Source organism: Rhinolophus ferrumequinum, chromosome 9, assembly GCF_004115265.2.
Source record: "Rhinolophus ferrumequinum isolate MPI-CBG mRhiFer1 chromosome 9, mRhiFer1_v1.p, whole genome shotgun sequence".
In the NCBI taxonomy this organism is placed as follows: domain Eukaryota; kingdom Metazoa; phylum Chordata; class Mammalia; order Chiroptera; family Rhinolophidae; genus Rhinolophus; species Rhinolophus ferrumequinum.
Genome location: NC_046292.1, coordinates 17910817 through 18023925, shown reverse-complemented (window position 1 = coordinate 18023925; position 113109 = coordinate 17910817). Strand labels below are relative to the sequence as shown.

Sequence of the window (113109 nt, the reverse complement as noted above, 5' to 3'; positions counted from 1 at the left end):
TAAAAAGAACTGAGAGTCCACTGGTGAGAGTAAAGTAGGAAGTGCAGAGAGAGGGGGCAGGAGTCTTGAGGTTCCTAAGCGTGGAGTGGGGAGGGAAACGGGAGGAGCTCTCAACTACCCACCACTGCCCACACCCATTAGCTCCTTCGCCAGACCTCTCTCCTCACCCTGACTCAAGTCTCACCTGCCTTTAGTGCACCCGTGGTGGTGGGTGATTCCGGGGGCTCATGAGAGCTGGGGAAATAGCAGATGCTTTAAAAGGGCACTGGCCCAGGAGACAGGAGGCCCACGTTGAGGTCCAAGATCGCTCTGCTGAAAATCGACTCTGTCGTACTGGGCACGCTTCTCCTCTCTTATGAAGAAGCAGCTGGACAGGCTAAGCCCTGGGGCCAACTGGGTTGTACTTTCTCCTGCTGGGGATGCCCGTGAGGATACGTACATGCCAGGCTCATATTTGTAAAACTTTTCTTACACATCCCAGACATTTCATTTCTACATCTGAGCCTCCGCCGTGGTGTGAGCCTGAGCTGCTAGTGGTGGTGGGGTCTTGTGGGTGCTGGAGGGGTTTTTAAGAGTCATCAGGACTTGGGGCACAGAGGGGCGTCTGGAGTCCGTCAGTACCTGAGAGAAGGTTTCACACCTTTTTCTCTCCTGCCCTCTGAGCAGTTTTATTCTGTCTGGACAACATCTGGATGAACAGAGCTCTGGTCACAAAGCTTCAAGAGCCCAGAGAACCTAGTCTGTCTCCTGACTTCAGTTTCTTACTGTACACCTTCTCCAAACCCGAATTCTGAGCCTGAACTAGCAAGACGGGAAATCTCAATCCACACCCCCTTTAACTCTCTCCAAGGATCAAGACCAACCTCTTTAGTGTGACATTCAAGGCCCCAACCTTCCTCCCCAGCTCATGTTTTGGGTTCTATAACATCCTGCCCCCACACCCTAGCCCTCACCCACACCCAACTTGCATCTCCCCAGCTGCTCCAGGTTCTTCTAAACACCCCCTGTGTTTTCTCTGTAAGGAAAGCCCTTTCCAGTTATTTTATCTGGCAAACTCTTATTTGTTCTTCAAGACTTAGCTCAGAAACCTCTTCCCCAGGTAAACTTTTCAGTTTCTCCAAGAAACGCCTTCAAAAAAAGAAAGTTCTTCAGTGTTCCAAGAGCCTCTTCCGTTGGCCTCTGCTATAAAGATTGTTTCTGCTGAGAATATGGTCTGGTCCCTTGAGGGAATACTAGGTCTCGTCATCCCTTCTATAACCCAGCATAGTACAGAACATGGCACAGAGTAGGAACAGCTGAATGAATGGGTGAATATAAGGCAACTCCTCCCACCTCCAAACCTTGCATGCCTGTGTTCATTCAGTTAGTAAATACTTATTATGGGGCAACTGCAGACTAAGTATTGGAGAGCTACTAATGCAGAATAGGGGAAGAGAGAGATGAGCCCTTCTTTTGGGGATGCTTTTCCCCTAAAAGTATTTGCTGCTTTCAGAAGAGACAGCTGAGAATTAGCAGAGCTTTCTACAAAGAAAAACCTATAGTTCAAGACTCGCGAAGAAAGAAGGGCCCTGGTAAACTGCCCCATCTCCACCCCTGCCTTCAGTTGGGACTTGAGGAGTAAGAGTAAACAGGAAACAACAGCCCAGCCCTTACAGAAATGAAAGACAACATGACAAACAAACAAGAGAAGCAACAAATAATAGAAAATTACACAGAAGATCTAGATGATCAAATTAACAACCAAACTTTCAAATAATAATTCTTAGTATATTTAAAGACATAAAAGATGGGGCTGGCCCAGTGGCTCAGGCGATTAGAGCTCCATGCTCCTAACTCTGAAGGCTGCCAGTTTGATTCCCACATGGGCCAGTGGGCTCTCAACCACAATGTTGCCAGTTCAATTCCTCGAATCCCTCAAGGGATGGTGGGCAGCGCCCCCTGCCACTAAGATTGAATACAGCACCTTGAGCTGAGCTGCCGCTGAGCTCCTGGATGGCTCATATGGTTGGAGCGTGTCCTCTCAAACACAAGGTTGCCGGTTCGACTCCTGCAAGGGATGGTGGGCTGCGCCCCCTACAACTAGCAACGGCAACTGGACCTGGAGCTGAGCTGTGCACTCCACAACTAAGATTGAAAGGACAACAACTTGACTTGGAAAAAAGTCCTGGAAGTAGACACTGTTCCTCAATAAAGTCCTGTTCCCCTTCCCCAATAATAATAAAAAAAAAGACATAAAAGACAAGACTAGGAACTGGAAATTATAGAGAAGATCCAAATGGAAATTTGTGAACTTAAAAATACAATAATAGAAATTAAGAATTCAGTGGATAGGTCTAATACCAGATTAGACACAAGTGAAGAGAGAATTAGTGACATGGAAAATAGCTCATAAGAAAATATTATCATAGCATAATACTGGTATATTTATTAAGTGCCAGGTGTGTGCCAGGTACTGTTCTAGACACTGGGATCACAGAAGTAAATCAAAAGGCAGAGTTCCTGCTCTTATGGAGCTAACATTTGAATGGGGGAAGACAGACCCAAAAAAATAATGGTATTTTCAGATTTCAATAAATGGTATGAAGAAGTCAGGAGGGCAATGTGAGAAAAGAGAAATGGAAGGAGAATATATTCTAGGTAAGTGTTTGGGGAAGACCAACAGAGGAAATGTTTGTGTTGAGATCTGCAGAACAAGATCTCAAGTTTAGTTATGCAAAACACTTCAGACCACTCCCTGTTTGTTTCAGTTTCAGTGTTCTTTGATGACCGTCCCCAGGGCCTATCAGTCCCACATAGAGCAGGTGCTCAATACCGTGTTTCCCCAAATTAAGACCTAGCCAGATATTAATTTTTGCTCCAAAAGACGCATTAGAGCTGATTGTCTGGCTATGTCTTATTTTCGGGAAAACATGGTATGTACTTGAGCTCAATGATGGAATGGAATACAGTACAGATGGAGGGAGGGGATGGTTGTTGCAGCGTATACTACAGCGTGATCTGCCCTACATCTTTCATCCCCACTGAGAGAGGGCTGTGATCTAATAGCACCATGGAGCTCTCCAAGGTAAATCTTCATCTATGCATTCATCTGTCCATCCATACATTTCAGGCAATTTCTCGATAACTACTATGTGTCTGGCAAGATGAATGAATGAGGGTCCCTTCCCTGAGGAGTTCATAATCCAAGAGAGAAGGGAGGTGCATACTGAAATAATCACAAAACTGAGTAAGAAATACTATAATGGCAGTATTAGAATGTAGAGTGTAAATCTATTAGAATGTAGAGTGTAATTCTGCTTGGGGGAATGGGGGTCTTCATGGAGGAGGGGACATTCGAGCTAGTTCTAAAGAATCAAGGGAGATTTCCCCAAGGGGAAAAGCCAAAGGAAGATGTTCCCATTGGAAGGAGAGGCCTGGACATAGGAAAGAGCAAGATAGTTTCTGGGACACTGAGAAGGGTAGAGGGAAAGACTCATAATAGGAAGGCCCTAAACGTCATGCTAAATGAGGGCTTGATCCAAGGTCATGGTGATGTGGGTGGAGAAGAGGAGGAAGGTGGGAGAGAGCTAGGTGTTTGTTCTGAGGGAACGCATGGGCTCAGAGAACCTCTCTCTCCTTTATTATTTACCTTTCCCCCCTGAGCTGCTAGGATCCAATAAACTCTTTAGTCCTAAAGCGGTCAGAATTGAAAAGTGTCTTTTAGGAAATGACCTAAAAGGAAAGTGGGCTATGTACATTCTCAAGACTAGAGACTTCCAGAGCCCTTTAATTCCAGGGCTGGGGTCTCTCTCCTTACACAGCCTACAGGTGGGAAAACAGGCCCAGGTCCTTGTTCAGGACTTTGCTCCTCCTAGTCCAGCACCTTTCCACCATTGTCAGGCAGTGGGATGGAATTCCCCATGGGATGGAATTAGGAAAAGGACTATGGCCCCATCCCACAGGTCTAGAGGGAATCCTGGGTGAGCTTGGAAGCTGGACAGATTAGCCTCCACTGTCCTCCCAACACTCAAATCTTACATGAGCCCAGAGACTTAGGAAAGATTTCCAGAACCCTCTAAAATGGAGGATGGAGAACTATAGGTCAGAAATACAAATATTAGATGAGCTTAGACTCTTGTTTTGTTTTCATAACTTTGTTTTTGGACACCTTTTAAAAAATAACGTGACAATGTTATGAGAACTTAATTTGCATAATAATCCTGTGAGGTAGGTTCTATTAGTATCTCTATTTTACAGATATGGAAACTGAAGTTAAGTGATGTAGCTTGAGCAGGAATAGCCAGCTAGTGAGTGACAGAGCCCAGCCTCACAGACTTGTTAAGTTATGCTGTCATGCAGGGTGTCATGCAGGCTCAGCTCCCGCTCCCCGCACAAGAATGCAGGACACCGTGAGGCCAAAAAGGAACACCCACGGAGCCATAGATAGGGGAGTCATCCACACGATCCACAACCTGCTGTCCGCTTCTCTGCCAACCCACCTCACTTGCTAACGGCAATCCGCTTGCCAGCCATCATTCGCTTGCTAGCCCCCATTTTTGCTGCTAGCGTAACCACGGCAGTTATATTAGTGGCCAATGGCTCACTCGTTACAGCTCATGGCCAACTAGCCACAGCTGATGGCCATTTACTACCCGAGTGAGCACCTTTCCATGTGAGGGTGAGAGCCTGGATACTGCACTCCTGGCTCTGTCCCCTACAGGGTCTCGCCTCACAATCTACACGACAAGCATCTTCCGCAAGGGGCCCTGTGCGAGGAGCCTGGAGGTGAATGCAGTATCCTGGACACAGCCAGGCACTCTGGGAACAGCCAGGGTTGCTCAGGGCACCACGTCCTTCTGGGCACAGCCAGACGTCCTGGGCTTCTTAGGGTACCACCAGTCTCCCCGAGCGCAGCCAGGGCCTCTCAGGGCACCACCAGTCTTTCTGGACACAGCCAGTCTTCCTTGGCACAGCCAGGGTTTCTCAGGGTACCACCAGTCTCTCTGGGCACAGCCAGTCTTTCTGGGCACAGCCAGTCTTTCTGGGCATAGTCTTCCTGGGCACAGCCAGGGTTTCTCAGTGTACCACCAGTCTTTCTGGGCACAGCCAGGGTTCTCACATACTCTTGACAGCGGCTGGTCAAGACACAAAAGCAAACATCTGCCAATTCCACTACATGATGGTACGTTCCCAAGCAAACAGTCAAGCGGTCCATTAAATTAAGGATGGAAGGCAATTCCCCATAGTCCATAGTCATTCGCCAGGGCTGCGCATTAGCCTCACAATGTGTGCCCTCTCTGCAGAGTGAGGGCTCCAAGTCCTCCCCAACCTGGGGTTGAGGGCCTCAGCAAGCACTTCCCAGCCCACAGGACCGCAATGACCTTCGCTTTCTCTGGCCTATGTTGGTTGGGGAACCGTCCAGCTCTCCGGCAGCTGCTCCTCCGGGTCTTCCTGAGACTGAGTGTTCATACGCACAAACTGCTCCACCGCCCTTTGGAGAGCTTTGGCTGGCACCGTACCCTGCTCGCTGCGCCATTTGTCATGCAGGGTGTCATGCGGGGTCTCTGGTCCTGCTCTCCACATAAGAACGCAGGATGTGGTGAGGCCAAAAAAGGAATACCCACATAGCCATAGAAAGGGGAGTCATACCATTATATTCTCGCTGGCGGCTGGGTTGGAGACACAAGAAGCAGGAGCCACTCGGTCCGCAACCTACTGTCTGCTTCTCTGCCAACCAATCTCACTTGCTAACTGCAATCTGCGCTTGCTAGCTTAGCCATGGCAGTTTATCAGTGGCTAATGGCTAACCAGTAACAGCTGATGGCCAACTAGTCACAGCTGACGGCCATCTACTACCCGAGCCAGCACCTTAACACGTGAGGCCGAGATCCTGGAAACTGCACTCCCGGCTCCATCTGCACAGCAAGTCACTTCACTTCTCTGAGCTTCAGTTTTCTCATCTGTAAACCTCATAAGGTGGGCATTTGGCAATTGGAAGGCATTCATTAATTGGTATGTCCCTTTGGCCTCCAATTGGTGTGTAAAGAATGCCTCAAAGAATCTGCCCTCCCATGAATGCAGTAGATTAGAAAGGCAAATGGAAAAGATTAAAAAGTGCAGTCTGAGACACTCAGATAAAGGGCTTTGAGAGCCCTTGGGCCATTCTCTACTGCTTGGGTCCGCTTCCATTTCTTTGACTATCTCTTCTAATAAACTACTCTTTCACCACTTAAAAAAAAAAAGAAAAAGAAAAAGGGCTTTGGTGTTTGAACCCAGGCATAAAGAAGGGGGTGCCTGAGATCAGAAATTAACAACTCCCAAACTATCACACCTGGAAGTTTGAGGAATGATGATGACAGTTGAAAGCAAAAAATGTTTCTGAAAACTTACTCCATATGGGTGTTGGGACAGGTACTTTGTATGCACTATCTCATTTAATCCTCACAGCAACCCTGTGGGGTGGGTATTATCCCTATTTTACAGATGAAGAAATGAAGGTGAATAACTTGCCCAAGGACACACAAGTCAGGAGCCAGGATTCCTGAAGCCAAAGTCCATGCTTTTAATTAAACTGCCTGTTTGCTCTCATATAATCTAACACCGTAATTTTACACATGAGGCTCAGGGAGGGTGTCTCACTGGAATGTTGTTTTTTCATTTTGGACTAATATCTATTTATTTTACAGGTAAAACAGGTATTTAGAAATATATAACATTAACATGTTCACATTTCTTCCAGATTCCTTGGTACAGTAGATATTTGCCCTTTCTTTTTTTAAAAAAAAAAAAAGTTTATTGGGGTGACAATTGTTAGTAAAGTTACATAGGTTTCAGGTGTACAATTCTGTATTACATCATCTATAAATCACATTGCCTGTTCACCATCCAGAGTCGGTTCTCCTTCCATCACCATATATTTGATCCCCTTTACCCTCATCTACCAGCCTCCCTTTACCCTCTGGTAACCACTATTGTCTGTGTCTATGAGTTTTTCTTTCTTATTTGTTTGTCTTGTTCCTTTGTTGTTTTTGATTTATATACCACATATCAGTGAAATCATATGGTTCTCTACTTTTTCTGACTTATTTCGCTTAGCATTATAATTTCAAGATCCATCCTTGTTGTCACAAATGGTCCTATTTCATCTTTTCTTACCACTGAATAGTATTCCATTGTGTATATATAGCACAATGTCTTTATCCATTCTTCTATCAGAGGACATTTTGCTTGTTTCCATGTCTTGGCCACCGTAAATAAAACTGCAATGAACCTCACTGGAATTTTTACACAAAGGAACTACAATTTGAGTGTCCCTTCAGGGCGCCATCTGGTCCAGAGGTTAGCAGAGAAATTCACATTTAAGAACCATTTATTAAGTACTTGCATCATTTCAACTCACGCTCCAAATAGGCCCCATGAATTATTGTACTGATCAGATGGGAAAACAGCTCAGAGAGATAAATAATTTCCCCCAAAAGCAAATTAGTAAAACAGCGGCATTATCGGGATTATACATTCAGGTCCAGAGGCTTCCAACAGCTTCAAAAATGTAATCCCAGGTCCTCCACTGTCTGCCCCACCGGGTGGTATCAACGAACCCTCCACCTCCCCAGACCCTGAGTCCGCTCAGAGCGGTGGATTCTGGGACTTAACAGTATCCCTCGAAGAGTTTAGACTCTGTAGGCCAATAGAATTCGAGCACAGACGGCTGTACCTGCTCCCGCAGCCCGCTGGTTGCTCAGGGAGCCAATGAGAAGCGCACGGGTCCTGGTCGCCTAGGAAACCGCGTGACAACAAGATGGCGGCTCCGCGGGACGGCTCCGTGGTCCTACGTGGTGAGTCCCGACCCAAGGCTTTTCTGCCCACGGAGTACTCCACGCAGGCTGGGGCCTCGCCCGGAGCCCCGAGGCCCCGCGGCCCTACTCCCTAACAGGCCCCCCGCGTCCTGGGAGCGGATTCCGTTTCTGCCTTCCATGGCTACGCCTGGGAGGAGGCGACACGGCTCCCAGGGCGGGCTTTGGTGGTGAAAGAAGTCGCGCGGTGAGCGCTTCCAGCTGGGGATCTAGGGAGTGAAGGCGTGCAGCCTGCTGGGCTCTGTAGGCATTGGAGAGCACCCGGGCCAAGGGGGAGCGAATAGACCGAGTAGGCGTGACGAAGGATGTTGTCTTCAGGCACAGTCCTGACTTGGGTCCCAAAGATGTAGAGGCACAGGACATAGCTTACCCCTCAAAGCCCGAATCTGAAGGGGGAGACAGTCCAACCTGTAGGTCCCTCTGGCCTGAAGGGGAAGACACAGTTTGCCCATAGAAGCCCCCAAAGTGAAGGGAATTGACATGGTTCTGTCCTAAGGAACCGGGATCTGAGGGAATACAAGACACAGCCCCGTGCTTAGGAGTCCCCAGACTGATGGGAAGATAAGAGTCGTCGCCCTCAGGGGTCTCCTATGATACATAGGGAAATTGACCTGGAGACAGTGTGTTGCACTAGCTGGGAGTGAGACTGAAAGAAGGGAAGTCAATTGTGGGACATTGTGACAGCCCCAAAGAAGGGCAGTGAGAGCCCCAGCAGGATAGCCAACAGTGGGCATAGAAAGGAGGAGCTATGTGTGAGAGATATTACAGAATTTAATCTGCAAGGTTTGGTAGCTGATGGGATTAAGAAGGAAGGAAGGAGAGAAAAATTTTGTGGTAGGATGTTGGGGTCCTATTAAGAAGGGAGAAGTAGGACGAGCTTATTTTGAGGGAAGATGTTGAGTTGGGTTTGGGGACCAGGTCCTTTTCCTTTTCTACAGTTTTATTGAAATATAATTCACATATACTATATACTTCACCCCTTTAAAATGTAAGTTTCAATAGTTTTTAGTATATTCACAGAGTTGTGCAACCATCACCACAATCAATTTTAGAACATTTTCATCAGCCTAAAAAGACACCTTAGCAAATACCCCCCCCATTTATGCCCCAGCTGCCCCCACCCTTAGCCAACTACTAAGCTTTTTTGTCTGTATAAATTTACCCATTCTGGACATTTCATATAAATGGAATCTTAACAATATATGGTCTTTTGTGACTTCTTTCCCTCAGCATGTTTTCAAGCTTCATTCTCATGGTAGCATATATTTCATTTATATTTTATTGCCAAATAATATTCCATTATAAGGATATACACATTTGTGTATCTACTCATTGGTTGATTGACATTTGTGTTGTTTCCACTTTTTGGGGGCTATGAATAATGTTGCTATGAATGTGTATACGAGTTTTTGTGTGGACATAAGATTTCATTTCTCTTGTATACACCTAGGAGTGGAATTGCTAGGCCATAAGGTAATGTGTTTAATCTTTTGTTGAACTGCCAGACCCTTTTCCACAGCACTATTTTACAGTCCGACAAAGGTTCCGATTTCCCCACATTCTCACCAACCCTTGTTAATTTCTATCTTTTTGACCAATTTCTTTTGAGGGGTCATTATGGGGATGAGAGTTTGGAGAAGGAAGGGATAACAGGTTTGGTGGGAGTTCATTCACGGCAGTTTTAGCCACTAAAGACGCAGTGCGTGGGGCTTTTTACCATGATGAAAATCTTCTAAAATTGATTGTGGTGATGCTTTCACAACTGTGAAATTCATTAAAAACCACTGAATAGTATGCTTTAAAAGTGTTAAGTATGTGAACTGTAGTATCTCAATAAAGCTTTTTTTTTTTAAGTTCACATACTGTATGATTCCATTTATATAACCTTAAATTAAGAAAATAGTAGAGATGGAAAATGGAGTCGTTGCCAGGGGTTAGAGATGGTGGAGAGGGGAGGATGGGTGTGACTATAAAGAAGTAGCATAAGGGAGATCTTTATGGTGACAGAACAGATCGGTATGGTGATTTCAATGGTGCCTACATGAATCTACACATGGGATTGCGTGGCATGGAACGATACAAACATACAGTTATGTCAAAACTATTGGGGGAAACTGGGTGAAGGATGTGCACGACCTCTCTGCTGTCCTGTGAATCTATTACAATTTTAAAGTTAAAAAATTAAAGTACAACTAAAGGGCAAACAAAAACAAACTGAAAAAAATGAAAAGTAATTAGCCCAACCAAGGGAAGGGTGCGGTTAGGAGTGGGGAGACCATACCAGGAGGGGGGTTTCAGGCCGGCAGCCATGTGCACAAAGGCATGGTGTTTTCGAGGCCAGGCAGGCAGCACAGAATGACTCACATGTAGGAGCGGGGGAGGGAAGGTATGGTCAGGAGACACAGGCAGGGACCAGGTCATCCATGTGAAGGAATTTTGATTTTTTTTCTGTGGGTGAGAAGGAGCCATTGGGAGCTTTTAGCAGGGAAATGACATGTCAACTTTGTGTTTAAGAAGATTCTTCTGGCAGCATGTGGAGGTTGGTGAAGGGAACCACGAGGGGCTCACTTGACCTCACAAACCATGAGAATGCCCGGACAAGACAGTCAGGGGCTGAGGCAGGATGGGGGCAGGTTTGGGAGTCCGGATGGTGGGGGTGAGGAAACTCTGGGTCTGGTCTTTGGAGAGGTCCTTTGAGGAAGGGGCGAGACATGAGTCCCAAACTCCAGAATGAAGACGGAGGAGGCTGCGTCCAGGCGGCACAGGTCATCTTGCTGGGCAGTTTCACGGGTAGGGTAGATGCCAGCGTTACACATTTCCAAAGTGGAACAAAAGACTCAATTCAGGCCCTGATGGAGGTCTGTTGGTTCTAGAATTTCTAGATATCAGCCACATAATATACTACTTAATTCACTGAATAGTGTAGTACCCTTTAATTATGTCCCTGATGTGCATTCATCTATCTGGAAGGAAGAGGGAAGGAAGGGAAACCAGCATTTTTCGATGCCCTCATGTGCCAATAACAACAAAACCCACAACAGCCATAATTCCTTTAGCATGGCACTGAGCTAGGTGCGTTATGTATGTTATCTCTGAATCCCCTGGGTAACCCTACCTACCTTGGTACTATTACCATCCCTACTGTACAACAGAGGAAACCGAGGCATGAGTTACAATGGTGGATGGCAGAACCTGTTCAGAGCCTGAACTCTTGACCTCCCTGCCATGCAGACTGTGTGTTGGTGAAATCCTGCCTTTGGGTTACCCGTCTCCAGCTCTGAGATATTGGGGTGGCACCTGGGTTCCGAGCAGAGGGGAGGGGACCCCTGGGCTTTGTGTTGACTCACTCCTTGATGTATGGACAAAAGCCCCAGGCCTCCTGGGTAGCCTCATGCCTGGGCTCTAAAGTTGGGGAAAGTCCCAGGCTTCTGGCCCATCTCCGCACCCCAGCCCACCCCCATTGCCGGTACCCAAGTACTGTGGACAGAAGGCTGCAGGGTCAGCAGAAAGCAGGATACCCAGAGGAGCAGGCGGATGTTAAGTACGGGAATCCTGAGGCCCAACTGCCTCCAGAAACCTCAGCAGAGGCAATGGGAAAAGTGAGGGTGCTGCTCCCTGGACAGTGCTCCCTCATGGGAAAGTAACCAGGGAAAAGAAAGTTTCAGGCCGTTTCCTAGTCCTGAGGGAGTCCAAGGACTGACTTTGTTCTTTCTACTCAGGGAGTTCCTGATAGCTAGAATCTCAAAGAAGAACTATGAGCTCACCTTTGGCTTCCCTTGGCAAGACCCGGAGAGTGCCTCTGCAGTCAGAGCCTGTGAATTCAGGGTAAGGGGCCGGCCTCCAGGGCCTTTGTGTCCGCTCTGGCCTCCTCCTTGCCACTCCCGTGGACTAGGAGAATGACTCCCAGTGTCTTGGGGAGAACAATAAGGAGTCACGGAGCTTTCCCTGACCACCTTGTCTTTCTCTCTGTACCTTCTGGGAGGCTCTATGTTGTGTCAGGCACACACTGGGTTGTGTCCTCTATAAGATGTGGGCCCCGTTCAGCACCCAGCTCCTTATTCATTTGCACTAATTCTGCAAACACTGGCGGTGTGCCAGTTCTGAGCCGGGCCACATGCTGGGCTCTCAGTAAAAGGAATCCTTTATATCTATCTGTCTAGCACTTTCATCTTTTCAAAGCATTAGGTTTTTACTTCTCTTCTTGCTCTTCTGAACACCACTTGAGTCATTTGAAGGACAAAGGGTTCCAAAGAGGCTGAGTGACAGGCCTGGGTTCCCACAGCCATTTCAAAGCAGAGCTGGGGTTAGGCTCCTGGACTTGGGGCTCTTGTCGTCTTCCACCCAGGATTCTGCCCTCCAGCTCTTCCCCACCCTTCTCTGTTGGGAGGAGTTGGACACCCTAAAGCCTGCCCCTTGGCTCATCCCAGTGCCAGGATGGGATTTGGGGGTGGATGTCCTCAGGAGGCAGAAGTTCAACCTCCATCTCCTTAAGGCTCAGCTGGGGGTTTGCTGCCCAGAGCCTCTCCCCTGGTAACATTCCAGGGGGTCCTAACTTGTCTGTCTTTCTTCTCCTTCCTGCCCGGGTTCCCAGGAGGCGAGGGGTAAAACTCTATGGAGACGGTAAGTATGGGCTCTGCCCTTGTGTCCTCCTCACTTGCCATCTGGTTGGGTAGATGGAGAGAAAGAGCACGACTAACAACTCTGTGAGCTAGAGCAGCTGGCCCAACCCAATGTTAGCAGCAGCTCTCTCACCCCTCCCGGAGGACAGGGCTTCCTCCTGGCAGCTCTCAGGAGTCCCCACACCCTTAGCAGATAAGCCATCTTTAAGAGTTGAACCCCTCCACCCACTGTGGGGTTGGCTGGTGAGTGCCAAGACTCCATGAGGGGGCCAAATCCCAGCCCTGCTTCCCTTGACAGCCTCCTCCAGCCCATTCTCCCTGCAGCCCTGTTCTCACATTGCTATGCTGACTCCTACAGGCTCAGATCTTTGCATCCTACCCCACTCTTGCCCCCACCATGGTGCTGGCATTGGTTACTCATGTTCCCCCCGGGAGCCAGCATGGGAAACTCTTAAGAAGCCCGTTCTGGTTGGATACGTGTTTGCTAACATCCCAAGTTTTCTATCCTCATGCTGTGGGCACAGAGTGCAGGCTGTTTCATCTCAGCCAGGACCCAGGGCCACAGTTTCCTCTGGGCCTTAGCCCCAGAGCAGTGACCTGATATCCCTGCCTGCAGAAGATGAAGTGGACATGCTGAATGACGGACATGGCTCAGAAGAAAGGATCTCTGTCCCTTCCTGCTATGGCGGCATAGGTGCCCCTGTGAGTAGGAAAGGTGAGAGCAGAGGCCTAAAGGGGTCTGGGCTCCCAGAGAAGCAGCGATGTCCAGGGAGGCATGGCACTTATTCCCATCTCCTGGGTCTGAGGCAGCTGCTCCCACTTCTGGCTGACTGGCCATGTGGCCCGTAGCCCCCAAACCTTTCCAGGGCCTGGTTTAGCATAAAACTACGTGGGCCCTGCCCTTAGCTCAGGTGGTCTGGCCAGGCTGTGGCTAGTGCCTCTGGAGTGGACCTGGCTGGAGTCACCATCAAGTGTGACGTCCAGTGGGTCCAGGATTCAGGGTCTGACAGGAATGAAAGGTGTCAGCCGTCAGCCATCTGCTTCCTGCTTTGCAGGGCTCTGGGCAAGACCCAAAGTGCCCTAGATGGCTCTCCTCGCCTGGCCCACACCATCCCCACTGCGATCATGGGGGTGCATGAAGTGGGATGGGGCTTAGCACGGTGAATTCCGGAGGAGGCAGGATTGAACGTGGCCTGGACAAGGGGAGATGTGGGCAGGCAGGATGAGCTGCGTGGAGACTGGGAAGGGTGTCTGAGCTGGGAGTCTGCGGAGCTAGAGATGAGGAGAGAATTCTCCACTAGCTGGGCTATCTTGGGCAAGCAACTTCCTGTCTCTCCGTCTCCATTTCCTCCTCTGTGAAGTGGGAGTGGGAACACCTAGGTCAGCAGGTTGAACTGACGGTTTGATGAGGCGATCCATCCTCCACCAAACACCCATCCGTGTACCGGGTAGGGAGGGAAATTGAAGTGGAAAAGGAGGCAGAAAGGGCCTGGCCCCACAGCCATTCAGTCACAAAGCCAGGGTCTCCGCCACCCCAGTTTGGGGACACTTTCAATAGTAACCACACCGAGCAGTTCCTGCCCTTAGCTGTGTGCACGCTCCCTGGACCTCACCCCTGCCATCCACTCCTCACCCCACTCTCAGACGGTGTCTGTCCCTCCCGCAAGGTGACACATAAGGACTTGCCTGTCCTATTTCTTCTCTGCACAGCAGCTTTCCACACGGTTCATGCTTCCCTCCTCAGAACACCCCAGGCTCTTGGTCACCATGACACCACTCTCCCCCGATATCTTCCTGTCTCCCAGGTTTTTCGTCTCCGCTCTCTTTGTTGGCTCCTTCTTATCCCTCCATCTTTTCAGTGTGATGTGCCTCCTGCCTGGTTCTCTCTCTCCACTCTGCCTGTGAGCTCATACACATGCTGACATCTATGTGCTGGCACTTCCCAAATGTCTACGTCAGTTAAGAAGCTTTTAACTCCAAGTCAAAGAGAACCCTTAACGCAACTAGCATGAACATTAAAGAGGACTTATTGTCCCATACACAGGAAGACCTAAGGAGGCAGCTCAAGGGTTGTTAATTCAACCACTCAAAGTCAGCATCAAAAGTTCAGGTTTCTCCGTCTTTCCACGGAGCCATCCTTGGCCTGTCGGCCCCAGGTAGTTGCACAACGGCGGCTGTGGTTCCTGCTTCACACACAGGAAGAATGCACGTTTCTTCCCATGTGTCTCTCTTGGTTTCTTTTCTCAGACTTTTTAGTTTGAAAAATTTCCAGCATACGGAAAAGTTGAACTAACAGTACAGCGAACACCTATACGCCCTCCATCTAGATTCAAGAAACTGGGGGTGAGGTTTAGAGGCTTGATTTGATTGAGGGTGAACTTTCTGACATGCTGCAAGGCGATGTGACCCGTATGTTACACCACTTGCTCATACGCGTTGGACAAATTACGGACTCAGTGGATCAGTTTGCTAAAGCGGTTCATTTCCTCAAAGGCGTGTCGTAAGGACTGCATGAATTGATATATGAAAAGTGTTTTGGTCCCTGTTATCTAGGTCGTAGCTGTTGTTATTACTTTATTTCCACTTCTGGGGATCCCTCTCTCCCCCGCCCCTGGACCCCCATACTTCAGCCTCTTCTCTAGGCCTGGGCTCTAGAACTTTGTCTGGTTGGCAGTCCCTGTATTCCAAGACTCGGAGCTGGTGGCCACCATGACAAAGAAGGTGCGGGATCTGGAGCAGCAGGTGAAAATCCAGACTGACGAGATGCTGTCCAAGGTGGGACCCCAGTGGGGAGAGGGCCAGGGTCCAGTCTGGGGGTGGGAGGGGCCCAAGCTGGGGTGGCCGGTGAGACTGCTGCATTAGACTAGGGTGGATGGGTTCTAGAACCATCTCCCACACTGAACTGCCCAGTTCGAGGGCCAGAGGTGGCCTGGGACTGCTCTGGGTCCTTGTGGCCTGAGTAGAGAAGCTAGAGGTCATCGTAGCTGAGCAAGGCTCATAGACCTCCAACTGGGCGGCGCCAGTGGCTGCTGAGTGCCTCAGCACTCAAGCTCCACACCTTTCCCTCCCCTCAGTGAAACCACAAAGGTCACCTGAGGTACCGGAGCAGTGGCTGTGCCAAAGGAGGGACAGGGGCAGGGGCTTTAAGCTCCCCAGTGCGCCCACAAAGGCAAAAATTTAGTATCTTTCCTTCTGGAAGAGGCTCCATTGGTCTCTGGGAACCACCAGGCCTGCCCCCCACTCCCTCCTCCCTCCCGTCTTGTTGCTGCAGGATCGGAAGATACAGGCCCTGGAGGAATTAGTGGAGACCCTCCAGCAACAAGAGGGTAAGAGGCTTTCTCGGTAGGCTGGTCGGCCCTTCTGCTGCACCTCCCCTGGGCCGGTGACCCCCGGGCATCAAGGCACACAAGAGCATCAGGCTGAGTCCTGGGGTGGGGTCTGGACAGCTGAGCCCAGAGAGAGGCAGTGACACTCCCTGGACAGTGCCTTCCTATGCGGGATTGAGTTCCCTGAGTGCAGATGTAGCCCAGCCCTAAGCACAGGGCACTCCACCGAAAGCATGGAGGAAACACAGCCCCCTTAGGAGCCTCCCTCAGAGTCAATCAGGGTGTTCCCGCTCAGGCAGGGGGAGAGGCCAAGAGGCAGTTCTTGGGGATCCCTCAAGTTCTCAAGGGGTAGCTTCTCCAGATGACCCTCAGGGCAGAACTCTGGTCAAGGCCAGAGGGGCCCTGGCAGCCCCTGTGCTGGGGCAGCAGAAGCCCTCCCCATCTCTCTGAAGGCCAGACGTCCCTGCAGCGGCAGGAGGAGCTGGAGATGATGTGCATGCAGCTGCAGCAGCAGGTCGAAGAGATGGAGGTGAGAGAGAGAGTGGCTAGGGCCGTCAGGAACGGGGTCAGAGCCCACCTCTCCGGGCCCCCCTCACCACATATCCCACACCGAGGCTCTGCTCTGTCTCCCTACCGGAGTTGAAAGAGCCAGAAAGGCTTCCGGGGCAGGGCACATCCTCCTTTCCGCCTGGGCTTCCTCTTCAGTCTCACCTTGAACCACTCTCCCCTCTAGCCATGGGCCCTGCCTCTGGTTCTTTGACCACATTGAGCTCTTTCTCACCTCAGGACCTTGGCTATGCTGATCCCTTTGCCTGAAATGTTTCCCCACGTCCCCTTGGCAAGGTTTTCACTCATTATCTCAAATCAAGGTGTGCGCCCCTCCCTGACTATAACCAGGGCAGGCTCTCCATCCTTAGTGCCTCATCTCTCTTCCCCTGGGGCACTGGGAACTCCACAAGGTGCTGGTGGCGGGGGAGGGGGAGGGACCACCTTCCTCCTGTTCGTTGCTGCATGACCGGGACCAAGCATGGTGCCTGGCCATATGTGCTTACTGAATTGGTCACAGCTATCCCCTGCCTCGGAACATGACATCTCAAACACCCAGTGTCACCTGCCTTGCCCCCATTCATACAGCAACTCTCAAACTAGAGGGACCCTACGTTTATGGGAGGGTCCTGGACACACATGCTTCCTTGCTGGCCCCACCAAAAGCTCTTCCTGGGGTTTTACCTCTCCCTCTCCACACACAACTGGTTTTCAAAGCCCCAACCTAACTTAAGACCACAGCAGCAAACCTCGGAGCCACAGCTGAGGATCCTCCCTCCACCCCCAGGCCTATTCATGGGGGGGCGGGGGTGCTATGGGGAAACAGCTGCTTCCTGTACAATCTACCAGGAATGCCCGCAGCCAGCCTGTGGGGTTTCTCTGAGCAGCTTCCACAGGGGGTGAGGGCTGCACCCCAGAGCCTCAGGCAGAGGGCATCGCGGCCCCCTCATTCACAGCACTCACACGTTTACTGCTTCGTTAATTTACCAAAGTCGTACAAAGTATCTCCTGTGTCCCAGGCACTGGGACGTACACATGGTCCTTGCCTTCATAAGGCTGACTGTCTGGAGGGGACAGAGACAGAGGTGTACAGGAAGACATACAAGTACAGAGAGTAGGGTGAAATATTTCAGTGGGTGACCCAATAGAAACCAGCTGGGGTGTGGGCCACTCTGCGGGGTGGCATTGAGCAAGAGATCTAAAGGATGTGAGGGGGCCAGGGAAGGGCTGAAGAGAAAAAGGACCTCCCCCCATGGGAACCTGGCTTGTGGGAGCAAGAGGGAGAACCAGATGAGGCCGGGGGGCTTACATCACGGGGGGCTCATCCACAGTATGTGGGCTTGGATTCCGCTCTGGGAGAAGGTTTTCAAAGGTTTTAGAGGGGTGGACGGGAAAGCTCAGTTTGAATTGTCCAGGAGGCAGATGACGGTGTCTTGAACAAGGGACAGCCGAGGAGACAGCATGTAGTGGGTGGATTTGAGCCTGCCTTGGAGGTGGTGCGCACAGGCCTTGAAGGGCGTAGGGAGGCAGAGGAATGGCGCATGGATGAGGCCTAGGTGGGACAGGTGCTGTTGACTGAAAACGGAAGACCTGGAGGGGAAGAGGTTGCGGGGGGCGGAGGGGGGGGGACAGGGAGTCATTACTATTTGGGTCGAGTTCATTTTGAGATACCTGTTAGTATCTTAAGTGTAGATGGTTGGAAATGTGAAACTGAAAAGGAACACGTGTTGCAAGAGATAAAGACAGATGTGTGCCCCCTGGGTTTGACACTGGGCACGTAGTTGGTGGTTGCACATAAGCAGTTTCAGTGAGTTGTAGAAATGGAGGCTGGTTGGAGTGGGTTGAGGAGGGAAAGGGAGACGAGGAACCAGCAACAGAAAGTGTAACCAGCTCAGAAATTTTCCTGGGGTAGAGATGTGAGACCTAGCCCTAGGAAGGTTGCGTGTGGGTGACCACACCCTCCCAGTCCTGCAGAGCGGGGTGCCCCTGCCCCTCCTCCCATTCAGCCAGACCCACACGGTTCCCCACCGTCGTGGCTGCCTTCAGTGAGCTTGTACTTGGGCCAGGCACTGTGCTAAGTCCTTGACACGATTTATCTTGCTGAGTGCTCCTCACGAGCTTATGGGCAGGGACTGTCATCTCCATTTTGTAAGGAGCCTGAGGCTCTAGGAGGTGAAGTGGTTCCCAAGTTCACAGCCAGGATATGGCCAAGACCCCCTGGCCCCTACCCTCTGCCCAGCCAGCTCTGGGAGCGGAGGCCTGAGGCTGGGGACTGGGCAGATGCCACCTCTTCCCTGGGAAAGGGCTGAGCTGACGGTGACCCCGCATCGCCCCCTTCTCTCCCTCCAGCGGTTCCTCAGTGACTACGGCCTGCAGTGGGTGGGCGATCCCGTGGACCAGGAAGACCCGGTGGACAGTACAGACTCCAAAGATGGCAGGAGGGACCGGATGACAGCCAAGAAGTTCTGGAAGCCAGGTAGGTTGGTCCCCGGCCCCTCCTACAAAGGGAATTCTCCAACAGCTTCCTTTTGACCAGCAGCTGTCTGTCCAGAAGCCATCTCATTCGTGCCCCTGCCGCCAAGCGCGAGGTGCCCTGAGACATCCTCCACCTTGCCACTGACAGGGCAGGAAGGAAAGGCCTCAGCCTCCATCACTGACCATCTAACCTGCAGCCACTGTCTTCTTCTGGTCTTGCCTTAGACTCTGCTTGCTCATCTTTCAAATACCCAGACACGACCTCATTTGTCTCAGACACCTTTACAAAATGTCATCCATCCCAAAGCCGTTGCCTTTAAAAGCAATCATTTTGCTTTGGAAGCTGACCCTCAATTCCAGGACTCAGTCCCCTCTTCGGGCTCCCGCCGTGGTGAGCTGGGCTCAGGCCTCACATGACCCTGCTGACTTGTTGGAGGGCAGCCTTCCTTCTGGCTGGTGGGGGCCTCCCTGCTCCTTTGGGGGTGTGGGTCAGACTCGAAAGCTGGTTTCCATACCTGGTTCTGTGGATTCCTACCCTCTGCCCCCCACCCAAAAGAGAGGAGCCCCCACTGTGCTCTGTGTTTGTTTATGCCCAGAGTAATTGGCTCTGAAGCTGACTGCTTTACAGCTAAAGCAATTTGTGAAAGCTGCTCAGCCACATCCTCCCTCCCTCTCTGCGTCCTCTTCCTTCTTTTGCTGTTTGATTCTTCAGCCTGGAGGAGCCTCCATTTAGCTCTTCTGTCAGATGAACAACATGTTTTTCATTCCTAGCAGCTGTTCTTCCTGGGACCCTCCCTCTCTCCTGGCTTCTCCCCTTCCTCTCCTCCACTGCCTTGTCCCCAGGTGCCGGCCTGCTCCCGCCCCACGTGCCCCTAGGATCCACAAAGCTGGCCTCTTGCCAGCCCTGAGGCTCTGGTTTTCCCTCTGTGGGATACCACACCCCAGGCTCTGGAGCAGCCTGCCAGTGGATGGTAAGAGCTGCAGCATCTGTATTGGGCTGGACTGGGGCTGATTCAAACGTTCTAGAGCCTGCGACTCATGCCTTAGGGAAGGGCGTCTGTTGGACCCATGAGGGCAGGGGAAGCCCTGCAAGGGCTTGGCCTGGGGCTGGCTCGTTCACCCCTTGCCACCCTTCCCCCCAGTATACTGAACATCACATGGGAAGAGTTAGGTGCCAGGTGCTTCAAGGTATGCGGAGACATGAAAGGGACATTCTTGCTCTGCTCATACCAGGTGTTGAGCCTCAGGGCTGAGAGCTCCAGGCAACTCTGAGGTCCTCCCCACCTCCTACCCCTATCTAAACTGAGCTCCTCACTTCCCCCGCCCCTCATCAAGGTCCTGCCCTTCTACATCTCCACCCCCCCCACCCCCCCGCCAGCCACCACCTGCCCCTACCACCCTTCCTCCAAGTGCCAGGCTCTTGCCTTCGGGCGGGAGCCTTTTCCCTGCCCTGCTCAGGAAGCCACACTGACTTCATGGGCTATAGCAGCTTCACTCGTCCTTGGGCCCCTGGAAATGGCCTGGACTAGACCCCAGGCAGACTAGGCTCCTCCCCACTCTCACTTCCCATTCAGGCCTGTGCTGTGTCCCTTGAAATACCTTGCCCCCTTTTCTCCCTTCCTTTCAAACTCTGCTCCAACCTGACCTGTTCCAGCAAATGCGCATGGTGTGCCTGCTCTGTGCCAGGTACTGTGCCACCTGCAGCTGCTCCTGAGTGCATGGGGAAGGGCTCTGCGTCATCTGTGGGGTGAGGAGGTGTATGACTGACCCCCAGGCCACTGAGAGCATCGTGGAGTGTTCTCGCAGGCTGATGTGCGCTGAGCCATTGTTGCTTAGCCCTATGATGCCCCAGGGTGCCCAGCATAATGCTGTGCCCACGTGCACGCGATTGGTGGGTGGTACCCAGGCCTGGACGATCAGAGCACATTGGGACGTGGGGACAGTCCTCTGCACAGGATGAGGTGGGAGCGGACGGGGATGCTCAGCAGCAGGGGCCAGCGTTGCCCGTGGCCCTGGCAGAGCAGAGCGAATGTAGGTAAAGTCCCCAGAGCAGGGCAGGACTCGCAGGTGTGTGGAAATCGTGGGTCCATTTCCTGTTCAGTAGCCTTTGCCAGAAGTGGTGGTGATGGGCCGGCCGGGGCACCTCGGGCTCTCCCTTGGTATTTCACAGCAGCAGATGGCCCAGCGAAGGTGTGGGGAGCCAGCCTTGTGCAGGCCCTCCACTCCCCTTCTCATCGTGACAGGGTCTGGCCATCTGGGCTCTGCAGTCCCCACAGTGGCAGTTACCACACAGCATTGTCATTTTTTGTCACTTTGTCTCCTTCACTCAGTTATGAGCCGACGAGGACAGGACTCTGGGCGTGAGCATGGCCATGGCTCTCTGGGCCTCGCGGAGCCTGGGCACTGCAGGCATGTTTGCTGGATGGCAGGGTGGGATGGATCCAGTACAGGCTTGAGCACCCACCTGCTCTGGTCCAGGCCTGGAGCTGTATGCTCTCGCCTGGGTTCAAGCAGTGCTTGGTGTGGTTGGAAAGTCAAACAAGTGAACAGAAAATGACAACAGCCTGTGACAAGGGCCAAGGGAATAGCTCAAGGGCTCCAGGAACTCAGGAGCAACAGGGGCCCCGCCTCGGGGAGGGGTTCCTGGCAAGGCCTCTCAGAAGAGGTGTTTAGAAAACATCCTGAGCCCAGCGGAACATGAGGATGGGGTTAGTGACAACAGCCACCACCTGCCAGGCATTTCCTCCACGCCTCACAGCAACCCTGTGAAGTGCGTTGTTCTTATTTTATAGAAGAGGCAGCTGAGGCCCAGAGACATGGGCCCACTTGCCTAGGGTCAACCGCTTGGAAGCAGTAGCCCTGGCAGTGTGGCTCCAGAGTGTGAAGGGAAATCATGTTGAGGGCAGCCCGGGGAGCCCAGGCTCTGAGCGTCTCGAGAGTCGGGCCAAGGAGCTTGACTTGAACTCCAAGCCTACCTACTCCCCTTTTAAATAAAATCATGGCCTCTCAAAGTTGACCGAGGCCTCAGAGATTACCTCGCTGCACTGCGCTCCTCCTTGGAAAGGGATCGCAGGGAGCAGCGAGAGGCAGCCTGTGTGGTCACTGAGAACAGAGGCATAGAGTCACGTGGACCCTGCAAGCAGCATGACCCAGGGCATGGTGCTTTACAAGGCCCAGTTTCCTCCTCTGTAAAATGGGAGTGACAATCCCTGCCTTTGGTGCTTGGCATGAGGTAAACACTCAGAGTCATTGTTACAGCCTGTTCACAGCTGGATCTTGTCGGCAGGATGAAGCTTTCTATTATTTACCTATTCTGTGGAAAAGAAAGCTGCCTCTCAGAGAGGAAATGCCTCACTTGACCTCTGACCTGCCTTAACCTGTGTGACCCAGCTGCCCTGGGCCAGGCTTCTGGGCCACACTCCCTGCTGTGTGGTGGCCATACTGGGCTCTTCCCACCTTATTCTCTCACCTCTGCTTTGCCCAGAGCGGTGGTTTCTTCTCCTGGGCCCCTTGTCTCACCTCCACTCTGCTGCATCCGGTACCTGCCCTGCCCACCTGCTTTCACTTCTCCATGCCGTAGTCCACCGGCTGAGAGCCTTCAGGCTGACTTCCTCAGCAAACATCTCTTTTCCCTTTCATTTCTTCTTGGCATCCTTGCCTGGGCTTCTGCCTGCCCCTTCCCTTGGCAACCACGCCGTACTCATCAGCTCCCTGAAAAAGCCCTGGCCCTAGGAGGCAGCTGGATTAGCAGTCAGGTATCTGATGGTCCTGGCTGTGCTCTGTGAGGTCTGCTTGGGCCAAGTCATCTGACCTTTCTAGACCTCACTTCCCCATGAGGGCCAGGGCAGGCATTAAAGAACATGAACTTTTCTGTTATTTTTAGGTTTACCATTTACCAATGTGTTCCGAAATAGTTAAAGTGTCTTGACATTGTTCCGACTCATACCAGGGATGCTGTATTGTTTTTCTTGGGAATCCCAGGGACTCCAGGGGACCCCAGGAGGAGGTGGAGGGCAAGTGTAGGCCCTAAAACAGTAGGAAATGTAGTGGGGTGAGGAAAGGCCAGCTGGGGCCTACCGTTTCAACAGTGCAAAGGCAACAGGAAACAGGGCCACCCACATCTGTACTTCCCCGGTACAGCCACTGTGTCACTGTGGGGAAAGGAATTGGGTCCCCAGAACCCTGACCCACATCCTGTGCAGCTTGGCTGTCCTGGTGAAAAACAGCTTCCAAGAAGCCCCAGAAAGTCATGTGTTTGGTGGGGTTACACCCTAGTAGATAACTTTTGAGCCAGGTCCCTTCAAGGACCAAGAACAGGCTCCTGGCCTATCCCCTGCCAACATCCCACCTGCCCTCTACCCTTCCTGCTCTGGCATCTGTCATGGCTGCCCCAGCACCCCGTCTGCACCCCTTGAAGCTTATGCACAGCTGTATATGCAACACATTTTTCTGAAGAGGAGGCCAGAGCTTCTGTCAGCTTCTCAAAGGGGCCTGTGACCCAGAAAAAGTTGCACAATCCAAGGTCTGCCCCACATCTGTTTTGTCGAGCAGCTGTCCCAACATCCTCAATAGCCTTCTGTCCTTACCCCGACCTCACTCCTCATGGTGCAGATGGGTGGGAAAAACACACTCAAAAGTCAGCCCCTCCTCTAACTTGCCAGGGGGCCTGGGATAAGTCATTTTTCATCTCCACGGGCCTGTTTCCTCATGTGTAAAATGGAGATAAATAACCCCTGCCTCGTAGCCTCTGGGTTGACCTGAGGTCCATTTGTATAAGGTAGAGCTGGTAACAATAACTAACATGGACAGAGTGCTCGTTCCTGGCTCACCCTACGTGGTCATCTTCTCGGACCCCAGCTGCTAACCCTGTGCTTGACACAGACCTGGGATCAGATCCTTTTCCTGCCACTTACTCTGTGCATCCGTAGGCAAGCCATTAGCCTTCTCTAACCCTCAGTTTCTTCATCTGAATAATGGGACTGATTATAGATAAGTCCCTAGCATGAAGTACTTGCTCAATAAAACAGCTATTAACTTGTTTCCCCAAAAATAAGACCTAGCCGGACCATCTACTGTAACGCATCTTTTGGAGCAAAAATGAATATAAGACCCGATATAATATAATATAATAAAATAAGACCGGATATAATATAATATAATATATAATATACTGGGTCTTATATTAATTTTCGCTCCAAAAGACGCATTACAGCTGATGGTCCGGCTAGGTCTTTATTTTCGGGGAAACATGGTATTGTTATTAAGTGTTAATTGTCCTTCCTCCTCTCTAGGTGGTCACTGAAGGCTGCTGCCCGTCATGGGAGGGGACATGGAAGCCAGGGCACACGGCAGCTATAAAGAGAGGCTCATGGGTGTCTATCCTCTTTGCCAGGGGATTCCTTGGTGCCCCCTGAGGTGGACTTTGACAGGCTGCTGGCCAGCCTGAAGGATCTCAGTGAGCTGGTGGTGGACAGTGATGCCCAGGTCATGCCAGAGCCCAGCGGAACGCGGTTCCATGTCAATGAGCCCATCCCACTGAAGCTCTACCGGAATGGCATCATGATGTTTGATGGGTTCTTCCGGCCCTTCCATGATCCCTCCACACAGGTAGGAGTAGGGGGCGGGCGGAGGGGAGACAGGTCTGTGCACACTCAGGCCCCTCTGCTTCTACCCATCTGCTCAACCAGTAGTTGGAGATGGTGGCATCCAATTCATCTCCTATCCAGCCTGCCCTCCACAGGCACCCAGACCCATGCAGAACTTGCAGAGCCCCCCACCCCACTCTTGCCAAGTCCTGGGCCAGAGTGATCCACTGGATAAGGAAGCCAGTAGTCCAGGGCCTGCCATCCAAACAGAAAGCAGGATGTGGACCACCACACAGGTCCAGCCACTTCTCACCCTTCCTCTCCCCCCTGCAGCGCTGCCTCCGAGACATACTGGATGGTTTTTTCCCATCGGAGCTCCAGTGCCTGTACCCTGATGGGGTCCCCTTTAAGGTGATGGGCTACTCCTCAAACCAGCCACTCCCTCTGTGGGGATTTTGGAGGGTTGAGGATAAACAGCTTCCTCAGGCATCACCCAGTCTGAGGCGCGAAGCCACCTCAGGGTACCCCAATCTGATGACTTTCAGGAGGAGGGTGAGCCTGAAGCAGGGCTAGGAAGGGTATAGGGAGGCAGCGATGGCCACAGTTGCCACCTCAGCAGCTGTAGTAGCAGCAGCAGCAGCAGCTGCAGCAGCAGCCGCCGCAGCCGCCTCCGCAGCCCCAGCAGCGACAGCCTGTGGCTGAGCGACGGGCAGCGCCCCCTGCTGGCACCATGAAATCATGGCCTTCAGCCCCTGCCCCTCCTCCAGCATCAGGACCCCCACAGCCTAGGGTCCCTGAGGAGTCTATGTAAAAGTGGCCCAGCTTCTCCCAGAGGCTCCGGCCAGCTGGTTGGGGTGGAAGGTAGTGCCATGGCGGCATGAGATGGAGCCGGTCCCCTGCTGAGGGTGTGTTTAAGATGATGGGTGCTGTGATGGGAGCCCATGAGGCAGTGTCCCAGACAGTGAGCACATGTGAGGAAGCGTGAGCCACCACGGCTTGGCAAACAATGTGAATCATATGTGCAGTGATGGGGTCTGCACTGCATCCTAGACTCGGGGGCTTTGCCCTCTGCTAACACCCTCATCCCTCTCCTCCCTGTGGGCTTTCTGAGGCGGATGTCAGTATAGTGGCTCCAGCTGGCATGATGAGGGGTGTTGGCAGAAAGAGCAGGGCCCAGGTGTGTCATAGCAACATGAACTGCAGCTCTCCTGCTCTGTCCAGGGCCTCAGTTTCCTCATCTGTAAAGTGGGGATTGTATCAGACCATCCCCTGGGCCTATTCCCGGGGCCTGGCTGGGCAAGCAGGGGTGGGGGTGGAGCCCAGGGCTGAAGAGCTGGGCCCCGCCGCTGTCTCCCTTCCTTCTTGCTAGGTGAGTGACCTGCGCAATCAGGTCTACCCAGAGAATGGGCTGAACCCATTCCCAGGCGAGGGCCGCTTGGTGGGACAGCAGAGGATTCACAAGCTGTCAGTCGGGATGGAGTACCCAGGTGAGCTCGGCCCTGAGGCTGAGCCAGGTGGCGGGGGCGCTGTCCAGGACAAGCTCCAGGTGGCCTCCTTCACCATCACTTATAGTCCCTCCCTGGGCCAAGGCTCCCAATGACTCCCCGCAGGCTCCAGGATAACCGCTGAGAAGTTTCTGAACAGGCTCCCCAAGTTTGTGATCCGTCAAGGCGAGGTGATTGACATCCGGGGCCCCATCCGGGACACCTTGCAGGTGAGGCCAGCCCTAGCTCCCCAGCCTTTGGGGAGGGGCGTGAGGGAGGGCTTTGCCATCAACCCTGGCACAGCCTACCAGAGCAGTGGCTTTGAGTAAAAGCTCAGGCTTGGGGTCCCGTGAGTAGGACTTTGATGAGAGATGGGTCACTCAGAGCGGTCCACTGTCTCCTAGAAACTGTGGAGCTGGAGAGGGCTCTGGGCTGAGACCCAGAGAGCAGCTGGGTTGGCAGGGGTGTGGCTGTAAGAGTGGGAAAATCAGAGTCTAGGCCAGGGGTGAGCCCAAGGCCATGGAGACCCCTTCCTGGCCATCACAGAACTCATCCTCTCTCCTTACTTCCCATCCTGCTGCTCCTCCCACACCTTTTCCTGTGAAAGGTATGGAACCTGTTTCCCAGGACTCTCTACCTCCTTCTCCCTACATTGCCAAGTCCTATTCGATTGTTTGATCCCCAGGACTTCTCCCAAATCCGTCGCTCCTCTCCATTCCTGCCACCCACCATTCTAGTCTAGGCTCCAGAGTGGCTGTTCAGACAACTGCAGTGGCCTCACTGGCCTCCCATGTCCACTCCTGCCCTGCCAACCATTCTTCCCCAGCAGCCTCTGCGCTCTTAAAAATGTAAATTGGCTCCTGGCTCTTCTTTGTTGAAACACCCTAGTGATTCTCTGGTAAGGCTAAGCTCTCATCCCAGCTCTCAGTTCCTATCCTCTTCCCACCTCTAACCTTTTCTTTCTTCCAGTCCAACCTGATTCTCAGCGTCAGCCCTACAACCTACAGACACTCTCCCAAATGTTTCACTTCTTCTCAGAAGCCTTCCCTGACCTGGGACCTTTGCTCGTGCTGTCTGGAATATCCCTGCCCCCCATTTCATTTCTAAGCACTCCTCCTCTTCCTTCAGTCACAGCTCAGGTGTTATTTCCCCAGGGAAGCCTTCCCTGACCCATGCTGGGCTGGGCATCCAGCCTGGTGACCGTCAGTGTGGGGTTCTGTCTCCCCTACTAGACTTCAGGACCTCAAGGTTTCTTGGGGGCAGGCGCTGATGGGGCTGACTTCCCAAGCTTCCCATTTCCTCTCCTTGGGCCCCCCTTTACACAGAACACCCTTTTCCCCGTAGCCTCATTGCTCTCATCCATCTCTGGTCAGGGATAGGCCCCTCTAGGGGTTGGGGGTGGGGTGTGACTGCCAGGGCCCAGGGCTCTGTCCACTCTCCATCCATTCCTTCCAGAACTGCTGCCCGTGGCCTGACCGGATCCAGGAGATCGTGGTGGAGACGCCAGCCTTGGCCGCTGAGCGTCAGAGGTGAGGGCAAAGTGGAGAGATGAGAACCTGGGGGTTGGGCCGTAGGGGACACTGATGGTTTCTGGGCTGGCAGGAGCCAGGAGTCACCCGAGTCGCTGGCACCCCCGCTCTCCACGCTGCGCATCAAGTCGGAGAACGGCGAGCAGGCTTTCCTAATGATGATGCGGCCGGAGGACACCATCGGTGACGTGCGCAGCCTGCTCGCACAGGCCAGGTGGGCGCTGAGCGGGGCTGGCGGCTGCAGGGGGCGCTCTGGTCCCACGACCCGGCCTGATCCATTCTGCCTTGTCTCCAGGGCCGTGGACGCCAACACCTTCGAGATCTTCAGTCCGTTCCCGCCCACGGTCTACCACGACGACGCGCTCACGCTGCAGGCCGCAGGCCTGGTGCCCAATGCAGCAATGCTGCTGCGAGCGTGCCAAGCTGAACCACCAGCGCCCTGACCCAGCCCCCAGTGCGAATAAAGCACCCGCCCCCAGACACTAGCTGCTCCACGAGGCTCTTATGGTGCAGGGTGGGGAGGCAGGGGACAGCCCAGCTGGGCGCCAGAAAAAGCCGGGGGCCCAGCTGGGCTTGGGGAGGGGGCGGTGCCGACCGCCCTCTCTGTAACTTGAGCCCCAGCTGCCGGGCCTGGCCGCTGGGTCTTTGTCCTCTAGGTTCCTCTTTCTCTGAAGGGCTAAGCCCATCCAGTGAAGGGAAGGGCGGCCCCGGCACAGGCTCAGCTGCAAGTGTGCCGCCAGCAGGTCCCTGTGCAGATATGCCCAGAACCACAGCGGATGGGGACACTTCCTCAACACTATGCACAAAAGCCACTGCCCCCAAACTGGCAGATCTGTGGCTGTGTACTCACTGCCGCGACACACCCACACTTAGCCAATCTGCTGGAGCACAAGCAGCCACATGGCACAGCCCCATTACTGACAGACATGCAAATGTGCAGTACACACCAAGATACAGACGTCATGGACACCATCACATGCACGTGAACACTGTTCAGAAACTGTTGGTCCACACAGGTATGTGTGTACCAGACGTATAGCCAAACACATGCACTATCCCACACACAGGTGCCACACAGGAGACAGCTCAACCCACCTGCCCACAGGAGCAGCCTCAGCCCAGGAACATCTACCAGCCTTGCTCGGAGCAGAGACCCAGGATGTCCAGGCCACACCAAACAGACACAGCGCCAATGGAATGGGACATTTAATTGTCACTAGGGTGCTCCCGGGTTGGGGATTGCGGGGCCTTTGGCAGAGCCCTGGCTAATGGAACCAACAAAGGTGCCCATCAGACAGTGCCAGGCAGAGTGGCAGTCCCAGGGCCGGGCTGAGGACAGCCAGCACTTGGGCTGTTGCTTAAGACAATTTCTGAGACTACTGGGTAAGGAATGTTGCCTCTGAATGGAGGAAGAGGGAGGAAGAGGAGAGGCTTGGGTTGGAGGGAGGGGCTCCAAGGTCAGAAGGTTAGGAATAACAGGGAGTTGGTCACAAGGTCCTTCATGGCCAGCAATGGCTGGGGGAATGTGATGGCGAAGTCCCGTGGGCTGGCTTGGGCTCAGCTCACGCCAGTTTCAGGAACTCTTGCAGCGTGTTCTGTTCCACAGCCTCCACGAAGAGCTCATAGTCCTGGGGGAGGGGACAGGAGAGTGGTCACCTTAGTGTTGGTGCTTTGTCTCAGGAGACTCTGGCCTGAGTCCTCCTCCAACACTCTCTCCACCGCCAACCCCAAGGCCCATACCCCACAGTACTGGTCCCCGTTGACAATCTGGGGTGGGGTGGCCTTGGGGTTGCCAGCCAAGGCTCGCATCTCATCCCGCAGGGCGTTGTCCTGGGAGATGTCCACTAGCTGGTACTGGATGCGCTTGCCATCCAGGATGCGGGTCACCTCGCTCTGCTGGGACTTGATCTGGGGAAAGAGGGCGGGCAGGGGTTAGTGAGCAGGCTGAAGAAATTATGGGGGGTACCCTGGGTAAAAGAGGGGCTGTGGCCAAAAGCTTTTGTCCCCCTGCCCCCCACCACACCCTGGAGGAGGATTCTGGCCACTAGGACTGTGGAGGGTGAGTCAGGCTTATATTGGTGCAGAATGAGAGAGAGACCACCAAACATGGAGGGGGGTCAGAATGACAGAAATGGGATAAAGTTCAGGGTGGGGAGAGTCAGGAGCTCAGTCTGGGGAAGGCAGGGCAGGCCTGAGTGAGGCTGGTGAGGGGCCCCCCAGCCCCAGGTACACACACGATGGAGAAGGGCAAGTTAAGGACGCAGTCAGGGTCGTCCAGGTAGTGGGGGTGCAGAGAATGAATGTCCGAGTGACGGGAGATGGGCGTGGGCAGTTCACGCTAGGGCTGCGGAGGCCCCAGGATGCCAGCTGAAGGCGTTCAGGATGGGGCCGCGGGGCCCTCCCTGGGACCCGAGCAGGGAGGCCGTATCCCGCGCCTAGCCCCCCCACCCCCGCCCCGCCTTTGGGGCGGGTCCAGGCGCCCCGCGCTCTCCCCCAGCGAGGGCCCCCGGCATGCACTCACTTCGCGGGAGCCGGTGACCGACGTACTGTAGACGCGCAGGCCGCTCATGCTGCGGGTGGACGGACTGACGGGCGAGCGGGCGGACGGGCGGCAGGGGAGGCGGCAGCACGGCCTGGAGACGACGCCGCCGCGCTCGGGAGCGGTTTCCTTCCTGCTCAGCCCGCGAGTCACCACTCTCAGGACCAATGGGCGGCGCGGGCAGGGGCGGGGCCTGCGCTCCCCCTCCCTGCACGCCGCAGGTCCCCTCCCCTCCCTTCCCCCTCGGGGGCCGGGCGCGCCCAGGACCCCTGTGCCACGCAGGGCCACCCCCGTTGGCCCTTCTTTCAACTGGGTTCAGTGTAAGACCGGGAAGGGACCCGATGGCAGGAAAGGCCGTGAGGGCAGGGGCGAGCGTTTGGCAAAGGCCGCCTCCCCAGCCTTGCCCGTGTCTGCGGCACCCACCCCCAGTGCCACGACAGCGCAGCTCAGCTCCAGGTTTTAAAGGCTGTTTTCAAACCTCAAGTTCCCAAGCTAAGGAACCTCACTCCAAGGGACCCTTCCCCACAGCCCCCCAGGGGACACCCCCACTTGGCTAGTACGTCAGGACAGGAGGCACACCAATGCAGGGACAGCCCCTACTTGAGGTTCCCCCCCCCCAAGTCCTCTCCAATAAGGCAGTTTTAGACAAGGAAGTGTGGTGGCAGGAGACAGGGCCACACCCTCAAGGAGCCAGATGGAGGCCACAGTAAGAGGCTGCTAACTCTGGAAAAGGTGGAGGCAGAGGTTGGTGTTAGGGCTCCGTGTTACAGATACGTAGCTGGTTTGGGGTGGTCTCAGCTCAACCCCAACTCCACAGATGGCACTCCAAAATCACTCCTACTCTCAGCAAAAATCCGAGGGGTTTGGAGGGAGCAGACTCCAGCAACCAGTCCCTTTGGAGACTGCTCTTTCTGGGGTTGGACAAGACACCCCTCAGAAGTCCCCCCAGATCCAGTGCTTGTAGAGTGGCCCAGGAAGACAGCCCTAGCTCCCTGAAGCAAACAGTACCCTGCCTCGCTCTGGGGAAGCCACTTCTTCACAGCAACCCAGAGGCAGCTGACTTCCTCTCAGAAGGTTACTGCAACTCTTTCCAATGACAAACTTGCTCTATGACTTTGCAGCTTCGCCCACCACAAAGTTGTGTGCGTAGAGATCTTATTTGTCCCCACAGAACAGAGGAGCAGAAGTGGTAGAGACAGACATGAGGCTGGACCTGCCAAAGGTCCCTCCTTGCTGCTGTCTGGGGAACTTGGCTCATCACCCAGACATTGGCTTTAACAAGCCAAAATAAGGGGTGGAGTAGGGGATGGTGGTGATGGAAGGCAATGGAAAACTGAGGAGTCTGTTAAATTTTTATTTTGTAATCAAAATAGGCAATACAAACCAGTTGACATAACAAGAATTCATATAAATAACTGCTTATAAACTTTATGAGGAAAAATACCCGTGAGCATGGTGGCTGGGCTCCCAACACAGGGTGGAGACCAACCAGGCGGCTCTGCTTTTAGGAGGCAGGAGCCCAGAGGCTGAGGGGATGGCTGGGTGGGGCTGCTCTGAATGGAAGGGATAAGTCACTCCATAAATAAAACACAACTTGTAAAAACACTTAGAGTTCCATTCAGCCCAGGAGGTTGCCCTGACAGCCCAAAGCTTAGCAAGAATCTCGTGGTGGCTGATTCTGGGCTCCTTAACTGCTCAAGTGCCACCCCATCCCCACACATAGCCCCCCAGCTTGGCCTGGCTCCAGATCTAGAGGCGGCCTGGGGCCAGCCCAGCAACCAGATATAAACAATTGTGAGATGCACCCTAAACAAAGAGGCAAAAGAAATCAGAAAGCAAAGGGTCCAAAGTCCCTAGAGAAACAAAAAACCCCATAAAACACTGAAAGCTATACCGTAAAGCTGCCCTGTACTGGGTACTCTGAACCCTCAAGGAACCCAGAGCAGGAAAGGAAAAGGACCCCCACCCCCACCCCAAACACAAAAGAGGCACAAAGAGGGGGCTGGGCACCAGCTCCAGCCCCAGGCGGAGGGGTGAGCAGATTGGCAGCTGCCCTGTGGTATTCTGGGGGGAAAATCCTGCCCAAACCCAGAACCAGAGGAGTTTGCACTTCAAGTCCAAGAAGGGGGCTACCTGGACAGCCTGAGGACAAAGGAGAAGGGGGCTGTGCTGACCACATGGCCAGGGCTCCAAGGGCACGGGGCAGCAGGAGAGTGGGGTCTCCTGTAAAATAGCATGGTAGCACAGATGAAAGAGCCCTGGCTATAATCCCTAGGCCCCCAGTTCTAGTGGGTACTTTGCTAATGAGTAGGTCACCCTGAGGTGTCTGTGTGAACAAGAGCCCTGAGGAAGAAGCAGTGGGACTGGGCCTAAGTAAATTCAGAAAGCCAGCTCAGCTCCCCCGAAGGCTGGCACGTGGGGCCTGAGAATTCTCAAATGGCCACTGTGACTGGCACTCAGCCTTTCCAGGCCCCTCTAACAAACTCTGGGCATCAGCAGGACCAAGGTATGGAGTGGGAATGAATGTGGATCCATCCCAAAGGATGGAGAAGGGAGGTGAGCAGCCTGTTCTTTGATGTCAGCCTGGGGCTGGGAACAGTCTGTGAGGACTTATCAGGTGACCTGCAGAAGTTAATTAGTAACTCACCCTCAAAGGGTGAGTCAAGATGACAGGACAAATGCAACCCAACAGGGCAAAGCCATGTGTGGGGCAGGGGAGGCACAGTTCCCGGGTCAGCCCTCGGCCCCAGGTGCAGTCTCTTACCTCCCTTCCACCCCTTCTCTGAGAATAGCAGCAAACAGGAGGCAAGAGATTGTCGGGGCAGGACCTGCTGGACCGGGCTCTCAGCAGATCGTCCCTGGGGGAATACAGAGTCCCGTGCTTTACATTCCTCACTGTGTGACACAGTTTTCTCCCATGTCCTGGGCGTATCTATCTGACATGGCGGTCCTCAAATCCTCGATGTCACGGCGCAGCTGTTGAACCTCTTCTAGTTTCCTCCTTATCACATCCGGCTTCTGCAAATCCAGCGGAGTCCCCGGGTGCTGTGCAGCTGTGGAAGAGAGCATTTCGGAAGAATGTGAGTCAGGAGATGCCTTCACATGGAGGGGCAGTACGCTCGGGCAGTGAGGGACCTGAGGCCACTTTTAAAAAAGTAGCTGAGGATAGAGGGCTGAAAACCTGCTGCCTAAGGGCCACTTCTGGTTTGTCCGGCACCAAGGTACCCCATAAGGACAACTGTTCCCAAAAGATTTACTGAACATCCATCTACTTTATGAAACATGTAACTCCCAGAGGGCAGTGACCAGGCCCCTGGAGCCCTGTTCACACGTTACCAGAAGTATGGGAAAGTTGGATGGGGGTGAGAGGAGAATAAAAGCCACTCTCGCCTGGGTCCTAGCCTGGTCTGAGGACTCACAGTGAATGCCAAGGAGCAGGGAGAGATTGGGGTCATGGCCCTGGGCCCTCTGGGTCACAATGCTACAGACAGCCTGCAGATCTTGAAGACAACTGGCCAACTCCTGGTGCAGCTCAAATGCCAGCTGGGCTGTGTCTAGTGAAGACGGGGACACCGGTTGAGCCTGGCGCAGGTGTTCCTGGAGCGTCAGATTCTTCTCAATCAGGTCCTGGTTCTGTGCTGAAAGCTGAGCAGACAGGTGGGCAAGCACATTACCCCAGGACCAGGGAAAGGCAGAGTTACCTGAATCTGAGTGTAGATTTATGTACACACGTGTGTGGAGGGGAGGCTATGAGTCACAGGTGATGTCCCCCCTTCCCCACCCCTTCCAGGCTCAGCACTGCCCACCCCGCCTCCCAGTACCAGGCCTACTTCCGCCGGTAGGTAGGCTGGGCCCACAGGGCTCCCACTTTGGAGAGGAAACTGCTCCCCAGCAGACTGAGTCATGAGCCTCCAGGTTTCTGTTCAGGAACCAGAGAAGATACGCCCGCCCTCGCAACTCTATCTGAAGCCAGTCCCTCAGCCAAGTCTGTTAGCCAGGCTATTAGAGAAGGCTTAACGTGAGCCGTGAAATCTGAGGAGACACTGGTTTCAATCTCTCCCTGCCACCCTGACAAAAGTGGCCACCAGCCAGCCTGATCAGAGTCTCAGAGGAATACACAGAGCAATAAAAACATGACAGCTAGTGGCCACTGGGTGGGGGGCTGGAGAAGCTGGGGACCTGGAAGACACAGTGCTGGCTTGTGTCTTTCCTTTTCAAACCTTCACCTGGGCGGAGTCAGGCTTCACTACATAAACCAGTTATTCATGTATATCTGTGTCTCTTTCCTTCTCCCCTCCCTACCTCTGTTCTGTTTTAAAGACACCGAATCGAGTTCCTCTAGTCCCAGCCCTTCACCCACACTGGGCCATGTGACAGTCCTGGCTCTGGGCAGCTCCTTCCTAGGCACTTGGCCAGTGAACTTGGTCGCCCCCTGCTGACATCTGTTTACTCCATGAGGACTACCAAACCCTCAGTCTTCTTGAACCCTTCCCTCCCCAACCCCACAAATCTGTGGTTGCAGCAAGACAAAGGGAGAGAGAAGGACTTTCCCATCCAAAAAGCTTTCCTGGGTAATTATGGTCCCTCTAAGACAGGCTTAGGCCCTTTCATATAAAGGATGATACAATGTCCCTTCCTATTCCTCTGCCAAAAAAGCTCAGCAGGGACCTCTCAAACATGGGGGCTCTTGTGGGAGTAGGGATGGGGAGGGTACACAGAGAAATCAGAGCAGCAAGAAGCCTCGCTGACGCTGCTCACCTCTTTCACAGCCGTGCGAAGCTGCTGCAGGGCTGTCTCCCTCCGCTGGGCCTCCTCTTTCAGGGCCTGGCTGGTTCCTTCTTCTTCAGCCACTTCCTGTTCTAGGCTCTGAAGTCATGGCAAGGAGTGTTGGGAGAACACAGCAGGGGTAACAAGTCTGGTTCAGACCTTAGCACCTCTGGCCTGGACTATACAGTAAAGTCCCACCCTGCCCACACACCGATGCGAAGAGATTATCTTAGAATAGCCCCTGACCATGTATTAAATAGAGGCCAGCTCCTCAGCAGGGCAATCCAGGCCAATCGGACCCGTTCTTACTTTTCTAGCCATTTCGCTTTTCAAGCTCCACACAGCCTCCACTCCAGCCACACCACCACAGACTGACTGGCCTTCACCCTCAAAGGCTCCAGCTAGGATATTGTTGCTCAGTCCCCTTCCCCTTTGCCCAGACTTCTCTTCTGCTCCGCCTGTCACCCAGGAAACCTCCAAGGTCCACCCCAAGCTTTCCTCAATCTGCAAATCAGATTCAATGAATCCTACTCTTGCCCTACTACTCACCTCTATCAGAGCCCAGGAGTACATTTGCTGGTTGTGCATATGATTCCTCCCTCCACTAGACCATAACTTTCCTGAGGGCACATCCATTGGTTGAGTTCAATATTTATTAAGCACTTACTGTGACAGGCACTGAGGCTACCGAAAATACCAGTCTTTAAGGAGCTCACGGCACAAGCCCTTGACAATACTGTTTTAAATGCTCTGACAGAGATGAGAAGGGGTGCGAGAGCACACCCACAGGCACCAAATCTAGGTGGGGGTGGTGGGGGTGGTATGTGTGTGTAGGAATAGTCAGGGGGAAGGAAGTATTTATATTTTGTTATCTTTTGCCTTTCATTCTATTCATTCCAATTTCCCCCGAATTTTGAACTGATTTGAACAAATAAAGTATAAAAAAATATTTCTGTAATTGAAAAATTTTCTGAATTTTCCCATTTTGCATTCAAAAATGTAACTGCCAAGGAGAATGTCTCATCACCATGAAATACCCAAGGCAACCATTATGAATCCACCTAATTCCAACAATTTCACCTGACAATTTGCCTGATCATGGCCAAATGTACCATTTAAAATGTTGGGCTTTTTCAACCTTTATGGAACCTCAGGGATCTAGGAAACGTACTTTGAGATCCATTAAAATCTCTACTAAAAATCCGGGATTTTAAAAGGGTATAACCGCTCACTAGGCTTGACTATATTCTAACAGGACTTGAAATGGGCGCACTCCATAGACATCGCCCAACCCACACAATGGGAAAGGCAGGGTTGCAGCTGTCACTGCTCCTCACAGTGACAGCATTTTACCCATTTTGGTGGGAATCTCTTTTAGAGTCCAGAGAACCCACATGAACCTGCTTTACCTAGATTTCTTGGAGAACCCAATTAAGGATACTCCCACTCCGGCCCCAAATAGAAACCAGGAGTCATCTTTGATTTTTCTTTGTTCTTCAACCCCTACATTCTGTCAGTCACTGATTCCTCTCAATTTTATCTCCCTAAATCCCCTTAAATCTGTTCCCTCACATCCCCTCCTTTCTACGCTGCCTTATGCCAGGTTCCTTCATTATCTCTCACTGGGATTTCTGCAACAGTCCACTGGCCTCCAGCCTTCACTCTCTCCAAGTGCTAATCATCTTCCCCACTCAAGCCAGAGCTGCAAACCCGATCACATCACACCCCAAATAAATGCTATCACCTACCTAAAGAATAAAAGCTAACTTAACTGGACAAAGCTCTCCCATAGCCCAGTTCTCCATTCACCACCTTACTTCAACCCATCAACCTGCTTGCAGCTCCATGTGCAAACCCTGCTGTTTCATGCCTCTACGTTCCTACCTGCGCTGTTGCTTCTGTCTGGAATTCCAACACCATCTTATCCAGCTCCACTTCTTTGCAGGCCTAACTCTTCCTCCTCCTTCAAGGGCCATGACCTCCAGAGACCTTCTTTTGACCTCTCCCCCCCTCGCTTCTATGCTCCCCCAGGGTAACATGGACACTGCTCTCACAGCACTGTGCTGAAATCCCCTCCCAACAAGACTGTAGGCTAAAAGCACTGACTGGATCTCATTCTTGTTGTATTCTTAACACCGAGCAAACTGCATGGCAGAGAACAGAACAGTGTTGGCTGAATGTGAGATTCCATCATTAAGTCTTACCCACCACGTCCCAAGGACTCCAGCTCACCTGTACTTGTGAACGCAACTGATCCATCTTCTGCTGTTGCTTCTCCACAATCTAAAAGACAAAGTTATCAAGGAAGGCTGTAAGTACAGAAGGGTAGTGCAGTAGGAGGCAAGAGGCTACACTAGGATCTGTGGTCTGGCTATTAGCCCCACTGGCCAGTCAACAGTGAGACGAGGGTGAAGACAAGTAGCTCTACCTATAGAAACATACCCCAGATTCCCTATCCTGGCTAACCAGCTTCACACTCCTGTGCTCCAGTCACAAAAAGCAATGTAGTGTGGACTTATGACCCACTAGGGGTGGGTCGGGGGGGAAGACACCCCCACCGTGATGACTGTAGGTCAGTGGAATTAACTTTCTATATAGTCAGCATACATTCTGGTTCTTTGGTGAAGGACATGACTAAAAATTCAGTTTAACGAAGACTGCTCTATCCAGGGCTGTGATGGCTGTTACTTAGAGCTTTCATCACACTGACTGTCCGAGGAGAGAACCTGAAGAGGCCCCATTTTCTGTCCTCTGAGACCTCAGGTATTCTCTGAACCGTTTCTGAGTCTTTCTTTTTGCTGACCTGTTCAGGCCTTGGGTACCTCCTTCTCTGTTGAATTAGGGCCACTTCACGGCCCAGTGCAAGAGGTTCTGTATGGCGCCTGAGACATGAAGTGTATCAAGCTTCAGTGCACCATTTTGGAGCATCTAGTCTGGCTGGTCAGAGGCATGTCCTCCTCCCACTTTGCCTGCCTGTCATAAGGATGAATATCTAAAATGGAAACTTATTATGCGGGTGTGACCTCAAAATAGAAGAGAAAAGCTCTGGGTAACAGATCTTGGGTGGCTCAGGGACAAAAATTCATGGTTCCTTCCCAATACACAATCTTCTCTTTCCTCTCAGCCTACCCGTTACAGCCAGGGTACCCTCAGTCACCTTTCGGAGGGAATCACATTCCTTCTGCCAGGACTCCATTTCTACTTTTGGACCTTCTTCCTGTTGGGCTGGATGTTCTCCACTGGCCTCCACACAATGCTTATCTTGCAGGCTGAAAGACAGTGGCCTCTTCGAGAACTCTGAAGTCAGAGATGTGGCTCTGACTCCTGATTCCACTATGTACTGTAGGTTTGGGGCCACTTTGGCCCTTCTGAGCCACAGCCAAGGACAATGTGTTGTAATGCAGGGTGTGCCACACAGAAGCTACTCAGTCTGTATTAGTTCGCTTCTCTAGAGGCCAACATCTATACGATGGCCACCTGCCCAAGGCTCTTTCTTTTATTCTTTGTTTGGGTATCTAAAAAATAAACATTCACCACATGTATTTAAATTATAAAAGCCATACATGTATGCTGTAGAAACTTGGGAAATATATAAAAAAAAAAATCTCCTTTTTCTTGGCACACAGTCTGGGGCAGAGTCAACTTTGTCCCCTCACTTCTGACTCCAACCAATGGCCTCTTCTAACGGATCCCCACAATCACTTTCATCATAGCCCATCTGCTAAGATAAACAAAGGTCACTGTGGTTGAATATGGGATGAGAAATCCAATCCATCCCATTAGAAATTGGATTTGGTCCAAGAGGCTGTTGAAACACAGCCATCCCATTTTCAGAAACTGCTATTAATATGGAGGAGGCTCCCAAGACACCCTGAGAGTACATTACGGCTTCTTGTTTTGTTCTTAGGACCTGTTGTAGCAATCAGGAGCAATCCCTAGGCTGAGGAAAAACAGATGCCCCTGGTAGCCTTGAGCTTACAAGGTTCGAAATGTGGATAACCCCCAGTTCTCAGCAAATATACAGTAACTCATTTCTCAGTTTATAAAGTGCTTCCATTCAACATATACATACTCAAGGGATTATTATCCAGTATTATTACGATGCCAGGTACTGCGTTGGAGCCTTCCAAAGGATACAATGACAGGCCCTCCACTGCACCACCACACCCCCTACCCCCATTCCATCTCAAAGACAGCTTTCCTTTTACAATCCAAACAAAACAAAGCTCAGAGAAGTAAAAGTGATTTGCTCAAAGTCATACAGGTAGGGAGTAGGGTAGCCAGGACCAGCACCTAGCTCTCAACTCCTTTCCCCAACCCCACGGGGATATTTACCTATGTCTAGTGGAGGAGAATTCAGCTTCTCTCTGTCTCAGACTTTCCAGTTGGACCTCCTTCTCTCTGCAGGCTGCCTGGATCTTCTCCAGCAAACTCTCCAGCTCAGTCACTCTCTCCTGCAGCTCTGTGCCCTTCAACTCAGAATCCTTAAGCTGAGAGACAGGACCCCGTGCTTAGGTCAACAAGCAAAGGAAGACTCTGTCTGGGTATCTCAAAAAATTTGTAGTCTAGTGGTGAATTTGACTGACGTGAGTCTGGACATGACTCTTTCGGGATTTTCCTTTCAGGAAACCATGGGGTGACAGCATGCAGCAGGGGCAGAGAAAGTCTCCCTGGCTTGGCCACTCCCCGCTTGCCCTGGGTGTGCCCAGACATTGCCGCTACCTGCTGGCTCTGCTTCTGATGGTCTTCCAGGGTAGGCAGATCAGCCAGGTAGCGCTCCAAGGTCTCAATACGCTGCTGCTTTTCCCGGTTCTGCTCTGATTCCTTCTGACATTTCTTTTTCAAATTGTTGATATGTTTATCACGACCTTTGACCTAAGGAAAGAAATGTCAAAAATTTGTCTCCGTTGACTCCTCTAGGGCACTGAACATCAACTTTTTTCGAATTACCATCGTCTCTGTCCTTAGGGCTATAAATGTTTTCCACTGCAATGAAGACAGGAAGCTGATCAAATTTTGCCATTTAAGATTAGGGCATAAATTGCAGAGTTAGCACATCTGGACTTTCCAAAGTAGGGCAAGGAAGAAAGGCTCCCTAGGCAGTTTTTAAAAATTGCCCAAGCACTTCTGTATAATAAAACATTTGTCTGGTCTTTGTCTCAGGTTCCTGGAAGGTAACTTCTAAACTCTTAGAATTTCCCAAAAATAAGAGTGTCTTTGTTATTCATAGTGGGCCAGAGCCCAACATGAATGCATTTATACTACGAGATAACTCAGAATGGGGGCTGGTACTAGAAAGATCAATGGAGTTGAGCCCAACCTCTGTGAGGACGGCAAGTGATTGAGTTCAATCACACCCATATAATGAAACCCCAATAAAAACTCTGGACACTGAAGCTCAGTGGAGAACTTCCAGGTTGGTAAACACATGGATGTGCTAGGAGGGTGACATGCCCTGATGCCACAGGGAGAAGGAACACAAGCCCCGCTTTCAGGACCTTTCCAGAATTTGTCTCTTCATTCGGATGGTCCTGATTTGTATCCTTTATAATAAAACTGCAATCCTAAGCATAGCACTTTCTTGAGTTATGAGTTGTTCTGGCGAACTACTGAACCTGAAGTGTTCATGGGAACCCCTAGATTTGAAGCCAGTTGCTTAGAAGTATGGGTGGCTCGGGGAACCCAGAACTTGCAGTTTGTATCTGAAATAAGCCCAGTCTTGTTGGGGACTATGCCCTTAAAACTGTGAAGTCCGATACTAACTCTAGGTGGTCTGTATCAGAACTGAATTGCAGAAGTATATACAACTTCCCTGTAGACGTACAAGTCTGGTCTGTTCTGATTAAATAGGTAACACACTCCTCCATAAATACCACACATGATGTAAAGCTATGCAATCATGTGGAAGGGCTAATGAGACTGCAAACTCCTTGATAGGAGGGGCTGTGTCCATTTGTTTTCATCATACCCCCAATATACAGCACAGTATTTGGCAGAAAGCAAGCACTCAATCAAGATTTGTTGAAAGGAGACTTTTTTCTTCACTATTATGTCTTTTTCTTTGGCTTATGAAAAAGGAAGCTGGGGGACACAAGAGAAAGCAGAAAAAAGTCAGATTTACTGATGCCAAAGAAGAGGCACAGGCCTAATTTACTAATTTAATGAAAGATAAGACAGTACTAAGAGAAATCCCTGAATATCAAGCCCAACATTTTACACCAGATACAATCTGTACTCTTCAAGCTCTGAATCAGTGATTCTCACGTTTTCATATGTTATTAGAATCACCTGAGAAGCTTAATGAAAATGCTGATAACGAAATTTGAATGTAAAAAATGGTGTACTGACCACAGATATTGATCTCTTCTCCCCAAAACATCTCTAAAATGACAGGAAGGAAATAAAGCAGTAACTTTAAAAAGTCACCAGAGAAGGAGACAAAAGTACATGAGACACTTCAACATGTTTTCAGAAGAGGAAAGTGGACGGCGTGGGGGAATGAGCGCCTCGGAGCAGAGTGCTAATCTGCAGTGGGAGTTCAAATCTGGTAAACAATGTGCCTTGTACAACCCCCTAGGACCTCTGTACTCAAGGTGCCAGGTACCTCTGAGGTAGGTTACCAGGCACAGACCTGAAAAATAGGGGGACTTACTGAAAGTCTATGTATAGGGTTAGCTGGATACATCCTCACCCAGGTTTCTCCAACAGCAGACTGGAGATCTGCTCTCTGGAGAAATCACATGAGAGATTCCAGACTCAGGGACATCAGTCATAGCAGAGGGACCCAGTCACTGGGTTGAAAAAAAGTGTAAACAAAAATCTATGTACGGAACCGCAGGACTCTAAACCTAATTTCCTTCTCAGTGTCCAGAACCTAAAGGCCAAAAGCATTCCTGCTGCCAGCCTCCCCACCAGGCAGCAGACTGAAGATTCTCTTCTACAGAGAGAGATAAGACATTCAGATACCAATATCTGAGGGTTCCCAAGTGAAACTGAAATGACACTTTAGTCTGATCATCCTACAGTGAAGTCCACCAGCAACTACCAGGAACCCAGAGCTTCCACCCAGCTTTTGACTACTTCACTTTTAAATGGACATTCTTAAGTGTCTATTCATTCAAGGATCATCAAGCCTCTAATATAAAAGACACTAAAACAAAATAAATAAAAAGTACCTGAAGGAAACAAGAAAAAAACACAAGTAGATGTAGACATCCCAAAAAGTATCATCAGTATAGTCAGAGAGGTAAGATATTGCCTCCATGAAACCAAAACAGCAAAAAGAAAAACAAAACAAAACAAGAGAAGAATACTATTCAAATATAGAGATATATACTCATATATCAGGAGAAAAAGAAGAGTTGAGGATGGATATCTTTGTGGAGTGGGCCAGGCACAGAACCACTAAGTTTTATTATAAACATGTTGGTATTTAATTATTTCACTTAGATACATGTATTACTTTGATTAAAAGTTTAGTTTTTCACAAGCCTCAAAGTCCTTGCTGTGCCATGGTACCAACATCACCTGGGAGCTTGTTAGAAAAGCAGGATCTCAAGCCCCCTCCCTTCCCAGAGCTACCGAAGATGGATCTGCATTTTTAATAAGATTTCCAAGTGATTCTTAAGCATGTTCAAGTTTAAGAAGCACTGCTCTTGTTTATTTTGATGCAAGTGGTCCAGAACCAAACATTACTAAACTGACCCCCCAAGAACATCTGCAAGCTGTGAACAGAACCAAAAGGTTTTAAAATTAGCTCCTTTATGATGACCAGTCTCACCCTAAGGCAATTCTAAGAGCACTGGCAAAAATGTAAAAACTCCAAAACTGACTGCATACATGGAATTCTTCTTTCCTTTTTAGGTAGAATGAAGAGAAACCATGCTGAATGATGTAAATTTATAACAGGTATTTAAACATCTTTCAACAGTACTGTCTGGCATGACTGCCCAGGCTGGTTTTCCACGTAGGCCAGCTGGTGGCCCATTACAACTTGGAGCAGTGAGGGGTGTTAGGTGTAGTAGTTTTGTGGAGATGAAGCCAAAAGGAAGACCTCCGTATCTATGAGACAAGTCCTGCATGAGAAGTCAGTGTAGGGTCTGACCCAATTGGCTCCTCCTGGTTCCAAGAATGGGAGCCAGAAACAGCTTCGGGTTTGGCAGGAGAGGGCTGACCCCAAACTCCTCTGTGAATTAGAGAGCTATCAGCTCCTTAGCTCACCCTTTCTTCCTGTTTCTTGCCCTCCTCTGAATTCTTCTGCAACGCCATTTTGAGTGACTCTCTGATGAGCTGGATTTCAACTTCTGAAGCAGAGAGTTTCCTTTCAAGCTCGATCTTTTCTTTGCTCAAGGCTTCTGTCTTCTGCGCAAACTGCGCACGTAAGAAAGTGTTCTCTCGCTGCAATTCCTGCAAAGATTCTCAATATATAACTGTTCCCTACCCTTATAGTCCCTTGTACTTGACTTATCCCAGCAGACTCCGCGGTCAAATACCATCATTCACTAAGAATTCCTTCAAGCAGTGCTTCTCAAAATGCAGTCCTAGGACTAACATCTCCATCACCTGGGAATTTGTTAGAAATGCAAATTCTTGAGCCCAACTCCCAGGCCCACTAAATCAGAAAGAAACTCTGGGGTCGGGTCTCAATACTCTGTTTTTAAAAGCCCTCCAGGTGATTCTGATGGCCACTGACATTTCAGAACCACTGTTTTAAAGCAATATCTGGTATAATTAAAGGAACACAGGACAAGACATCAGAAGACCTGGGCTCAAGGCCTGGGTCTCCTCCACACATTCTCTATATGATCTTAGGCAAATTCTTCTTCCTCTTTTTTATCAGTAAATCAGAGACGTGAACTACATTTTATCTAAGGGCCCTTCTCTAACACTCTGATTCTACAAGATGAAATACTGTCTTAACAGGCCCACGAGGCCTGTACTATAATCTGTCTAATACCCATCACTCAAAAACCCAAATTGCAGAGAAGCTTGGTCAACAAAGCAGGCTTCTTCTGAGCCACTGACCTCAGTGAGAATATGGTTTCCTTTAGTTGCTCCTAGACATGGAAGATAAAAATGAAAATGGCTCTAAATCCCCCATTACCTCTGCCTCCCTTCCATTTGGCCAGGGCTGGCAGATTAAAGCTTCTCAGAACATCACCCAAATCTAGGACCTTACAACGTACCTTGCTCTTTCTTTTCTTCCAAGTTATGTCTTGACACCAAGGCATCTGAACTTCACCTGATTCTACCCTCAAGCCTTTTCTGCTCCCATAAGGGCAGAATAAGGATGCTTTATAATTAGGATGCCTCCTCAGGCTGGACACCTTACATCACTTGGTCCCTTTTCTAGCTCCTGGATAGAACAGTGAGAAGCATAGGGAAGATACTGAGTTACGACATGCAGAGGGCTAACCTGGCTGCCAACACTTACCTGTAGCCTCAGCAAGCAGACATCCCCAAAGGGGGCAGGGCGGCCCAAAAAGGCACTGTGGACTTGTAGTTCACTCTCTCGCACTTTCTGCTCCAGGTGAGAGATGTGTTTCCTCTGCCTGCAAAAGCCAGTAGAATGGTCTGGGGTTCTGACACTAAGCCACTTGCAGTATGAGCCCCCACTTCCTTACATGGGTACAATCCATACTATGTAAGCAAGAACCTTGCATTCTGGGCAGGGCCGTTTTGCTGAAGGAGAGCAAATCAGAAAGCTGAATGAGGGGAAATGAACAATATCAGCTGCAAAGAACCAGCTGCCCCTTTTAGGCACGCCCCAGAGTCCCTGCAGATACACAGCTGGCCTATCACATTAATCAGATAAGGACTAGGCTGCTTATCAACCTAGCCCTGCCATGAGGCAAGGGATGGGCCTAAACAGAGGGGCATGTGCTGTCCTTGAGGAGACCTCCTTAGTTGCCCTCAGTGGGCGCTGGGAGGACAGAAGCTACCCTATGGCACCCCTTGCCCTCTTACTTGTCAATGAGGAGCTCCTTTTCTTTCAGAAGTTGTTCATTACTGTTCAAGATGCTGATCCACTGTGCTGGTTCTAACGTGGGCAGTGAAGGAGCAAAAGCAGCGGGATGGTGGCAGGTGGCTCCATTCTGAAACTGAAAAGACAAGCAGGTCCAGAGGGATTTGATCTTGACCCACAGACACCTGAAAACACCTGAGCAGTACCCAGCTGGGTCTGTAATCAAGGCTCACTTTAGCTCAGCCTGAGAAGGCCAGTGTTTATGAAATAATTTTAGCTCTGATGCATGACTGGAAAGAACCTGCCAGGGCGATTTCTGCCAACTGGACACTGCTCAGAAAGGCTCTAGTTTCTAAGAAAAGGTCAGTTATCTTTCATTATCTGGCAACAGAGACAAGTCAACAGTTAAGATGTCCTCACCAACCAGAAAAGAAGAATATGTCCAGCGTCTTTCCTTCCCACTCTTACGCAGCACAAGCACTTTTTCTTTTTTAAACACAAAAGTGTTATAGTGGAAAAAACACAGGGATTCACAGACGGCTTTTAAATTCTAGCTCTGCCACTTACCAGTTGTGACCCTGGACAGATTACTTATTCTAAGAAAGTAGTAAATTTCTACATATACCTCAGCAGGGTGCTATAAGGATTAAATAAGATTCTATATATAAAAGTACCTGGCCTAGTGCCTTTTTGGGTTTTCCACTGTAACCCTCTACTTTGGAGAACCTATCTGGTGTTTAATTGGATAACCAACAGATTCGACGGCATTCGCAAGCCTTCATTTCCTATCTACAAACATCTTCGCTCTTTCTTACAAATGTTTTCTTTAGAGTCAAACTTATAGGACAAAACCTATATAGTTCTAAGATCTGCACAGAACCTGCAAAATCTAAGGAAAGGGCCTCTACCTGCATCTGCTCCATCTGTAAACGAATCAATTCCAGCTGCTGTCGACAAGTGCTGAGCTCACAAGATCGCTCGACGGGGTGCCACGGGTCAGAATTTGGCTGCCACACCTGAGAGGGTAGAGGCTTGGAGAGTCCAGGAGCAGGCTGGAGTCCCAGAGGCAGCACATGCCCACTGCTGCTAGGGTGTGGTCCGTTTCGCTCACATACCGCCCCACTGCCTGGTGCCTTCTTGGTCTCAGGCAACACTTTGTATAACTCCTTGTTTGGGTCGGTTCTTAGGTTGTGGAAGTGGACTCGGTAGTGCGGATCTGAATAAAGTGTCTCCACCACTGCTGACTGATTGAGGGAGGACTCCATACTGGGAATATCAAACTTTCTCATCTCTTCTCTTTCATGGCCCACTGCTGGAAACCAGGACTGCTCAATTCCATTTTCTCCAGCAGCACCACAAAGATACATGAGATCTCTAGATAGGCCTGGAGAACGTTTCATTGCACCGAGGTCTCCGTTTCTTGTCATCCCCACATTTTCAGCCAACCCTGACAAAGGGAATTTGGAGGAAGAGGGTCCGGCAGGTGTAGAATTTGGCTTGGCAGGAGAGGTCCCCAAGGTAGAAGGCATCACATGGGCTGTTGGAATGGTTACGTGGCTTTTGATGGGCTGGAAAGAAGGGCTGCTACTTGAGCTGCAAAAATCTGTGGAGAGAATAGTCTTCCGTAAGTCAAAACTGAAACTGTCCTGAGTTTGGCTGCTATGTCACAAGTTCTCTGCCTGTCCTGAGACCAGGGAGAGAGGGCACTGTCACCCCAAGTATCAGGCAGAAAGACACAACAGCTTAACTGGGAGAGGTGTGTTTAGGGTCTCAAATGCCATTCACAAGGTAAGCCAACTAAAAGCAACACTGGCTTCATTTTTAACTTACACTCTGTCCCTTGTATTTGAATCAAAAATCTTGCCAGTCAACAAACAAAGCTGAAAACTGAGCTTCAAAAAAAAAAAAATCACTTACTTAAGGGAAACGGGTTAGTTCCTAGTCTTCTGGGCGCTGGGCACCTCTAAGCTATCATCCAATCTAATAAAAACATCCTTTGCAAGGGCTACAAGAATCCTGTGTGACCTCCAAAAGCCCCAGTGAAGGCGAGCAATGACTCTAAACTATCCGAAGAATAGGCGAAGTGGATGGTGCCGCTCTGTATCCAAGGCAGGGACGGCAGCATCTGAATCGGGATTCTGTTCTCTCTCCCACTCACCAGAACCGACTGCCTGGATACGTGAAGTTATTCTTAGCAGCTCTCAGGTTTCGCTCTAGCACAGTGAGCACTCTCCAGTGGCTACACACTGAAATTCTCTATTTTATATTTTGCCTTTTATTAACCCCCTTATTTGTATCCAACTGTGATTTTCCCTTTTCCTTCATAAGGAAACAGAAAGGACTTATCTTTCCTTTAGCTCTTTCCCAGTGTTGGGAGACAACTCTGATTAGCTCTGCTGCAGAGGGTTCACATTTCTACAAATTTCCAACTTCCAAGTGCTGTTCTGAAGAAGACTACAAGGTCACAGAACTAATGTGCCAGGGTAATGGGCTGCAAGCAGACAAGAAAACATACCTGTTACCTTCAACAGGCAGGAAAGTGAGTAAGAGACAAGGAATATAAATGTCTTCCCTTTGCAATTATGTCCAGCACTCTTTTCCAAACCAAGCACATCTACCATGAAGAGTGGACTACCAATTTGTTTCTCTTTTTCCTTTCCATCAACCAACACAGAACACACGCAGCTAATGAAGACAGATCTATAACCTTTCCCAGAATTATATGAGTATAGATGAGCTACCATCTTTTCAGCTCTTTAAAAACACAGGCAAGCCAAATTATCCCTTATAATGTATGCAGAGTATCTAATTTCCTACACTCAAATGATCTTGGGGATATACAAAAAGCCATACAAAATAAGCAAACGAAACAAAACAAAAAAACACAGTAATTTCTGATAACATGCATCAGTCTCTCAGGACCAAAAGAGAAGGACATTTCAGAGTCAAAGGACACAGTTTCTGATGTCCCACAACTTAATTTTAGGACTAGGCAACAAGTTAAGGTAGACTGATGGTGAGGAAGACTTCCGAGACTAGTAAGCTCTCTACTTGAAATCCTCCATAAAGGTACCATAATATCCGCTCTCACCAACAGTCCCTGCTCCCAAAGCATAATTATGGATGAGGAGACGGTGAGATTGTGGCATATGAGGGGCTGCAACTACACTGACTTAGTATCACCTCCTTCCAGCTCTATCCACAGCACCTCTCTCTCTCAAGACTCATCAAATGCAATTTTGAGCTCATAACCCCCAAAGTAGTACATATGCAAAAACCAAAGCCAAGAAGAAAGGTACCAACTGACCCAGGAGAATATCGTTTTTCTAATTTTCTAGTGAGTGTGGTCCATCTATGGATGATAGAATAAAGTGAGGTCTTTGTCAACATTTGTCTTTTAGGTTTATTTATAATAAGAAAACTACCTGATTCTGACAAACTGCTATAAAACATCAAGTTACACCTTAAGTCTGGTTTGCATTTTACAACATTTTGAATCAAAATAGCAACACTTATTTTCAAAGGGGTCACTATCTTGTACAATTTTCAAAGGCTGTCAAAATGTAGTGTATAGGATAAGGGTTTTTTATTTAGAGAAGTCTACAGTTCCCAAAATCATTGGGTTTTTGCCACTTTAAGGATATACTTTAAGCACAATTGAGTTCGTGAACTTGTTGCAATGAGGTTGCTAACCTTTTTTGATATCAGAGAGATTATTCATTATGAATTTGTACCAACTGGACAAACAGTTAACCAAGTGTACTATTTGGAAGTGCTGAAAAGGCTGCGTGAAAAAGTTAGATGACCTGAACTTTTTGCCAAAAATTCATGGTTCTTGGATCACGACAATGCACCAGCTCACACAGCCCTGTCTGTGAGGGAGTTTTTAGCCAGTAAACAAATAACTGTTTTGGAACACCCTCCCTACTCACCCGATCTGGCCCCCAGAAACTTCTTTCTTTACCCGAAAATAAAGGAAATATTGAAAGGAAGGCATTTTGATGACATTCAGGACATCAAGAGTAATACGACAACAGCTCTGATGGCCATTCCAGAAAAAGAGTTCCAAAATTGCTTTGAAGGACAGACTAGGCGCTGGCGTCGGTGCCTAGCTTCCCAAGGGGAGCACTTCGAAGGTGACCATAGTGATATTCAGCAGTGAGGCATGCAGCACTTTTTCTAGGATGAGTTCACGAACTTAATCGCCTGATCTCTCTCTAAATCTCTCCTCTCCTGTACTACATCCTCTCTCCTCACCCCCCTCAAAAACAAAAACAAAAACAAAAAAACCCCACAACACATTATTTTTAGCAATCTTCCCTTCTTGGTAAGGGGTAGATTTAGCTATTGCTAAATCTTGACCACTTTGTCTATAACCCTTACTGGTTTATGATGTATGGTAATCTGAACAAACCAGTAACTATTTCAGTCTTTAGCAAAGAGCTGAAAGCCTTCTGAGCTCTCCAGTATCCACCTCTACCCTGTCCTTTGAGACTCTTCAAGGTAAAATACCTTAGTGGAGAGTGGAATCAAAAGCAAGCCTGATCAATTTACAGATGCAACAATGAACTATATTTTATACCAGTCATAAGGGTCCCTATCAACTGAGCTCCAAATAAACCAAGGTAATTCATGAACAAAAGGAGCAAGAATGAAGGTCAAGGTAAAGACCACGGTATATAACAAACATGGCAAAGAAGACATCTTGGATCCTTTAAAAAATACTTCTAGACCAATGGCTTTGGCCACTATATCAAGGCTACTAAAATTTAAAAAGAGTGCACTACAAAAAATTATATATAAAGTTCCCCAAAGAGATAAAAAGCACACAGTCACACATACAATCTATGTTAGCAATTTGGCTGAATTAAATAGAGCTACTCAATTCAATTGGGGAAAAAATTTAGACCATTGTTTGATTTTGAAAAACCTGCTATATAGTCAAAATGAAAAAGGATCCATGACTGCACATGTAAACAAAACTTTAACAAGTCATAACTAAAATACAGTAACGAACACTTGATTACATAAGTGATGGAAACACTACTCCAGTTGGGAGACCCAAATCTGATAACTAGTTGTGTGACATTAGGCAAGTTAATTCTTAACCCCTTGAGGAATTTTTTTTTTATTAGTTTCAGGTGCACAAGACAAAGTAATACTTAGACATTTATCATTTATATCCCTCACACTGTGTGAACCCCCTCCCCCCATCCACTATCCCTCTGACATCGCACAGAGCCATTACATTTCCACTGTCTCTATTCCTAATGCTGTACTCCGCTTCTTCTAAGTATATACATACACATATACATATATATGTGTGTGTATATATATATATATATATATATATAAAATTGTAGTTGACATTCATTATTGTTCAGCTTCAACTTCAGGTGTACAGTGCAGTGATCAGGCATCTACATCATCCCTGAGGTGGTCTCCCACATGGGACACCCCTTGAGGAATTTTTGTTATTCAAACCAAAAGGAACTGGAGTAAGTGATTTTTAAAGTCCTGCCTACCTGAAAATTTATGATTCAACTCTACTCATATTTACTAAGCACTGTGCCCACACAGCTGTCAAATGATTAAAATGATATGACAGGTTTCTAGGAGTCAGTACTAGCAGTAGATGTGTTTGTTTTTTCGTTTTCATTCTGCTTTCATTTTATCCGAACATTTATATTCTTTTTTAAATAAACAGCTTTACTGAGATATAATTCACAGAGTATACAATTCACCCACTTGGAGTGTACAATTCAATGGTTTTTAGTACATAATCGAGTTGTGTAATTATCACTACAATCAATTTTAGAACATTTTCATCACCCCAAAAAGAAACCTCTTTAACAGTCACGCTTCATTTCTTTTTAAGCAATCGCTAATCTACTGTCTCTATATAGACTTGCCTATTTGGACATTTCATAAAAATGGAATCATACAATATATGGTCTTTTGTGTCTGGCTTTTTTTTACTAAGCATAAATGTTTTCAAAGCTCATCCATTTTGCAGCATGCATCAGTACTTCATTTATTTTTATTGCTGAATAGTATTTTATTGTATGGATATACTACATTTCATTCATCCACTCGTCAATTAATAGACATTTAGGTTGTTTCCATTTTTTGGCTACTACGAATAATGCTGCTATGAACATTCATATACAAGTTTTTGTGTGGATGTATGGTTTCCTTTCTCTTGGGTCAAAACCTAGGAGTAGAATGGTTGAGTCACAAGGTAACTCCATGTTTAACCTTTTGAGGAACTGCCAAATTGCTTTCCAAAGCAGCTGTAACATTTTACATTCCCACCAGCAATGTATAAAGGTCCCAATTTTTCTATGTTCTCACCAACACTTGTTATTATCTTTTTGTTTACAGCCATCTAGTAGGTGTCATATCTGATAAAATGCCAGTGACTAGTTTTGTGACTTTAATCAACTAATTTAATCACTTTGAAATTCAGTGTTCTCATCTGTAAAATGAAAATAATAAAATATTGCCTACAGTTCTTAAAGGCATTAATGAAAAATATTTTAAAAAGTATCCATCACAAAGTATTTAATGAATAGTAATTAATTATTATCATTAGGTCCTCTGCCCTCTAAGAACTCACCATCTAAATGAAAAACAAAATCCTCTTATAAAGTACTACCTGGCAGTTATTACTTAATTTAAGTGCAAAAACAAGTGGCAGAAACAATAAAGATGTAAGATTGTAGAAAGGAAGATCAATAATGGTAGAATGGATGGGAACAGTCCTATTAGACACTTCACTAGATCCTGAAAAATTAGATCAACATAGCTGGGAGGGACAAGAGGAGAACAGCACAAATAAGCCCAGAATAAAGAAGCAAAGAGCTCAAGTGTCAAAAAGTTCTCCACTTTCACAGCATAGTAAGACACGACAGTAAGAAATATGTTTGAATAGGTGGAACAGGGCCTCTAAATTTTATCTTCCAAATAATGGAAACAATTGAGGATTTGCAGGAAAGGGAAACCATGAAATTAGGCTTTTAGAAAGATTAATCTGGCAGTAGAGGGAAAGATTTGAGGCCAAGAAATCTATTAGAAAGTTGTTTGAGATAGGACAAACAGTAGAAACTGAGAGGAAGGGACCAGCTATGAGAAGCATGGGGGAGGAAGAACCAAGCAGACTCCTTCCTGAATGGACTGACTTAGGAATATTCTGGAAATGACAATACACATGGAACACAATCTGAAAGACAACACTTATTGGCAATCAAATCATGAATCCAAACTTACCCTCTGCAATGTCTGAGCACGACGTGCCTATGGCGGTGTCCGCACTGTCGGTTACACTTGAACAGCGGCTGAAGCGGCTCCGAAAGGCCTCGGAGATAACCGGGGTCTGCCATTCAGTCCCCAGGGAACTGCCCTTCTGAATCACACTGGACCCTGAAACAAGTGGCATTTCTCACCTTTACTGTGAACCAGCTAATGTAACCCCACAAAACTGTTTTTTAAAAAATCGCTTAAACCTATGAAGGAATAGCAGCACCCCAACCCTTTCTCTCTCCTGAGCCTATTTCAGCAACTCCGAGTTTGTTCATTTTAAATGGAAATAGCACGAGAGGTGAGAATGTTCAAAGACAGAAATAAGACCTACTAAGAAGCCAGGAGAACTGGGATGGAAAACAGTAATATTTAATAACTACTACCATTTTTTGAAACCTAGAAACCACAACACTTTACAAACGTGATCTCATCGACCTACTTACTGAAAAGTATTAGCATCCCTATTTTACAGAGGATAAAGCTGAGATTTGAACCCAGGTTGTTCTGATTCCAATACCCCCAGTCTTTCCTCTTACAAGGTTTCTCAGCAGGTGTTGTTAGCATTCTGGGCAAGACAATTCTTCAATGTGTAGTCTATACATTTCAGGATGGTTTTGCATCCCTGGTCCCCATCCATAAATGCCAGTAGCAGCCCTCACTCCATCCCACCATGACTGTGAAACCTGAAAATACTCCGTATGTTTCCAAATGCTTCCTAGGGTAAAGGCAGTCCAGTCCCGTTGAAAACCACTGCTTGATTGAACTACGGTACCCTCATGGGCAGGGTGAATCCAGATCAAGGTGAAGTCAACTCAAAGAGCTTTTGAGGGCAATGCACACAAAAAAGAAACAAATAAACAAAAAAACACTAAAATTTCTTAGTAGGTAAGATACAAGACTGATGAGATTTATTTGACTTCATTATGTTACTGTTTAAGGGCTGATAGGTAGGAAGTGTTCAATAAATACTGATTTACTAACATTAGCAAAGTAAATTCAAATTATTTTATTAAAAAACCACTATAATTTTTCTAAATTGTATCTGATGATCCAATGTAAACAAACAAAGAAAAAGGTAATGGCAGCTACTTATTCATTTAAAATATCAGAGTTTAAGTTAAAATAAAAAAATGTAGAGGCCGGCCCGGTGGCTCAGATGGTTAGAGCTCCATGCTCCTAACTCCGAAGGCTGCCGGTTCGATTCCCACATGGGCCAGTGGGCTCTCAACCACAAGGATGCCAGTTCGATTCCTCGACTCCCTCAAGGGATGGTGGGCTGCACCCCCTGCAACTAAGATTGAACACGGCACCTTGAGCTGAGCTGCCTCCTGGATGGCTCAGTTGGTTGGAGTGCATCCTCTCAACCACAAGGTTGCCGGTTCAACTCCCGCAAGGGATGGTGGGCTGTGCCCCCTGCAACTAGCAACGGCAACTGGACCTGAAGCTGAGCTGCGCCCGACACAACTAAGACTGAAAGGACAACAACTTGAAGCTGAACGGCACCCTCCACAACTAAGATTGAAAGGACAACAATTTGACTTGGAAAACAGGCCTGGAAGTACACACTGTTCCCCAATAAAGTCCTGTTCCCCTACCCCAATAAAATCCTTAAAAAAAAAAAAAATGTAGTTCTACAGAGTCTTTCATCTAGTAGGAAGCAAATGATATCTGAACACAAATCATCTTATTCCCATCTTCCAAATTTGGTATTTTCCTGTATTTTTAACCTAACTCCTTCTACTTTTGCTTCTTTTTTGCTACCTTTAGTAGGCTTTCTACTGAAGAAAACCTAATTTTCCCCAATGACTCCTTTTATTCTCTGGGTCACAGTGGACTGCCTGATTTGAAAGAATCTATATACACGCAGTAATCTGTAACAACCTTTAACAAAAGACATAGCCAATAACCAGAGCTTATGATCAGCATAAGATTAGCCAGTGTTAGTATACTAAGTTAATGTAACTGTAGCCAGAAGCAAAGAAATTTGACCTCTGAGTGAGTCTATATGGTATTATCTCTCTAGTCAGTGTACAATTTGCCAGACCTTTTGAAACAGTGAAAATTGATTAAGGGCCTCTATTAATTACCATGTTCCTAGCCTCCTACTGGAAACCAATGCATTATTATTAATACTACTAATCTTCCATTCTTCACCTCTACCACTTTTTCCATGTACCCAGTCCATACATCCATTCTAAAGAGACATTTGCTAAAATAAAAGTATGTTTTGCTGTAGTTATAAAAGCTTATGCTTATTTCAAACTTCAAGTTGAAAGCTGAAGTATTTTTGTTTTGTCACATGTCCTTAAGCAGCATCCTTATCAAATATTAAACCATTATTAATCAAATGAGAGACTACTGAAGACAAAGCCATCAGAAAAGCAGTTGAACTCTGTTAGGAATTGCTCCATTCCAAAAACTTGCATTGTACACATAATTGCCATGAGAAATTGTATAATCCAGCCCTAAGACAGTGTGTGGCACATAACAGATGTTCTATAAATATTTGCTGTATGAATCTTAAATTGATTTAACAAATGCTTTTCAAAGTGCCTACTATATGCAAGGCAGTGTGCCTAGGAGAATATAACAGTGCTATTAGGCACTGTGGGGTTTTAAAGTTAAATAAAACATACCCTTAGTTGAATAAAATATATCGTTTTCTTCATAAATACCAGAATTCAAGAAGTTATTTTTATAACGCTACTTCCTATTTGTCTATTTGAATGTGTGTATATATTTATGTTTACTATATATGTATACTTAATATATCTACTTCGTATACCTACTGAGCTTTCAAAATCTTGTCAATCCATTCTAAAGATGAATTCCTGAGTCTAGTGACAACACAACTGAGACTGTTGACATTCAAGAAGAATTCCAATCTTTGTGGGCTAGCAGATGACTGACCCACCCACACGACTACAAAGACAACATAGAACACAGTAATTTATGCTGTGTTTTTCTGATTTCAAATAGGACTATTTTCCAAAGTCATTCTGTTCCAATCCTTTATGTGTCCTCCCCTTTCAAGCAATCACATGGTCTTGTTGGAAGCCATATAGAATCAGAGATAAACAGAGGTTCTCTCAGAGACCTGTTTTTTTCTATTCAATATAGCCCCATGTTAGTTTTGTTCCTTTAATACCAGCATTTCAGTGAATACTTGTTTGCTCAGTATGTCCTTTAAAGGAAATTTCTGTTATGAAATAACAGAGCAAAGGTCAGATTTTAACCCAGAAAACTGACTACTCACCTGGTGAAGTGGCATGAGAGATCCTCTCACTTGGATATTTTTCCTGCATGGCCATCAACAGTTATTCCAGCCAACTGCAGAATGAAGGAATAACCAGTCAGATCTTTCCACTATCTTTTAATTCCCTGTAACTCATTCCCATTCAACCGAAACTGTCAAAACCACAGAGTATTCAAGTATTCCTCCACATGTTTTACTCCTAAGGATATTTTTTAAGGCAAACGAATTCCCAATACTCCGCCTCTACTTCTCTTCCTAAAGCAAGGAGAAAAACCTAGAACCAATCAGAGATTCCCAATACTGATCCTATATGGTCACAGAACCCCAATTGTTGCAAAAAATAAAAATAACATTACTTCTAATTAATAAACTTTGCCATGGATCTTCTAGCCGTGGGACAGGATGGGAAGGGTGGTGGGGTGGAGAAAGAACTAAGTAACCAAACTAACAATTAACTATTATAGCTTTAATTATGATTAACATAAAATGAATTCCGATTCCTCCAGTGATATGATGTCATATGATGCATAAATATGGACATAATTCTCAGTAGCAGAACCCCATTGCTCAACTGGGAACATGAGGTTTTCTTCCCCTTTCCCCACTCCGTAAAACATTTATATTGAATCTAACGGTCAGTTCTGAGAATTCAGCAGAAGTCTGATGACTATGTAAACAAAAGCTTTAATTAACTAACTAGTAATAGCAAATAATAAATCTATAGAGTACTTGAGAGGCAGTACAGAGAAGTCGTTCCAAGTATGGACTCTTGATCAGACAGCTTGGGTGTAAAACTTGACTTAGCAATTTATTCACTGTATAATCTTGGGCAAATTTCTTAATATCTGTGCCTTAGTTCCTTCATATAAAAATGAGCTAAAGACAGGAAGTAATTCATGTTAAAGCATTTAGAATTAACTTACAACAGTGCCTGACATGTATTAAGTGCTTTACTAATGTTTTTATTATTATATTTGGCAGTTTATGTCAATAAAGGTGGCACAGTATGGTCCCTGGAGGATAAAGTATAAATTTAGAAACTTTGAATTCCTAAGAGCAGGGACCAACTCTACCGACAGAACAATTCTTAGAGATGAAATTCAAACTTTGGAAGGGAAAAAAGGGCTATCTGGTACTATTCCTCTAATGTACTTTACTGACATCTATAGTTTTATCTTAGTAACAACAACCCAAACCCACACTAATTCACTGCATTTACAACAGGAATCTCAGGTCTTCGTTATACTTGGTAAAAGAAGCTTTTTTCAGTCATAAAACCTTCAATTTATGGCTAGTATCATTCAGTGTGGTAACGGTGACACAAAAAGATTGGATTACCTACTAGTAATATCAAATAGTCAATATTAAAATCTTTTTCTTCATCCCTTTCTTTAAAGTAGAACAAAATGATAGGCCCACTAGATTCTGATACCTTTCCAAATTCAGATAAATTGAAAAGAGGATGACAAAAGAACTCTCAGTTAAACATAGTTACCTGCTGAAACATATGATTCAGCAGTTCCACTCCTAGGTATATATTCAAGAGAAATAAAAACATAGGTCCACATAAAATCTTGTATACGTATACTCATAGCAGCATTATTTATACTAGCCAAAAAGTAGAAAGAACTCAAATGTCCATCAACTGATGAATGGATAATTAAGTGTAGCTATAAAAAGGAATGAAGTACTGATACATGCTACAACACAGATGAACATTAAAAACATTATACTAAAGAAGCCAAACAAAAGGCTACATGTTGTATGACTCCATTTATATGAAATGTCCAGAACTGGCAAATCCACAGAGACAGTAAGTATATTAGCGGTTGCCAGGGACTAAGAAGGTAGTGGGGGAATGGAGAATGACTGCTAATGGATAGGATATGGTTTCTCTTCCGGAAAGAAACCATAACCATTAGCCGTCACTCTCCATTCCCCCAAAAGAAACTATTTCCAGGGTGATTAAAATATTCTGAGATTAGATAGTGGTAATGACTGTACAACCTTGTGAATATACTAAAACCAATGAACTGTACACACATAAAATTGAATTTTATGATAGGTGAATTCTATCTCAATTAAGAACTCCCAGGGCCAGCCAGGTGGCTCAGGCAGTTGGAGCTCCGTGCTCCTAACGCCAAAGGCTGCAGGTTCGATTCCACCATGGGCCAGTGGGCTCTCAACCACAAGGTTGCCGGTTCGATTCCTCGACTCCTGCAAGGGATGGTAGGTTCCGCCCCCTGCAACTAAGATTGAACATGGCACCTTGAGCTGAGCTGCCGCTGAGCTCCCAGATGGCTCAGTTGGTTGGAGCGTGGGCTCTCAACCACACAAGGTTGCTGGTTCGACTCCTTGATTCCCGCAAGGGATGGTGGGCTGCGCCCCCTGCAACTAACAACGGCAACTGGACCTGGAGCTGAGCTGCGCCCTCCATAACTAAGATTGAAAGGATAACTTGATTTGGAAAAATCCCTGGAAGGACACACTGTTCCCTAATAAAGTCCTGTTCCCCTTCCCCAATAAAATCTTTTTGGAAAAAAAAGAAAAAAAAGAAAGGTAGGAATGAATGGAGGCAGACAGAAAAAACCCACCCAACATCGATGGGTTCTCTTCTAAGCCCTTTAAACTATAGAAATATTCATTTATTCAACAAATTTAACATGCATTCAGTACTTACTACCCATCAAACACTGTGCTAAACACTCTGTAGGTATCATGTCTTATGTTTAACGCTCACATCAAATGTATGAGGTAGTTACCATTATTATCATTTCCTGGATGAAAAAATAAAGGTTTAGAAAGGTGAAGGTCATATGGCTAGGAAGAGCCTTCAAAGTCAGGATTGAGCTCTAATGTTACAGAAGTCTAATCGACATTCTTTCTGTGTGTGACAAAGAGAAGTAAAGAATGTTACTAAGGCATCACAAGTTTCTCTGCCTCAAACACAGCCAGATCTGCAAGCCCCAGAGCAGTTAGGAGCAGGGGCAGTTCATATAATTTCACTTTGCCCTTGGTCACCGCCCAGGCTTTATTTCCCAAGTTGCTAACCAAGAACTCAATTTTGACTGTTATAAGTATTTCTCCCCTTGAAGAATTATAATCTTGGTGTGGAACGTCACACTTGGCAGCTGTTGAGAGAACCACAGAGGATTTGAAGGGATACAGACAGCTGATACAGACACATTAAGAATCTCACACCATCACACTCTTTTCATGGCCTTGATCATTCATTAAACCAGGTCTAAAGAAAGAGAAGCCAGTGCTCGCTTAGGCTGCACATACACTAAAATTGGAACGATACAAAAAAGATTTGCATGGCCCCTGCGCAAGGATGACATGCAAATTCATGAAGCATTCCGTACTTTTTAACTACAGTAATAATAAAAATTTAAAAAACGACAAAAAAAAACAACAACAAGCCACATCATTGCCAAGAAGTTGCCTTTACAAAGAACAAGTCCTGAAACATACACCACCACCAGACCAATATAAAATAGACAAGGCCTAGGGGCAAGTAATGAGGCAGGGTTCTCTTATTCATCCTTGTATCACGGCTCCTCCCCTACCTAGCACACAGTAGTCAATACATCAACCAAAATTTACTGAGTGCCTACTATATGCCTGGCTTTGTGCCATGTGGTGGACACATACTGGCGTAAAAGACAAACAGGACTCTGATCCTTCCGGTTTATTTTAATGAAGTGCTGAATACCCTCTACTGACCAAATAAGCTTTAACACACTAAACTTTCAGTTCATCCAAAGCACCAGCTCCTCCATGTCTAGAGCAGGGTTCCTCAAGCTCAGTACCGTCGGATTAAGTCTCTGTTGTGGGGGCTGTCCTGTACACCTCAGCATGTTTGGCAGCATCCCGGCCCTCTACCCACTAAATGCCAGGAGCAATCCCTGAGCTGTGATCATCAAAGTCTCCAGACGTTGTGCAGTATCCCCTAGGGAGCAAAATCGCCCCGGCTCAGAACCCTAGGCTAGGGCCTTCACCAGTGCTCTTGGCCCCCCCAACCTTAATTCTCTATTCATCCTTCAAATCTCAGCTCAAACTTCACTTCCTCCACCAGGGCTCCCTGCCCTCTCGGACTACATCAGAACCTTCAGTTCTGTGCTCTTAGTACTTCTCCACCCTACACTACTGAGTGCTAACCGAGTAATCAGCCACTTAACGTCCACTTTCTCCCGGGACTGTGCGCTCCATGAGGGCAAGGACCGTGGTTACTGCCGTCCCTCTGGCGACTGGCCAGTCCTTTACGTAGGTACAACTGCTGTGGAGTGAACGACGACAGAGGCGGGGAGGAGACTGAAACACGAGGAGGTGGGTGTGGGGCATTATTTTAGGAAGCCCACACAGTGAGACCCAGGGGTACCGCAGAACCGCTCTGCGCATGCGCTTTCGCTCTCCCGCGGTCCCCCCCTGAGGTAGGTCGCGTGTGTCTGAGGCTCCTCCGGGGCTCTCCAAGGTGGGGCAGAGTCTGTCAGTCCGACTGGGGCCCCGAGGCGTGGAGGACTTACGTGGACCTGATAGCGGATGGCGAAATGCCTCACTCAGGGGTACCAACTGCGGCCACCACGTCGGCCGCAGGCGGAGATTTCGTCCCTCAGCTAGCCTAACGGCCGTTGCACACCCGCCAGGTCGCGCGTTGCTCCTGCCCCGCCCCTTTCTGCCCTTCTGCGACCAATCAGGAGTCGGACTACGCCGGTGTCCCGCCCCTGCACTCTGCCCTCAGCGCCTCGAGCGGACGGATCTCTCTGCGCATGACCCCACCGCCCCTCCAAGCCTTCTTCTCTGCCCGTGGCTGGATCTGGTCTCTGGGCGGAGCCCAGTTCATCCAAGCCTGGAGTAGCTTACTGGGCATGTGCAGATCGAGAAGCTGGCGGCCAAGGCAAATCGTCCCCGAATCCCACTCAACCTGCCCCACCCGCGACAGTACTGCCACCTGAAGTTGGGGGTCAGGGTGTGACTAGGAGTTAGGGTGTGGTCTGGGTCACTGCGAGTATTAAATGCTTTAAATTAAAGCATTAAATGACAAGAAAAGTTTTTGCAAATGAAATGTTAAGACTGTTAAATTTAACTTTTATTTTGTTGGTTGTATTAAAATTATTTCCCAAGAAATTCATTTCTAAAATGATCATAGATATCAATAAAAAATATTTCAAAAGCAAAACAACAAACAGAGGCCCAGGGCCTTCTTGGGATTTTGTGAAAGTGCCAGCTCTGCTAACTAATAAAGCCTGGTCCACACAACCTATTCCTGCACTCACTCAGCTGTCCTCTCACTAAGGTCAAAGACTGTCCTGTGTACTGCTGAATTCCCAGGGCCTAACACAGGAACTGCTACATAGTAGATTTCAAGCTGCTTTTGAACGAATAAATGATAGCACAAACACTGCTGCCTGTGTTCATCCTCTACTAGAAAGGGGGAGTTTACCAGGCGGTTAGAAATAGTTAACGGTCAGGATATGATATGGATACATTTAATCCTAATTCTGAAATTGAATACCTCTTGCCCACTCTGCAGAAGAAAGAACATTTAGGACCAGCTGGTCAAGGCCCAGGAACTCTCCTTGGAACAAGAGTCATAGAGTCCCAATGTTGAAGCAGAGATCATCTGGTAAAACTCATTTTACACATGGGGGAACTAAGACCCATGGAGAATAAAATGACTTTTCATACATACACACCCCATTCCTCATAAAGCGCTGAAGCTTTGTGGTCAGATTACGCAGAAAAGGAGTCAGACAAAGTAGAATTCCATGCTGTTTATTGGCCATACCCTCTGCCCCGGCCCTACAATATTGAGCAGCTCAATCCTGCTCATTCCTGCCCTTGGAGGAGTTCCAGACAAAGATGGGAAGTTGGGATGAGGAAACACAGCTTGAGGCTCAGAGGCCACACACCTTAAGGTACTAGACAGTAGTTGTCCCTCCCTAAATCTTCCTTCACCCCACCCTTGCCTCAGGCAACTAGAGGCCAAAGGCTAGAGTTGGGGGAGGTATCAGCAGGACTTTATCCCAGCATCCAGCTTATCACCATCGGAAGAAAGATAGCCATCCAGGATCCTGCAGGAAAGAAAAAAATTATTATAAAACAGAATTAGGTGGCTTTGAGAGACTGGGAACTTTTTATGCTTAGATATTCCATTTTGGGGAATTATTTAGCAATCCATTCATGAATTCTTTCAACAAAGCTTTCCTGGGACTGTGTGCCAGACCCTCCATTGGACTGGGAGTGAGGCAGGTGGAGATACAGAAATGAAATGCACTCTCTAGTTCAATGTGGACCCTACTCAAAGCCCTCAATTGTCACCTGTCTGGCCCTATCTTGAAATTTCAACTCCTACCCTAAAACTTTTCTGGATATCAGGTTTATATCAGGTTTTGATGAGATATAAAACTCAAACTATTATGGATGAAAAGGGGGTTCTAAGTAACCTCACAGGATGGTCTGATCATAAATACCTAACTGGGGAGGTCCTGATGGTTAGGCCCCAGGCATATAAATGTAGTAAAAGCTTTCTCTTGGCCTTCAGCAAGCCCTGTTTTTGTTTATCTAGGTTAACACACCTTAAAAATAAGTGGTAACCACCCTCAAGAGCACATCACCTTGTTAACTATCCTGTAATGCAATCCCCTCCTTAATTTCAAATGCACAAAAGAAACTGCAAAATTGGAATTCTCTGAAGCATTTGAGATCTTGCTTTCCAGCAATTGTCATCAGTTTTGGCTCAAATAAACTCGTAAAAATTCTCTACAGGTTTGGATGTTCTTACCTCGACCGTAAGACTACCAACAACCCCACAATGACAACTCTGCCATGTACTGCTAAGGAAACTGAGACTCTGAGAGGGTAAACTGACTTCTCCCAAGTCACAGAATGGAACAGAAACAGGATCCAAGACCAGCACATGCCAGAACCCATTGTGTACCTCCCTGCCCTGGTGCAACCATCAGAACTTCATCACAGCAATCCCTGTGTGCCATACCTGCCAAATTCCTGCTGCGGGAGGCACTGGACTCTGAAACCACATAGAAAGATTGAGCTTGAGAAGCCATCCTGACAGGACAAGGCCAGCACGCTCCCATCATTTCATCAAAAGTGAGCAAAAGGGCTGGTCCCTTGTTGAAGCTGGGACTCGGAGGGATATGATGAACCTTCTGCCTCTAATAAAAACGGACTTACTAAGGAGATAGGCTTTCCCTTGAGGGTGGGAGCTTGGGAGGATTCGTGGAATAGAAAAAAGAGAAAGACTGCTCCAGACCAGCAAGCAGGATTTACAAAAAGCACGCTGGTACACGGGACAAACAGACTGGGAGAAGAGTGATCTGATGTGGCAGGAAAGGTGAGAATGGGAGGAGAGAAGCAGAGACGACTCAGACTAGGAGTTTAATGAGTCACAAGAGGACCGGGTGAGGAAAGGGGACCTCTTCGGGGCAGAGGGGGAGCCGAGGAGGATATGGGCTTGAGGAGGAGACTTGGATTTAGGAAGGAGTGCGAGGGCATGAAGGCAGAAGGGGGCTCAGTGAAGGGTCATGGTCTCAGAGCAGGTCAGTGGGAGATTCTGGAAGAGGAGCCAAGGAGGCCCCCGGATGATCCAGTTACCGTTTATTCGGATGGGCCCGAACACCACCCAGCCAGCGCCGCTTTCCGGGTCCTCCTGCTCTGGGATCTCCCAGGCTCCATTCCTCCCAGGAGGATTCTTCTAACTGCAGGTCTGCGGGAGACACAAGCATATGGGCGGTGAAGCTCCTCCCCACCCCAACTAGGGCGGGTCTTTGTGGGAGACCCTCGACAGCCCCTGTGAGTTCACCAATCCACAAGACCTTGGGCTCCAAACTATCTCCCTTTAAGTCAATCACCTCCACAAGCCGTTCCCTCAGCCCCGCCCCTGGCAGGATAGGCCAGTCCCCCGGACCTCCATCCTCCAGGTCCCTCCTTAGTCCCGCCCCCAGAACAACCTCTTTGCGAGGAGTCCGGCTCCCCGGCTCCCAGGCTGATCACCCCCGAGCTGCAGCGACGGCCAGGACCACCTCAGGGCTGCCTGCTTACCGGCTGGCACTCACACACGGTCACTCGGCCGTGCAACGGTAGAGCGGATCACTGGTTAATCGGAACAGATTGAAGGCCAGCGTTACCTCCAGAGAGGCCCCGTTGGCCCGAAGACGCCAGAGCAGCCGGTTGCTGACTGGACAGCTGTGGGGAGAGGCAGCCTCACCCTCTGTTAGGAGCCCGCGGTGTGGATGGACAAACATTGATTTCCCCTTTTGTGCTTGTCCCCTGTGTGGTTGTAGATGCTGGGTCACTGGCTGAGAACTTTACATGCCTTATTTCATTTCATCCTCACATCTATCCTGAGAGGAAGACAATATTTTTGCCCCTTCCCCTTTCTTTTCTTTTTCTTCCTTTTAAAAAACATCTCTCTCCCCCCCTTTTTTTTTTCTTCTCCTTCCCTTTTTCCTCCTTGCTACTATTATTTTGATGGTGTGGTGGTAGTAATTCATGACGAGATGACCTTTTATTTTTCTTTATTATTATTTTTCCTAAGGCTCTCTCCTTTCAATAAAGTTTGTCTCTTGACTGAGCATAGTTTATCAGTGATCACTTATTAGCAATAACTACTCCAATTGAAAAAGGAAACCTCAGTTACTGGTAGCAATGTAGGGATTAGTGGCAAACTCTGACAGACATCAAAACTTCTGAACTAAAGAACTCAGAAATAGTGATCTGAACTGTCCACAATATTGTCATAGTGACTGTTTTTGAGGTGACAATACCTAAATGTAACCCCTTCACTATAACTGGTAATATTTGGATAGACCTGTGGTGTAGAGTCCATGGGCAGAAGGAAATTTAATTCTCTGAGCCTTCTCTAATCCCCTCCTCTGCAAAGTGGGGGAAATAGTATGTCATTGGGCTGTTTTCAGAATAAATGAGGTAATGAATGATTCACTGTGCTCTGTGAAGAGTTGTTGTTAATATTAATGAAATACAACCCAGAAATCAGGAGACCCAGCTTCTTCCCTAGACCATGAGCTATTGAGAATAAGGAGTTAGCCTTACTTATCTCTGTGTCCCCAACACTTAGTAAGATCAGCTACTTACCAATTGTGTGAACTGAGCCTCAGTTCTTCCATCTATAAAATATAACTATCTCGTTCAGTGTGTTGTGAGGCTTAAATGAGTTAATACATGCAAAGTGATTTGAACAGTGACTTGCATGGGGTAAATGCTGTGTTAGTATTAGCAATTATTAGCTATTAAATGTAATGCATGTCAAATGTATAACATAGTGTATAGCATTCTGAATGTTAGTTTTGTTTTTGTTTTTTACTTTTATCATTGTAGGCCCTCAATAATTGTTTGAGGGAAGAATAAAAGGAATGAATGTAATTTATTGTCTGTAATCTTGGACAGGTCTAAATTTCCCTGTGCCTTAATTTACTCATCTGCAAAATAGGAATAACAATAATAACACTTAAATTCATTCAACAAACATTCACCCAGTACTACTTTCTCCCAATTTTTATGTACTAGGGATACAGAGGAGAGATTCAGAGGATCTGTGCTCGTAGATACAAAAGCACCCAGCACAAGGATATCAAGGCCTGACAAACACTTACCTCTCCTTCACAAAGCGGGGGGGAGGCCTTAACAGCTCCTGTCCTGGAGATGTTGGTGCTGGCAAAGACCTCATTGGCCACCAGGGCAAATCTGTCTGGATCACTGTTTGTGGCTCTAAGGACCACTTAGAGAGGCTTGCCAAGGGGAACTGGTCTATTCTCAAGTGGAGATGAGAGCTGAAGGTCCGTGAATATGCCCAGGATGATGATGGTGTCCCCAGTGCCCAGAACATGGATGGTGCTATATCTGGAGAGGGGTGGGAATGAGACTCCAGAGGGAGGGACACTTACCGTCTGCCTTGCACCTGAGGTCACTGAGCACTGGTAGCCATAGAGAATAAGGGAAGAGGAGGAGCAAACCTGCTAACCTTTCTCCTGGACCTCCTAAAAAGTGAGGGACCACCTCATAGATCACCAGATCTAGGACCCTTGAAGCCATCAAGCCATCCTACTACATGGTAATTTACGTAAATAACCCGTAATGCATTACTTCATAGAAGCATCTTTTTTCTTCCACTAATGCTTTGAGTCTCTCTATCTAACAGGTTTCTATGATTGGTAGGTGGCCATGGGGGTAGTGTGGGGGTGGCAGGCCAACATCCTGAGGGTGTTAGGCCCAGTCCAAGATGTAGCTGACTCACGGGAAGGAGACCACTGGGTAGGGGTGGGTCTGCCTGACGTTCACCACCAGAGGATAGAAGCAGCTGAGGCTGAGCATTGTGCAGTCAGTACTGGTGAAGCCAGGGGGATCCGGAAGATGCTGGTCCTCCAGGGAATAAAGGGTGTGGCTGCTGTTGATCTAAAAAAGACAGGGAAGCAGCTGTTACTCTCAGTGCTCCAGATGGAAACTTCTCCCATCCTCATTCGCTGCGAGTTGTTTATTTAAATAAAAGTAATGGCCCACGTTTATTGAGTGCATGGGTATACTGTATGCCAGGCACTGTGACCTGACCACAACTTTCTGAGGAGGGTTCTGTTATTAGTCCCATTTTACAGAAGAGCAAACTGAGGCTTAGAAACATAAAAGACTTCCCACAGCAAGAAACAGAGCCAGAATTCAACATCTGCCTGATTCCAGAGCCCATATTCTTAACTTCTGTGCTGGTGGTTCTCAAATTTCAGTGTAAGTTTTAGAATCCCTCGGAAAACAATAAGTAAAAGAATCGCTGGGGTGCTTGTGAAAATTGCCAAGTTTTGGTCCTCATCCTAAGATTCATATATCTATTGTTTCAATAGGATTTTTAAAAAGAGTCAAAATGACTTGTTTTGTTGTTATCAAATAAAGCAGTAAATGCGGTTTAAAAGGTTAAAAATAATTGCAAAAACTGCAATTTTGCACCAACCTAAATAAAGAACACTGAGAGAGTTCTAGGAGCATAGCCATGGACTTAACTGTTCCATGTTGAAACTGCCGACTCTGATCCATGACCTAAGCAAGAGACCCCATGAATCTCTGGGTGGCTAATGGTAGACACTGGAAAGAACTAAATTACTCCTTTAGGATGAACTAGTTTTCAAACTGAGCCCAGGGAGCCCCAGAGGCTCCTTGAAGGGGTGTGGGATGGGGAGAGCTGACCCAGCAGGGTCCTCACTGGTCCTCTTCCCCCATTCAATCAGAGCTGCCCTGCTTTTATATTTATTTTTATATCTTTTTTTTAACTTATATTTATTTTAAGTGTGTTTTTCCAGGACCCATCAGCTCCAAGTCAAGTAGTTGTTTCAATCTACTTGTGGAGGGCGCAGCTCACAGTGGCCCATGTGGGGACTGAACGGGCAACCCTGGTGTTATGAGCATCGTGCTCTAACCAACTGAGCAAACCGGCTGACCCTATACCTCGTTTTCATGTAAGCTCCCTTCCAAAGAAAGGAGGCAGCAGACCTGGTGAGCAGTTAGGAGCACAAGCCAGCTTTGTTAATGACTAGCTGTGATAGTTGGGAACATCCCTCAACTTTTCTGAGCCTTAAATTGCTTATTTGTAAAATGAGAACTTCACAGGATTATTATGAAGATTTAATGAGATAATGCATGTAAAAAAAAAAAAGAGATTTTGACCCACAGCACATGGCACATGGTAAGACATTAATAAAATTGGCTGTGATTGTTATTTTAAAGGGTTCTGTAGCCAACAAGTTTGGAAATCAGTATCCCCATCCATTAAAATGGTACCATCTATAAGGGCATTCCCAATCTAATGGGGGAAATGGTCTTCCCTGCCCCCAAAAGACTGATCTGTTGGCTAAGACTTGACTCCATTCTGGAGAATTATTCCTCAGCCAGATGGAAATAGGGCTGGTGCCCGCCCAATCACTCCTTTCCCAGTCCCACCCTACCACATACACATACCTCCCCCTTCCTCTCCAGCAGCCCCTCCCAGCTTGCTTACAGAGAGGCGGAGTCCACAAATACCCTCCTTCTTCTCCATCATGAAGACCTGGACACAGCGACCCTCCTCTATCTCGCTGACACTGGAGCATCCTGAGACGGTGCCTTCCCTCAGGATCCAGTGGCGAGTCTTCAGGAAGCAGCTGCTCAGGCCCACCTCAATTTTCTGCACTTGCAGTGCAGGGCCACCAACTCCCTGGACAGTTCTGCAGGACAAAAACCAGGGCAAGGGCCTCTTGAGGCTTCTGGGATGATGCCATGGGAAAGGGTACTAGTTTTAATCTGGGTAGAGGAGACACTGTGGGGGTGTCAGCCCAACCCACAATGTCTCCCTCACAGGAGGTAAGACCCTGATTGCGTTGGGGGGTCCTGGTCCCTGGCCTTAGCTGATCTGCCCCCAATTTCTTTCCCAGGAACTGGGCCTAAAAAGAGGTGATGTAAAGCTTGAGAGTTGTGAGAAAGCCGTTTTCTGCTATGTGGGCCGAGAGACAGGAAAAGCCAGTGTGTGGAGAGAGGAACAAAGAAGGTGCAAGTGCCAAATGGGAAAAGCAAGACTGAGAAGAGAGAAAGGAGACTCCCTGGTTCCTGCCACTGTCACAGTTCCAAGTCCTAGACCCTGGAGAACTTGGCTGGAGCCTTAGCCTCCATCACACACCCTTATAATAAACTTTCCTGTTTTCCCTTAGCCAGCCGGTTGGTTTCTGTTACGTATCTGGCAAGATTATTTTTGGAGATATTCATTTGTTTTGTTCTTTGATTTTCCTCTCAATTCCAACAGGTAGCCTGGGTCTTGGGGTGATTTTGAGGGACCTAAACTGAAGAAACAGAGCTGAGGGAGGAGAGAGGGACCTCCTTTGAGAGCCACGAGGGAGAGGGGTCAGAATCTTCAAGTCCTCTTCAGGACTTTTTCGTTTCATGAGCCAACAAATTTTGTTTTATTTGGTTTCATATTTTCCAATTTTTGAAATATATTTATTTTGCTCAAGCCAATAGAGTTGGTTTTCTGCCACAGGCACCACAAGGTGTCCTGATCCATGTCAAACACCAGTGCTTTTTGGGTGCTGCTTGAAAAGTTAAAACTTAACCCTCCCGGTCTCTGTGCCTGCTCCTTTCACCCTTTCTATTGAATTTGGGATCAACTGCTTAGCAGTTAGTCATTAAAAAATAATGGAAATACTACTGTAAGACCTTTTTGGGCTTCTTTTATCACTTTGAATTTAAAGATATTTTTTCCTTTCCTTTTTTTTTTCCCCTTTCCTTTTTTAAAAAGCTCATTGTTTCTATCTTGGCAGGCATATTCGGTCAGAGGGACGGGCTGCAATTTAAGGAGAAGGTGCTTTGTACCAGTGTGTGTTGGTGGGGGCGGGGAGGCAGAGTTTAAGCCAGTCACATAAGTTTGTGCTGTTGCAATCAATAGTACATTGTGGGGGCAGCCGGATGGCTCAGTTAGAGCGTGAGCTCTGAACAACAGGGTTGCCAGTTCGATTCCTGCACGGGCCAGTGAACTGCGCCCTCCACAACTAGATTGAAGACAACCAGCTGCTGCTGAGCAGCCAGAGTGGTGGCCAGATGGCTCAGTTGGTTAGAGCGTGAGCTCTCAACAACAAGGCTGCAGGTTCAATTCCCTCATGAGATGGTGGGCTGCGCCCCATGCAACTAAAGATTTAAAACCAGCAACTAGACTTGGAGCTGGGTTGTGCCCTCCACAACTAGATCGAAGGACGGCGGCTTGGCTTGGAGAGGATGGGCCCTGGAAAAACACATTGTTCACCAACATTCCCCAATTAAAAAAAAATGTTTTTTTTAAAGAAAATTTAAAAAAATAGTACAAAAAATAATAGTAAATAGGACAAAAAAATAGTACATTGTGATATGGAGGGCCAAATAATAATATTAATATAGGCTAACACTCCAGCACTAACAGTAGGAAGTAAATGTGCTCTTATTATCCCCAAAGAAGAAAATGAGGCTACTAGCCCAGGCAGTCTGTCTCGCAGAGTCCATGCTCTTACTTGAAAAAATTAACGTTGAAAATAGCTGTATTGTTCTCAGTGCATGAAAACACAATGATACACTTTATATTTTCTGTGGAGGGACATATGTAGCATTATACAAGTGGGCACGTAACCCTGGTCTCACCAGGAGACTTTGTTGACGTGAGACAGCCCTGTAATGAGCCAGCACCTCTTCAGAGTTTGACTAAATGCCCCCTGGGTTGGACTTGTCACCCTGGTCACTTCTACCTGCCCAGCCCTGCTCAGCTCCCATCTGAATTCCTCTCCTCAGCAACAGGTGTTGCATAACCATTCCTCAGCATGAGGATTCTGGGGACAGACACTCTTGGAAAATACAGATTTTTAAGGAAAATAATATGCCTTAAAAATCTGATGTTTGAGTCCACAGTGGACTGTGGAATATTAAATACTAAAGGCTCTGACGAGTCCTGCAGTCAAGAAATGGTTTTGTGTTAATCCAGTATTTCTCCAATATATTTGTTAGCGTAATGTCTATTGAAATCCCATAGTACTGGCGTCTCACAAAATACATTTTGGAAAATACTGGCCCATAAGTTAAGCACTGTTTTGAAGGTAACAGAAGCTTCATCCCAACACTGGATTATCCAATAGACCAGAGCAGGAATGCCAAAGAAACATTTTTTGAAGGAATTTGATATTTAGAAAAGCAGAGTAGTCATTTTAAGAAAATCAGAATTGTGTTAAATTTAAATGTTTTGGGGTTAGAATTATTTCAGCTGTGGAGGACACATATTTGGGGGATATAATGACCTTTTTGGTTCCAAGGACCCAGCTTCCGTCCTGCAGAGGGTGGGCCTGGGAGTCAAACAAACAAACAAACAAACAAACAAAAAGAAATCAATACATCTGATCCCTCCACCAATCCAGAGTTCTTCTCAGATGTTGTCACTTACCAAGTATCCCTATTGGAAGATTCAATGAGAATAATATTAACACCAACTACATGACCCATTCACATTTGTTTATTTATGTGTCACCTCTGTGCTAATAGATCTCAGCTGATACACACCAGGGCGCTCAGATTTAACTAGTGCTGGCAACTACGTCTCCTTCCACTCAATGACTATTCTAGAGACAGAATCAGCAAAAGACGGAAATCTGTTATCGCACTTGGTCTTTGATTTCTTGGTGCCTTTTTTATTTGAGTTTCCTATTACATTGATTATGACTAATATTTAAAGATATAAATTTTTTTTGGTAACTTGTGACTCCTAATTGCAAGCCAACAGCTTCTGTTAATGCAGTAACAGTCATGGATAGTTTTGACATCATTCAGTCTTTACCGTGCTGAGTAAGGTGCTGCTCCAATGCAAAATCATTGGCTCATTCAATCCTCGTGACCAACCTGAGGTAAGGACTATTATTTCTATTTATCAGATGAAGAAACTGAGGCTCAGACAGGTGAATACACCTGTGAAAGATCACACAGCCAGGAAGTGGTGGCACTGTAATTGAAACCAGGTCCCTCAGACCCCAGAACCCAGTGTCTTCCCTAATATTCCACACTGCCTCACAAACACGTAGCTTCATTCTCATAGCTGAGCTAGCCACTCTCTCTAGAGAGAAGGGCTCAGATCAGATGTGCTGATCTGGATCCCTTCGAAACCCTCCTGTTTCCCCTGGGCAATGGGCAGAAATAGGTGCATCACCTGATGCCCTGTCATTGCATCCTTGGCCATTGTCAAAGGACTAATTCAGAAAACTGGAGGTGACCCAGCCCAGGTGACAGGCTTATCCTTCCCACAACCTAGCCTGAGGAGGCACTGACCCTTGTCCCCAACCTTGCCCCCACTCCTGTCAGGCACGTGCTCCTTCCACATCCCAGTTTCTTCTAGTCCTGTGCAGAGCAAAGGGGTCAAAATAGGGCAAGAGAGCTGACCAGGATGCATAGAAAGAGTAGGGGGATCTAGGCTCTAGACATGGCTCTTTTAGTGACCTGCTGTGTGATCTTGGGGGAGATCCCACCCTCTTGGTGCCTCCATGTCCCTGTCAGCACAGTAAGGGACTTGGGCTTAATATAGGAGGAGCCCTCTAAACTCTAGTGACCCATGGATCTGTTTGCTAAAAGTCCCAGCTGAAATGAACAGATGTCTTGCTACAGAGGTCTCAAGTTTTTATTTGAAGGGAGAGATGATTACACTGGATTTAATTTTATGTTTTTTCCATGTGTTTCCGTATGGGAAAGTCCCTCCTTTCCCCACTGATTTGCCTTGCTACCTCATTACGTATCCAGACCAATTTCCATGCCCTAGGGGTCTTTCATTCCATTGGTTCACTCACCTATCACTGCACCAACACCACATTATCTTACTGTTACTTTAATGTAAACCTCAATGAATCTCCCATTTTGATCTTCAAAATTATCTTGAATATTGTTGGTCTTTTGTTCTTCCTTACATATATTACAATCTGCTTATCCTGTTCTACAAAGAATCCTATTGGGATTTTGACTGGAAGTGTGCCACAATTACAGATTTGGTGAGGATTGACATCTTTATGATACTGAGGTTTCCTGCTCATCCAAGCTCCTTTGAGAAGCAATGGACAGTGGCCTAAGCTCTGAAGTCAGACCTGGGATAGAATCCCAACTCTGCAATGGAGGGCAAATCACTTCATTTCTCTGAGCCTCAGTTTCCTCAACTGTAAAAACGGGATGGTAATAATACCCACTTTGCTGATTAAATGAGATAATGCACGTCAAGTACTTAGCACAGTGCTTAGCATATAGTAGGTGCTCAATAAGTAGAATCTGCTCTTGGTAATAATTATCCCCTCTGCTCCTCTCACCAAAATTGCTATCTGCTTCCTGGATGCTTTGCCAAGGATACTCCTGTCCCTGGAAAAAGTCATGGACTCATGGGAGTGATGAGACATGCAATTTCTGCCACCTCCCAATATCTTCCCCCATACTGTCCTAGGAGCTCAGGATCCAGGGCTGCAGTCTGACCTCAGGCTCAGGGAGGCTCTTTGCTGGAGTAGGGCAAGGGAGGACAGCAGGTGTCCAAGGCCTTGGAACCTCAGTTGTAGGCCAGCTGGGGAGCGAACTAGCCTGCAGAAACCCCAGGCTATTGTCCCTGCCCAGATGGAAAAGACAGATAAAAAGGGGGAGACAACTGAGATGACAGACAAAATGGAGGGAGCGGGACAAAGATAGCATCCTGAAAGAGGATGGATGAGCAAAGCCAGAAGCCCCTTGGAGGTCATCCCATCATGCTCCTGCCTCCAAACACATTGGTGCCCCAAGGCTTTCAGACAATTTAGGGGTGGGGGGATGGCTGTTCTCACAGTATAGGATCTCCCTGGGGATACTACCTGATCTTCCACCACTTTCTTCCCCTCCCTGGCCAGCCAAAAGAAGGGCTGTGAGAGCCCCCAGAGAAAGATAGATGGAAAGGGTGTATGTGACTTCTCACCAGGCAGACTGAGGGCTCCATCCCCAACAAAGAGCCCAGGGCTCTGCTGATTGATGGTCCTGGAGGGCATTGGGAAGCAGTCCTGGCCTGGACAGGAGAATGACAGTGGTTCCGAGATGGTGAGGCACTGCTGGCACTGGTGCCACCTCTCAGCTGCCTGCTAAGTACACCACTCTATCCCAGTTGTCCAGACTCCTTCCCAGCAGGCCCCAGGGTCTTCTCAGGGCTGGAACCAATACTGATGGGAGGGGTACGGAGGGTGGAGTTTCCCATCAGCTGCAATCAGTGGGCCTCTGGAGACTCCCATTCCAATTGGTGAGTATTCCCAAGGTGTCACGTCCCGTGTGACGAGAGTTCTGGGGAGCAAGGAGGGCCACGCAGGGTTAAGAAAAGACAGCATACTAACAATTGTCACCCCAATAAATTTAAAAAATAAAAAATAAAAAAATAAAAAATAAAAAATAAAAAGAAAAGACAGCAGCCAAGAATAGAGTGCAAGCGGGGCCAAGGGACCCCCAAATCGGGCCAACACATAAGTTTTATTAGTTAGGTGAGGAAGTAAAGGAGATAAAGCTTGTCAATCTCAAGATCTGTGAATCCCATACATTATAATAGGGTCACCAATAAGGGTGATTCAAGCCAATCACCCTTGCCTGCAGGCAGCAGAACGTAAGTCTCAGGATGTATGTACTTCCCCAAGAGACAAAACCTTTATGCATATGAATAGATGAGAGCACATCATTGAGTCACTTCCCCTGCAGGTTGTGGGAAGGAATGCAGCCACAGAGGCAGAGGCTCTCCTTAGCCTGGGGAAGGTGGGGGGCTGTGCCCACCTGTATCAACCCCGTGGGTTTTCCTGTTGGTCCCCACGCAGCTCTGCCTGGCTTGGGTTGCCCCCACCCCCATGGGGAGTCTTACCCGTCATTGGCTGACCAGTCATATTTTGGGGCCAAAGAGGGAGACATAAGGTATAAGCACAAAGGTGAAGCAAAGTCCCTGAAAGGATCCGTCTCACAGACTCTCCTTTCTTTAGGGGCAGGTACGAGAACACAGACGGGTAGGCTACTGCGTGGCAACACCAAGGCCCCTGATTGTCAGTCTTTGCTGAACAGCTGGGCAGAACTCTGGCCCTTCCAGCCTCCCCCCAACCCAACACCAGGGAACCTGAGTCTCAGTGACATGGCTGATCTCATCGGTCTCCCGACTTCATGGCTGAGAGCTGGCCATTTGATTTTTGAGCTGGAGATCAATCTAATCCCCTCCAAGATGCATAGATGGGAAAAATGATGCCCAGTGATTTCTCCAAGGACCAGAACACAGGTTTCCTGTCATCCAGGGCAGCTCTTCCTATTGCCCATGACTTCCTTGGCTTTCTCAGACTCTCTGCATTGCCTACGTCCAGAAACTGCTGTGGCTATCAATGGTGTTTGGTGTGAAGGTCCCAAAGAGGCCTCACAGGTTGCAAGTTCCCTACCAGACTTCATCAACCTAACCCACAAATTCTTGCTGTCTTCCAGTGAGTTTCAGTGCTCCTCTCCTCCAGGAAGCCTGCCAGGACCCACACTTGGCCCGGTCATTCTTCATTGTCCCAGGATGGAGCTTCCTGTACCTGCACGATTTGGTCAGGGCTGACCCCATCAGATTAGGGCACCCCAGAATGAGGACCAGTTTCCTCCACCTTCAGACAGAGAAAGAGGGTACAGCTGTCTCCTGCATCAGACAGGGGCTCCCAACCATGTGGACCAGACTTTCACTCGCAAAATTTAGGCCCCTAAGGGCAAAGAATATATCTCTACCATTCTCAGAAATGTTCAGGGTACAGATTCTCTCTCCGATTAGACTGGAAATTCTGGAGGGCAGTTAGCGACTCTCCCATCACACAAACAGGCTTTTTAGGGGCAAGATCTGTCTTGCCCATCAGATGTGGGACAAGTTTGCCCCAAGGGGTTAGATGTCCACCACTCAGACACATTGATACCAACACAACACTTTATTATCAACATACAGGTACCTGGCCCCACTGGCCTCACCTTTCTCCTCTTGGTTCTTGGGCCCACTTAGGCTCCGTCTAGCTCTGGCCCAGAGCAAGTGGCCAGGGATGCCCCTCCTTCGGCCACATCCTGTCTGCCTTGGCCAGCAACACCTTCTGTGCTTATCCTTGCTGTAGAGCTTCCACTCTCTTATCCAGCATCCTTCTCCACCCTGGCTCCTCTGGACCTGGGGCTCACAGGCACAGGCCCTAGAGATGCCGCCACCTCCACAGCCCCAGGCATCTGCCCAGGTGTAAGGGAGAGGGCGGGTTCAGGCCAGGCTGAACCAAGTCATGCTAGGGATGCAGAAGATGCAGCAGCTGGGTGTGTGTGCAGGCCCCTTGGCTCCCATCCTGCCCTCTCAGCGGCTGCTTTTGCGCATGTTAAGGCGTATATTTGTGTTAGATTCCTGAACCTGCAAAACCAAGAAGTCTTATTGTCAGTACCTTCCTACCCTGACGTGGCAGATGCTCCCTTATCTCCTCCAGCTTCAGCAGCGCCCCATCCAGGCCTCCCAGGGAAGTCCTTCAGATGTCTAACTCTAGCCTGCCTAATATCCTCTCTGAGCGTGGGAGCCTACGCTGTGGACGGTCACAAGGCCTCCCATCACTCTAACCCAGTCCGATGGTGTGGGAAGCAGCAACTAACGTGGGTATGTGCCTTTTTCTCCCTAGAAGCTTCCTCCTTCAATAGAAGGCTGATCTCATACATCCTCGACAGGACCCGGGGGTCTTTTGCCAGCAGTGGGCCTAAGCATCCGCCACCAAGCAGGAACTGAGCTGACTCGAGCCACACTAGGAAAGGGTAGGTTTGAGGGCCCTGGAGTCGCAAGTGGCTTAATGGGCGGGGCCACGAGAGGGGGAGGGGCATCTCAGAGAAGGAAAGTGGACTCTAACCTGATTGGCGGGTTGGCGGTGACTGCTGGGGTGCATGGGAGTCTAGGGGGCGGACCAGATTTCAGGAGAGACAGAAACCTTGACTACTGAGGCAGACGCTGGGCTGGGTTGGGCTGGGCTGGGTGGCGGGATGAGCGCCGTTTGGGTATGAGAAGGAAAATGCACCTTTTCCTTGTTGACAAGCGCAGTGATCAAGTCTTGCTGGCAAGCCACCTCACGGATGTCCATAGAGGACCTGTTCTCCATTGACAGACTCGTTGATAAGTGCCTGTGCATCAGCTCCTCCTCCTGCTCCTGATTGAAGCGGATGGAGCGTACCTCCTCCACTACCCTGGGGGCAGAGGAGTGAGTGAGTTCCAGGATGAGGAAGGAGGGGGCAGTCCTCCCACCTCTTCCCTGGTGTCCACTCCCTGCGTCCTCCCCCTTCAGTCTGATGGAGACCCAGGCCAAGCTGTGCACTCGTGTGAGATGGGAGGAACCTGGAGGTCTGGATTCCAGCTCCTCCACCAATAGGCTGGGGACCCTGGGTAAGTCACTTAACCTCTCTGGGCCTCAGGATCCACATTATAAAATGGTGAGGACGTGAGGCCAGGAGAATCTGAGGTTCTGCTCAGCCCTAACTGACGGGACTCGGGGGTACCCCAGTACCCGCCCTACGTGTTGAGCTCATCTCGGATCTCTTTGTACTGCATCAAGTTCTCCTGTATTGCCTCCAGCACCAAGCAAAAGTTGTCGCATGTGTTTTCCGAGAGGTTAGATAGGGGGCCCCCCATAAGTGGTTCCTGGGGGAGGCCAGACATCTCCAAGCGGGCCACTGTACAGTGCACCAGTGGCAGCTGGTTATTCTTGTACTCCTCCTCGACTGTCTGGGGAAGAAGAAATGGAGAGGGGACAGAAAGAGAGCTCAGCCAGCATACCCTCCCCCAGCCCCTTTCGGCTTGGCTCTGGGAAGTACTCAACCCTCCACCTCCCCAACCTTTGGGAAGTTCTACCCCTGAATGAATAATACTGTCACTAACATTTAGTGAGTTCTCAGTATGTGTCAAGTACTGTTCATTTACCCATGTAGTTCTCATAAGAGCCCTATGAGGTAAGTACGACCACAATTCCCATTTTACAGGAGAAATCAAGGCTTAGATTGATTAAATGCCCTAAGGTCACCCAGCTGCTCAGTTTGAGTTGCCATAGAAACAAGACATCTGGGCTATCCACACCCCTCAGAAGCCCCAATTGTTGAGTTGGCACTCAAGGAGAGATGCTGCCTCCAGGTCTCAGGTTTGGCTTTCTTCAGGCTGTGAGTGTGTGAGCACACACACACGTACACATGTGCTCCCGTCAGCACTCATACCCACACTCCCTCTTCTCCCTCTGCCCTCCCCATCTCACTCACCTCACTGAAGTTTATTTGATTCTGCTGCCTCTGCTCTCCTGCTTTCATCATTTGCTCCAGGTTGGTGGTCACCACAACGACCAACAGGTTGATGCCAATGAAGGCACCGATGGTGATGAAGATGGCAAAGTAGAGGGCACCCCCAATCTCCATTGCATACTCCCTCGTCTCCATCCTGGAGATGGCAGGCAGGGGCCCTATCACCGCCCTGGCCCTTTGAGCCTCAGTTTCCTCATCTATGAAATGGGGAAATTAACTCAAAGCCTACTGGGACTTCTGCTGCCTCACTGTTGCTATGCAGATCTAATGCCTACTCCTAATTGTCACAGCAGCTGCTCTTCACTGAGCACCAGCTGTACTGCCAGACAGTGGGGTCCTCAAGCCAGCCCTGCAAGGTGGGGATTTGTACATCAGCATTATAAAGTTTAATCTATCGGCTATCGTCTTTATTCATGTTTTTTATTATAAAAAGTAATTCAATCTCATTATAGAAAGATCAGAAGGAAAGTATAAAGGAAAAAAATCCCACCTACTGTTAATACATGTTGTAAATCTCCCATAAAATATTTTCCCAAATAGTAGTTCTCTCTCTCTCTCTTTCTCTCTTGCCGTGTGTGTGTGTGTGTGTGTGTGTGTGTAAACTGTGCCAGGCTCAATGCTAACAGATTTATATAGGATTTCTCTATTGCTACTCAGCAATCTATGACATAGTTAATATTGTATGATAATCCCCAGTTGACAGATAAGGAAACTGAAGCTTGGAAAAGAAATGAACTATCCTGCCCAAGGTTGTATGGCTAATGTAGTGGAGCAAAGACTTAAAAGCCCAGTCCACCTTTACTGTGCACTCTATGGTTTCTCCACTACCTACATCATAATGCATAATGATAACAGAATCCGTTTACCTTCTACTCTTACATGGAGGGGGGAAAAAGAAATCAGTTAGGGAGACCCACTCCTTGGAGTGGACTGGAAACAAATAGGCTTTATTTAGACTTAATGGGAAAGAAGTAAAGAACAGAACCCAGGCAGCCATCTGTGGCCAAAAGTGAACTTGGCCACAAATGGCTAAAAATGAATGAGATGAGACGCTAAGTTCCTAGGAGGCCAGGCAGTTTGGTGGTCTCCAATGTGTGCTGCACGGCTGCCCTGAAGCCCTAGTGCAACCACAGACTATTCCCTTCTCTAAGGCCAGGCTACCCAGCTGTTCAGTCTGATGGGAGAAATCTCCATGAATAGGCCTACAGTGAGACTGAATAGGTGGAGTTTCAAGGGGCACAAGGCTTCAAGCAACCCACAAACCCAAAGGCCCCAGCCATAGGGGTCTCCTTTCCTCCAGTTGAAAGCCCCAGGCACCCCATTCCTGCTGGGCCATCCTCATCCCCAGGCCCGGAGCTCCACTCCCACCTACAACCCTCTCCCTCCCCAGTCAGTATTTTGCTGCATGGGTGCCCAGCCCCTGCCTCGCCTGGCTGGCCTGGGGGCCCAGAAGCCCCACGGGGACTCACTGAAAGTCATTGTAGATGTCCACCCAGCCATCCTGAGTGATGCAGATGAAGAGGGTGTACAGTGTAACCTGCATGTTCTGGAAATGCTTGGGCACAAACACACCAAAGAGAGTGACCCCAAACACGGCGAACACCTGCCAGAGAGATCGGAGACCCGCCCTGACTTCACCCAAAAGCAGTGGAGACAGAACATGCAAATGCCACACAAATGAATGCTGCCAAGGGAATCACGGGGATTTGGGCCCATAGGCCTCCTCTTCTTCAGACAGCCCTCATTCCCAGTGGCCCAGGGTCTGTTCAGGGAAGGGGAGCGGCTGGGGGTGGGCGAGGGCACTGACCAGCATGAAGAAGAGGATGAGGGCCATGATGTTGGCCATGTCGGGCACCGACTGCAGGATGACACGAATGATCCGGGCCAGGGGCTCCACCGCCATGCACACATGCACCAGACGCAGCACCCTGTGGCAGAGCCTCTCAGGGGTGCCTCTTGGCCCTTCCCAGACCCCTCCTCCCACTGCCCCTTCCACCTGCCCAGACAGGCAGAACTGATCCCAGCTGGTAACAACCTCCCCCCAATCTTTTTTCCAGTATCCAGACAGGTTCCCCTCTTTTCTCAAGTTTCCAGCTCACCTGAGGGTATAGGTGATAGAGATGACATTGAGTTCAGTAATGAAGAACCCCAGAAGCAAGATAAAGATGATAAGGAAGTTGAGGATGTTCCAGCCGTCCTGGGGAGTGGGGGCCAGCCCCAGTGGGGTCTGTCAGGCCCAACCCATGGGGACATCCTGGGTCTGCCATCCCCACACCCCAAGGATGGGGACTCAATGTTCCTCTCACAGCAGGGCCAGTCATCTGTCATCCACTGCTGTTACTCATCCTACTGCGCCCCAAACATGTCAACCAACATTCATGCACTCACTGTCTCATACATGTTTTAATAAGCATCCTTGCAAGTGTTGTTTGCCCAAAGCGTCCTTTAAGACATCCAGGTTTCAGAATTGTTGTTCTAGGTTCTTTATTCTGTGTTCTATGAAGTGAAACCTCTAACCCACGGAAAGCTTATAACTCTATTGGTTGTTCTGGTAACTATTTAAATGATACTTCCTTTTTATGAAAGTTTTTTTTTTTTGGATAGTTTCTTTGTTTTTTTAAAAGCCTCTTCTTGAACATGCCCAAAGGCAAAATAAATCCCTTGGCTCCAGAAATCCCTGGATTCCAGAAATCTTATTCAAACAAAGAATTTGAGTCTTTGTCTCATTTAATGTAACTTTCAGACCCATTCCCATCCAGACAGCTCTTGGAGACTCTCCAGAACAGGGTTCACTGTAAAACCCTCAGGCTAATGATGGTCTTCATATTTTTAAATGGTTGAGGGGGGAATCAAAAGAAGAATAATATTTGGTGACACATGAAAATTACACGAAGTTCAAATTTCAGTGTCCATGAATGAGATTCTTAGGGGCACAGCCATGGTCATTCATCTATGTGTGGTTTACAGCTACTCTGTGCTCCCACAGCAGAGGGGAGTGTTTGCAACAGAGACTGGGTGGCCCACAAAACTTAAAATATTGATCTGGCCCTTTACAGCAAAAGTTTGCTGATTCCTCTTCTTGAACCCTGTAAATTAAGGTGGATGGTCTCAATCTCATTTCTTAGAGTTGGAAACCAAGGTTTTCCCAAGATCACAGAATGGGGGAAGGCTGGAGCTGGGATTGGAACCCAGGGAGGCTGGACTTCTAGTACAAGTTACTTTCTGTTGCTTCACAGACATCTCAGAAGTAGTCTCTCTGCAAACACACATACACACACACACACACACACACACACACACACACACACACACACACCCCCCCCTCAGTTTGCAGGGCCAGGAGCAAAGGGGTGGGGCTTGGGTCTGGTGAAGTCCCTAAGGAGGAGTAGGGGTGATGGCAAGGAGGGCCCAGGATCTCACCTTCCAGAAAATCCAGAAGCCATTTAACCAGCCAAGGAGAACTTCACAGATAAATATGGTCAGCACAATGTCATCTATGGTAGAGAACAACTGATAGTGTCTCTACATGGAAGATAGAGAAAAAGAGAGGGGCAGAGAGGTCAGTAGAGCGGGGCCTGGGAGGGGTCAGGGAGAAAGGATGTTTGCGGGGGAGGGCCCATACTCCTGCTGCTTTTCATCCTTAGCCCCTTTGCAGCTCCCTTAGCGCACACTTTGCTTGTACATGTCAGATACCGTGCTAAGACCACACATGCATCATTTCATGTTACCGTCACCATCATCCTACAAAGTAGATTTTATTCCCATCTTACAGATGAGAAATCAGAGAGGTGCCCAAGGTCAGACATTAGCAATAATGATTGTTGTCTGACAACACATCTTTCCTCCTAACCTCTAGAGTAGAGATACTTGGAAAAGGGGGAGAGGCAGAAGAGGCTCCTGGACTGGGAGAAAAAACTCTGGCCCCTGAGATGGAGGAAACCAAGCCCCGTCCTTCGTTCTTTGGTGTTCCAACCACTTCTGCTGATTTAGCTCCCCAAATCTCTCAGGCAAGAAAGACCTGAGAGAAATCCTGGGTATCGCCACATTTATGGATCCAGGTGACTTCCCTGGGTAGATGGATGGATTGTTGGCTGGATGACTTGATGACTGAATTCTGTTTAAACCCCAACTCACTTGCATCCAATCAAGAGCCTATTCCCTTAGCTCCCGTTAAGCTGTGACTCCACTATAGTCTGTGACCCTATTAACAGCTCCTAGCCCCCTGACGCCACCGTGGCCGTTACTGAAATCACTTGGACTCCTCCCTTTCTTCATCTCCATGGCTAACAGACTCTGCCCCAAGACTCGCTGCCACACATGGAAGCCTCCTGCTACCCACACCTTGCCGCCACCCCCACCAACTGGCCAGTGCGAGGCTGCACAGAGTTTCTTACACCCAGATGGGCGGTTAAGGTTTGTGAGCTCCCCGCCTGTTCCAAATTCCCAAAGGGCATCATGGGTCAGGGATGTCAGCCTACAACAAGGAAGAGCTTTCTGTCCCTTCATCTGTCTTCTCAGCATCACTGCGCTGGCCACTGGAGTCAATAGGCTCTCCTCACTGTTTATAGAAAGATCTTCCTAAATAGTCCTTTTGCCTTCTCCAAGTCATGGACATCCACGGCTAAATTAGAGTTGCCTTCTCTACCCACAAGCCTTCCATGGCTCCCTAAGGTTCAAAACCAGTCTGGTATTCACAGGCCTCTAGGACTGGACCATCATCGGCACATATTCTATACCAGGGCTTTTAGCATTTTTGACTGGGACCCGTAATAAGATATATATTTTACAGTTTGCAACATAACGCACACTCTCTCTCTCATCCCCCGCCCCAACACACACACACACAGACAATTTCTATTTCATTCTTTTTCATTCTACTATTTCATTCTATATGAGAATGTTGGTATCTGTTCTCTGGACTGATTTCATGATCCATCAGGGGGTATGGTCTGCCTTCCAGTTTACTCATTCTGCCAACGTTGGCAGTTGGGTATCTGCCTCTACCACATCAGAGGCAGCTCTCATTAAGGCCCCAAGAGCTGCCTCCAAGCGATGTTTTATGGCCTCATCTCTTAGCCACATCTGCCATTGTGCGGCTCCTCTGATGGAACACTCTCCCGGGTTTCCTCCCACTCCTCTGGCACTCGTTCTCAGCCTGCCCCACTTCCTGCCCTTTACCTGGAGGCTCTCCTCAGATCTCTGTCTTGGCCTCTTCTCTTCTCAGTCAATGCTCTCTCCCCAGGCAACCCCATCCATTCCTTTAGCTTTGGCAACCATCCACCCAGATGCCGGCAATCTCATGTCACCATCTCTACCCCAGTGCTCTCTGCAGTGTTTCACACTTGGCCTCTAACCCCTCACTAGACATCCCTAGGTGGATATTGCACAGGCACCTCAAACACTACACAACTCAAACTGCCCTGAGCAGCTTCCCCAAACCTGCTCACCCACCAACCTCCCCACATCCCAACAAACGGCACCATCCCCACACAGTTCCTCAAGCCAGAAACGTAACTTCTTGCTCTCCTTTTCTCTATGTGCATGAGGATGTTGATGGATGTTAAACAGGCAGCATATATAAGAGCTCACTAGGTATTTGTTATTAAAAAAATCTGGAAGACCCATTGATCTGACGCCTAGGGAGCTTCAGATGTCTGTGGGCCTCTTTTTACCCACTTCCCTTTTCCCAGTCCAAGCCCCGTCATCTTTCACCTGAACATCTCCGACACGGTCCTGCCTGCTCCATTTTTTCCCGTTCTTGACACGCTCCCTTCCGTGATCGGCACTGTGGAAGCCAGTATAAGTTTTCTAAAACATGTGTCCGGTCACGTCACTTCCATGCTTTAAACTCTTTCCTGGTTTTCCAGTGACATAGGCTAAAGGCCATCCTCCTTCACATAACTTAAAGACCCTGCATGATCTGGCCACTGAGCACCTTTCTAAACTCATCAGCCATCACATTGGACATTTAAAAAATATTGATCTTAAATAGCACAATCCATGTATATAGTATACTTCTTGTAAGAAAGTAAAACATCAAGGATAAGGCCAAAGTCATCCTGGACTTCAAGTCGGACACATAGAACTCACACGCTATTTCTTCTGCCCCAAACACACGTCCTCACCTTTCTCTGCCTGGTCAACGTCTGCTCATTTTTTATTCTCAGCTTAAGTGTCCCTTTCTCCAGGAAGCCTTCCCTGACAGCCTCCTCCCTGCCAGGTCAGGTTTGATGCCTTCTTTGAGCGCCCACATCCTTTGGCACTTGGGCATTTATAATGACGTGTGTGTCTGTGTGAGACAGAACTAACTGGGTCTGCTGTGCTCACACCTGGAACCCTGGCACTGAGCACAGTTCCCAGCACAGAGTGATTCACTCTTAGTGACTATTGCTTAAAATGAAATACTCTTTCCTACAAGACACCCATGTGCCTGTCTCTGCTCACACCATTTTTTCCCTCCCCTTCCTTGACAAATACAGTGCATTCCTCAAAGCTGGGCCCCCTCCACCACAATGTCTCCCTTGATCTCTAGACCCCTGGAAAGTCAGAGCTGACAGGCCCTTGAAGAGCAGCAGCCAATCCAGTCATCTTGAACACATGAGAATCCTGAGGCCCAGAGAGGGAAGTACCTTGCCCAGGCCCCTGCCATGTCAGTGGGGGCAGAGGTCAGGCTGGAGTCCCACCTGGCCAAGGACGGAGTTGGTGCGGAACGCGATGGTGATGGCGTTGACCACCAGCAGCGTGGCCACCAGCAGCTGGAAGGCCGGGTGTCGGAGCAGCTGCTTGATATACATGCTAGTGATGAACTCCTGCATGTCCCAGGCATCCTAGGAAAGGACAGACCTTCCTTCAGGCAGGTGTCTCCATAGGAGGCCTCTGCCCAGATGTTTGCTCTCAGTGAATGGGGGGCAGTGTCCTGGGGAGGACACTCTTGGGGGGAAGGGGCTTAAGTGGGGATCATGGAACAGGGGTATCAGTGTAGAGGTCACCACCCAAATGAGTCACTGCTGGGATCTTCATGGGGGTCATTGCAAGGGAGACTCTTTTAGGGTCTCTGCTGGTGAGTGACCATCATCATAGAGGGTTTCCTGTGGGGGCACTGACAGGCAGTTACTAATATATCATGGGGGGTGACTGCAGGGATTTCTGCTGGGGACTGCCCCCTGGGGGGACGGTTAGAAGGCAGAAGGGACAGAGTTATCATGAGGCCTGTTACCCGATGGGCATATCTGTAGAAGTGTCACTGTGGGAGTGAGGATGGCTGCAGCAAAGCTTCATCCTTACTTTTTTGCTAGTGATGTCTCGGCGGTTGATGAGCACTTGCTCCTCTGGCCGGATGTAGGGCTCGTGAGTGGCCCTCTGCAAGGGTAAGGAAAGGGCCCATTAGTGCAGCCCCAGCCCCCCTGGACCCAGTACGGTCCTCCTATGTCCTTCCAGACCCTGGGATGCCCAGCGTGGGTGGTGGAGCCAGACAGGGACCACCTACCATGACACTCAAAGTTTTGATATTGGTGGTGTTGGCCCACTGCTGCCACCAGTTTTGGGTCATAGTTGCTCAGTCTCCTCCCACTTTTCAAAGAAACTTCATTCCAAGCGGACTTGCTCCCCCTTGTGGTGATATCATAGAGGCCTCTGTGACCTCTAGCCATCTGCATTCCAAAGAATTCCAATCTTGAGGGAAGCTCCTCCCACTGCTCTCTTGGGACCCAACAGAGGAAGTCAGGGACACTAAGGAGCTTGACTGGGGCCAGAGGTCAGAGGCTGATGGGAGCAGGTCAGGTCTGTACAGCCTGGATGGAGACACAGGGGTATGTCCCTGCTCTGGATCCAGGAGCTGGAGGTGAGACTGGCCTAAGGAAAGGAGGAAAACGTTTTATCTCCGGGCCCTCCTTCTAGCAGAGCACAACCTGCACTCCTGCCCACCAGCTGCCCCATCCTACCACGCCTGTCTTCAGGGGTCCACCTTGTCCCTCCATGCAAGGTATGTTCCCCATCTAGAGAGTGAAAGGCTGGTCTCTATTTCTCACTTTGTCCCCCCGGGGGATGGGGTAGGAGCACACCCTCTGGTCTCCAAAGGGCTGGGGACAGATGAGCATGAGTAGAAGCTCTCCTGAGCCATGAACCAGCAATCCTTATCCTGGTAGGCAGGAGCTTCAGCTACAGAGCCTGTGCGCTGCCCAGTGGGCTATTACCAAGTCGTTCACCCATCTGACAGCTTTTCATCCCAGTGCCCCTGGGAAGAGATTCCTGATTCTAATATGGAGGTCAAAGGCACACACAGATTCAAGTTAGAGAAATTGACTTTATTTGGTTGAAAACGGTCTTCTGTGTAAAATGAAGAACACCTGTACAGACTGGTTTGGGGAGGGAAGAAGTCCCAAGGGACCTTGGTTGGGGGGGGCAGGATGGATGGGAGAGAGTTTCTTTTAGCCCAGCCTCCCATGTCTTTGTTGGCAAGAGGGGAGAGGGTAGCAGAAATGGTGGATGCTCAGGCAGAGGGGTTCAGCTTGGGGTGAAACCACAGACCAGCTCTACTTCCAACCTTGAACAGAATCCAAGGATGCTCTAGACATGTCAGAGGCTGGGAGTGGAGGTGGTCCTCAGGACCAGAGGTCAGGAGCTATGGTACTGGCCAGGGTCAGAGGTCAGGAGGTTGGAGGTTGCTCTCAGGAGCCAGGGGGCAGAGATGGGAGTTTTCCTCAGGGTCGGAGGGCAGTGGGTGGAAAGACTGTTCTCCAGAGTCAGAGGTCAGGACTTGGGAGCTGCCCTCAGCCTGCACCACTACACAGGCCCCCAGGCCCTCTGAGTAGAGCTCCTGGTTCTGCTCCTTCCACCGTCGGAACTTCTCTCCAGTCAATTCGGGGTCGCTTAGCACTTCCTCCAGGGCCTGCAGCTCCTGTAACTTTGCCTGTGAGGAGAGTAGGGGCCAAGGGGCCATGATCAGCCAGGGAGGTGGGCAGAGCCTGAGCGCAGAGCTAACTCCGGAGTCCAGTGCCTAGAACCTAGCACCTGGCCCAGTCTAGCCCCAGTCCTCAAATCGAGGGCCTGGCTCCAGGAACCTAGAACTTGGCCCAGTCCACAGCGGAGACCAGAGCTGCGGGCCAGGAACCAGAGCCGAAAGCCCAGAGCCCAGCCCCATGCCGTGCCCAGTGCCTCCCAGCTGACCTTGAGTGTGCTCTGTAGTGCCCGCACATGGTGTACTCGCTCATTGAGCTGCGGGTCACGGTTACGACGCATGAAAGAGCTCCGCCATTGCTCATGGGTGAAGGGCTGTGGCTGGCCCAGGAGGGACACACCACCTTGCCTCAGCCCTCGTACCATTCCTTCCAGTGCCCCTTCACTGTTATCTGCGGGAGAGGGGAGCAGGATGAGGGTGTGCCTGTCCCCACCTCAGCTCTCCATCTCAGCTCCCAATCCCAGTACAGCACCTGTTGGAAGGCCAGAGGTCTGTGGGCTGCCTTGCGTGGGCGTGGCTGCAGGTGATGTGTCTCCATGGAGTGGACTCCAAGCTTGGGCTGGGCTGGGCTGTGGGAAGGGTAGAAGGAGAGGAAGGTATCAGTCTGAGTTCCATACCCTGCTATTTACCCTCCACCAGTCCCCTACTCACCGAGGCTGAGCGGGATCCAGCCTCATCATCAGGGTCTTCTGCTTCCGTCTCACTGTAGCAATCTGGGGTGGACAGGAGCAGTTGGGGAACCCACTAAGTTTCACAGGGTTTTGGAAGGCCAGGAAGTGGGCTAGGGCATTTGAGTTCCCAGCCCCCAATCCAGGAAAGGCAGAGGCTCAGGTGCGACCCAGTGAGAACCACCCCTGTGAAACACCCACCTTCCTCTCGGGGTAGGGAGCCCCGGCCTGGAGACTGGTACTTAGAAATGCAGGTAATGAGATGACGCACCCACCTGTGGAGGGGCAAAGGGGTCTCAGGGAGCTTCCATTTACTGTATGCCGGGGTCCTTTCCCTGATATCTTCTAATATAACCCTCAGAGCAATGCTGAGGTAGGAACTCTTATTAGCACATTTTATAGATGATAAAACTGAGGCTTAGAAGAGTGCCTTGATCAACCACTATCAGAGAGCTGGGATTTGAATCCAGGCTCTGAAGCACTCATGTGGGAGTTGCGGGGTGAGGGGGTGGCACTCACATGCTCAGATCCATCAGGGATTCAGCCGCGAAGATGAAGGGTTTATACACATGATGGGTGAGCTGGAACACACTGCCCGGGAGCAAAGGGGCTTCACTCAGCCGGGGTGTGCCCATCCAGAACCCAGAGAGCCTGCTCTGGGAATCCCAGCCCCTTGCTGCCCTCACGCCGCACCTCCTGTCACCTTACATCTTCCTTTCTGTCCCCACAACCACCCCCTGCCGTGTGGACTTAACTATTTTTTCTTCGGATCCTGTCCACTTTCCAGGCTGTAGTTGGAGACATTGATGAGGCCCTCAGCCTTCTCATCCTGGGGGGATGACAGTGAAGGTCAGCAAGAAGCCCCAGCACCCTTGAGGCCTGGTCAAGGTCCTGAAGACACCTCCCCAAGGGGGCATCTCCTAGGCTCTCTAACCACAAATCTCCCAGTGTCCGGAGCGCAGGGCAGGAATCTGGGGTAGGGGCTGAGAGTGTGACCAAGGGGTGCCTTTGAGCCAGGAAAAGAGAGCCAAAGAGATCCAGAGAAAGAGCCACCAGAGAGGAGTCTGCTCATGCATTTGCTCTATCAACAGACACAGACAAAACTGCCTCACACCACTGAGCTCTGCAGACGCTGTTCTGCCTTCTGTGTCCTTTTCTCCTTTCCATCTGACTAACTAACCCCCAGGCATTGATTTCTCAGGAAGACTTCGTCACGCCTCAGGCTGGACTGGCCGCCTCTGTGGGCTCCCACCTGTCCTCTGGGCTTTTCCTTCATCATAGCATGTGTTCCCCGTACTGTCCTTAAGTGTATATCCATCCTCTCCCACACCAGCCTGGAGTAGCAGTACCTGTCCAAGTTTTCCCTGTGTCCCCAGTGCCCAGCCCCGAACTGGATGCACAGTAAGCACCTGAATGTTTGTTGAATGAATAAACAATTGAACGAACAGCCCATCACTAGGATGACAGAATAACAGAAGAGGAAGGAAAAGTGGGCAGAATAAAAGTGGTTCTTTATACCATCTACACTTTTCCAGACTGCTTTTATAACATAGTAGCTCATTTCTCTCTGAAGAGTGACCCTGTTTTACAGATAGGAATACGGGGGCTTACGAGGGCCTGTGGCCCACCTGTGACCACAGATGGGAGTGGATGGTAGAGTAGGGACAAGATCTGTGACCCTGAGGTGACTCATTTGCTTACCTGAGTGTGTATATAGGGTCTCACCTGGGGCTGGCGGTACCAGTAGAGCGTATGTCCCTTGAGCACAAACCAGCAGCGGCGCCAGCGCGGGCCCATGAAGCCACTGGGCACCTTGCGCAGCAGGAGCCAGCCATCACAGTCTGGCCGACCCAGCTCCCGGCATGACACCCGCCGGCGGCTCAGCCGCGTCGCCACGCCTGCAGCAGCACAGCACAGGGTCAGTGAGGTGCTGGCAAGGCATCCCAGACTCCCCAAAACTGCTCCCTTGCCCCCCACCCCCGAGCATCCCCAGCTGAGAGTTCTGAACCCATACTCTGTGCTTGGAATGTTAACGTGTCAGTTCTGAGGTGGGGATAATGACTCTTCCCATTTTAGAGACGAAGAAACCGAAGATCAGAGGACAAGCTGTTGGCTAAAAGCCCACAGGCTGGGAGCACAGGTCTATCCGAGGCCAGAAACAGAGCTCTTTCCAGGAGAGCCTGTGTGTGAAGTAAGTGGGGGGTGGTCTTGCCTAGCACTAAAGACTTCTGAGAGCTCCTCAGATCGGGAGGATCCCCCACCCAATCAGGTGCATTTCATACCTTTTGATTTCTTCCGACCAGGGACAGGACTCTGAAAAGACCACAGGGAGTTAGAGAAGGTTCTGGGTCCAGAGCCACCACCCTCCTGTTGAACCCTTGAGCTTACCTTCTCAGGGTCTTCTGAGGGTCCCTGAGTCTCTGCTACCGCTGCTGGGAGTGTGGCTGGGGGTTCAGGGGCAATGGACAAGGGCTCAAGGTCAAGGGAGGCACAGTCTGTCAGGGAGGGAGGAGACAGAGGGTCCATGAGGCAATAGGGTGGGGGGGTATCAGACAGAGTCAGGGGTCAGAGCCAGGTATCCCACGTACCTTGCCCAGGGCATCTGCCACCTGGTAGGGCTTTGAAACTGACTGTTGGGGCAGGACTGGGTCCAGGACTTGGGTTTGAAGTCAGGTCAAAGGCGAAGACATCTTTGGACGGAGCCCTGGAGAGAACAAGAAGAGATGAGATGAGCCCATGGCTCCCGACCAAGATGCACCTGGGGCAGAGCCTGTTACCTGGGAGATGGTGGGGCCACAGCCAGCGATGGTACCCTTAGTTGTGGGAAGTCCAGGGCCGGAGGAGGCGTCTGGGGAACAAACAGAAACAGGGTAATGGAACTGGCTATAGGAGTCTGAAAGCAGGCTGGGGGCAGGGTCGGGCAGCAGGTACCTGTGGGGGCGTCTCTGGCACTGGGACCTTCTTCAGCACTAAGCTGACCCCAGATGGCTCCCGCAGCAGCTCCCTCACCACATTCTTATGGGGCCAGCCCACCTGGGGGACAGAGCAGGGCAGGGACACTGGGTTGGATCAAGCTGAGCTGGAGGCCCTCTCCCTCACAGCACTCGCTCAGCCTCCTGCTCCGCCTCATATCCTCTTCCAGGAAGCTTCCCAAGCCCCCTTCCCTTGGCTCTGCCGAGGCGGCTCTGAGCTGTGTGAGCTGGCTCACCTCGTGCAATGCAGCTCCCATAGCCCTGGTCTCCCCAAGGGTCTTTCCCCACCCACCAGGCCTGGGTTCTACTTAGTAACTCCTTCACTCCCACCATGTCCCTCTCCTCTTCACTTACCACCACCTGCTCATTGACCTGGATGATCTCGTCTCCGGGCAGGATCTGCAGCTGAAAGTCAGAGGGGACCTGGTATTGGGGGCGGGGGGAGGGCAGAGGGTGTACCCTCCTGGGGCCTGAAGCTGGGTTGGCTGGCAGGTAAGAGGGTTTTGGGGGTGGGTGGCTGAGAAGGGTGTGAGGCGCTCACCTGGGTGCCCACTCGGGACACGAAGTGCAGGCAATTGCTGGTGGTGTGGATTTCTAAGCCCTGCAGAGGCAGAGGCTGCAGTCATTGAGGGTGTGGGGTTAAGGGGTAGGATCCCCGCTGGGCACCAGGGTTCCTGGGTGGGCAGAACTGGGGAAGGAGTTGGCTTCATGCTGGCACTGCCCAACGTGCTGTGTGACTTTGGGCTTGCCACTCCTTGGTGGGCCTCTGCCTCCTCCTCCAATAAGGATTAGAGAGAAGCTGGGGTTGCTGACTTCTGAGGTATGAGATTCTCAGCAACTCTCCTGAAGGGAAAAGCAGGGACAAGGGCAGGGCAGGGACGGGGCTCATGGCTCTGGTTTTCCCAATTGGTCAGAGATGAAAGCAGAAAAGTTCATGTTCTCTCTCCTAACTTGCCAGGTCTGTGTCTCAGGGCTGGACTCTGTCACCTGAGACCACACCACCTCAGGATTGGGGAAAGTGCTGAATGACAATGAGACCCCAGGAAAGTCCTCTGGGCCTTTAACATCTATACAAAAGGGGCCTTCCAGCTGTAACAGTACAGGATTCAGTGGGATCCTAGGACCATGTTTCAGGGCCCAGGCCAGGCTGCTGAAAGGTCAGAGGCAAGAGGTTAGAGATGAGGGCTCACCAAAGTATGGTCCAGCTGCACTCGCTCTAGCACAGCCCTCTGCTCCAGCAGCTCCTGGGGGCTGTAGCTCAGGATGTTATGGCAGATCCCAGCCACATGGCTGCACTGGGGAGAGGAAGTGGGATGTCCAGCCTGAGCCCATCCCCGGAGCCCATCCCCCAACCCCATCCCCACTTCCCCCCAACACTTACGATCCTCAGGATTTGGCTCTCCTTCTCAGCCGCTGGACAGTCCTGGAAGTAGTGAGAGAGCAGGGACCTTTCCTGAGTAGGGGCACTGCCTTCTCCGGAGGGCAGGGCGGGTTCCCTACAGTCCCTCCTTGCCTCTTGTAACCTGACCTCCTTCCCAGAACTACATGGCCTCAGAGCTTTGACCCGAAAGTCTCCCCCGACACCAGGCCCCCAGAAGTCACCACACATGCCCTCCCCTCGTCCCCTGAGAGTCAAACTTCCTGAGCTGCCCCCCTGCCAGGTAGGAAACCCCATGCCACCATCGCCCCCTACCCAGTGGCTGGATGCCTCTCTTCCTGCCCTCACTGCTTCTTGCCCTCACACCTGATCCTCTGCTGATTCACAGGTTATAAAAAGCTCTCGCCTGACTTGGTCTCTACAGCCTGGGCCAAGCCTGGCCTCTGGTTATCCTACCTCCTGCAAGGCCTGGCCCAGCTCCCCGCATAACTCCCCAATCTCCTGGCAGGCCGAGAAGTCGTTTAAGTGGGAGAAGAGGTACCTGGCAGGGGGAAGGATGAAACAGTGGTTAGGGGACTGCGCTTAACAGTCAAGTCACACAACCACTCAGAGCTGACGACTCATCTGAAATGGGATAATACCTGCTCTGATGGGTTTTGGTTTGGGGTAAAGGAGATGACTGATACCACAAAGAAGTTAGCACAAGACTTGTTTGTCAAGCACCTAATACATGCCAGGCTCTGTTCTAGACACTGGGGAGACAGATATAAAACACACAATTCCATCGATAATGATTTAACTTCAACTGCTATGAAGTATAGGGAGCTCTGAGACTATATGACAGGGAAGGCTTCCCTGAGGGGGTGACATTTGTGTTGGGGCCTGTGGGACAAGCAGCAACCAGTCAAGGAGGTAGAGAAGCTCTCTATGCAGATTGGTGATATGATTACTATGATTACAAGCTGGGAGGGAGGGTGGGGACCTGGGCGTCCCGGTGCCCCATACAGACCAACTAACCTCTGCCCTGCTCCACCATATCTGAACAAGAGTCAAGCTCTGTCTTTCTCTCCCAGGCCCTGAGGAGGCCAAGGATAAGAAGGATCCCCTCACCAGTCACCCCAGCCCGGGCCTGAGAGGAGCCTGAGGTACCTGTTGAGCCAGAAGAGGAGGGTACGGGCGTCATGCACCAGATTCACAGCAGCGCTGAGGACCTCAGCAGGGGGCTCGGCACAGCCTCCCAGGCGGCCTTGGACTAAGCTCTGGAAAGCACAGGTCCCCTTCAGCAGCACCTCTGTCAGGCTCTGCAGGTTCTCTGTCTGTAGCCCGGAGCTCTGTGCCAGAGAGGGGGCAGGTCACTCCCTGGGAGCGGCCCGCCCATCAGCAACCTCCAGTGTGGCCACCATTCACTCACCAGGGCCTTGAGCTGTTCTACCCCTTCCAGAATGAGCTCCTGGTGGCCCAGAGGCCACACTGTCAGAGCCTCAAGGCTGCTGGGGCAGAGCTGGAGCAGGTATTTGCCAGGCAGCTCCCAGTCCTCAAAGCAATAGTCCTGCAGGGAGTCATCGAGGCCTGGAAGGACAGCAGGGGTCGGCATGAAGGGAGCCAGGGAGTGTCATAGCGTTTCTGGCCCCTTCTTCACTCCCGCAAAGCCCTTTTCCCTCCCATCTGTTCCTAATGACAACCCTGAGACCTAAACTGTGTTCTGCCCATTGACAGATGAGGGCACTGAGTTGAGAAGTAGAATAGTTTAGGGCAGTGGATCTCAAAAGGTGGTCCCGCGAGCAGCAGCAGCAGCAGCCTTACTGGAGAGCTAGTTAGAAATACAAATCCTTAGCCCCACCATATACTTCAGGGGTAGGGCCCAGCAGTCAACATTTTAATAAATCCTCCACGTGTTCTGATGCTCGTTTCTCTAAGAACTTCTGAATAGGGAGTCAGAGCATGGGGCTTTGGGGTCAGGGAGATCCAGCACTTAAGCAAATAACTTAATTGCTTTGTGCCTCAGTTTTCTGTAAAATGGGAATAAAAGCACCTACCTTCTAATCATGTGTGTATAAATGACATGATACATGTCAAACAGTTGGCCCATTTCCAGGTTCATGGTTGACAGTCAATAACAGCCACCATGTTATTATTGCCAGACTTTTTACTATGATCCACAAGGCCCGGTATGATCAGGCTGCCACCTGCCTCTCCAGTCTCATCTCTTGGCACAGCCCCTCCAACTCAACACTTCAGATCCAGAGCATGAATTCCCTGCAGCTCCTGGCATGTTCTTTTGCCTCAAGGTCGTTGCAGGTGCTATTCCTTCTGCCTGCACTGCTCTTCCAGCTCCTTTACTCCCTTTTTCATCTAACTCTCTCCAGGAAGTGTTCCACAACACCCCAGGCTGGGTAGGGGGCCTCTCCTCTTTTCACTGTCCCCTGTGCCTCCACAAACCTCTGCATTTGAACATCAACCTCTCCCAATTTATCAAGAGCTCTTCAAGGAAGGACCACACCTTAAATAACTGCTCATCTCTAATTCCAGCCCATGCCTGGCACAAGGTAGGCCCTCCAAAATAAGAAAAGTACCTAGTGAATGTGTGAAATTTTAAGGGCTTTAAACATATGCACACATTTGATCCTTACTGAATCTAGAAAGTAGAGACTATTGTTATCCCATTTCACAGATGGGAAAACTGATACAAATAGAGGTTAACCGTTAGCTTGCTCACTCTTTGAAGGAGTTCCAAGCCAGGTTTCATCACTGTGGAACCTGTGTGTGATCAACAGCTCTCTCTCATTCCCTGTGTGACATTTAGAGCACTGGACAGGCGTTCATGAACCTGTTACTTCATGGCTATGGCCCTCGAGAAACTTTTCCCATGTACAGTGAATGTTCTGTGCTGCCTTCTTCGGACCCCGACATTGAGTTAGACATCCTAGGCACTTGTCATGATTGTTTCATTTTGTCCACTTCATGACACCAGAGTTGCTAGTCTCATTTTATGGGTAGGGAAACTGAGACCTATGGTCACAGAGCTGGTGAATGAGGGAGCAGGGCCTGGAATCCTTTCTGGGAGTCTGAATCTAGCTCTGAATCTCTGCTTTTGTGGGGGCTGGTCACCCCGAGAGTGCCCCCAGTGTACTCCCACTGCCCCTGCACTCCGTCTCTCCCTCTAGGAGGAAGTCTTGACTCACCTCTCCCCTCCCACCTGCATGTCAGACGTCTTCTCTGAGTCTCTCCCGGCCAGCTGTCTAGACCTTTCCCACCCATCTGGGCTCACTGAACCTGGGGGGCATCTCCCCTGGAGGGCCCTACGGGGAGGGGGAAGGGTCTGTGTCAACCCCTTCAGTCTGGCTGAGGCTTCTGCTTCACACACTGGGAGACTGGGGGTGGGAAGAAGAGAAATAGGGCAGGCCCCATTACAAAGCCAGAGCAAATTACTTCCTGGCTCAGTGCGTCAGTTTCCGCTTCTGAAAAATGGGTTTAATAACAGCCCTCTACACCCTGGAGCGGAGGGAAGATTAAGGAGATAAAGTAGGCGTGGGACGCTCTGGGGCCGTCCCCTCTGTTTTCATTACACCCACCGCCTCCCCATCGCCACCCTGGCTGCCTCTTGGGGCGATGGGAGACCCTTTCTGGGTCCTCGGGGTCATCTCGTCTATCCTTCTGCCTAGCACAGTACCCGATTCATGGCAGACATTTATAAATACTTGTTGACAGACTAACCAACTGACAGCCTCAGCAGGTCCTTTTTCCTTCACCTCTTCCCGCCCCAGTGACCCTCAAGCCCAGTTCTGTCCCGGTCCCACCCACCTCTCAGCCATGCTGCCACCTTCCCGGGGGTCCAGGTCGCTACTGGCTCCATGGCCTAGTCCGCCCGCTGGGATTGACGCCCGCTCCGTCCCGCCGGCGCAGGAATTTCCGCTCCCAGAGCCCAGGGCTGGGGAGGGACCGGGCTGGGCCCTGGGCGGAGCGACCAGCATACCTGGGCTCACGTAGCTGACCAGGTGAGGCGCTGAGACAGCCATTGGCCTACGGCCTGCCTGCCTCCTGCCCCGCCCTTCAGGCATCTCCGAGCAGCTAGAAGGCTTGACCTGGGGGCGGTACCACTGGTGTGTGACCCACGTGACCTCAGAGCCGGCCTGGGATCCCGCCCCAAACTGGCCTCAAATCACAGGGCGGGACTTTGACCTTCAGGATCCTCAAAAAGGGGCTGAAAGGTGAGCAGTGAGCGCAGCAGCAAAGCACAGAGGTTAGGGAGCCAGAGCCCTGGGTGCAAAGGGTGCAAATCACAGCTCTACAGCTTGCTAGCTGTGGGACTGGGCGCTAACCTACCCATCGTGCATCAGTTTCCCTGTCTGTAAAATGGGCTGCTGGAAAGAATACCGGAGTTAATAGCTCAAAACCTTTAGAACAGGGATTTTTAGCCCCTCTTTTTTTGTATCATGGACGCTTTTGGCAGTCTGGTGAAACCTCTGGGCCGTTTCTTAGAATAATGCTTTTAAATTTTTAAAACAAAGTGCTGAAGATTGCATGGAGGATAATTAGTATAAAGATGTTAAAAATACAAAGCTATGATATAGTAGTATGTTTATTAGCATTAAGTAACAAGACTGGCAGGTTAGTTATATATTTTTAACAACATCAGTATGCTGTCACTCAGCTAGAAGAACACTAAAACTGAGGGGTGGTCTTTGATTCACCTTCTGGAATGTATTGATCAGGAAACGACTAAAGAGAGAATGCAGGGGAGTAGTGGAGGAGCCTGGATTACTGGTGTGAGAACAGGTGGAATCACCATTTGGTCAGAGACCCTCTACTGGGCACAGAGGTGCCAAATCAATGGCAACTATATTGCAGGAGTGTCTAAAACAGTGCGATTTAACAGTGGGTTAATAACTCATGATTTTGCAATAGTTATGAGCATAAACAGTATTTTGAGATATTTGCAATAATTACAATTTAATATAAAAATATCTGTGATTTCTATTGGGGACAAAGCCACAGAACTGCTAATACTTCAATACATATGGAATGGCAAATTTTGAGTATAAAAGTTAGTGAAAAAATACATATTTTTCCCATCCAAGTTTATGGGCCCCCTGAATGCTGAAGCCCAGGTTAAGAGCCTTCCTCTTTGAACGTCTGAAACATAGTTTGCAGTTAGCAGCAGCAGCAGCTGCCCCAGCTAGGGGACTCCCAGGACTTTGGAATTAGAATCAGTTCCACTTGCTGTGTGACGAGCCTGAGCCCTACCCCTCTCTGAACCTGTTTCTTCCTCTCTAAAGGAGGACACCTAGACCTTAGTGCTATGAGGAGGTCCTTTAAGTATCCTGAAATATGTAACATGGGGTAGAGCTGAGTTATTGCTTTAATTCTATGGAGAGGGCCCTGTGTCACCTAGTTTGAAATCTTTACCAGTGCCCCAAAACCTGGTCTCCAAAGCCTGTCACTATTTTGTCTGTAACCAAGACCTAAAGTCTGAATTTGGCCCACAGATGCCCAAGTATTGTGTGTATGTTAGTTGTCATTTAATAATTTCACATACAAATTGAGCTTTCTGGAACTTGGCCAGCTCTGCTGACCCCGTCGCACCTTCACACGTGGCATCAAACACAAGTGCAGATCAGCGGCTGCTTCCTTCAAAGGGAACTCCAGCTCACCAGGTCCCTGCAGGCCTGGCTCCTTCATTTGTGAACCATCAGGCTCCAGATTTGCAACATGGCCCTCACCTCTCTGGCTTCATCCTTTGCCTCATATCCTCATACCCTGCACTGTGTGTGTCCTCTCCAACCCTCCTCCATGCTGAGTCCCTCTGTAATGTTTTTGCCTTTTTCTTCCTTCAACAGTGTCCCTGTGCCAGTCTGGGAAAACCCACTACACCAGGGGTGTCCCAACTTTTTTCAACGTTTTTCACCAAGGGCCATATGCAGTAAAATACACAAACAGCCGGGCCACTCACTCGAGGTGAAGTACGTATTGCCTCGCCTGGTTTATTTAAGTAAACTAAATATATTTTTCGAATTTGCTGCGGGCCAATAAAAAATGGATTGTGGGCCGCAGTTGGCCCGCGGGCCGCAGTTTGGACACCCCTGCACTACACAGACGTGTCTCCACCATCCTGATGTCATCAAACACCTACTCTGAGCTGGCACAAGATATAGAGGTAAGAAGCCAGCCAGCCTCTGCCTTCCCTGGACTCACAATCCTGTAGGGGAACAGACAAAAACTAGCCACTTGTACTCATGTACTCCCCTAGAAGCACTGGGGGCCTAACAACCATAAGAGTGTCTTTACTCTGTATTCCCAGCATCTAGAACTAGGCAGTTAGGGGCACAGTAAATGGCAGCTTCTTTTTTGAAGGTAGTTTTATGAGTTTACAAAAGTGTTTTCTACATACTTGCTGTAAAAATTTCAAAGGTCATTACATAACAGTAGGCTATTAAGTGAAACGAGGACGTGTCCTTTTCCCAGCATGTTCTTATCCCGTTCCTCAGTGGGAGCCACTATTAAGTTTTCTGGGTGTTCTTCCATTCTCTCTATATTCAGATACTCTACATACTATTCTGCATACTAGGCCTTTCTTTTCATTTCATGAGACAATCAATGCCAAATGAAATAATGTAATACACATAAAGTATTTAGAATAGAGCTCAGCACAGTCAGCTACTATTTTTTTTAGCACATTATAGACAGCTTCCTTAAACAGTATAGGCAAATCTTTTATTATCCCCAAGCTGAGGGTAGGAAAGTCCCTGCAGGAACTCGATCTTGGGGAAAAGGGTGATGATATGTGTCCTCTCCATAGGTAGGGGTGGTTAATCTATCCAAAACCAAGTGAAAAGGCATACAGCTGTTTGGAAGAAGGGGATCGGGTTAAGGTACCCTCCCTGTCCTTTGCTGCGAGCTGATTGGTGACATCCAATCATCAGAGGAAGGGATAGGGCTGGGACCAGGGCTGCAGAAGCCCTCCCAGTACCTGATCCAGGCCTGAGACTCCTGAGCCCTGCCAGGCAAGGCTTCCCTCGCCTACCCAGCCTGGCCGACTGGGTAGGTGGGGGAGGTGCTGCTCAGGCCTGATGCTGATCTCTCCTGACAGCTGCTCCAAAGGCTGGCAGGGCAGGCAGGTGGGGGAAGGGACCAGATTTAAAGGTCTAGCTGCCCTGTCCCTTGCCAGACGTGAGGCAGACACTGGTGAGCATCTTCTGAGGGCATGGCGCTCATGCATATGAGAGGTCAGAAACCTCTATGCCCTGATTTTCACTTCTTGGTACTATGAACACCACTGGTCCTCATTCCTGCTTCCACTCCACAGGATGCTAGGGAGACTAGTGGCACCCAGCATGCGATTTCGACACCTGACCCCTGGCTACTTCCGGGTGCTACAGGTAAGTACCCCTAACCAATGGCTTTTGATACCGACCCCTTTCTCCCCCTACCATGGCTAGGTTGTCGCCTCCAACAGCCAAGCCAGGCTGTCACGTTCCCTGCTGCCTGAGCAGCCAGAGCCCAGATGGGCAGTGAAGCGAAAGGAATTGGAGTGGAATCTCCCTAGGGCAGCAATGACAGCCACACCTCCTTCACCCAGCTGTACCTTCTGAGCCCTTTCCCACCCCCACCCCCCAACCTTCCTTGAAGTCTCAACTGACCCCTCAGGTGGACCCTCTGTACATTCACAGATGCAGGTAGCTGGGGAACTGAAGGCAGAGCCCAGGAATCCACTGCCTGGGATTGCGGCTACACTGCTGGCTGTCCTCGGGCTGGGTGGCTCCTGCTATGCTGTCTGGAAGATGGTGGAGCAACAGCCGCCACCACAGGCCCCATGATGAAGTGGGCAGCCTCTCACTTGGGCCCTTGGGGGTAGGTAACTCATCAGGGGCTGGAATCTTGGGACTGTCTTCATTGGAAGCAGGACAGTATAAACCAGATCCTACTCCCCACTCCTCCCCACTGCACCTGGGCTCCACCTGGGGGCTCCAGCTCGGATGTCAGGACCCCTGTGGGAAGGCAAGTTTTCAAAGCTGGACCAAGTGGGAAAGAGACACCGTGGGCCCTGTCACAAGAGTAGCAGAGAAACCCTTACAGGGCAGGAGTTTGGGATGGGGGTTGCCTGGAAGTTAGGGAGTCAGAAGCAAGCCCTCTTTATCCAGTTCCTTTATTCAAGGGGGAAGGCACTCAGAAGAGGCCATCCACTCCCCAAACCCAGGGCCAAAAGAGGTTGGCACAGACTCTCCCAGCCTAGCCCTGCATCACTGTCCATGGGCAGCTCCTCTGCCTTGCATCCTCAGGCCGTGTCAGGTAGATGTGTCCATCTCAGGGACCTCAGTGGATACTTCTGTGGGCACTGCCAGCCGCTGGGGGGGCACATAGGAACCCATACCTGCTGCCCTCTCGGCCTCTTCCTGACTGTAGGGCTCCACGCCCAGCTGCTTTAGCCTGGGTGAAAGAAAAGGAGTTGTGAGCTGACCAGATGCGAGCCCTGTCCGCCTGGCACCCATCTATCAATCATCTCCTTATTTCTTCATACCTTTTCTTGTGGTCTTTGGATCGGAAGTGGGTCTTCAGGTTGGCAGAATCGATGAAGTACCTCCTGTAGCGATGGGGGGTTGGAGGAGAGGGAGGAGATGATTGATGCCTCTCAGTTACGTCTATCTCCCTGACCTAGCTCATTTCCTGACGTCAAGCTCCTGTTCTAAAGGGATTGGAGGCCGGCAGACCCACGCGTCCCAAAGAGGAGACTCCGTGCGCTCCGGAGCCCGGAATTCTCAGCCCTGGCCCATACCACGGACAACTTCTCCTCCCTAGGCCGGGCCCGACCGGGACTTACGCGCAGGCCAGACAGCGATACAGGCCACCCCCTGGGAGATCGGGATCGGGCTCAGCGCCCGGGTCTGGCCGGGGCCGTACGGAAACCTGGGGCCGCAGCTCGCGGTGAATCTCATCCAGGTCCGGCCGCCGCCGCTTCGCCTTCATCTGACGGGCTAGGGAATGCGCTCGATGTGCGCCAGTACGGCGGGAACGACCCATGGCTGGTGACAGCAGAGCAAGAGGACCCAGAGTGGAGTTGGGAGCACACGTGTGGGCGCTTCCGGACTGTTCAATGATATCCTACGACGCCCGGGGGCGGGGCAGGCTTGGGCCGACGGCCGCTGATGACGTCACTTGCGCGGGCCGCACCTTGAGCGACCTCAGGCGGCCATCGATGTGAGTTACGGAACTCTGGGCAGGGCCCAACGAAGTGTCCCAACCTGTGGGCGTGAAGAGGCCCCGCTTACAGTCGCTGGGGAGGGGCCGTGTGGTGCGTGCCCTGGAGGGAATCCCGGAGCATCCCGCTTCCCTGCCTGTTCCGCCCTGCACCACCTATCGCAGCGTTATCTTCTGGCCCTATCATTCCTTCTTGGTTCCCACATCTTAGACTCCGCGGTGTAGGTGGAATGTTTTAAGGATCTCCGGGAGGCAGAGAAAAGTGTCTGTGATGTGACTAAATTAATAAATGAAAAAGGGAATACATTTGGGATCCCAGCCCCCATAGGGCTTCCCGAGGTACCTCCAGTCCCTGACAAAGCCCGCGCCATTTCTCACCGCTCCCCATTTATTCCCTTGGGTCTTTATCCTCCATCCACCCCCCCAGCCAAATCTGTGAGGGAGGGGCTGTTCTTCCCCAGAGATCACAGTGCTCAGGCATCGTGGCAGACTCAAGAGGGACCAGCTCCTCCCATAAGAAAAGGAGGTACTCAGAGAAGGACCTCCCATCTTTGTCCCCTTTCTCTGAGCCCTAGACTACCAGGCCTGGGCTGGCAGCAAAGGCAAAGAGAGATACAGCCTACGTGTTGTGTGCTCAGAGTCGGGAGAGAACCAGAGAAGCCTTTTCCCATTCACTGTAGCCTGGTGCCTTCCAGGCTGACCAGAGGAGCTCAGCAATAATTCAGGGACTCCAGCTCTTTGGGACCTGTTGCCAGGAAACAGGGAGATAGGCACGTGCATCCCTGGGGAGAGGAATCAGTTTCCAGCCCAGACAAAACAGTGAAATGTAAGCTGGAGCCACTGACTGAGGGTCTTGGGATCTTCCCACACCAGTTCACAGAGGCTAAGTGGGGACATACAGCAGAGCCCTACTAAGGGTACAGCTGGTATGGTTACAGTCACAGAAGCACCAGTGTGGGTCCTGGGCGCAAGGACTTTGGAAATGGACTTTGTGAATGGAAGAGGACTTTTCTGGAAACATTCCAAGAGATCAAATTCAAGAACTCCTAGGCCTCTGTAGAAAGAGATGTCTTCATTATTCTTGGCCAATATGGGTCATGCCAAGGGGCTAAGATGGAATAAGCTTGCTCTGTCCCACCCCCACCCCAGACTCTTGGATCAGTTCACTTGCTGGGCACTGTGCCAGCTGGGGAGGCTGGTGCATCTTTAATGCAGTCACCTGATCCCTGGGACAGGCTTTTGGCCTCACCAAGTTCCTGAAGCTAGACCCACTGGGTGCCCACTGAGCCACTGCCTTCCTGTGCCTGGGTGCCAGGCCCGTTTTCCCTGCCGCCATGAACCAGGCCTTCTGGAAAACCTACAAATCCAAAGTGCTACAGACCCTGAGTGGGGAATCTGAGGAAGACCTGGCAGAGGAGGTAGGTACCATCCATGCTTGCTGGGAGGGGCATGGGAAGGGCAGCAGGAGTGAAAGGTACAAAGAAGGGCAAGGGGCAGGCTCAGAAAGAGAGAGAGGCACATTTTGTCAGAAGCAATCAGTACAGTCAGGGACGACAAATGGCATGGTGCAGTGTCAGAAAGGAGGTTCAAGAAAACTGAGAAAGAAGAGAAGACTTGGGGGGCACTAAAGGAGTGGTCACTGTCTCCAGAGTTCTCCAAGGTTGCCACATGGAAGAGATCCTTCTAGGTTCAGTGGGCAATGGCCATACAGGGTACACTCAGCTCGACAAAACTTTCTAATAGGCAGAGTTGAGCAGAAATGGGATGGCTTACCTTGAGGGGAAGTGAGCTTTCTGGTACTGGAGGTAGGTAAAGTGACACTTGTACTCTGAGGGTCACTGTAGCAGCATCAGATCAGAGCCACACTTGGACCATGTTTGTCCTGACACTAAAAAAACCTGAAAAGGCTCTGAAACAGTCTTACATCTAGAGGTTGTGATAAGTGGCAGTTGCGCAAATAAAAGTGGCAGAAGCAGGAACGCATTCTGTGGTGTGTGTGTGTGTGTGTGTGTGTGTGTGTGTGTTTGTATGTCTGTATGTCTAGACAAATTGTTGTCCAGGGTTGGGCATGTGTAGAAGTATTTGTGGGTCAGTATTAGGATTGACATCCATGTGGAATTCCCAGTGAAGGTGTATGTGCAGGTGTGAACGCGGTATAAATATTTTCAGGTATGTACAATTTGAGCAGAAATCTATGCCTGTATCCCTGTTCGGGATTAGCCAGTGTTTGGTTTGTATGGTGTGTATTTGGGTGTGTGTGTACATCTGTGCCTTGGTGTCTGTGGATCGGTGGAGAGGTTTTGTGTGCTCCGTGTGGGCCCCTGTGCAGCTGTCTGCAGTTGTTTAGGTGCACTGGTGTGAATGGTATAATTGTGTATGTGTCCCGTGTGGGTGCCTCACAGCATGTGCAGCTACATACAGGTGAAGATACGTAGCCATGTGGAGGCATGCTCATGTACAGGTGTGTCTACATTAGTGTGCATACCCATGTCTACATGTTTTTGGGTGTGTATGGACGTGTCTGTGGGTGGGCAGGTGTGTGTCCACATAGAGTCTGCAAAGATTTTCTGTACAGGTAATGTATGTGGCTGGTAGCTTTGTGTAGAGGAATATCTGTATGCATTTGTGGAGGGTATGAGGGGACTAGGTGTGTATTTAGTTCGGTGGAGTTTGGGGTGCCTGGTTTGTGTGTACCAGGCTAGCAGTGGGGGAGGGAGTTGCCATTCCTCTGGGGCCTCTCTCATGCAGAGTGGGGATCTTGTGTCCCAGAGGGAGAACCCAGCATTAGTGGAGTCTGAGATGGCAGAACAGACTCCAGAAGCTTTCAATCCCATGACACAGTTGGCCCGCCGGGTGAGTTCGCCCTCCTTCCAAAGCACTCCTGGGGAGACTGGCAGAGACTGCTGTGGGGTCCTGGGAGGTGGTGCTGTGGTCCCTCCCTGACTCTCAGCCCATCTCTCCCAGGTTCAGGGGGTCGGGGTGAAAGGTTGGCTGACAATGTCATCTCTGTTTAACAAAGAAGATGAAGACAAGTTGCTGCCACCGGATCCCTGTGCTGACCAGTATGTGTGTGTTTGGGGGTGGGGGGGCGTATTCTGGAATAGGCCTGGGATCCCCTTCTCCATGTCCTTTCTATCTGGTCTGTTTCTCTGTTTTTTGGACCATAGAGGGCTGGGATGGGCCAGCCCTTGGCTGTTCCCATTTTTCTCAGCAGGAAAGAGGCCAAAGTAGTATCTCTGGGAGATTAGGTTAGATTAGGTTAGGTTTTTAATGTCAGCTGTTGGGTCTGAGGTGCTGGAAGGTATTATGGGCTCTCTCTCCCTGCCCATGTGGTAGGGGGTATCTTCCTAGAATCAGGGAACCCAGGAGAAAACCTTTAGATGTTTCGAACAGAAGGTAGTCCAGATCAGTGGTTTCCAAATACTGGTCTAAACCCTCATCCTCCCAGGGAGCTTGTGACAAACAAATTTCCAGACTCTCCTTCCAAGATTCTGCTTCAGTAGGTGTGGGCTGAGGCCTGGAATCTAGATTTTCCGCAAGTTCCCTGAGGAGGTAAGGCACACCAGTTGAGGAACCAGTCTTAGCAGGTCTTTGCTGTTGGGTGTTAAGGGGTCGGACCCAGGGCCGCAGTCTTCCTCCTAGCTCTATCTCTGGCACACCCTCCATCTCTGCCCCTTCCTCCGGGCTAGTCACAACTCTCTCTTTGATAGTCCCCTGTTCCTTTCTCCCCTAGGGCTTCCTGACACTCACCTCTATTCCCCAGCTTATCATCTCTCTCCCCCAGCTCTTGTGGGGCTCTTCCTCATACCTGAGGTCCCACCTCGAGCCCTTACCCCCACATCTCCCTGCTACCTCCCGAGTCCCCCTTCCCCTACCCTAAGCCTCTAAGCCTTTTCTCCTTCCCTTGGGGTCGCTTCACCCATCCTCCCCCCTCACTATCCTTCCATCCCAGAACCAGACCCGCCCCCGCCCCAGCTCCTTCCTAAGGGTCCACCTTTGGCTTTCTGGACCACCACTTCCGGAATCTGACCCCTTCCCCTTTCCCTGGGACCTAGCCCCTCCCCGTTTCACGCACCGTTGGGCCCCGCCCCTTTCTCAGGTCTCCACCCCCAGCTTCCCAGACCTGGTGCTTCTGGCTTCCCTCACCTGGCCTTGCCCCTCTCTCGGAGTCGTTTCCCTAAGCCCCAGACCCTGGCTCTCTCCGCAAGGATCCTGATCCCAGCCCCCTCTTTCCAGACCCCCTCACCTAATCCCCTCACCCTGTCCCACCCCAATCACCTTTCCCAGTGCCTCTGAGCCCTCCTCTTGCCTCTAGGTCCTGACCTGCTCCCTGTCCGTGCCCTTTCAGTCACCAGACATCGCCCGGGCTCCCCTGGCCCCAATACTGGTCCCTTGACCCCATCTCCTCCTTTTCGTCCTCTCTGGGGCCTCCTGCCTGCCCCTGACCCCGCCTGTTTCCCGCAGCCCGCTGGCGGCGCCGCCCTCCTCGCAGGCGACGGCGGAGGCGGAGCCGCGCGGGTCCGGATTCTGGGACGTGTTCGCCAGCAAGTGGCAGCAGCCACAGTCGGCGGCGGCGTCCATGCTGCGCGGCGCCGAGCCCACCTCGGAGCCAGACCCTGAAGCCGGGGACGAGGCCGCGGAGGAGGCCACCGAGTCGCAGGAGGCCGATGCGGCGGCTGGCTTCAAGTGGGGCTTCCTCACCCACAAACTGGCAGAGATGAGGGTGAAGGCTGTGCCCAAGAGTGACTAGCCGGACGGCGGAACTGGGTGCCCGCTCCTCCCCAACCCCATAAAAACCCTGGCCCGATAGCCTGTGTGACCGCGTACTTTTGTCGGGACAGCGGGGAAGGCTGCTTTGGGGTGGGCAACCTCAGGGTGGGCTCCAGGGATCCCCCTTTCTCCCCCACAAACAACGCAGGGAGAAAATGACCTGAGACAGCCGATCATCAGGATAGATTGTGTGAGATTTAGGGCACAACTTTCATGGAAGTTGGGAAACACCACAGGACGGACTCCATCGCTCTGTCCAGCCTCTTTTAATTCGACAAACGTTGCCTGTGGTCCTACTGTGTGCACCTTCCCTGTATTAGGACGTCAGAGACTAACGAAGGAACTCAGACTACCACATAAGGTGACAACTGAGGCTCAAAAATAGGGCTGCAGTTGAGAGCTCAGGGGAGATGAGGCGGACTGGGGAATTCAGGAATTCCTGAGGGAGAATGAACGTGTAATCTTAGAAGGACGAGAAGAGAGAAAGGAAAGGTAACCCAGGCAAAGGGAGGAGGACCGTGAACGAAGACTTAGAGGTGCAAACGTGTGAGGAAAACAGGTGACTTGATGTGTCTTTGAGGGAAAGGAAGACAGTGGTATATGTGAGGCTGCGGGTTGGCAAAATCCCTGTTTGAAAGATCCCTTCTTTTATTGTCCTCAATTCTGGATCCCCCGTATCTCAGCCCTTCACACCTAAAGAAGGCAGCAAAGCTCCGGGGATGGGGGCCTTCTAGGATCCGGTGGACCCCAGATTTCTAGAGCAGGCCCCTCTCTAGACTCCCCCAAAGGCACTATCCCCCGCTGGCTCGCGGCTCCAGTTTGGACCGCCCTGGGGGCTGGTGATCGTAATAGTGTGAATACCCACTAATTCAGGGGCGGTTGGTTATAGCAGCTATCGTTTATTGAGCCGTCCTATGTGCTGGGCGCATTGCCACGAGCTTGATGACCATTTAAAAAATATTTTGATCACTGAGGGGTGCAGCTGCAGTCCAGAGAGCTTAAGTGCTCTCCCAGAGTCACACAGACATCCTGGAACTCACTCCAAAACCCACACAGCTCCCCACGCAAGCCGTCCCGCTGCTTTCCTCAACATCGACCTCACGACTCGTTTAAATAACGTTTTTACTTTATTCAGCAGGTTCTCTGAATTCCCAGCCCATTTTTCACTCCCCAGACCCGGTCACGAGGCCATCCCCTCCCTCTCCGCCGTCTGTGCTGGGGAAGGGCCTTCGGAATAATTTTGTCCCATGCCCCCATGGTTCACTTGGGTAAGCAGAGATCCAGAAGGGTGGGCTCGCCCACAGGCACCCAGCGCTTCAGAGGCAGGGCGTCCCTGCCAGTGCCCGGGTCCAGCCCCGCGATCACCCCCTACCCCTCTCCCGGCCTCAGACTTCCCGGGAGCCCGCTCCCGAGCGGCCACGGTCACACCTCTGACTCGCGCGGCGGGCCGCGGGCGCGCTGACAGCCGTACAACCACTGGATGACGCGCGCGTTGCGTTCCACCACCGACACCGGAGGGCGCCCGTCCCGCGCGGAGCCCGCGGCCTCCGAGCTGCCGCCGCCACCTCCCGCACGGTCCGAGCGATTTGCACCGCCATCGCTGGACGTCCAGTCGCTGGCGTCCCCGGAGCCGGGCGGTGGGGACGTTCCGGGTTGAGGGCTGACGTCGGCGCCCCAGCTTTGCGGAGAGAAACGCTCGGCGCCCAGAACCTCCACCAGCGCGCGCTCCAGGCCGCAATAGTTAAAGAAGCGCTCCTTCTCTGACAGGGGCAGCGAGCACGTGGGGCACAGTGCCCGCTTTCCCGCCGCTTCCGGGGCATCTTGGGGCGCGACCCAACCCCCAGGAGCCGTGGGTCCCTCGGTTGGGCCCGGGCTGCTCGAGGCGGCGTCTCGCGGGGTGCCCAGGAAGAGGCGCCGCACCAGTCCCTGGCCCTTGGCGTTCTCTTTGTTCACCGAAGCCTTGCAGTCCCGCTTCTGGCGGTAGAAGATGAGGGAGTCGGGCCTTGGCAGTCGCCTGCCGCTTCCCCGGCGGGCTGGCCTGGGCGTCCTGGGCGATGCAGGGGGCCCCAGCTCATTGCAGGGGTGTGGTGTAAGCGGCCCAGGACCCCCGCGCAGAGCTGGCTCCTGGCGTCGCGCTATCACCTGGTGCGTCTTGACATACTTGGCTTTGTCGGCCTCCAGTCTCTCTACTGCGCTGGGCGTCCGTCCCCTGGACTGGGTCGAGGGAGAGGCCAGGATCATCTTAGCAGAGCTGGGCAGGACAGTGCCCCATAAGCCACTGGAGGTAGGCAGCTAGCTGAGTTTCTGAGAGCAATTGGCTAAGGCTCTCCAGGCCCTGCAAGGAAACAGGAATGGTCACGGGGAGAATAGATGTCCCTGCCCCTCTCCTGCAGTCATTCCTAGGAAGCGGATCAGCATCCACCCCTCCCCCCATCCAAGTCAGCTGGTGCCATGCCCAGGGGCAGAGGCTCAGACTATCCCTTCCCCCCAACTCTCAAAGACAGTGGGCAGGGGCTCCCTAGCTACCCAGAAATATATGCGCCTTTGAGGGTGCCATGCCAAGCCGGCATCAATGTGAAGGACACTTGAAAAAGGAAATTGAGCTGGTCCCGGCCCAATTCCCGAAAGTGGCCTCAACCGGAAAAAATACCTCTTCCCAACCCAGCAACTTGGAGTCCAAGACAAGGAGGCTTCCCAGCCACAGGCTGGCTCCAGGGGGCCCACCCTTCCCGCCCCCAAGCACCAAGGTCAGGGATATAACCACAGGGTAGGAGCCTCCAGTAATTGTAGCCAACTGCCCTACCCAGGCCCAGCAGGGCCATTGGGAAGGAGAGGGCGGTGGTCACCAGGTCATGTCAGCCACCACAGCTCTGTGCCCCTGCCAAGGGAATTCCACAACGCCCAAATATAAACATCACCTTACCTACCTCTGCATTTCCACTTTATAGAAGGGGACATTGGCCCAGAGAGGAGGGGGCTTGCTCAGGTCTTACTGAGTTAGGGGCCTGGACTGGAACTCAGGTCTCCTGCCTTGCAGTCCAGAACTGGTTCAGACTGGATCACTCACTTGCCTATCAGAACGTCCCTCTTTTTCTTTGCTTGTATTCCTGCCGCTATAAAACCGAGCAATTTCCATGAGAGAAGGGCCTCTTGCCTCACTAAAAATGTGTCTTCCACTAATTCTTCCCAAAACTTACACTCCCAAAAATCTGCCCTCAGGGTCCCTGTCCCCTTCTTATCCTGAGACCCTATGACCCTTTTTCACCTCCCTTCTGCAGGGGAAGGGGGCCAGAAGGGGTTGTAAATCAAGAGCTGACAGTTTCCTTGGCAGTAACAGAATGGGCCACCCACACAGCTCACAACACCCTACCCTACTCCTGTCCCCTTACCTCCCCACCCCCAATTCTCCATTCATCTGAGAGAGATATGTTAGTTCTGGGGGCTGAAGGGACCTCAAGTCTGGAGGCAACAAAGGAGCAGAACTTATCAGGCATGGAGGTAAGGGAGCCCCAGTGAGGGGCCATGGGGCAGAGACCTGTCAACCCCAGCACAACCTGTTCAATTTTACACACACACACACACACACACACACACACACACACACTCATAACCATCTAGTGTCTAGTAAGCCCGCCCATAAGTAAGTGGTGACTGGGAACCCAGGCAGCAAGGAGAGCCTGACAGTGCCCTCCTTCCTGGCTCCCAGGGACTATACCAGGCGATGGGTCAGAGTCCAAGGTCCCCGGAGGGCACTGTGCTTGTCTCATCTCATGGGTATCCTCACGTCCCTTCCGCCCCTCCTCCTCTTCCCAGCCCCAAGCGCGAGGCTATAAAAAGTCCCTAAACATAGGAACCAAAATAGTCTGCTGTCCACTGTCGCTCCTCTGCGACATCAAGGCCTCTGCGCTGGCCTTGATGCCCAACCACAGATGATCCGTCCTAGATGCCTGGCAGACATGCTTGTGCCCTCTATCCCTGCGTCCCCTTTCTCCCAGTCCTGGGGTTAGTGGTCCAAACTTTGCCCAAGGCTTCGCTCTGGACACAGGCTGCGGGACTGTGCTCACGGGCCTTGTGCCAATCTCCCTGCCCTTGGTCCCTGGGTGCTCTCCCACCCCAGCCCTGGGCTCAGGATGTACTCACCTCTGGGTGGGGAGGCTACATGCAGGGGTCCCAGGGCAGGGCCAGACTGAGGGCAGGAGGGACAGCAGGGACTAGAAGTAACTTTGGTGGCAGCCAAACCTCACTCTCCACAGGAAAAGCCGGAGAGAGCCTCCACCTACCCCAGATTAACCCTTGCCTTCCTGACCCAGAGCCTGGCCTCTGTTAACTCCTTCCTGGTCACAGTCTCAGTGTTGGAAAGGGCCTATGGACCAGGTCCAGCTCCTTTCTTTTACAGATGGTCACACAGGCCCTGACAGGTAAAGTGATTTGCACAAGGTGCAGTGAGCTTGGGGCACAGCCAGGACCCCAAACGAGGTCTCCTGATTCCCAGGCTTCCTCAAGAGGCTTGGGGAGGGGACCTGCTATTCACGTGGGGTCAGCCCCCTCTGCTGGGCCTTGGCAACTCCTCTTGGTTGGAAAGGGAAGACAGAGCAGGGTTCTAGTTGACTGTGCCTTTTTGCCTCTATAGCAGGCTTAGACCTGTCCTGGTTCCTGTGTGAGGATGACGTCAAGCTGCTCTCCCTGAGGGTGAGGCAGGAATCTGCAGCCTAAGGGTGGGGACCATGGTGCTGCAGACGTTCAGGGTGAGCCTGTCCCAGCAAGTCTTGGCATGAAGGTCACCGGGGAGGCCACTGGAGGTACCTCTGCCCAAAGTCCTCTGCTGGCACATGGGATTGGCTGGAGGAGGAGGAAGAGATGATTCTGGGGCCAAGCCTGGATCTTTTGGCCTCCTTCCTCCTCTGCCCCCACGTGGGAACTTCTAAAGCTGACAGTTTCTTATCTGGCACCTTCTGTCTCAAGGAGGGCCCTGTCCCCACAGTGCGGGTACCAAGAGAGCTCCTCCCCTCTCCCCAGCAGGTAAACTCTGCAAGCTCTCAGAACTCAAAGACCAATTCCCTGCCAAAGGGTCCTTGCTCCTCTCTAGCCTGCCCCTTTTCACAAATCCCTTTCCCTCCCTTCTAGCACTTTTTAACGTTTGCAAAGCACAGTCACACCTGTGCTGTCTGATCTCTCTGTCCCTCCCAAAGATCCTAGACAGGGGGCCGGCCCAGGTGACCACCCTGATGGGTAAAAAGACAGGTTTAGGTAGGGAAGAGACTTGCCCAAGACCAAATCCACTATTCCCACTGCACCCTCTGCCTGTCAAGTAAGGTAATGAATCTGAAAACCAGAAGGCCTTTCTCTTGGAGATTTTTATTACCTAGTTAAAGGGATTATTATTATTCTTTAAAGGAATTATTATTATTGTTTTGTCCATGATAGTTCCATATTGCGTTGTTACAGCACTTTACAAAATGCTTTTATGTGCATTATCACAATTCATCCCCAGGACAATCTTTGGGGGATAGGTTTTATTTTCCCCATTTGACAGGGGAAGAGACTGAGGCTCAGAGGTGAAATGGCTGATCCAAGCTCACACGACTAGGAATAATGGCTAACTTTTACTGACAGATTAACATATGCCAGGCACAGTTCTGAGTACCTCACACAAAGATTAATACATTTAATCCTCGAAACAATGCAATGAAATGGGTACTTGCAGTCTCCTAATTTTATAGGTGAAGGTTGGGGGTGCAGGCCAGTAGCACTGAGAACTGGTCGTGAAGGAGTTAAGCATGGAGGCTGGGCAGGGCCCAGCTGGGCTGCTGTCAATGGCAGGAAACCTGGCCTGTGAAGGAGGGGGAGGATGGGGCTGTGGAGTCTGACTCCTGATACAACCCCCACCTCTTTGGTCTTAAAGGAGCATCCGGGTTGGGTGGCAGGGCAGAGGGGGCCCCCTTTTCAATTGTCTTCTAGGGACCAAAGACAGATGCTGGGCTACAGAAAGAGGGGATTCAGAAGGCAATGCAGGTGCTGCCCTGGGGCAGCCGCTGGTCTGATGAGGGTGACTAGAAGTGACCCTGCCTCCTTGCAGAAGTGCTCAGAGTGGGGAGACAGAGCCCCAGCCCTGGGGGTTCCCTCTCAGAGAGGGGTGACACAGCTCTGCCCTCAGGATTCTGAGGTGGGGGTGGTCAAGGAGCCTTGCTCTCAGGAGCTCCCAGTTTGAGGGCTGCCAGTACCTCATCCCAGGATGCCAGTGGACAGAGACACTCCACCATGTTGGCAGAGCAGGGTCATGGAGGAGAGGTCAAATTGGATGGGCTTTCTGGGTGAGGGAGCCCTAAAACGGGAGATGGCGGGAGGGGGGTTCTGAGGTGGTGCTACAGCTGCCTACTCTGCCTGTCTCTTGGCCATACTTGTTGTGAATCAGATCATCTATCTTTCTGGTTGTGGGTCCCCAGGGAGATCCTTAAAGTGGCTCCTTCCGGCCCCAAAGCCAGGACCTGGGGGAAGGGAGGCCAAATCTGAGAGATGTTTCCTTCCTATTTCCGAGCTCGTTCCTGAATCACCTTGAGGATTGATGGGAACGGGCCTGAGTCAGAATTGGCTCCTCCCAAGCAAAGGTGGGAATCAGCTCTGGTCAGTGTCAGGAATAATGAGATGGATGGGGGGGGGCGGGGGGTGCCCTTCACACCCAGACCCACACTGTCACAGAGGAGAAACATGTCACCTTCCTCACCAGCCAGCTACAGCCCCCTGGCCAAAGCCACGCACACCTCTGCCTGTCTTTGATCTAACCCTGGTTTGCCTCTTACTGGCTGAGTGGCCTTGAGCAAGAACTTAAACTCCCTAAGTTCCTTCTGTGTAAAATGGAAATGGTAGGACCAACTTTTGTGTGACACGAAGAAGTGGTGGCTGAAGAAGTAAGTGGTGGCTGAAGAAGTGGTGGCCGAGAAAGCACCTGGTGCCTCAAGGTGCTCTTAAATGTTGGATGACTCTGCCTCTTAGCTGTTGCCCTCCACCAACACCTTCCTGACACCTCTGGCCTAAATCTTTTTTTTCTATTCCCACAGTCTCACTCTCAGCTGCTGTCAACAAATCATTTTGAACACTGCTCTGTGTCCTGGGGTCAGCAGATGGGTCAGACATGGTTTTTGCTCCCAGGGAGCTCAGCCTGGGGGTGGGGGTGGGGCAGAGGCATGGAGAACTGATCACAACTCAAGTGAGGGCAGTGCTGCTGTGACCGAGATGAACAAAGCCAGGGACGTGGGGGTGGGGGTGGGGGTGGGGACATTTGTTCTGCCTGGTGTGAGGTGGGAAGCTTTCAAAGAGGAGAGGGTATCTGGACCTGGAAGGGATTTCTGCTGGGGGTGGGATGGGAGCGGGGGTGGGGTGGGGGGGATTGGGAGGTTGAAGGTGGTAGTGGGGGGTGGGGTGGGGGAGGGATAGTGAGAGCAATAGGCCAAGAGGACAGCAGGAGCCATGGTGTCAGTGAGGGCAAGAGGCTAGGAAAGGAGCTGGGGGGAGAGGGAGAGAGAGAGGAACTCAGGAGGGTTTAGGGAGAACTTGCGGTACAGAGAAGGGAGGGGTTCTGTGAGGAGATGGGTTCAGTGAGGTGATGGGGACCCTGAGAAAAGGCAGGTTCAGAATGAGAGAAGGGGACTCAAGCAGGGGTCTGGGGTTCAGTGAGAGGAGGACAGTTCAGAGAGGGAGGGGCTCAGCGCTGGACATCTGTATTGCCCCGGCACTATAGGAGAAGCCCCCCTCCGCTGGCCATGTGTGAGTCCCCAGAGAGATTAGAGCAGCTATCCTCTCATTCAGGGCTTTCCGTTTCGGAAAGAATCTCAGCCACAACAATAGCCTGGCTCCCGCTGACAGGGCGGGCCCTGGGCAGAGCCAGGTGCCCAGCACCCACTGCCCACTGGGGGTGGGGGGTAAGGGCGGGGCAGGAGCCACAAGAGAGAGGAGGGGGCAGTGGGATGTGCAGAGGAGTATGTCATTAACCATTTTTTTTCCTGAACACCTAATGAACAAATATGAATAAAATAGGATTTCTGCTGTCACAGGGCTTACAGCCAAGTGTTCAAATAACAAAACCAACTATATGAACTGAGTGTTTACTATGAGCTAGGCACTGTGATAAGTGCT

General features: G+C 50.1%; 8 protein-coding genes, 1 long non-coding RNA gene and 1 other non-coding gene across 13 annotated transcripts; 3 read left to right on the top strand and 7 right to left on the bottom strand.

Moving 5' to 3' along the window:
* The first annotated feature begins 7688 nt into the window (after positions 1–7688).
* On the top strand, positions 7689–27871 carry UBXN11 (UBX domain protein 11). Its single transcript, XM_033113257.1, has 15 exons — positions 7689–7814; positions 11552–11657; positions 12424–12452; positions 13068–13166; positions 15126–15226; positions 15723–15777; positions 16230–16306; positions 18673–18799; positions 24191–24405; positions 24717–24794; positions 25753–25870; positions 25994–26097; positions 27323–27396; positions 27470–27610; positions 27692–27871. The coding sequence occupies exons 2-15, from the start codon at positions 11587–11589 to the stop codon at positions 27837–27839; spliced, it is 1437 nt and encodes a 478-aa protein (XP_032969148.1). The 5' UTR covers positions 7689–7814; positions 11552–11586; the 3' UTR covers positions 27840–27871.
* Positions 27872–28584: 713 nt separating this feature from the next.
* On the bottom strand, positions 28585–30090 carry SH3BGRL3 (SH3 domain binding glutamate rich protein like 3). Its single transcript, XM_033114673.1, has 3 exons — positions 29918–30090; positions 29137–29304; positions 28585–29024 (listed from the first exon to the last, which is right to left on the bottom strand). Exons 1-3 carry the CDS (start codon positions 29963–29965, stop codon positions 28959–28961), a joined length of 282 nt encoding a protein of 93 aa, XP_032970564.1. The 5' UTR covers positions 29966–30090; the 3' UTR covers positions 28585–28958.
* Positions 30091–31281: 1191 nt separating this feature from the next.
* On the bottom strand, positions 31282–59887 carry CEP85 (centrosomal protein 85). 2 transcript variants are annotated; one of them, XM_033115208.1, is made up of 14 exons: positions 59751–59887; positions 55225–55298; positions 51936–52088; positions 45575–46269; positions 44669–44802; positions 44136–44253; positions 42923–43108; positions 39425–39577; positions 39038–39192; positions 37860–37971; positions 36935–36985; positions 34694–34801; positions 33355–33580; positions 31282–32988 (listed from the first exon to the last, which is right to left on the bottom strand). In XM_033115208.1, the coding sequence occupies exons 2-14, from the start codon at positions 55277–55279 to the stop codon at positions 32828–32830; spliced, it is 2307 nt and encodes a 768-aa protein (XP_032971099.1). In that variant the 5' UTR covers positions 55280–55298; positions 59751–59887; the 3' UTR covers positions 31282–32827. The 2 variants fall into 2 exon arrangements, with proteins under 2 accessions (XP_032971099.1, XP_032971100.1); XM_033115209.1 differs by lacking the exons at positions 51936–52088; positions 55225–55298; positions 59751–59887 and adding an exon at positions 46584–46753.
* LOC117027915 (U6 spliceosomal RNA) lies at positions 58487–58593 on the top strand. The gene has a single exon (XR_004424029.1). It is a non-coding gene; the product is annotated as a U6 spliceosomal RNA (small nuclear RNA).
* A 4977-nt stretch (positions 59888–64864) lies between the features above and the next one.
* LOC117026589 (uncharacterized) lies at positions 64865–67712 on the bottom strand. The gene is made up of 3 exons (XR_004423789.1): positions 67241–67712; positions 65498–65655; positions 64865–65103 (listed from the first exon to the last, which is right to left on the bottom strand). It is a non-coding gene; the product is annotated as an uncharacterized LOC117026589 (long non-coding RNA).
* Positions 67713–74868: 7156 nt separating this feature from the next.
* On the bottom strand, positions 74869–84592 carry CATSPER4 (cation channel sperm associated 4). The gene is made up of 11 exons (XM_033113811.1): positions 84530–84592; positions 84328–84402; positions 83727–83870; positions 80464–80565; positions 79143–79240; positions 78851–78971; positions 78513–78646; positions 77005–77179; positions 76272–76480; positions 75780–75945; positions 74869–74961 (listed from the first exon to the last, which is right to left on the bottom strand). The coding sequence occupies exons 1-11, from the start codon at positions 84590–84592 to the stop codon at positions 74869–74871; spliced, it is 1380 nt and encodes a 459-aa protein (XP_032969702.1).
* Positions 84593–85338: 746 nt separating this feature from the next.
* On the bottom strand, positions 85339–95096 carry CNKSR1 (connector enhancer of kinase suppressor of Ras 1). 2 transcript variants are annotated; one of them, XM_033115961.1, is made up of 21 exons: positions 94991–95096; positions 92429–92586; positions 92167–92348; positions 91474–91558; positions 91021–91062; positions 90830–90934; positions 90181–90240; positions 89994–90044; positions 89599–89700; positions 89445–89515; positions 89256–89371; positions 89056–89162; positions 88950–88980; positions 88393–88565; positions 87423–87496; positions 87187–87258; positions 86869–86942; positions 86651–86712; positions 86472–86568; positions 86209–86390; positions 85339–85951 (listed from the first exon to the last, which is right to left on the bottom strand). In XM_033115961.1, exons 1-21 carry the CDS (start codon positions 95073–95075, stop codon positions 85682–85684), a joined length of 2199 nt encoding a protein of 732 aa, XP_032971852.1. In that variant the 5' UTR covers positions 95076–95096; the 3' UTR covers positions 85339–85681. The 2 variants fall into 2 exon arrangements, with proteins under 2 accessions (XP_032971852.1, XP_032971853.1); XM_033115962.1 differs by lacking the exon at positions 94991–95096 and adding an exon at positions 94819–94945.
* Positions 95097–99142: 4046 nt separating this feature from the next.
* On the bottom strand, positions 99143–100124 carry ZNF593 (zinc finger protein 593). Its single transcript, XM_033113300.1, has 3 exons — positions 99833–100124; positions 99533–99595; positions 99143–99441 (listed from the first exon to the last, which is right to left on the bottom strand). The coding sequence occupies exons 1-3, from the start codon at positions 100030–100032 to the stop codon at positions 99300–99302; spliced, it is 405 nt and encodes a 134-aa protein (XP_032969191.1). The 5' UTR covers positions 100033–100124; the 3' UTR covers positions 99143–99299.
* A 135-nt stretch (positions 100125–100259) lies between these two features.
* On the top strand, positions 100260–105009 carry C9H1orf232 (chromosome 9 C1orf232 homolog). Its single transcript, XM_033113299.1, has 4 exons — positions 100260–101627; positions 102958–103062; positions 103174–103271; positions 104674–105009. Exons 1-4 carry the CDS (start codon positions 101544–101546, stop codon positions 104957–104959), a joined length of 573 nt encoding a protein of 190 aa, XP_032969190.1. The 5' UTR covers positions 100260–101543; the 3' UTR covers positions 104960–105009.
* A 1112-nt stretch (positions 105010–106121) lies between these two features.
* On the bottom strand, positions 106122–109243 carry FAM110D (family with sequence similarity 110 member D). Of its 2 annotated transcripts, none has more exons than XM_033114845.1 (2): positions 109120–109243; positions 106122–107314 (listed from the first exon to the last, which is right to left on the bottom strand). In XM_033114845.1, the coding sequence occupies exon 2, from the start codon at positions 107218–107220 to the stop codon at positions 106402–106404; it is 819 nt and encodes a 272-aa protein (XP_032970736.1). In that variant the 5' UTR covers positions 107221–107314; positions 109120–109243; the 3' UTR covers positions 106122–106401. The 2 variants fall into 2 exon arrangements, with proteins under 2 accessions (XP_032970736.1, XP_032970737.1); XM_033114846.1 differs by lacking the exon at positions 109120–109243 and adding an exon at positions 107506–107556.
* Positions 109244–113109: the final 3866 nt, after the last annotated feature.

Coding starts and splice junctions, on each gene's coding strand:
- UBXN11 (XM_033113257.1), top strand. CDS start 11,587: ATGAGCTCACCTTTGGCTTCCCTTGGCAAGACCCGGAGAGTGCCTCTG. Junction 11,658..12,423: donor TCAGAGCCTGTGAATTCAGG/GTAAGGGGCCGG, acceptor CCGGGTTCCCAG/GAGGCGAGGGGTAAAACTCT. Junction 15,227..15,722: donor CTGACGAGATGCTGTCCAAG/GTGGGACCCCAG, acceptor TTGTTGCTGCAG/GATCGGAAGATACAGGCCCT.
- SH3BGRL3 (XM_033114673.1), bottom strand. CDS start 29,965: ATGAGCGGCCTGCGCGTCTACAGTACGTCGGTCACCGGCTCCCGCGAA. Junction 29,305..29,917: donor CGGTCACCGGCTCCCGCGAA/GTGAGTGCATGC, acceptor CTCTTTCCCCAG/ATCAAGTCCCAGCAGAGCGA. Junction 29,025..29,136: donor ACGGGGACCAGTACTGTGGG/GTATGGGCCTTG, acceptor CCCCTCCCCCAG/GACTATGAGCTCTTCGTGGA.
- CEP85 (XM_033115208.1), bottom strand. CDS start 55,279: ATGGCCATGCAGGAAAAATATCCAAGTGAGAGGATCTCTCATGCCACT. Junction 37,972..39,037: donor TTCTCCTCCACTAGACATAG/GTAAATATCCCC, acceptor ACTGTCTTTCAG/CCTGCAAGATAAGCATTGTG. Junction 36,986..37,859: donor AATGTGATTCCCTCCGAAAG/GTGACTGAGGGT, acceptor TTTGTCTTTTAG/ATTGTGGAGAAGCAACAGCA.
- CATSPER4 (XM_033113811.1), bottom strand. CDS start 84,592: ATGACCCAAAACTGGTGGCAGCAGTGGGCCAACACCACCAATATCAAA. Junction 84,403..84,529: donor TCAAAACTTTGAGTGTCATG/GTAGGTGGTCCC, acceptor TTACCCTTGCAG/AGGGCCACTCACGAGCCCTA. Junction 74,962..75,779: donor CGCTTGTCAACAAGGAAAAG/GTGCATTTTCCT, acceptor ACACCTGGGCAG/ATGCCTGGGGCTGTGGAGGT.
- CNKSR1 (XM_033115961.1), bottom strand. CDS start 95,075: ATGCCTGAAGGGCGGGGCAGGAGGCAGGCAGGCCGTAGGCCAATGGCT. Junction 89,701..89,993: donor AGGTCAATGAGCAGGTGGTG/GTAAGTGAAGAG, acceptor TCTGTCCCCCAG/GTGGGCTGGCCCCATAAGAA. Junction 86,569..86,650: donor CTGGATCCCGCTCAGCCTCG/GTGAGTAGGGGA, acceptor CCCTTCCCACAG/CCCAGCCCAGCCCAAGCTTG.
- ZNF593 (XM_033113300.1), bottom strand. CDS start 100,032: ATGGGTCGTTCCCGCCGTACTGGCGCACATCGAGCGCATTCCCTAGCC. Junction 99,596..99,832: donor TATCGCTGTCTGGCCTGCGC/GTAAGTCCCGGT, acceptor CCATCGCTACAG/GAGGTACTTCATCGATTCTG. Junction 99,442..99,532: donor TCCAAAGACCACAAGAAAAG/GTATGAAGAAAT, acceptor TCTTTCACCCAG/GCTAAAGCAGCTGGGCGTGG.
- C9H1orf232 (XM_033113299.1), top strand. CDS start 101,544: ATGAACCAGGCCTTCTGGAAAACCTACAAATCCAAAGTGCTACAGACC. Junction 101,628..102,957: donor AGGAAGACCTGGCAGAGGAG/GTAGGTACCATC, acceptor TCTCTCATGCAG/AGTGGGGATCTTGTGTCCCA. Junction 103,272..104,673: donor CCGGATCCCTGTGCTGACCA/GTATGTGTGTGT, acceptor TGTTTCCCGCAG/CCCGCTGGCGGCGCCGCCCT.
- FAM110D (XM_033114845.1), bottom strand. CDS start 107,220: ATGATCCTGGCCTCTCCCTCGACCCAGTCCAGGGGACGGACGCCCAGC.